At 49.5% G+C, this 142,175-nt stretch overlaps 2 protein-coding genes and 1 pseudogene across 10 annotated transcripts; 1 reads left to right on the forward strand and 2 right to left on the reverse strand.

Moving 5' to 3' along the window:
- Positions 1–21,812: 21,812 nt before the first annotated feature.
- TMEM185A (transmembrane protein 185A) lies at positions 21,813–55,231 on the forward strand (the record flags this gene model as incomplete). Of its 3 annotated transcripts, XM_079728323.1 has the most annotated exons (7): positions 21,813–21,886; positions 42,133–42,309; positions 44,475–44,682; positions 49,755–49,838; positions 52,974–53,150; positions 53,680–53,803; positions 54,987–55,231. In XM_079728323.1, 7 exons carry the CDS (start codon positions 21,849–21,851, stop codon positions 55,229–55,231), a joined length of 1,053 nt encoding a protein of 350 aa, XP_079584449.1. The 3 variants fall into 3 exon arrangements, with proteins under 3 accessions (XP_079584449.1, XP_079584450.1, XP_079584451.1); XM_079728324.1 differs by lacking the exon at positions 49,755–49,838; XM_079728325.1 differs by lacking the exon at positions 42,133–42,309 and having other exon boundaries at positions 21,849–21,886.
- Positions 55,232–67,696: 12,465 nt separating this feature from the next.
- On the reverse strand, positions 67,697–69,442 carry LOC307069833 (melanoma-associated antigen 8-like; annotated as a pseudogene). The gene is made up of 4 exons: positions 69,414–69,442; positions 69,103–69,133; positions 68,850–68,994; positions 67,697–68,738 (listed from the first exon to the last, which is right to left on the reverse strand). The product of its transcript is annotated as a melanoma-associated antigen 8-like (transcript).
- Positions 69,443–77,747: 8,305 nt separating this feature from the next.
- LOC307069968 (protein EOLA1-like) lies at positions 77,748–84,714 on the reverse strand. 6 transcript variants are annotated; one of them, XM_079728326.1, is made up of 5 exons: positions 84,446–84,714; positions 81,926–81,997; positions 80,272–80,600; positions 79,386–79,666; positions 77,748–78,588 (listed from the first exon to the last, which is right to left on the reverse strand). In XM_079728326.1, exons 3-5 carry the CDS (start codon positions 80,337–80,339, stop codon positions 78,365–78,367), a joined length of 573 nt encoding a protein of 190 aa, XP_079584452.1. In that variant the 5' UTR covers positions 80,340–80,600; positions 81,926–81,997; positions 84,446–84,714; the 3' UTR covers positions 77,748–78,364. The 6 variants fall into 6 exon arrangements, with proteins under 6 accessions (XP_079584452.1, XP_079584454.1, XP_079584455.1 ...); XM_079728328.1 differs by lacking the exon at positions 80,272–80,600; XM_079728329.1 differs by lacking the exons at positions 80,272–80,600; positions 84,446–84,714 and adding an exon at positions 82,271–82,337.
- Between the last annotated feature and the right edge of the window lie 57,461 nt (positions 84,715–142,175).

Raw genomic sequence — 142,175 nt, forward strand, 5'->3', positions numbered from 1 at the left:
TCCCACCCTCTGGCCAAGTAATACTGTTTCTGTAGTCCTTCCTAGGAAAACAATGAAAAAAAAAACAACAGGCAAAGATTTTTATGCACAAAATTCTACGCTGCAGCATGATTTATAATTGTAAAACACCGGTAAGAACTTCAGTATTCAGAAATGAGGGGACAGTCTCGTCAATGTATTTGAAGAATATTTTGCATCAATTAAACTTGAAAAGTTATGCTTATAAAAACCTTTTATTGACACGTAAAAATGCTTATAATACAACACTAGAACAACAAAGCAGGATACCAAATTATACATGCAGTATGATCTCAATTATCTTTATGAGACAATAAACCCCCAAACAAGGAAACAAAAAACACTAACCATGTTATCTCCCAGTGGATTATGGGTGATTATTATCTTATTACCTACGCTTGCCTGTCTTTTCCGACATTTCTACAATAAACACGAATAACTTTTATAATAAAAAGAAAAGTTTATTTAAGGATTTAAAAAGTTACATACAAGCCACGGCCAGTGGATGATCTTGTCCAGTCTTAAGGCAATGAATATGAACTGGAGAATGTTGACAGAACACAGGATTTCTAACTAAAAATGAAGAGAAGAATCAGTTAAACAAAATAACGGTTGCATTCAGTACCACAACTGTTTGGTTAACACACTAAAAGGCAATGCAAATTAGAATGCAGCAAAAGTTTTATTATGTCACAGTTGCAACCTCCTGATTTGCAGCACCGGAAGAGGGGCAAAGCAGTGCTGTGTCAAGGAGAAACCTGGCCCTGGCCTTGTGCCTCGTCCTCTCTGCTCAGTGGCTGCTCAGCCCTTTATGCTCATCCAGGCAATGACCTGTTTCCAGGCTCGCGATCTGCAGAGAGGCAATCTCCGGTGGTCTCCCCCAGCTTCCGTCCCGCGCCTACCCACAAACATCTCTTCTTAATCATGCCTGTACTGCTTTCTTCTTGTACCTGGCACTCAGCCTGCATCCCACCCCTTCCTTTCTGGCTCCTCGAGGACCCTGTCACATCAAGACATCAATTATGGATTCTTTATTGCATCTTTAACCCCGCCACTCCACGATCCTTCCCAGAAGCACAGAAACATGTTCAACTCATTCCCATTGAACACAAAATAACCCCAAGACCCAGTGAACCCACCCTTCCCTTGATCCAGTACCCCTCCCGGCCCTAGCTCTCTCTTTCCGTTACCATCAAGCTTTGTGAGACACCGTGGACACTCGAGTCCCTGTGGCCACCCCTGCCACTCCAAGCTCCACCCACTGTGGCCCAGCCTCCACCCTCAGGACCACCCGGAAACTGCTTTCATCAAGGTCACCTGATCAGCTCTGCGGGCGTCGGACCACTTCAGCTGGCATCCTACAGGGCGTCTCTGCAGCGTGGGAGATTGCCCTCCACTGCTCCCTCCTCCCAGGATCCCAGTGTGCAGCCTCGCCATCCTCCTGGTCTCTGACACTTCCCTTTCGTGTGCCTTTTCCTCTCCTTAAATGGTGATGCCCCCCAAAGCCTTAAACTCAGCCTCTCTGCCCACTGTAGAGACTCAGACACAAACACACGTGCTTTCGCTCCCTCACCCCGCCCTGGGGTGGGGAGCAGAGCCAGCCTCCACATCCCTGGCCTGCGCGACCTCCTGCTGCTCGCTTCTCCAACCTGTCTCCACCTTGGCCTTCCTGCTGTGGCCCAGAGCCGACTCTCCCTGAGGCACTTCAGAGGAAGCCCTTCTCCCCACTGAGTTCATTACCCCACCCCCCGCACCTTGCTGCCTTCACCCTGTCTCACCGGGAGCTACCGCCGCGGCCTGATTCCCCAAATCACGACACAGGAGGGCAGCCCGCGTTCTGTTTCCCACACCCTCGGGCTCAGGCGCTTGGCCCTGTCTTCCACCTTGCAGACTTCTCTAGCATCCCCAGCCCGGCCCCTCGTCCCGACTACTCCTGCCTCCTCGGGCCCTCGTGCTCCCGAATGCCCCACAGGCGGCCCTCCTTCTGGCTCCAGTGCTCACTGCTCTTCAAGGGCTCATCACTGCCCACAGGATGAAAGTCACAGGACGCCACGTGACCTGGCCCAGAGCTGCCCCAAAGTTCCCAGTTCCCAGGGCATTTAGCGACTCAGCAATTCTTTCTGAGGCCTCTGGGCCAAAAGAAACACCTAACGGTTCCACTGATTTAAGTCATTAGATCTAAACTAAGTACTTATCCTAAGTAGCCATTTAAAAAAAAAAACCTCACATTAATTGAAAGAAAAATATGATGTGTGTGCCATTCTTAACTAACGACACTTAATTCCTAGTGGCACATGTGTACCTGTTGGCTCGGCACCATTCCTCAAGACACCGACACCCCCATCACCTGCTGTCCGCTGGTGGGGGGAGTTCTCCAGTCGGGGTGCAGACGGTGGGGCTAATGCCTAAGCGTGGGGGGGCCGGGAGCGGAGGGCTTCCTGCTGGGCGGGTGGGGCCGGCCTTGGGGCCAGAGGAGAGGAGGACTGGCTGCGGGGGTGGGGAGGTCGGGATGGGCGGGCCCCCGCCCCAGGGGCCTACAAGGGAGGGGAGGGCTAACGGCTGCTGCGTGTGGCGGGAGGAAGGGGGAGGTACTCCTGGCTGAGGCGGGGGTCGATGGGGAGGACTCCCGGGCGCAGGTGCGGTAGGCGTTAGGGGAGCTCCCGCCGGGGCGGGGAGGGGCGTGGAGGGGGGAGGACGCTCGTGGCAGGAAGGGGGCTTGGGCTCCCGGGTGGGCGGGGGCACGAGGGGTGGGCTCTGCGTCTCGGGTGCGAGAACCGAGAGCCCCTGGCGCTGAAGGTGCTCGTGGGAGGACTCTCCCGTGTGGGGAGGTGAGAGAGGCACTCAGATGTCTGTGCATGAGGGGGCGCCAGCGGAGAGTCAAGGTGAGGAGCCGAGGGAGCGCTGAGGGACCCCCGCGGGATCATCTCAGCCCTGAGAAGCCCTGGGCTTGGTGGCCTGATGTTTTGTCCATAGATTCCCCCTGGGGGTCTCGGGACAGTGAAAGCCTTGGTGTGAGGGTCCGGCCTCGGGTGAACACAGGGGGCGTCCCCGGACCTGCCAGGGCTCGAGCTGAGGACTCTGAAGGAGGACAGAGGGGACACCATTGATCCCCGCCCCTGCCATCAGCCCTGAGCAGTCCCTGGCCGGAATGAGCACTTGGCAAGGAGTTTTGACTTCCGCCTCCAGGTCTCAGAGACACTGGGGACCTGGTGTAAGGGGCGGGGCCTAAAGAGTGCGGAGGGAAGAATCCCAGGACCTGCTGGGAGTCGAGGTGAGGAACCTGAGGGAGGAATGAGCGGACCCTGGACCCCAGAAGAGAGGGGGCCCTGGGGAGGCGATAGGGTGGGATGACCCCGTGCAGCACTTCCTGACATCCGGGTCTCAGAGACCCTAGTGAGGGGTTAAAAGGGGCGTGGTCTCAGAGAGGCTGGGGAGGGGGTATAAGGGGCGGGGTCTCAGGCGGGCACAGGAGAGAATCCCAGGTCCTACGTGGAGTCAAGGTGACGGCCCTGAGGGAGGACTGAGGGCAGCCTGGACCCCAGAACAGAGCTGGCCCTGGGAGGCCATAGGGTGGGATGAGCACAGCAGCACATCCTGACATCCGGGCCTCAGAGAAGCTGGGGACCTGGGATAAGGGGCGGGGTCTCATGAGGGCAGAGGGTAAAATGTCAGGTCCCTGGTGGACTAAGGTTAGAGCCCTTAGGGGACCCTGAGAGAGGACAAAAAGGACCCACCAGATCCCCGCCCTGGCAGGTGGCCGTGGGAAGCCCCGGGGCGGGATGAGCACAGTAGGCCTGTCCTGACGTCCTGACGTCCGGGTCTCTGAGAGACTGGCGCCCTGGTAGAAGGAGCAGGGACTCACACTGGCAGACGGGACAATCCCAGGTCCTGCCCAGAGTCCAGCCTGCACGCGAGGAAGCAAGGATTGAGGACGTTAGCCCCCAACACAGGGAGGGATCCTTTGCGCTTCCTCGGGGGCCTTGGAGGCGCCAGAGCACGGTCAGCAGATGAGATGTTTCCTGACTTCTGGCTCAGGGTCCTCGGGAGGTCAGGTGTTTGGTGTGAGGGGTGAGGCTTCAGGTCCGCAGAGGGTGGACTCCCAGGACCCCTAGGGCGGACTGAGCAGGCCCCCAGCCCTGGTACAGGGGCCTCCACAGAAACCTGCCCCTGTGGTCAGTGCTGGGAGGCCAGGCAGGATGTGAGGAGGAGGTGAGGACCCAGCATGTCCCCATCCTAGGACCCTCGGGAGGCCCTGGACAGGTGCGGCCAAATGTGGGGCCCCCTCACTGCTTTCTGTTCAGACTCGGGGTCTTGTTCTGAGTTTCCCCTCAGGCCCGCAAAGGGGAGAGTCCAGGCCGTTAAGGGGAATGGTGAGCACTACGAGCCAGCCCCGAGGAGACCACCCATCCCAGAACTCAGAACTGGGGGGATCTCACAGAGTCTGGCCCATCCCTCCTACCAGCACCTAGGGGCCCAGGGCTGTGCCACAGTCTACACAAGAGGTGCCCCCTCCATTCCTCTTATAGGGGCACCAGGAACCGGGAGGCGAAGGCCCAAGTCTGAGGACCGTGTCCTCAGGCCACAGAGCAGAGGAGGCCCAGGCAGTGCCAGGAGTCAAGGGGAGGTGCGTGCCCTGAGTGTGTACCCAGGGGCTCCCCCTCCCAGAACAGAGGGGACCCCACAACACCCGAGTCACCCCACCGTCCTGTTCAGCCCCAGAACCTGGGGCTGTGCTGACTGCACCCTGAGGAGCCCCCTCACTTCCTACTTCAGGTTGTCAGGGGACAGGCCACCCAGGAGGAGCGCCCCTGTGAGGCCCGAGGGCACCCCTGAAGACGAGACCTGTAAGTGACTTTTGTCAGAGCTGCCCAGGGTGCCTTTCTCCGCCGAGGCCGCTCACACGCCCTCTCTCCCCCAGGTCCGTGGTCCCTACCTGTCACCCCTGCCCACACTCCCGTCGGCGGCCCGACCCCAGTCATCATGCCCCTGGTCGAGATGAGTGAGCTCCACCAGCCGGAGGCAGACTTTCAGGCCGCAGTCCCGGCCCTGGGCCCAGTGGAGGCGTAGCTGTTGGGGGCTGAGGGCGAGGAGGCCGCATCCCCATCCTCCTCCTCCTCCTCCTCCTCCTCTTCTTACTCTGTCCTGTTCCTGGACGCCTTGGAGGCGGTGGCTGATGCTCGAGAACCCAGAGCCCCTCCCCCACTGCCATGGCCACCCCTCCATGGAGCCAATCTGAAGACGACGGCCTCAGCCCCCAGGATGAGGAAGGGCCGAGCACCTGGCATGACCAGGAAGATGTGCTCCAACATGCTCTACATCAGAAGGTGGATGAACTGGTGGGGTTCCTGCTGTTCAAGTATCACACCAAGGAGTCGACCACAAAGACAGAAATGCTGAGCATCCTCAAAGATTACCAGGACCACTTCTCCGTGGTCTTCAGGCGAGCCTCGAAGTGCATGCAGCTGGTCCTTGGCCTCGACGTGAAGGAAGTGGACTCCAGCAATCACTCCTATGTCCTCGTCCCCACCCTGGGCCTCACCTACGATGGGATGCTGAGTGACGGGCCGAGCATGCCCAAGACCGGCCTCCTGGTGCTGCTCCTGGGCCTGATCCTCCTGGAGGCCAACTTTGTTGCCCCTGAGGAGAAGGTCTGGGAAGTGCTGAGCATCATGGGGGTGTATGCAGGGAAGCAGCACTGCATCTATGGGGAGCCCAGGGAGCTCTCACCAAAGTGTGGGTGCAGGAGGGCTACGTGGAGTACCGGCAGGTGCCCCACAGCGACCCCGCCCGCTACGAGTTCCTCTGGGGTCCCCGGGCCCACGCGGAGACCAGCAAGTGTCCAGTCCTGGGGCATCTGCTCTGGGTCAATGGATGGGATTCCAGGTCCTTCCCATCCCTGTGTGCAGAGGGTGTGAGCAATGAGGAACAGGGACCCTGAGCCAGAGCAGCAGCCAGGCTCCTTCCAGGCCCAGGTCCAGCAGCTTCTCCTGTGGGGCAGGAAGGGAGGCTGATCCTTCACTCTGAGTTTGAAGAGGGAGCGGTCAGCCTTCTAAGCAGTGAGGGCCCGGGCCAGAGGGGGGAACCCGGTGTGCAGCATCTTTGGGTTCCTGTTGTGTCTGATGACATGGAATGTCATCTTTGTTTTCTTTAGGAATTTGTCAAATATTGTTCCACTTGAAAGAAGGCTTAATGAGCTTCAGTATCTAAGTTTGTGAATGACATTAATCACACATGTATTTGCTCTAATTCGGTTCAACGACAAGAGTTTTGCAATTGTTTAAAACAAATTGTAAGATTCCCGTATTATTTTGTGATCCTGAACAAGATAACATGGCATTGGAACAGGAATTTACTTGGAAATGTGAAAGTAATTAGCAGTACAACTGAAGGCCACCCCGTTGTTCCTCGGGACACACCATCATCAGCTCAGTGGTGTGTGCCCTGAGGTGGGGCTGTCCTGTGCCCACCATAGGGCAGGGCCAGGCCCTGGGCATGTGGGCCAGAGGGTGAGCGGCGGCCCTGGGGGTGCGGACATTGCCGCAGCCCATCTTCCTGGCGAGAGGCCACCCGCAGGGCCCTGAGGAAGGGAGACTGTGGGGGGATGGAGGGCCGCCAGGTGGGGTGTAGCGGAGGCACCTTGCTGGGGACCCTGGGGTGGGGCGGTCGGGACCCGTGGGCTCTGGTGGCCGTTAGAAGTTCCTCTCTGTGTTATCATGCCCTCTGTTCAATGGTTTCAGTCAATGTTCCTCTTAATAAATTTCCCTGAAAGTTTCAGCTGAGTGTGGCCTCTGCTGTGGGCAATGGAGGGAAAGGGCTGTGGGGCGGGGGGTAGGGCGGGGGTCCAGAGTAGTTTTCCTGCTCAGCACCCATGGGACACCTCTCCAGTGAGAGGGTAGGGTAGGCACTTTGCAGACCCAGACACGGTGAGGGTTTTTCTTCCATTTCATAGATCAATTGTACAGTTTTAGCGAAAACTGATAATTGCCTGAAAAGGCAGTAGAGAAGTGAAAATGTAAATGAAAAACTTGATTATCTCACCAGGAAAAAGGGAACATCGGAGCAAAAATAGTTGGACAGACAGTGTTATGGACTGAATATTTGTAATCCTCTCCCCCTCATTCACCTGTTAAATTCTAACCCCCAAAGGGATGGGATTTGGAGGAGGGGCCCTGGGAAGTGATTAGCCCATGAGGGGGGAGCCCTCATGAATGAGATTAGCTCCCTTATAAAAGAGACCCCAGACAGCTGCCTCATCCTCTTGTGCCATGTGAGAAGATGGCTAGTTGATACAACTAGACAAGAAATCAGTCCATATAAAGAAGAGCTTTATTACTATTGCTTTATTACTCACCTGTACAAGGGAACGAAATTAGGTCATTTGTAGAGACGTGGATGGATCTAGAGACTGGCATACAGAGTGAAGGAAGTCAGAGAGAGAAAAACAAATATCGTATATTAATGCATATGTGTGGAACCTAGAAAAATGGTACAGATGAACCGGTTTGCAGGGCAGAAACAGAGACACAGATGTAGAGCACAGACATGTGGACACCAAGGTGGGAAAATGGTGGGGGCGGGGGTGGTGGTGTGATGAATTGGAAGATTGGGATTGACAAATGTACACTAATATGTACAAAATGGGTAACTAATAAGAACCTGCTGTATAAAAGAATACATAAAATAAAATTCAAAAATTAAAAAAAACAAAAGAAATCAGAATAGGTTTATGACATTATCAATCACAGCAGAAAACCACCTGTAAAGACAAATTGACGTATTTGCCACAATGGGCTCTGCATCGCCATGTTTGCTCCCCCAACTCCACAGCCTTGCAGGGAGGCCTTCCTATTGGTGCAAGGCCAATGGGCGTGTCTTTTGCCTCCAGAGGCGCCAAACCTTGGGACCTCAGACCCTCAGTGCGCAACGCTTCTGCTCCTTCCGTAGCAAAGCGCCTCCTCACGTGCTCTTCTCATCCAACCACTTTCTCTGTAAAGAGACGTCTAGAACTTTCTCCCTAATCTTCCTGGAGCTTCCGGGAGCACCTGGAAACCCGCGTGGCGTTCGCACGGAGTGCCTGGGACCGTCGGCTGCTGAAACGAGCTCTTCAGCCCCTTCTGAGCGGGACTCCGGAGTCATCCACGGAGTCAGAGCAAGTCAGGAGACAGGCGGGGGCTTTGCCGGGGGCTGGACTCTGCAGGTACCGGGGGCCCAGGGAAGGAGTGGAGGTGGGGGGAGGGCTACGGGCTGCTCGGTTGGGAGCGGGGGAGCGGCGGCGGAGGGCAGCGGGTTGAAGGGGGGCTGAGGGAAGGGTCCCCCTGTGTTCGGGTCCGAGGGGAGGACCGCTGGCTGCTGGGGTGGCTGGTGGGGGGCGTTTTCGAGTCGGGGTGCAGAGGGTGGGGCTAATGGCTAAGCGTGGGTGGGCCGGAGCGGAGGGCTTCCTGCTGGACTGGTGGGGCCGGCTTTGGGGGCCAGAGGAAAGGAGGACTGGCTGCGGGGGTGGGGAGGTCGGGATGGGCGGGCCCCCGCCCCAGGGGCCTACAAGGGAGGGGAGGGCTAACGGCTGCTGCGTGTGGCGGGAGGAAGGGGGAGGTACTCCTGGCTGAGGCGGGGGTCGATGGGGAGGACTCCCGGGCGCAGGTGCGGTAGGCGTTAGGGGAGCTCCCGCCGGGGCGGGGAGGGGCGTGGAGGGGCGTGGAGGGGGGAGGACGCTCGTGGCAGGAAGGGGGCTCGGGCTCCCGGGTGGGCGGGGGCACGAGGGGTGGGCTCTGCGTCTCGGGTGCGAGAACCGAGAGCCCCTGGCGCTGAGGGTGCTCGTGGGAGGACTCTCCCGTGTGGGGAGGTGAGAGAGGCACTCAGATGTCTGTGCATGAGGGGGCGCCAGCGGAGAGTCAAGGTGAGGAGCCGAGGGAGCGCTGAGGGACCCCCGCGGGATCATCTCAGCCCTGAGAAGCCCTGGGCTTGGTGGCCTGATGTTTTGTCCATAGATTCCCCCTGGGGGTCTCGGGACAGTGAAAGCCTTGGTGTGAGGGTCCGGCCTCGGGTGAACACAGGGGGTGTCCCCGGACCTGCCAGGGCTCGAGCTGAGGACTCTGAAGGAGGACAGAGGGGACGCCATTGATCCCCGCCCCTGCCATCAGCCCTGAGCAGTCCCGGGCCGGAATGAGCACTTGGCAAGGAGTTTTGACTTCCGCCTCCAGGTCTCAGAGACACTGGGGACCTGGTGTAAGGGGCGGGGCCTAAAGAGTGCGGAGGGAAGAATCCCAGGACCTGCTGGGAGTCGAGGTGAGGAACCTGAGGGAGGAATGAGCGGACCCTGGACCCCAGAAGAGAGGGGGCCCTGGGGAGGCGATAGGGTGGGATGACCCCGTGCAGCACTTCCTGACATCCGGGTCTCAGAGACCCTAGTGAGGGGTTAAAAGGGGCGTGGTCTCAGAGAGGCTGGGGAGGGGGTATAAGGGGCGGGGTCTCAGGCGGGCACAGGAGAGAATCCCAGGTCCTACGTGGAGTCAAGGTGACGGCCCTGAGGGAGGACTGAGGGCAGCCTGGACCCCAGAACAGAGCTGGCCCTGGGAGGCCATAGGGTGGGATGAGCACAGCAGCACATCCTGACATCCGGGCCTCAGAGAAGCTGGGGACCTGGGATAAGGGGCGGGGTCTCATGAGGGCAGAGGGTAAAATGTCAGGTCCCTGGTGGACTAAGGTTAGAGCCCTTAGGGGACCCTGAGAGAGGACAAAAAGGACCCACCAGATCCCCGCCCTGGCAGGTGGCCGTGGGAAGCCCCGGGGCGGGATGAGCACAGTAGGCCTGTCCTGACGTCCTGACGTCCGGGTCTCTGAGAGACTGGCGCCCTGGTAGAAGGAGCAGGGACTCACACTGGCAGACGGGACAATCCCAGGTCCTGCCCAGAGTCCAGCCTGCACGCGAGGAAGCAAGGATTGAGGACATTAGACCCCAACACAGGGAGGGATCCTTTGCCCTTCCACGGGGGCCTTGGAGGTGCCAGAGCACGGTCAGCAGATGAGATGTTTCCTGACTTCTGGCTCAGGGTCCTCGGGAGGTCAGGTGTTTGGTGTGAGGGGTGAGGCTTCAGGTCCGCAGAGGGTGGACTCCCAGGACCCCGAGGGCGGACTGAGCAGGCCCCCAGCCCTGGTACAGGGGCCTCCACAGAAACCTGCCCCTGTGGTCAGTGCTGGGAGGCCAGGCAGGATGTGAGGAGGAGGTGAGGACCCAGCATGTCCCCATCCTAGGACCCTCGGGAGGCCCTGGACAGGTGCGGCCAAATGTGGGGCCCCCTCACTGCTTTCTGTTCAGACTCGGGGTCTTGTTCTGAGTTTCCCCTCAGGCCCGCAAAGGGGAGAGTCCAGGCCGTTAAGGGGAATGGTGAGCACTACGAGCCAGCCCCGAGGAGACCACCCATCCCAGAACTCAGAACTGGGGGGATCTCACAGAGTCTGGCCCATCCCTCCTACCAGCACCTAGGGGCCCAGGGCTGTGCCACAGTCTACACAAGAGGTGCCCCCTCCATTCCTCTTATAGGGGCACCAGGAACTGGGAGGCGAAGGCCCAAGTCTGAGGACCGTGTCCTCAGGCCACAGAGCAGAGGAGGCCCAGGCAGTGCCAGGAGTCAAGGGGAGGTGCGTGCCCTGAGTGTGTACCCAGGGGCTCCCCCTCCCAGAACAGAGGGGACCCCACAACACCCGAGTCACCCCACCGTCCTGTTCAGCCCCAGAACCTGGGGCTGTGCTGACTGCACCCTGAGGAGCCCCCTCACTTCCTACTTCAGGTTGTCAGGGGACAGGCCACCCAGGAGGAGCGCCCCTGTGAGGCCCGAGGGCACCCCTGAAGACGAGACCTGTAAGTGACTTTTGTCAGAGCTGCCCAGGGTGCCTTTCTCCGCCGAGGCCGCTCACACGCCCTCTCTCCCCCAGGTCCGTGGTCCCTACCTGTCACCCCTGCCCACACTCTAGTCAGCAGCCCGACCCCAGTCATCATGTGCCTGGTCAGGATGTGTGAGCTCTGCCAGCGTGAGATAGACCTTCAGGCCCCATTCCTGGCCCAGGTCCCGGTGGAGGCGCAGCTGTTGGGGGCTGAGTGGGAGGAGGCTGTATCCCCCTCGTCCTCCTCTTCTTACTCTGACCGGTTCCTGGGCAGCTTGGAGGAGGTGGCTGATTCTGGAGAACCCAGTCCCCCCCAGAGCCCCTCCCGCACTGCCATGGCCACCCCTCCATGGAGCCAGTCTGAAGACGACGGCCTCAGCCCCCAAGATGAGGAAGGGCCGAGCACCTGGCATGACCAGGAAGATGTGCTCCAACATGCACTACATCAGAAGGTGGATGAACTGGTGGGGTTCCTGCTGTTCAAGTATCACACCAAGGAGTCAATCACAAAGGCAGAAATGCTGAGCATCCTCAAAGATTACCAGGACCACTTCCCCGTGGTCTTCAGCCAAGCTTGCAAGTGCATGCAGCTGGTGTTTGGCGTGGATGTGAAGGAGGTGGACCTCTGCGAGCACACCTACGTCCTGGGCCCCATCCTGGGCCTCACCTGTGATGCAGTGCTGAGCAATGGGCCGAGCATGCCCAAGGCCGGCCTCCTGGTGCTGCTCCTGGGCCTGATCCTCCTAGAGGGTGACTGCGCCCCTGAGGAGGCTATCTGGGGAGTGCTTGCCAACAAGGATCTGAGTGCTGGCAGGCGGTACTATATCCATGGTGAGGTCAGGGAGCTCCTCACCAAAGTGTGGGTGCAGGAGGGCTACGTGGTATACCGGCAGGTGCCCCACAGCGACCCCGCCCGCTACGAGTTCCTCTGGGGTCCCCGGGCCCACGCGGAAGCCAGCAAGTGTCAGGTCCTGGAGCATCTGCTCTGGGTCAATGCATGGGATCCCAGGTCCTTCCCATCCCTGTCTGCAGAGGGTGTGAGCAATGAGGAACAGGGACCCTGAGCCAGAGCAGCAGCCAGGCTCCTTCCAGGCCCACGTCCAGCAGCTTCTCCCGTGGGGCAGGAAGGGAGGCTGATCCTTCACTCTGAGTTTGAAGAGGGAGCGGTCAGCCTTCTAAGCAGTGAGGGCCCGGGCCAGAGGGGGGAACCCGGTGTGCAGCATCTTTGGGTTCCTTTTGTGTCTGATGACATGGAATGTCATCTTTGTTTTCTTTAGGAATTTGTCAAATATTGGTTCTTTGAATAGAAGACTAAACAAGCTTCAATGTCTAACTTTGTGTATGACATTGATCCCATATGTGTTTGTACTAATCCAGTTCGAGAACAAGAGTTTTGCTGTTCTGTAAGAGAGGTTGGGACATATCCCAGTACATTTTGTGACTGTGTACAAGATAACAGGGAATAGGAATTAGAACTATTTTGGAAATGTGGAAGTAGTTAGCAGTAATATAGATAGGGGTAGAATTAGAAAAATAAAAGTAATTGTAGTTCTGATTCTTACTTGTTCCCTATCTTGTCTGTCATTCTATAAATAAAACTAACTATCTCTGTTTAGTTGGATTTGCCTGGGTATTTTAAGAAAGTAGGAGAAGATTAATCTGCATAAATAAGCCCCCTGCTCACTGGCTTGTTTATTCCGCCGACCTCCACGGAGCCTCTGCTCTCTGGAAGGGCCTGTGTTAGTAGTGGGGCCACTAGGAAAAGCAGCACACAGCCGCACCTAGAGTGATGGTCTAGGAGCCACAGTCACATGAGGAACGTGGTGAGATGTCCCCTAAGTCCCACAGAACAAGTCAACACGGGACGAGGCGGTGGGGCTCCAGGAGCGGGCCCTGGAGGGTAAGTGCCCCGAGCCAGGGCAGTTTGGGGCTTTGGGAAGTGGGGCTTCCTTCTGTGGGAGGTGATGGTGATGAAGCTGGGTGGTGGCAGCAGCCAGACCTGCAGGCGGTGTGACTTGGGTTTGAGGGGAAAGTCTGAAACGCGACATTGCTGTGAGGTGTCCTTCTGGATCACGGATAAAGCCGAGAGAAATCTCGTCCTGGGGCAGGAAGGAAGGGGTGCTGGCTCTTGTCGCATTGCAGTGGACCACAGTGAAGAGGTAGGTGTTTTATACCCATCATCTGCAAGGATTTCCAGGGAAATGAGGATCTTGCTCTTTGAAGTACTGCTCAGTATTCCCTGGGCTGGCCCTCCTCTCCTTGCCCTGGGAGAGCCAATTACCAACTATGTTGAAACGACTATTTTAGTCACCTGGAGTTTACTTTGCCCACTTGTGAGCAAAATCTAGATTTCAGTGGGATGAAATGAATGAAAAGAGGTGGTTTGAACGAAGAGAGGCTGCCAAAGTGGAAAGGACTCACTGTGTGACTGGTATTCTGGGAGCTTTGCATGAGCTGCACCCAGCTGGGGAAAACACCACCCTTCCCTCCCTGCCGGCAGACACACACACATCCAAATTGAATAATATATCCTCCAGGAGTAAAACACACAGAGCAGCAATTTTGGCTGGTTTTCTATTCCGTTTCCTACGGAGGTGCAAATTCTCTGAGATGTCATGAAAAGAAAACGATTTCCAGAGGAGAGAAGGACAGAGTCTGGGATCAGAATAATACTAGAAATAAGTCCTAGCCACACTAAGAAGCAATGTCCGCCAGTGTCCCCGGGTTCAGGCAGGTTCAGGAATGTGGCGGCATCAGAGACCCACAGGTTCGGGCTGTGACCTGGCATCAAAAGGAAGGAGCAACTTCTGGGCCTAATGGGATTGTGGGGTCACTGCAGTGGGAGGTGCAGACGGTGCCGGGGGCCAAAGAGGCAGCCCTCCATGCTGAGCGCCGTAGAGCAACATGAACAGTACATGGGATCCTGGATTTGAAGCACCTGCCACATAGCAGGTGGGCACTTGCAAAAGGTGGAGAATTTCAGGGCCAATGTGGCCTGCTCAGACACTGCTGCTGGAAAAGAAGGGGAGTTTGTCACCACAAATGGTAAGTGCTGCTTTTGTTGAGCCTCTACCAGGCAGTGTGGAATTGGAGAGACGTCAGGTGCTCGTCCGCATCATGTCTTCCTCTCCTCCCCGCACAAATGGGGACACAGCACTGCCAGTCCTCTTCACTTAGCAGGGGTCATGTGATGACCTTTTGCCACTGAATTCTGAGCAGAACCATTTTTGTCACGGCCATCTGTATCGAAGGCACACCGGGGCCGGGGGTTAATCCTCAAGCCATGACAACACAGACACAGACCACTGTGTTTCCTCCCCCAGGGTCTTAAGTCCTGCACTTTTGACCCTTAGATGTGAGATGCCAGACTCTGTGCCTTTAAGGCCCTGGGCAGGGTTGGAGGTGTTCCAGAGACTGGCTGCCCCACAGGGAGCTGGCGGAGGGCATTCCCTCAAGCCACCCTCACCCTTAGTTCCCTGAGCTGCACCCATCCGTCCCCGCGGGGCTGTGCTGAGTCTCTGTCAGGAGGGCAGCCACCAGCTGCCGAACGGCCCTGTTGGGGTCGGGGGCATCCTCGTGGGGCGCAGCCCCGAGTCCCCCTCAGGGGTGACCCTGCTGCCCACAGCACCCACTCTCTCCGGAACCTGGCCTCGGTCTGCATAGCCTGGCTTTTGCCCTGCCTGTCCCCCCACTAAGAGCCGCTTAGGCCCCGGTCCTGATGACCTCATGTATGTATGTTTATCTGAAAGTCCCAGAGAAGCATCCCCTCCCCCCAATATCATGGTTTGGGTGGAGCTGGCAGGACGTGATGTAACCACTCGGCGAGTCTCCTCGTGCTTGGTAAATGATAATTGCCGCGTGGATGTGGGGGCGAATCTCTGTGCTTCCGAGTTATTTTGAAATCATTCCCTACGTAATGCCCAAATGTTTGAGTACACTGATGGCCTTCTGAATGTGACCGTGAGGTCCTGGTTTTTGAGCCTGAGTGTGAGAGGCACACGGGTGTCTTGTCAGCCACCCGCAGAGCCGGCTAGGACTCTGGTGTCTCCGATCAGGGTGTTTGAGCAGAGGGACAGGCTGTAGCAGATGGCAGGGGTGGTCCCCAGGACGCTCCCCCAGGCCCCAGCCACCCACAGACCCAAATGAGGATTTGGAAAGGAGCCAGGCAGGAGAGGGCTTTGGGGTCCCGGTGATGCAGGCTGTGAGGAGGGTCAGCCGCCCCAGAGAGGTGGAAGGAACAGCACCCACCGGATCCCATCTGGCCTGCCCTGGGCTGGCCGGGGGAGGCAGGTGGGAGCAGATGCCTCTGCCGCTGAGCTGCAGCCCTGGACCCCAGCAGGAAATCGGTGCTCTTGGGACAATGGGTGCTCCAGGACCAGAGCCCCATGGGGCACCCCCGGGGGAAAGCAGGGATTCCTAGTGCCCGTTCATGCAGTGAACTGACTGATGGGGGACAGTGCTAGCCCAGGGACGGCCGTGGCAGGCAGCACAGCAGCGTCCGGGACACGCCAAGAGCACCCCAGGGACATTCAGGGAGGCACTTTTCAGGGGGGCAACAGCACCCTCCCCAGTAGACTCTGGACGAGCACACACCACCCCGGCACCCAGCCTGTCCTGACCAGGGCGGGGCAGGGCACACAGGAGCTGCTGCCCATCAGCGGGAAGCTCTGACGTTCTCTACGTGCCCTGACCCTGCCCCCTGGGGGGCTGGTGTGAGTTGCCTCAGCTGTGGCCCTGTTTCCCGAGAAGCCCCCACTCTCCAGCCCCAGCTAAAGTCTGCTCTGAGCTCCAGCCTCCTTGGCAAAGGGCTGACCTCCTGCCTGGCTCTCGCCTACCCTCCTCTGTGGCAAATATTGCCAGCTGCTGCTTTAGGGGCCTTCGTGAGCAAGTATGGGGTCCCAGGCCTGTGCCTGTCCTTGGTCCCTGAGCTGGGGCTGGGCACAGGGATGGGGCTGGGCACAGGGATAGGGCTGGAATGGTGGCGGGATGCAGGGTGTGAAGCCAAGGGACATTCACAAGACAGCAGCAGGGTGCAAAGCCACGTGTGCTCAAGCATCCAGAAGGAGGTGCATCCACAGGGCCCTGAAGGGCACAGACACTCAGGCCCCGTGGGGATGCTGAGAGTCCTCCAGCCCGGCCGCCCCCATGCTTTGAATGCAGGCTTGCCGCCTGCCTGACAGCCAGTGTGCCCGGGGAAGTGAGCCTGCAGGAGAACGTGGGGCCACCACGCCGCTGGGAGAGAAGGAAGCAGAGTGGGCAGTGGAAGGAGAGAGCAGGGCCCAAGCCTGAGCATAAGAGCCGCCTTCAGAGGGCCTTGCCTCGGACCCCCACGTCCAGATGGAAACCTTCTCCATCCTCATGCCCTCTGTGCTAGATCTCACCTCTCCTGCAGGGTCTCCTCTTCATTTCAGGGGAGATGGGGTCTTGACAGGGTTTAGGAGAGTCCCCGTGGGCAGGGTCCGGTGTCAGGCTCTCAGTGTCCTCATCTGTAGAATGGAGAGTGTAACAGTTCAACTTCTGAGCCTTGATATGAGATTGTGTTCAGTTCCTGGAGCCGCCCAACAAGGTACCACAAATTGAAGTTGCCAGTGGGGTTTCGACTTCTCTCCCTTTTCTGAAGGCTCAAGTGAAAAACATCACGGTGCTGGCAGGGCCATGCTTCCTCTGATGGCTCTGGAGGAGGGTTTTTCTTCTTTCTTCCATCTTGTGATGTCCCCAAGTGTTCCCTGGTTTATGGCTGGATTACTCCAGTCTCTGCCTTCATTTTCACATGGCTGTCTCCCCTCTGGTCATGCCTACGGCCAATTTGCCCTCTTCTTTTAAGGATACCGGCCATATGGGATTAGGCCCAGTCTAATGACCTCATTTTTTTGTTTTGTTTTGTTTTTAACATCATTATTGGAGTATAATTGCTTTACAGTGGTGTGTTAGTTTCTGCTGGATGACAAAGTGAATCAGCTATATGTATACATATATCCCCATATCCCCTCCCTCTTGCTTCTCCCTCCCACCCTCCCGAGCCACCCCTCTAGGTGGTCACAAAGCACCGAGCTGATCTCCCTGTGCTATACAGCTGCTTCCCACTAGCTATCTATTTTACATTTGTAGTGTATATAGGTCACTGCTACTCTCTCACTTCGTCCCAGCTTACCCTTCCTTCTCCCTGTGTCCTCAAGTCCATTCTCTACATCTGCATCTTTATTCCTGTCCTGCCCCCTAGGTTCTTCAGAACCATTTTTTTTATTCCATATATATGTGTTAGCATACAGTATTTGTTTTTCTCTTTCTGACTTAGTTCACTCTGTATGACAGACTCTAGGTCCATCCACCCCAGTACAAATAACTCAATTTTGTTTTGTTTTATGGCTGAGTAATATTCCATTGTATATATATGCCACATCTTCTTTATCCATTCATCTGTTGATGGACACTTAGGTTGCTTCCATGTCCTGGCTATTGTAAATAGAGCTGCAAAGAACATTGTGGTACATGTCTCTTTCTGAATTATGGTTTTCTCAGGGTATATGCCCAGCAGTGGGATTGTTGTAATGACCTCATCTTAACTCGACTACATCTGCAAAGGCCCTATTTCCCAATAAGTTCCCCTCGCAGGTACTGGGGATGAGGGTTTCAGCATATGTTTTGGAGGGCATAATTTAACCCCTAACAAGTATGACACAAGGTGTCACCTGCATATGAAGTGCCTGACTCAATGTAGGTGCTCAATGCCAAGGGGCTATTATTACTGTGTATCCAAGATCTACCTTCCCCCACATTTTAATATTCCAGAATCTGTGTATGTCTTATTATCTACTTGTACATTGCTTGACAGATATTTTCTTTTTCTGTTTAAAATATGTTATGAAATGTATGATCTATCTCACATCTGTGCAAACATAGTATAACTTGTTCAAGAAGCCTCAGCGTGTCCATGAGAATGTGGTGCGGCTGCCCACAGATCTTGCCTGCAGCTCCTGGAATCTTAGGAAGCAGAGATCATGATTCCGGCAGAGGTGGTGGACACAGAGTGAGGCTTGGGAGGAGGGGCAACTGCTTGGTAGCGGGGCTCTTGGGTGTGTCGGGCTCCAGAATTCATTTCCTGGGCACTTGTTGAGCACCTATGGCATACCACGCTGCAGGGGTGCAGGCGGTAGCAGGAAGCCCAAGGGCCTCCTGAGCCGAGCCCGCAGGACACAGAGGCCTGGGAAAGCCCCACTCCTGCTGACTGCAGGGAGGCCAGGGCAGGATGGGGTGCAGTCCATGGGGCTGGAGCAAACATTTTAGGAGGTGGAAGGATCCCAGTGTAGACCGGAGACTGTGACAAAGCAATCTAGCTCTCTGAGCAATGTATGGAGCTGCCTCATTGAGATGTCACTTCACAGAGGCCCAGAGCCTCCCTCTCCACCTGGGAAGCCTTCCTGGAGCCCCTGGCGGCAAGAGAGGTCCAGAGTGGAAGCACAGGGACATCCTGGTGGCTCTAGACTCCCAGACACCTCCTACCCATCGGCCTTCCAACAGGAAATGGCCCGTGTTCCCTTCCTCCTGGGAAGCTTGCTCCAGGAGAGGTGCTCATCCACCTGCTCCCAGGTCCAAGTGACAAGATGGCCAGTGGGGCCTTGAGACGCCCCTGACTCCCTCTTGTCTCAGCAGCTGCAGTTTGAAAGTCCCAAGGGAAGCCTCCCCGGTGAGGGGTGGCCCCTTCTGGGCTCTGGAGGAAGACGGGGGCAGCTGCAATCCAGGCAGAACCAAAGATCCTACTGCCTCAGGCCCTTCTACTGCACCCCAGCCCCTCCCCCAGCTCCTTGAGCGCCCAGACACAGCCCCTGTGTTCTGCCACACCCCCTGCCAGGCTCCAACCACCTGCCAGGGAGCTTTCAGGACCACTTAGCAAGTGAAGCTAAAGTAGCCAGAAACAAGGGCCCTCTAAGGAAGCGCTGGGGGGAGTCACCTTGTAAGTGGAGTCTTGGGAACTCCAGGGACTCCAGGGATTTTCTCATTGGTGGCATTAAGGGTATTGCCTTTCAGGAGCTCAGAGTGGAGAATTTCAGGTCCAGAGAGGGTCAGCCTGTAGCCACAGGCTCCCGGCTGAAGAAGCTGTCAAGCTGGTCCCTCAGGAACCCTGGGGTAGGTCCCCCGGCATGGCCAGGGATTGGCTCCCAGCTGTCCCTCCCTCCAGTGGAGCGGCGGTAAAGCTGGTCTAAGTCCTCTAATTCCATGCCCCCTCCACTCTGCTGCTGCAGTGGCCCAGGGGCAGAGCCCTGGCAGTGCGGAGACCTGGGCTCCAGCCACTTCCTTCCTTGACCCAGTTCCTCCATGACCAGACTGTCTGAAGGCACCAGAATTCTCTCCTTTCAGGGCCCTGCTCTTCAGAAGCCCGCCCTCCACCCCATCACATTGGAGTCAATATGAATGTTGAATTGGACAAGCCACCAACTGCTTTCTGGTTTATCTGGGGCTCGTGCCTTTTCAATCCAGAGCCATTTCATGCCTTTGTATGAAGATTGTTGGGAACCTCTAAGTAAGGTGGCCCTGAAATTTGGTGGCCAGTCCAGGTTAGCTAGAGATGATGATGTTGTCATCCTGTGCATGGCTCAGGGTTTTTCCTCAATGTTCAGGTCCCTCATGGGTCTGTCCACACAGGCCAGGGAAGCTTTGGGCCACTGCCCAGGGTGGTACATTGAGCAAGGGTCTGAGGTGGGCAGCAGATGGGCAGCGGGGTCTTTTGTACTTGTTGGAGAGAGGACAAGAGGGACACCTGGATGTTCTGATTCTTATTTCCATGGGAGCACCAGGAGAGGACATGGCTGGGCCGCCAGTAAAGTTGAGGCAGTCTAGGTTCATCCACTTCTCGAAGGTTGAGGATGGGAAGCCTTGGGTAGTCCAATTCTTCCCATATGTCCTCGTGCACAGGCCTCTATGCTCCCTTGGCAATTTGGCTTGTCAGAGCAAAACGATACATTGACAGGTGGCCTGGTCATCGCGGGCTGAGGGGTACTGTGGGCTTGCAGAGCAGTGGGTCAGCTCTGGGACCCCCTGGGACCTCACCAAAGTAATGCCTGCCCTTGAGGCTCTGGACCCTGAGCAGCCCGCCTGGTCTCTGTCTGTGAAGCTCTTGAAAGGGCAACAGTGCCTGTTATTCAAGTGTCTGAACTGACAAACAATCTCACTCTTAATGCCTATTTGGGGTGAGGCCACCAGTAATCAAGGTGGTGCTGGCCAATCTGGTCACTGGCAAGTACCTCTTTTTTGCAGAGTATGGGCTGCAGGTTCGGCAGGACCCCAAGTCCTACATCCTTAGTAGCTGGGCAGCTCAGGGCACATTATACAAGCTTCTCTGTGCCTCAGCTTTCTCTTCTGTATTTGTATGTTCATTGGGAACCTCCTCAGGGGTACATACCAGACTCCACTTGGAGGATGGGCAGGGGAGCTAGACCAAAACTCTGGGACAGGGTTCTGGTGCTTCAGCAGCTAACAAACTTGATTCAGGTTACTCATCCTTAGAAACAGCTCATATAATAATACCCACTCCCCAGTGGGTTTGGGAAACCTAATTACTACTTGTGAAATGTTTGCAAGTTCACAGAAGAAAGGTGATACCATCATGGCAAAGTATGACTACCATAATTGTGATCTTCTCAAGCTGCCCCCAGGGCTAAGTCCTATAAAATTGCCGTTTGTGAAATTCTGCTATTGTTACAAAGTGCAGCTATTATCCATAATGATACAGACTAATGTCTAAGGTATTGCTGTGCTCATGGAAAACTCTTAAATCAGCCGAAGTGAAGAAGGTAGACCAGGCCACCTGCCGTGAGCTTGTCCTGCTCTCTAATTCCAAAAGTAAACAGAATCCTTGAGGAGGTAGGCCCCTGAAGAAGCACCAGATAGCAACAGCGTTCTCTGAGCACCTAGCGTGCACCAGGCAGTGTGTTATGCACGCTAGCTCATTGAATCTTCCCAACAAGTTGAGAAAGTAGATTTTATCATCTCCATTTTGCAGAGGAGAAGAAATGAGGCTCAAAGATGTTGACTTGCCCACAGAAAATGAACCTGGCAGTTATAAATAGCACGGCTTAGAGTGGAGAAAGAGCTGGGCCGGGTGGGAGGTGACCAGAGAGTCTGGGCAGGAGGCAAGGAGTCTCTGAACTAGGTTAGCAAAGCGAGGATGACTTCCACATTTCCAGTTTGCGCACCCCAACCTTCACCCCCGCCAACCCAGTGAACAGGTCCGCTGCCAACGGAGAGAGGCAACCGAGGAGGGGAAGGCGGTAGGGAGGGCAGATGCCTGGTGCAGGGCAGCCTGAGCTTGGGACTGCCAGCATATCTCCACGCGCTGGCCTGGGCCTTGGGAGGGAAGTTGAGACGCAGTCACTGACAGATTTGACAGGTGAAGGCCTGGGAGGAGATGGCCAAAATGCAACGTGTCACCCGGGGCCACTACCCCCAAGGCTCAGTTCTCGCTGGAGGAAACCTCCAGAAGGCAGCGCAGGCCAAGGTGATAGGTGTCCGCGAAGACCTCCCCGCGGGACTCGCCGGCGGCGCGCTCGCTCCCCGCAGGCCTGCGCCGAGTCAGCGATCCCGCTCGGCTCTCCGCGCCCTCCCCCGGGTTCCCAGTCCCTCCAGCCTCTGTCGTCCCCGCCACCTCCTCCGCCGGGCGCGGAGACGAGGGCCAGAGCCTCCGCGCACTGTGAGCCGGGAAAGCTACATCGCGCGCTGCTCGCGGCACTGCTCGGGCCCGTCGGGCGGGGCTCGGGGCGCATGCGCGGCGGCCTACGGAAGCCCGGAAGGAGGGGTGGGAGGTGCGGCTCAGGTTTCTCAGGGCGGCGGCGGCGACGACAACGACGACTGGGACGCGGCTCGCGCTGGCACCATGAACCCGCTGTAACGCGCAGGCTGCGCGGCGCGGGGGGCGGGGGGAGGAGGAGGAGGAGGACGGCGCGGTGAAGTTCTCCGCCATGAACCTGAGGGGCCTCTTCCAGGACTTCAACCCGAGGTGAGGCGCCGCCCGCACGGCTCGGGGAGGCACGGCGTCCGTGATGCTGTGGCGGGCGGCGGGGCCTGCCCGAGCCTCCCTGGAAAACCGATCGGCCTCGGCGCCGGCCCGCTGCCTCCTCCCGCGCCCGCTGCCTTCAGCCCCCGGCCCGCCGTCCCATCTAGAACCTCCGGGCCGCGGTCCCCGCCCTGCGGGAACCCCGCGCCTCTCCGCTTGCCCTCCCTCCCTCGTCGCTGTCCCAACTTCCCTCTCTCCGCTCCGTCTTCTGGCACCCGCTGCCTGCCATGCGTTCCCCGCGCCAGGGCCGGTTCACTTGACCCGTCACCCCTACCCCCCACCCCAGCTTTTTCCTCCAGTTCCTCCCAGCCCTTGAGGTTTGCCTTGGACGTATGCCCATCCCTCGCTTGTTTGCTTCTTTGTGGAACTGATGTCTGAAACACTGTTGAATCCTTGGAGTCCGTGTCAGGGCCTTACATAACGCTTTTTGGGGGTAAACCTGACAATTTTCTGTACACGTTTTCTAATCAGTCTTGACTATAAGTTTATTTGCAGGAAGCAGATATTGCTGTCCTATTTCCCAGATGGGGCCTAGCCAGTGGACTGGAGGGAAGGAACACTGTTTAAGGAATTGAGCGTCTGTCCTTGGACTTGCTCAAGTGTTCTGTAACTCTCTTACCTCCCCAGGCTGTGAACTCCCTAAAGCAGAGACCGTCTCCTGCTCAAATCTCTATTCCCCGCAGCTCCCACTGTGTCTGACACATAGTAGGCACTTATCAAATGTTTGTGGAACTAAACTGAACCTAAAGACCTGGATTGGAGAGCAGGCCGTATGTAACTGGGGGATCCTCTGCTCATCTGAAAAATAAGGAGTTGGCCTAGCTGATCTCCGAAGTCCACTGCTCTGTGAAGGGAGTGCCTAGCTCCCTTATTTGGTGGTGGAAGGCATGCACTCAATAAACCTTTCCTATGCCAGGTCCCATGCCGTCTGCTTCAGCTGCTGAGAGGGCCCAGCGTGAGGGTGGAGAAGGGCAGGCCAATAGACAATTGACAGCACAGTGCAGTGTTGTGCTGTGGGAGCCCAGTGGAGACCACCTTCCAGGCTGCTTGTGGGGGGTGTCTTGGGAGAGAGAGAGGATGCCTGTGTGTGTGTGTGTGTGTGTGTGTGTGTGTGTGTTGGGAGTGCAGCCTCCTTAGGGACACTGACATTTTAAGGTACGAGCCATTGTGACTTACTGGGTGCTCTTATTCCTCTTTGAGTGCTACCGAGTTCATGTTCTGTTTACTCTGGAGTGCCAGTGTCCCCATCACCGTGCAGTCATTATCACTGTTGGCCTTGAAGGCGCTCTGCATAGAGAAGCTTGTTGACAGCAGGTAACTGAGAACTGACTGCAGTGCCTTCCTCTGCTGCTCCTAGGTGTTAGGATTGGTCTCCAGGGTAGCACGGCTGGTGCTGGTGTTGGATAGGCCTTGTGTATCTACATTGTTTGGCGATGGTGATAAGAAAGATAAGTAAAAGCTGAACTGTTTTGTGTCCTTGGGCCACTCACTTATCTGTCTGTTTTATAGGCAGAATGAGTATAATCTCTCAGCAGGATAGAGAGGCCAAATTAATGCTTGATTGCAAAGCGCTTTACAAATAGAAAGTTCCAGGACAACTTTGCAAGGTGACAGATCATTCCTAAGCCACAAAGAGCTGCCTGGAGTGATGGAACTGGCTAACACTTGCTGAAACAAAATAGTGCTGCCCAGATAACATCCTTAACCATTTTTTCCTGTAGTAGCTTCTTTCTGCCCCCACCCCCCACCGCCCCGCCCCCGGAAATTGGCACAGGAAAATGACAGTTAAATACCAGGTATCCAAACAGGTTTATAGTCAACATCAAAGTACTTATCAACCCTTTAATTCCATTGGGATTGAGATGCACATCTCCCTGAAAAGTTCGAAGGTATTTTATAGGATGCCATTCTCGTTTTCATTTTCCTGATGCCATGCTGAGTCGCTGGGAGAGAGCCGTGTTTCCTCACAGTGGGGACTTCTGAGACGGTGGCCAGCTAATGTTGGCAGGTGCCAGTTCTCAGCTGGTGGTGTGTCATGTCTTGTGGGCACACCTCGTTTTTGACATTGTTCTTTAGTTTTTTGTCTTGTTCCATGCTGAGGAGGACCTTCCAGACAGCTCGAAGAGCAAACCGAGGGCTGTAGACAGGAGGAAACCTTGTGCCAGGGCCTCAAACCTTGGTGCTGCTGCCTCGCTCCCCTCCTGGAATTCAGAGCCAGTTCAACACCTCCCTCCTAGCCCAGCACCTTAGCACATACTGTTCTCTTTGCTGGGAGAGTTTCCCTCTCTCTCCTTCTCTCTTCCTTACCTTGTTAGCTTCTGTTTTTCCTTGAGATCTCAGCTCACTTGTTGCTTGCTGAGGGCAGCTTTTCTGACTTCCCCGCCCAGCACACTGAGCCCTGTTTGTACAGTCTGTGTAGTGCGCTGTGTTCCTCCATCATACACTCATCCGTACCCTTGTATTTGTCTATGTGCTGGTTTGACTAATGCCTGTCTCCCCTATGAAACTCTAAGCTCCATGGGGGCAGGGCCCTGACTCTGCGTGTTATGGTAGCCTGCATACCTGGAATAGTACCTGGCTCAAAAAGTATTTGTGGGATGGATGGATGAATGAATGAATGAACGAACGACTCACTCTCCAGAGTCATGGTCTGCGGCCTGGTTCTCTTTCCTCTCACCTTCTTCTCTCCTTCAGAATGCAGCCATTCCATTGGAGAGCTGGGAACACCATGACACTAAGCAGACCATGGCTGCCTTGACGTTGTGGATTGTGTATGTCACAGGAATAGTCACTGTCATGGTTTGGTGGGCCCCAAGGCGTGGGCCATGGCTCCAGATCTCCTTTCCAACCTTTTGATCTTGGGAGTCTGAATCCGCTACTGTATTGCCAAGGCTCTGGAAAACTACACTGACAGAGAATGATTCACAACTGTCAACACTCAGATGCACAGGACTGCCAGCTGACCCTCTGCCTATTTCCATCTGGCTCAGAACTGGTTGATCATGAGCTTCTTTTTAGTTACATAGGTTAAGGCTTGCTGAAACAGACACCCCAGACCCACCAAGTCCTTCCCTGAATGCCCAAGGCTTCCTAACAGCTAGGGAGCCCTATTTATTGAATAGACAAACTCTTAGAAGTATATGGAATTGACAAACTTGGATCGTGAGGTGTTCCTGGGAGGTAGAGATCTGGGAGTAGGTGGCATTAAGCTGGCACCCTGTCCCCACCATGGAGCCTTGGGATTTTCTGCTGCCTTGTGCAGTTGCTGGCTCAGAGAAGGCCCTTCAGCCCTGGTAGCCAGGCAGTGCTCGAAGGCTGTGAGAACTGTGCTAGAACTTCTGAGTCAGCCGCAGTGAGCTCCAGATGGAGTGTGGTGCATCCCGCAGGTGTCCTGGACTGGGACAAAGGCTGAGGAACGCTGCTCTGAGCATTCCGTCGTGTGGGGATGAAGTCCTGAGGTCAGTAGCATTTCGAAGCTTCCATATGCTACAACATCTAAAGCCATTCTGGAGTCTGTGTGAGTGATCTTGTCTCTTATTCGAAGTCTGGAAAAATGAATGTGATTGCGGGTAATTAACAACAGGCAGCTACCTGACCTTTAAGAGGCATTTGTAAAGTATATGTAAAGCATTACTTCATCACACATCTCCCTGGTTCCTACTGTGTGCCAAGGATGTGCCGGGCGCCCAAAGTACAAGAGTGAATGGGACGTGGTCCTTCCCCGCTCGAGCCCGGCAGAAGAAGCAGAAATGGAAACAGATTAAAATTCAACACGGGACAAGGCGTTCCAGACACAAGAACCAAAGAACCAAATGCTGTGGGAACACAAGGGGCAGAGCCACTAATTCTGTCTAGTGTGGACAGGGATGGTTCCACAGCTCGATTCTGAAGGATATAGTTATAGGCTTTTGTCAGACAAGAGGGCAGGAAAGGCATCTTAGAAGGGACAAAGTATGCAGAGGTGCGGGGTCATGGGAGGGCCTGGTGTGTTAAGACAGTGCTGAAAGGTCAGTGTGGTAGGGGTGTTGCGGGCAACGCTTGTCATGTGACTTAAAAATACTACACGTCGTGTTAACAGTTACTGTAAATGTTTTTGACACATTACTGTTTTTTTTTTAAAGCAGGCTCCAGATCCATCAATAGTGGGTGTATGTTGGTTCTGTTAATGAACTCTTCACCACCCAAATGTCTGTTTATCTGTCATTCTGTCATCTCAAACTACCTATAGTAAGAAAAGCTTGTTGATTATACTGAGGTTATTAATAATAGCTATGACTTCTGGGACACCTACCATGTGCCAGGCACAGTATCAGTCTCTGCACCCATTATCTTGAACCTTTACAACAGCCCTCTGAGTTCGATATCAGCCTTGTTTTGCAGAGTCTTAGCTTGTGACTTCCCTGAAGTCACACAGGAGGTGAGGGGCCAAGTCAGGAGTCGAACAAGTTGGTTTCCTTCTGAAACCTGTGCTCTTTCCAGTATGCATACCCCCCTTCTGATTTAGTGACATCCGCCCACCCCAGCCATGGCACAGGAGGTCCGATATACTAAGGAGCCTTCTATTTATGAGTTGCGATTAAGCAAAGCAAACCTTATATTCGAGCTTATGCATCTACATGAGTATTATCTTTCAGAGAAGTTACTTAGGGAAAAGGTAAATATATACCTATTCCATTGCTCATACCCCTTGTTACTCATTTTAAATTTCCTTGGAAGCAAATCCTGTAAGAAAATCCATCTCATTGCTTTATAATCATATATCATTTTTTAACCAAAATAGTGCTGCCTAGTTTGATCACACATCCTATCCACTAAAGTTGGCTCTCACTGATTTTGGCCATTTCCAAAAATCCACTCTCAGTGAAGATTTGGCACCACTGGGGGTATTCAAAAGAACGGACTGCAGGCTCTCGAGGCGATTCCAGGAGGAAAGCTCCAAAGATGGTTTGAGCAAGGAAGTGGAATTAGTGCATTGCCTCCCAGGGGGACTGTTTAAAGGAGACACATCTCATTTGAATGCAGAAAATCTGGTTTCAAAAATAGCATTCCCATTACTTGCTAATTACACACATATTTTTCTTGGCTGTGAGTTCTTTGAAGGCCAGGATGGTGAGGTGTTCGATAAATGTGCTGAGTGAGTGGATGTTGAGTACAGATAGACGTGAGCCATTGGGGAACTCTGTTGTAGGGGAGAGACAGTGGATTGGAGGCATTTTAGGTAGTTTCCTGGGTCTTTGGGAGTGAAGCTTCCCAGTATTGAGCTTGGGGTTTCTTTTTCTTTCTTTAAAAAAATTATTTATTCATTTTATTTTAGCTGTGTTGGGTCTTCGTTTCTGTGCGAGGGTTTTCTCTAGTTGTGGCAAGCGGGGCCACTCTTCATCACGGTGCGCGGGCCTCTCACTATGGCGGTCTCTCTTGTTGTGGAGCACAGGCTCCAGACGCGCAGGCTCAGTCATTGTGGCACATGGGCCTAGTTGCTCCGTGGCATGTGGGATCCTCCCACACCAGGGCTCGAACCTGTGTCCCCTGCATTAGCAGGCAGATTCTCAACCACTGCACCACCAGGGAAGCCCCCGAGCTTGGGGTTTCTAATTGCCTTGCCTGATCATAGGCCATGCCTGTACAAGGAGACTAGAATTTAAGATGAAAGCCTTCAACTCTGGAGACAGGCTCTTTCTAACTGACGATTCGTAGTTTGTCACCTATGACCTAATAGTGAGAAAAATGATGGCTAAATGAGATTGTTATAACTTTTCTCTTTTGTAATACTAGTAGCAGCTAAAATGGGTAAAATCCATCATTTACACAGGGCTCTCATATCCCCTTATCTTCATGAGTGGATATAGGAGCAACCCAATGAGGAGAGAGTGACCCACGCACAACCACACAGCTGGGAAACAGTTCCCACAGGCCTGGGCTCTGTCTAGTCCTCCTCAAGAGTGATTTGTTTTTATTTGGCTTTTGTACTTTCTTGTCAGTAAATGACTTTAAATTTTGTTCGTAAGGTTCTGCTCAGTGTAAGAGGTGCAGTTCCTTTAAAACGTTGGGAGAGTGTCAATTAGCAGTTTGTCAGTTGGAGCTATTCTCTAAAGTTGTAGACAGAGAGGCACTCACAGGGATGTATCACCCAGAGCATGTGTGTGTGCATGTGTGCCTGCTCCAGTTAAAGCCAGTGGCTTTCACTGGAGAAAACTGATGGGTCTAAAAAGAGTCCAGCTGCATTCTTTTGACTTGAAGAAAACAAGATAATAGAACGTTTATACGCACAGTGTCATCTCTTTACTAGGTATATTCCCTCCCTCCCTAAATCCTTTTTCCCTTCCCCCCAAGGTGGAGAGAGGGAATTTGAGCCTCAAGCAGAAAGCTCTGTGTACATTTAAGAGAGGATACTAGCTTTGTAGTTTGACCCACGTGACACTACTTACTAATCTCGTACTGGCATTACAGACTCAGATGAAAGTGGGGTAAATTCACTTTTAAGGTGTAATTGGAAAAGTGAAATTAAGGAAGTAGTGGTTTGATGCCAGAATGTCCATTGGAACCTCCATTTGCTGATTTGTGGAGAATTGAGCAGTCTGTTTTTATACTTGGACTCTGGTCTGAATGTTTCTTGAAAAGTAACTCATAGTAGTTTAGGCTTTTTTATTTTTATTTTTAGTTAAATTTTTTTTTTAATATTTGGAACTTTTTATCAGTCTTTTTTTTCCTACAGTTATCATGGTTTATTTTATTTTATTTATTTATTTGGGTTACACTGGGTCTTTATTGCTGTGTGCGGGCTTTCTCTAGTTGCGGCGAGCGGGGGCCACTCTTCTTTGCGGTGCGAGGGCTTCTCATTGCGATGGCTTCTCTTGTTGCGGAGCATGGGCTCTAGGCGTGTGGGCTTCACTAGTTGCAGCATGCGGACTTCAGTACTTGTGGCTCGCAGGCTCTAGAGTGCAGGCTCAGTAGTTGCGGCGCACAGGCTTAGTTGCTCCGCGGCATGTGGGATCTTCCCGGACCAGGGCTCGAACCCGTGTCCTCTGCATTGGCAGGCAGGTTCTTAACCACTGCGCCACCGGGGAAGTCCCAGGTTAGGCAATTTTCAGTCTATTTTGTCAGTTTATTATGACTTGTGTAGAATTTCTGCCTCCAGTCTCTACCAACTACAACCTACACTCTTCTCTACCTTCTGTCACTCTTTTGCTCAGAAAGTCTTCAGTGGCCCCTTATTGCCTAGTAATAAATTCTAAGGACTTTACCTTGATATTCAAATCCCCCATTCTACCTTTCCCTTGTTTCCTCTGGTGCCTTTTCTCCTGTCTCCCCAGCACTCCACACCCCAAGATTTACAGAACGTACTCCACGTGTTCTAGTCTCCTGGGGTACAAAAGACTGTCTCATGCTTTAAAAAATCTTCTTCCCTTTTTCTGGAATTCCCTATCCCCAAACCCCACCTCCTTTCCCAGATCTCCCAGGGAAATGAACCTTCCATGTCCCAGTTTGCCATGGTATATAGTTGCTTGATCCCCCTCTGCTCCTGTTAGTCTTTGAGCATCTTCAGGGCAGAGACTGTTTCTTTCCCACACGCTCAAACAGTTTTTAAAGTTTTAAGATAGATTTGTGTGTATTTTGTATTGGTGCCCCATGATCCTTTTTTTCCCTCTGGAAAAAATCTGTATACATGTAAAGAAAGCATATTTTGTTTGCTTCGATAGAACCATGCTATTTTTATCTACTCTAGCGTTCATTTCCATAATTTCCTTAGGAACTTCGTCTGCTTTATCTGTCATGATTTAATAGTAGCATGTAGAAGCCCACAATGAAAATATCTCTGTATATTTGTACAAGAAATATTGTCAGATTATTTCCATATTCTATGGTCATGTTGTTAGATTTTCATTATTTAGATTTTCTTTATTAGTCATTTTAATGCTTTTTGTTTTGAAATCTAATTGATCAAATTACTGTCCTAGTAAACTGCTTCTCTTGTCCTTACTCAGTCACAATAAACCTGTGTCATCTCCTTTCTTGTAATTGGTTTGACTTTTTTTTTTTTTTTTTTTTTTGCGGTACGCGGACCTCTCACTGTTGTGGCCTCTCCCGTTGCAGAGCACAGGCTCCGGACGCGCAGGCCCAGCAGCCATGGCTCATGGGCCCAGCCGCTCCGCGGCATGTGGGATCTTCCCGAACCGGGGCATGAACCCGTGTCCCCTGCATCGGCAGGCAGACTCTCAACCACTGCGCCACCAGGGAAGCCCCTGGTTTGACTTTTGTCATTGGTTGCAACAGTGAGTCTTGACTGCAACAGATTTAGATTTTATTTTTTAATCCAGTAAGTGACCTTTCTTATTTTAGGCCTGTGATAGGCAGAATAATGACACCCCTCCCCCAAATATGCCCACATCCTAATCCTTCGAACCTGGGAATATGTTCCATTACACGGTAAAGAGAAATTAAGGTAGCAGCTGGAATTAAGGTTGTTAATCAGCTGCCCTGAAAACAGGGAGATTATTCTGGATTCTCCGGCTGGGTCCATAATCCCAGGTCTTAAATGTAGAAGAGGGAGGCAGAAGAGGAGGTCAGAGAGAGTCAATGTGGGGAGGAGTGCTGGAGCTTTGAAACTGGAGCAGGGGGCCATGAGGCAAGCTATGAGGCAGCCTCTAGAAGCTGCTGAGACAGGGAAACATTCTCCCTTAGAGCCTCCGGAAGGATCACAGCCCTGGTGACACCTTGATTTTCGCCCAGTGAGACCATTTCAGACTTTCGACATTCAGAACTGTAAAGATACTTTGTGCTTTTTAAGCCACTAAGTTGGTGCTAATTTTGTATGACAGCAGTAGAAAACTAATACCAGGATACTTTATCCTCTTTATATTTTTCCAACACCAGTATTTGAAGGAGTTATATTTTGTACTGTTATTTTTCCTCTTGTAAGTTCATCTTGCTTCCTTTATATTTTTAATTTTTATGTAATAGACCCAGAGCTCTTAATTTCCCTTTAAATTATGTCAAAAATCATAAAATACTCACTTTTCCAACATTTAAAATTTTATTATTTCCACTACTCTTTTCTTCTATTAAATAAGAGAACTCTTTTAGGGAAGATAATGAATTTAGCTTACAGGGTTTACTCTCCCCCCACTTTTTTCTTTTAAAGGTCCTTTCTGTTTTCCAGTCCATTGTTTCTGGTAATGATGTGTGTAGCCGAGGGCTTTGGTTGACAAATTGGTTCTGATTTTCTAGATTTTGTGATATCCCCCTTTGCTATCAGAGAGAAAAAGTCCTCTTGGCTGGTAACTCTCTGTTTGTGGTGATCACTCCATTTCTATTAGCTCGTGATCCCCCTCAAGCCCTTTTCTTCTCCGAAGTCTAGGAACGAAGTCATTCTTCTCTTGCCATCTTTCAGTGGTAGCTCTCTTTTTCTTTGTAGCAGCTTGTAAAAGCCTCCCCTTGTTTCTGAGCATGAGTAATCATAACTAACATGTATTTAGTGTAGTGGTTGTCAGACTATTTTTCACAGACCCCCTTGGGGCCTTGAGAACTTTTCCAGGGGTCTGCGAGGTCAGAACTATTTTCATAATAATACTAAGATGTTCTCAGCCTCTTTCTCTGGGTTGACATTTGCACTGTGGCGGGTAAACTGAGCACAAATCAAGCTGGTGCCAGGAAATCGTATTCCGTACTCATTGTCATTGGATGCTTCATAGTGTGCTTGCAGGTTAAAGAAGTCTGCTTCACTTAAGAATCTCCTTAATAAAGCAGAAAAAATACCAGTCTCATTCAGTCTTGACCCTTGCGTACACAGCTATTTTAATATTCCGGGTGATGAAATAGGAAGGACGTCTAAAGGCCATCTGCTGTACACTGAAGTGTACTCGTTGAGTCAAGGGAAAGCACTCATGCACCCAGGTTGCGAGCTGCTTTTTTCACGGAACGCCATTTTTACCTGGAAGGACAGCTAACAGACAAGATTTTGGCTAAGTGTACTAGGGTATTTGACAGACGTTTGCTCAGAAATGCCAGTGAACCTGTTACTTCGAGGAAAACAACTGATGGTGTTTTCTGCTTTGCTTGGTAAAACTTGAGCTTTCAAGGGAAAACCCAAATTTCTGAAAAGTTGTGTTCACCACCATGAGCTTGACAGCCTTCCAAAACTTAAAAGATTTCTGATGAAGTGGGTTGTGATATTAACTAATGTGATTTTTTGTTGCTATTGTATAGTGAAGTGTGTCAGCATTTAAAGATCTTCATTACTCAGTGAACCAATATTTTCTGGTCGACGTATTTGGCGTTATAATCATGCAGGGATAAAAGATTCATTCAAAGTGCAAGAGAGACCAGTGGATTTTAAGGTAGCAGACTACAAAAAGTTCATTGAAGGAATTCCCTGGTGGTCCAGTGGTTAGGACTCGGTGCTTTCACTGCCTAGGGTCTGGGTTCATTCCCTAGTCTGGGAACTAAAATCCCGTCAGCCTCGAGGTGTGGCCAAAAAATAAAAATAAAAAGGTCCTTGATAGCGTTTCAGATTCCACATCAAGGAACTACCACTTGTTGACTTTTGGTGTCCTGTCGAAGAAAAATATCCAGTTATCTGAAAGAGCAATTAAAATACTCAGTTCTTTTCTGACGACCTATCTCTGTGATGTCAGCCTTTTTCTCCATATGCTTGAACCCAGACAACATACTTCAACAGAATGAATGCAGATATAGATATAATCTAGATGTCTGCTATGAAGCCAGACATTTTTTAAAAATTGTAAAACTCTAAAAACAATTTTGGAAAATAGTTTTTTTCCTTAAAATTATGTTATTTATGTTAATATGTAATGTGTTTATTATTATTTTTAATGAACTAATAAATATTTTTTAAATAACAGTTTTAAAATCGGATACAGTAAATAGCAGTAGATATAACCCATATAAACAAAGCTCTTTAGAGTCCTCAGTCATTTTTAAGAAGGTAAAGGAGTCCTGACACAAAAATTTTGAGAACCACCAATTTAATGCTTTGCCTAAAGCACTTTTCATATTCATCTTATATTCACGGCCACCTTATGGGGTACATATTACCCTGATTTTGTAGCGGAGAATACTGTGAAAGTATTAGTATGCTAATAAAAGGCTATATAGACACTCTAGTTAGCAATCTCTCCAAATCTGATGGTCCTCCCACCATTGTTTACACTCTTGGAGGTTTGCTTCTGAGTTGAATTTTGTGAGTCCCATCTCCTTAAAACCTCCCTCTTTTTTTCCAGTTGAAGTTTCTTATGTTACTTCTCATAATACAAAAGTAGTATATGTACCTTGCAGAAAAATCAGCAATCATAAGCAAGAGTGTAAAGACTGTCCTTAATCCTCTCCACTGGAGAGCATGGTTAGACCTCAGTGTATATCTATCCAGATGCTTTTCCAGGAATGTTGAGTTATTAGTATAAAGTGAGTATCGTATAGTACTCAATTCAAAGGACTTTGGAGTCAAATAGATCTTAGTTTGAATCTCAGCTCTGTGAGCCTCTAGCTGCTTGAACAAGTTATTTAACTTCGAAGCCTTCATTTCACATCTGTAAAATGGGAATAGGGAAAGTGCCTCCTTCATAGGGTTGTTGTGAGGCTTAAGTGGCATTACCTGACATTCCATAAATAGCCAGTAAATGTTAGCCATGGAAGTTGTATATGTGTAGGTAGATCAATAGATACGCCAGGTTTATTGAAGTATGTTTTACATGCAGTAAATTTTACCATTTTTTAGTGCACAGTCCTATGAGTTTTGATAAACCCATTCACTTGTGTAAGCACCACCCAAAGACAGAGACACAGAAAAGTTCTGTCACAGCAGAATCTTCCCTCGTGTCCTTTTTCCTTTCCCCCAACACAGCCACAGGTAATCACACTGATCTGTTTTCTGTATCTATACTTTTGCCTTTTCCACAATGTCAAATAAGTGGAGTCATACAGTGTGTTGTGTTTTCAGTCTGAGTTATTTTACTTAGCATAGTGCATTTGAGGTTATCCATGTTGTTGCATGCATCCCTAGTTTGTTCCTTTTTCCTGCTGATTAGTATTCCATTTGAATAGACATACCTCAGTTGGTTTAACCATTCACCAGTTTTTGGACACTTGGGTTGTTTCCAGTGGCTATTATAAATAAAGCTGCTTTGAACATTTGAACACAAGTCTTTGTGTGGACATATGTTTTCCTTTTTCTTAAGTAAATACCTAGGTATGGGATTGCTGGGCTGTAGAGTAAGGGTATACTTAACTTTATGAGAAACTACCAAAGTGCTTTCTAAAGTGGCTACACTGCATTCCTATCAGCAATATATGAGGGTTCCATTTGCTCTACCTCCTTAGCAACGATTGTCATATGCTATGAGGTTAAGAGTCTAGGTTCATTTTTCCCATCTATCCAGTTGTTTCAGCACCATTTATAGAAGCCCAATTCTTTCTCTATTGAATTGCCTTGGCACCTTTTACCATGTATGTACAGGTATGTTTTTGGACTCTATTCTGTTCTGTGTCTCTCCTGATGCTAATCGTACATTGTCTTGATTATTGTAGCTCTATAGTAAGCCATGAAAACATGCAGTATAAGCATGTAGTATAGTTTCTCCAACTTTGTTCTTTCTCACAATTGTTCTGCCCCATTTGAGGTCTTTTGCATTTTCATATAATTTTTAGAACAAGTATGTCCATTTCTGCAGAAGAGGCTGCTTGGATTTTCATTGGCATTGCACTGAATCTTTTTTTTCTATATATTTATAGCAGCTTTATTCATAGTTGCCAAAACTTGGAAGCAACCAAGATGTCCCTCAATGGGTGGATGGATAAATAAACTGTGGTTTATTATTTATTCCAGTGGAATCTTGTTTAACACTAAAAGGAAATGAGCTATCAAGCCATGAAAAGACATGGTGGAACCTTAAATGCATACAGGCATACCTCGTTTTATTGCGCTTTACTTTATTGCGCCTTGCTTTATTGTGTGTTTTTTTCTTCCAGTTTTATTGAAATATAGGTGACATACAGCACTGTGTAAGTTTAGATACAGCATAATGAGTTGACTTACATACATCATGAAATTATTATCACAGTAAGTTTAATGAACATTAATCATCTCATATAGATACAAAATAAAAGAAAAAGAAAAAATATATTTTTCATTGCGGTGAGAACTCTTAGGATGTACTCTCTTAACAACTTTCATGTGTAACATACGGCAGTGTTAATTACATTTATCATGTTGTAAAATACTTGTCTAATACTTAATTATTTTATAACAGGAAGTTTCTACCTTTTGACTGCCTTCATCCAATTCCCCCTCCCTTAACCCCGACCTCCAGTAACCACAAATCTAATCTCTTTTTCTATTGGTCTGTTTGTTTTTGAGGTATAATTGACCTACAACATTATGTTAGTTCCTGGTGTACAACATAGTGATTCTATATTTCTATACATTCTTAAATGATCACCACAATAAGTCTAGTTACCATCTGTCACTATTCAAAGATATTATATTATTTTTGACTATATTCCCCACACTACATTTCATACCCATGACTCATTTATTTTGTAGCTGTAAGTTGTACTTCTTAATCTCCCTCACTTATTTCTCTCCTCCCTTCCTCTCCTCCCCTCTGGCAACCACCTGTTTATTCTCTGTATCTATGACTCTGTTTTGTTATGTTTGTTAATTTGCTTTTTTAGAGTCCACATATAAATGCAGTTATACAGTATTTGTCTTTCTCTGTCTGACTTATTTCACTTAGCATAATACCGTGTAGGTTCATCCATGTTGTCACAAATGACAAGATTTCATTCTTTTTTGTGGCTGAGTAATACTCCATTACACACACACACACACACTCCACATCTTTTTTAAACATTCATCTATCAATGGGCACTTAGGGTGCCTCTATATCTTAGCTACTGTAAATAAGGCTGCAGTGAACATAGGGGTACATATATCTTTTTGAATTAGTGTTTTTGTTTTCTTCAGATAAATCCCCAGGAGTGGAATTGCTGAATCACATGGTAGTTCTATTTTTCATTTTTTGAGGAACCTCTATACCATTTTCCATAGTGGTTGCACCAATTTATGTTCCTGCCAGCAGTGCACAGGGGTTCCCTTTTCTTCACATCCTCACCAACACTTGTTATCTGTTGTCTTTTTTTTTATAATAGCCATTCTGACAGTGTAAGATGTTATCAAACTAGACTACTTTCTCATACCATATACAGAAATGATTAAAGACTTAAATGGATTAAAGACTTAAATGTAAGACCTGCAACCATAAAAATCCTAGAAGAAGACATAGGCAGTATGCTCTTTGACATCAGTCTTAGCAATATTGTTTTGGATATGTCTCCTCAGACAGGAGAAACAGAAGCAAAAATGGGACTACATGCATTGAATCTTTTGAATAATCTGATGAGTATGGTAGGCTAAATAATGTCCCTCAAAGATGCCTACTTCCTAATCCATGGAACCTGTGTATATTACCTTCTGTGGCAAAAAGGTGAATATTATCTTATATGGCAAAAGATGTAATTAAGTTAAAGATCTTAAGATGGGGAGAGTATTCTGGATTATCCAGGCAGGCCCTAAATGCATTCAAGGGTTTCCATATAAGAGGGAGGCAGAAGGAAATACTATTAGGAGGAGAAGGCAATGCGATTGAGGCAGAGAAAGAGATTTGAAGATGCTGCCCTTCTGATTTTGATGATGGAGGAAGGGGCCCAAAGTAGTGCAAGGAATGCAGCTCTAGAAACTTGAAAAGGCAACGAATGGATTCTCTCCTAGTCTCTGGAGACATGGCCCTGCTGACACCTTAGTTTTAATGTAGTGAACCCCATTGTGGACCTTTAGCCTGCAGAACTATAAGAGAATAAATGTGTATTGTTTTAAACCATCAAGTTCATGGTAATTTGTTATAGCAACCATAGGAAACTAATAGAGGATGTAAATTTTAACAATATTGAATTTTTTAATCTATAAAAATGGTGTATCTCTCCATTTATTTAGATCTTTAATTTTTTGGAGTATGAAGTATGTTTTACATGCAGTAAATTTTACCATTTTTTAGTGCACAGTCCTATGAGTTTTGATAAACCCATTCACTTGTGTAAGCACCACCCAAAGATAGAGATACAGAAAAGTTCTTTAATTAATTAAATTAATGTTCTTTAATTTAATAATCTTCTTTAATGTTAGGTTTCAGAGTATGTCTTGCACATATTTTGTTAAATTTATCTCTAAGTATTACATATTTTGATACTGTTGTCAATGGTAGTTTTTCATAAACTGTTAATTTTAAATTAAATCAAGAAATTTAATTTTAAATTAAATCAAGAAAGTTGCAGTAAATGATAGATTTTTTTTTTTAAAAGTGTCCATTTTCTCATTGCTAGCATATAGAAATGCAGTACATTTTTTGGTATATTTACCTTGTATTCTGCAACTTTTGCTAAATTCACTTATTAGATTTAGTAGCGTCTTTGGTAGAGTACTTAAGATTTTCTACATAGACATCATGTTGTCTGCAAATATCAGATTTACTCCTTCCTTTTGAATCTTTATCCCTTTCACTTCTTTTTCTTGTATTATATTTGTGGCTAGGACCTCCAGTACAATGTTGAATAGATGTATTGAAGTGGACATACTTGCCTGGTTTCCAGTCTTAGGGGGAAGGTATTTAGTCTTTAACCATTAAGCATTTTAACTAGGTTTTTTTCTAGATACCCTTCTAGCCCTAATTAGTTTAGAGCTTTTATCTTGAGTGAGTAGTGAATTATGTCAAATGTTTTTTCTGGAACTATTGAATAATCATATGGCTTCTCTTTTTCATTCTATTAATACAGTGAGTTACATTAATGGATTTCCAATGTTAAGTGAAACTTGCAATCCAGGCTAAAGCACACTTAATCATAATGTAATATCAAACCACACTTAATCATAATGTAATATCCTTTTTATATATTGCTGGATTCAATATCCTGTTTCTTAGGGGTTTTGCACCTGTCTTCGTGAAGGATACTGGTATGTAGTTTTCTTTCTTGGTCAGGTTTGGGTATCAGGGTAATGCTAGCTTCATAAAACACACTGGGAAATGTTCCCCTCTCATCTTTTTCTGCAAGAGTTTGTGAAAAATTGGTACTATTTCTTCCTTATGTGTTTGGTAGATTTTGTCTGGCCCTGACATTTTCTTTGTGAGAAGGAGCCCAACTGCAATTTCAGTTTTTAAAATAGATATAGGAATATGAATATTTCTTCTTGTGTGAACCTTAATAATGTCTTTATTTCATGAAATTTATGTGCATAAAGTTGTTCATAATAACCACTTCTAATCCCTGTAATGTTTGTAGGATTTGTAGTGATATCCCTGCTTTCATTCTTTGTATTGGTAATTTGTGTCTACTGTTTTTTTTCTGATAACTCTAGGTATAGGTTTACCAATTTTCTTGATCTTTTCAGAGAAACAGCTTTTAGTTTCATTGATTTCTTTTTTCTTATGTGGACCATTTTTACAGTCTTTACTGAATTTGTTACAATATTGTTTCTGTTTTATGTTTTGGCTTTCTGGCCGCAAGGCATATGGGATCTTAGCTCCCCGACCAGGGATCGAACCTGCACCCCCTGCACTGGAAGGCGACGTTTTAATCACTGGACTGCCAGGGAAGTCCCTAGTTTCATTGATTTTTCTCTAACATGTTTCTTACGTAGTTCATTGATATATGTGTGTATATTTATTATTTACTTCCATCCATTTTAAAAAAAATTTCCTTCTCTTCCTAGTTTTTTAAGGTGAATCATAGATCGTCGACTTGAGAACTTTTCTACTTAGCATTTGATGCTGTAAATTCCTCTTAAGTATTGCTTTAGCTATATCCCACATATTTTGGTATGTTGTGTTTTCACTTTCATTTAGTCCAGAATTTTAAAATTTTTCCTTGCGTTTTTTTTCTTTTATCTATGGATTATTTAGAAGAGTATTGTTTAACTTGTAAGTATTTTGAGAATTTTTCAAATATCTTTATGTTATTGATTTTTAGTTTAATCTCATTGTGCTTAGAGATTTACTTTGTATGATTTCAGTCCTTTTACATTTGTTGAGGCTTGTTTTATGGCCCAGAATTCAGTCTGTCTTGGTGAATGTTCCATGTGCACCCGAATTTGCACTTGAATTTGTATTCTGCTGTTGTTGGGAGGAATGCTTTATCAATATCAATTAGGTCATGTTGGTTGATAGTGTTATTACAAATTTGTATATCCTTAGTAATTCTCTATGTGTTCTATCAGTTACTGAGAGAAAAGTGTTAATTTCCAGTAATAGTTGTGGATTTTTCTGTTTCTCCTTAATGTTTTAATTATTAATGTTTTCTACGTGTATTTTGAAGCTTTGCTATTAGGTACATAAATATTTATAGTTGTTAGATCCTCCTTCAACACAAATCACCTCTTTATCATTATGTATGCTCCTGTTTGTCCCTGGTAATATTCCTTGTTCAAAAATATATCTTAGGGCTTCCCTGGTGGCGCAGTGGTTGGGAGTCCACCTGCCGATGCAGGGGGCGTGGGTTCGTGCCCCGTTCCAGGAGGATCCCGCGTGTCATGGAGTGGCTGGGCCCGTGAGCCATGGCCGCTGGGCCTTCGCGTCCAGAGCCTGTGCTACGCAGTGGGAGAGGCCACAGCAGTGAGAGGCCCGTGTACCGCAAAAAAAAAAAAAAATATATATATATATATATATATATATATATATATATATATATATATATATATCTTAACCTTATATTGTGGTGGGGAGAATGGTTCCCCCAGAGACATCCAGGCCATTAAGCCCTGGAACCTATGAATATGTTATGTTACACGGTAAAGGGGATTTTGCAGATGTCTTTAAGGTTACAGTATTAGTTTTTATTGCATCCATGACAAATTACCACAGATTTAGTGTCTTAAAACTACACAAACTTATTATCTCATAGTTCTGTAGGTCAGAAGTACAGGTACAGCATGGCTCACTTGGATCTTCTGCTTAGAGTCTCACAAGGCTGGAATCAAGGTGTCAGCAGGGCCCTGTTCCTTTCTTGAGGCTCTGGAGATTAATCTGCTTCCAAACTCATTTGGGTTGTTGTCAGAATTTAGTTCCTTGTGGTTGTAGGGCTAATGACCCCATTTCCTTGCTGGCTGTCAGCTAGGAGTTATTCTCAGCTTCTAGAGTTGGCTTGCATTCCTTGGCTCATGACTCCCTTCCTCCGTCTTCAAAGCCAGCAAAGGCAGGTGGAGTCCTTCTCACTTTTGGAATCTCACTGACTTCCGCTTCTGCCTTATCTCTCCTCTTCTGCCACATCTCTGACTTACTTGTATGCCTTCCTCTTCTGCTTTTAAGGGCTCATATGATTACATTGGACACAACTGGATAATCTGGGATAATCTGCATATTTTAAAGTTGGCTGATTAGTACCCTTAATTCCATCTGCAAAGTCCTTTCATGGTAGTATGTAGATTAGTGTTTGACTGAATAACTGAGGACAGGAATCTTGGGGAACATATTTAGAATTCTGCCGACCACAGTTGTGGACTTTAAGATAGGAAGAGTATCCTGGATTATCCAGGTGGACCCAATCTAATCACATGAGCTCTTAAAAGCATAGCACTTTCTCTGGAAGCAGGAGCCATATGGCAAAAGAAGTCAGAAGCATGAGAAAGATTCGATATGCTGCTGCTGGCTTTGAATGTAAAGGCCTATGTTCTTCTCAGAGAGAGAACTCTAGGACCTCAGGGCAGCCCCCAGCTGACAGCCAGCAAAGAAACTAAGATCTTAGCCCTACAACCACCAGAAACAGGATTGCCAACAACCTGAATGAACTTGGAAGCAGATTCTTCCCAGAGTCACCTGAGAAGAGCCCAGCCAACTGACATCTTGATTTCATTTATGAGACTCTGAGCAGAGAAACCAACTAAGCCTGTCTGGACTTCTGACACACACAACTGTGAGATAATAAATTTGCATTCTTTTAAGCTGCTAAGTTTGTGGTAATTTGTTATAGCAGCAATAGAAGACTAAAACAGATATTAATAAAGTCACTCTGACTTTCTTCTGGTTGGTGTTTGCCTGGTATAACTTTTTCTGTCCTTATTATCTATCTGTCACTTTGTAGATAGATAAAGTAGGTTTCTTATAGATAGCATATAGTTATCTTGCTGTTTTAAATCCAGCCTGACAATCTTTGTCTTTTAATTGGTATTTAGACCATTTATATTTCATGTAATTGTCAATAGGGTTGGGTTTTAACTGCCTTCTTACTGCAGTCTGGAAATTGCCTCCAGGCAGTAAGCTGGGGCATTGATAGAGTTTATCTCCTTTGTTTTCTTTCTTTCTGCCATCACAGTCCTTCACTGCCTGTTGTTCACTGTCTGAAAACATGTTGTTTCATATATTTTGTCCAGTTTCTTGTTTAAGGTGGGAAGGAAAACTCCATCCCTCTTACTGTATCAAAGCTGGAAGTAGAAGTCCTCAACATTGTAATTTCTAATTAATATTTTGAAAACATCCTCTTCATGAAGTCCCTTTTATGTGAAATATGAGTGTATGTTTGTATGTATAATTCAGTCACAAAAAGGATAATACATATACTAAAATATTACTATATATAAATATGGCAGATGGCTACCTGTTTAAAAATAGAATCAGATAATTAGTCAGTGACAGAACTTGACCATATCCTGAACCTGTCAACTTTTTTCAGTCTCCATGTCTTGATGGCTAGTTCCTTCTGCTTGGAATGCTTCCTCAGCTCATATCCTTTCCTGCCTGGCAGCTTTCCATGTATCCTCCAGAACCAGCTCCAGGGTCATCACCTCTCTGCTTCCCAGTCCCCCCAGACAGAATCCATATTTCCTCTTCTGGGCTGCCATCACACTGTACCCATAGAACCATTATGGCACATGCCATGCTGTGTTGTAAGTATATGTTTTTGTGTGGACTCCCTCCTACCAGGAAGCCCTGGAAAGCAGGAAACTTATCTTAGTCTTCTTTATATTTGTCTTATCCTCTAACAACAGTATGTCTTCTACATAGAATTTTTGATATATGATTATTGAATTAGTGACTCTTTTCATGTGCTAGAAAGCAATGCTGTTATTACTCCTCATTTTAATATCACATATTTGTAAATGTGAATCCTCTTTAATCATTTTGCTTTTCTCCTAGTAAATTCCTCATCTATGCCTGTCTGCTGCTGTTCTCTGTGTTGCTGGCCCTTCGTCTGGATGGCATCATTCAGTGGAGTTACTGGGCTGTCTTTGCTCCAATATGGCTGTGGAAGTTAATGGTCATTGTTGGAGCCTCGATTGGAACTGGAGTCTGGGCACGAAACCCTCAATATCGGTAATACTGCTTTATAAAACCTTTTGGTCTCTACTCTGAGCGAGGGGGGCAGTATCTTGTTTTTCACTTTATCAAAAGTCAGGACTATTTTCTTTTCTACCTCTCTGAGGTTTTATAAGAACTATAATATAGGCAAGCTGAGTTCTGTTCTAAGTTTTTAAAAATTAAGTGTTTGATATCCACTTTTTAACAAATGCACTGTTATTTTAGGTGCTTAAGTTCCTAGCCAGCCTACAAAAGCTTAAGTAATCTAACATGCATCCAAAATATAGAGCTGTTATACCATGCTAGACAAGGACGTATAAAACCATCATGTTTGTAGGAGCAGTTCTACAAACCACAGTTCTAGCTTTGGCCATCAGGGATATATCCTTCTCCACTCAGTCCTGGAACTGGGTCTCCCCTTGTCCCAACCTCCTAGTCCTGGGGTTTTAGGACTGTTAGTGTGGAGGAGTCAGCTTGGCCAGGAAACAGTTAGGTCCTGAGACAGGAAAAGGTGAGACCCAGATGCCGTGAAAGAGAGCAGAGCCTTGGGGGCCGGGCAGAGGCATACCCTTTACCTTCACCCCCCCTCCCCTCACGCCTTTCTTCTTGGATGGTCTTCTTCTGGTCCAAGTTCCTGTCGTGAGCTCACTCCGGTGTGCAGCCTGGTGCTGCTGGGGCCCACAAGAGTCTCTCTGCTCTCCCTCACAAAGTTTGGAACTTTGGAAAGGAAAAGGGGGGACTTGAGAGTGAGGGACTGTTCTAAACCATCACCAGGAAGATGAGGAGTGAAGAAATGCCGGGTAGGCAGGTGGGGAGAGAAGAGGGGGACACGTGCAGCTGCTCGTGTGAGAAAAGTGTAGAAGTTGGGACCATCTCAACTTGTTTAAATCTTTGTTATGAACTTTAAAAATGAGATTTAGATCGAGTAAAATATGTTACCGCATACGTATCTAAGAACTTGAAAATAGCTACACAAAGAGCCCTGGCAGATGGGGGACATTCATGTGTAGCTTAGATTTTTTAAGTTCTTAGATTTTTCTTTTTTAGCATTACCTGTGTGGCCATAAATCTTTTATTTTTTATGAGGTATTTTCAGATATCTAATGTTTGCTACTCAAAGAATGAAAAGTTACATAGCTAAACATTTTAAGTTCCACTAGTTATTTAGAAGCTCTCTGAGCTTTTCTCTGTTGGTTAAATTTAAGATTCCTTTCAAGATTCCCTTAAGAAAAGGAATTGTATGTGCATAGTTGAATGTCCTGAATGTACAGACATGGTCATTCTAGTGTCAGTACTGTCCAATGGAATTGTTGGGTCCTATAGGAATAACCACTGACCTCATTTTCTCTGTGTCCTAAACTTACAAGTATTTATCACCAACATGACACATCACAAATGTTCATCTATATTTTGAATGAAGCACTGTCAGCCTTGCAAATGCATTGTTAAGCATTTTCCTGATTAGTGGCCTTATTATTTTTTAATTGTTAACCTATTAAGTCCAAGCATGATCCTTAAGCAGCTTTAACTGATTTAAAGAAGAGTTTTAATGGCACTTCTTGTATCATCTGCAGGTGTCAATTCATCCTAATGGAATAGAAAGGAAAATAAAAAGGCATTCACAATTTTATTTGCATTTTAAAATAGCACCTAACAGCAGTTACTGTATTTTCTTGAAATATAACACACACTTATTCTTAAAACTAGAGCTATTTTAATAGTATTGCATGAAATGTGATTTACATGGTTTTTAATTCATTGAGAGACAGGGATCATGAGATTTAAGGGATATTTGTCAGTTTTTAGCAGTAGAAGCAATCAGCTTAAATAATCTTGGAAGTAGTTGAATTTAAAGTTATGAACCAAAGTGTTTATGTGCACTGTCAGGAAATAATAACTGTGGCTGTTGCTCCTGAGAATATCTTTATTCAGTTCAAAGTCTAAGTCTGGTTTGGTTGTAAATGTTCATTTCTTGTCCTGTAGTAGTTCTTTGATGTTTGAAAGATTGCCTATTAAGGAGGAATGTTAATTTAGCTCCTACCTGACTTTCCTTTGCCTTTTGTCAAATTTACAAATACAGTCCTTAGTATCCACATAAGTTGGTATTTGCCCTGAGCTGCTTGCTTGTTATGGAGATTCCGAACTGAGGGTGTTTTTCTTCTCCTTCTGTCCCTTTCTAGAGCAGAAGGGGAAACGTGTGTGGAGTTCAAGGCAATGCTGATTGCGGTGGGCATCCACTTGCTCCTGCTGATGTTTGAAGTGCTGGTCTGTGACAGGATTGAGAGAGGCAGCCACTTCTGGCTCCTGGTCTTCATGCCGCTCTTCTTCGTTTCCCCAGTGTCTGTGGCAGCTTGTGTTTGGGGCTTTCGACATGACAGGTCACTGGAGGTGAGCTTTCGTATATTTAAGAAGGTTTTAAAAAGCAAAATCTTTTGGTCAGTTATTGTAATGGAGACTTCTTGTCCTTTGTTAGGAAGAGGTTGATCACTAATGCTAGATCATGGTGTATAAGGAAACGAAAGATGATGGAAATAATCACGTTTCTCTTTCTTGACTTAGAACGCTGGTTTTTCACCGAGGCCATCAGGCTTCTTCCAGCTTCACGTCTTTCCCTGCCCACCTGGATCAGCCAGCTTCTCCTGAGAAACAGAACCAGTAGGATAGATGTAGATGTAGATATAGATGTAGATGTGCAGATAGATATACACATGAGGAGGTTTATTTGAAGGAGCTGGCAAGTTTGAAATTGATGGCGCAGGCTGGCGGGCTGCAGACTCAGCAGGATTTCTCCCTCTCCAGGAAACCTCAGTTTTTGCTCTTCAGGCCTTTTAACTGATTGGATGAGACCTACCCACATCATGGAGGAAAATCTCCTTTTCTTAAAGTCAGTACCCTTACAGCAATACCTAGATTATTGTTTGGTTAAATGACCGGGTACTACAGCCCAGCCAAGTTGACGTGCAAAACTAACCTGCACAGCATCTCAGACCCCATGACCAGCACTTTGCCTCCTCCCTGGTTCGCTTATCCTGATGGGCCTATATGTTCATTTAGTGAGCATTTATCAAGTAGTTACTATGCGCCAAGCCCTCTTGGCCTAAACATAAGGGATACACACACGAATGAAAAAGCAATACTAGCAATGCTAATAATAGTAATGAAAATAATAGCAGATAATATTTATTGACCACTTGCTGTGTACCAGGCCTGGGGCTGGGCGCTTCCATGCAGTAGGATCTCATTGAAGATCTGCAACAACCCCGTGACGTGGCTGCACTTGCCACCCCTGGTTTCCAGAAAGGGTAGGGAATTTGTTCCTGGCCGCTTATTCAGGGGCAGGGCCAGGGTTCCACTGTAGGCAGCCCGACTCCAAAGCCCGTGCGCCAAACTGCCCAGAAGCTGAGGGCCCACAGCCGGGTCCAGAATGGCTCAAGGGGGGAAACTGGACACTGTGGATGCCATGTTGAGCTGCGTGGGTCGAGAGCAGAGGAAGAAGACCGCAGTTGGTCCGAAGGGAGAGTGGGAGCCGGTGGGTGGCAGCTCAGGGTATGTGAACCTGGCGAGGGAGGTACCCACAGTGGGAGAGTGATGGAGCCAGGCCCCGGGGCACCAGTGGGAACAGGGCCCCGAGCGACAGGAGCGGCTGTGCCTGGCACGGGGAGAGGGACTCCTCAGCCCTGGTCCGGGCGGCCGTGGAGGGAGGGGAGCCCTGGGGGCCCGCTCTCAGCCTCTCTGCACTTGCCCTCCCGCTTCAGACCCTCTGCCCTGCCAGGTCCTCCAAGAATTTGCTCCTGAACTGGCCCACTCTGTCTGGCGACCTCACTCTCTCATCTGAAAGGGAAGACAGAACAGCAGCAGCAATACCCCCTCAGGCCTCTGTTTGCCTCTCGTGCCTCTTCCTTCCTCACAGAAAGGCTCTGGGAAGCAGTGCGGCAGGGACCCCGCGTTCCCTGCTCCGGCATGTGCTCCCCGTGGCCTGTGGCCTCATCTGGGCGCCTCTTGAGCCCCCATCTTGTCTGGCCGCTGGCCGCTCTGTAGCTCCTGACACCCGTGGTCACTCGACCAGTCTGGCCACCTCTGCCTGCGTTCAGCTCCTTCTCTGAAGCATTCTTCCTGCGTCCTTGCATGTTGCTGTTCCTTAGGGTTCTGGTCCTGGGCATTTTCTGTCCGCACTGTGCACATTTGCTCTGGATGATCTGGTTCATACTTGCTGCCTCCGCTGCCACGTATGTGCTCCCACTTCCTGAATTCACATTTGTAAACTCCGATTTCTACACGAGCTCCAGACTCCTTATCCAGCTTCCCCTGAATCTGCATTCCCTGTATTGGTCGGAGCCACCATTTCCGCCCAGTCACACTTACCTGTCTACTTTGTGCCTCTGTTGCTTTGCGTTTTTCTCTATTATCTGAGCAAAATGAAGTGAAACCAAGCTTTAAAAATCATTTATAAAAGGTTACGTTAAACAAAATCACCGATATCAAAGATTCTCGATTTTAGCTATTTGGGGCCGTGTTTCTCAGTGGGGGCTGGGTATGGTCTTCGCATTTTGGATAGGAAATGTTTTGCTGAACAGGACTGTGCCCTGCATTTCGGGACACTTATCCCTGACCTCTGTCCACTAAACACTAGCGGAGGTGCTCCCTCAAGTCGTTGTGACAGCCATTAGGGCCCTGCACATTTCCTAGCTCTTGTGCAGGTGAGCAACATTACCCAGGTTGAAAAGCACTGAGAAAGTTCTATAAATACTGTCACATGAGGGCTGAGGAGGAGGTTTAAGAAAACTGAAAATTTGGAACTTTGTTTCTTAGAAAGTAAAAGCATATACAAGGGCTAGGACTATACTGGGCCTGAAACCATATTTTCCTAATGCAGTACGGTCACACTCTTGGCAATCTACCTACGAGAAGAAAGCACATGCCAAGAGTTGAGCTCCCTCTTGGTTCTTGTGTCCCAGGAGGAGTACCTACATTGGCTAGGGGGTGACTGGGGCTAGGTTCCCCCAGAGCCCTGAAGGAGGAGTCCGGGTGAGCCAGGGTGCCCTGTGCAGGTAGGAAGGGGATGGTATTTTTCAGGCAGAGGAAATAACACATAAGAAGCCGTAGATGCAGAAGAAAGTCTGTCATGTTGAGTGGACCAGTGACTCAGATATGACTGGAGCACAGTTTTGCAAGATGCAGAGAGTCCTAGAGGTGGAACATGGTGATGGTGTCACAGCCACAGTCATATGGTGGTAATGTGAATGAAGGTACTCAATACCATTAAACTGTACCCTGAAAGAGGGTCAAGACAAAGAGGGTAAGTTTTACATTATGTGTATTTTTCCGCAGTAAAAAGAAAAAAATGCCTGGAGCATGAAGTGTAAAGGAGGGAGCCGGGGAGGAGGGTGTCTGCAGAGAGGGATTAGGCTGAGTAAGGTCCAGTCCTCAGTCCTCAAGGCGTTGCTGAGCTTCCCAGGGCACCATAATGAGCTCACAGGGGCACCGTGGGATACCGGACATTTTTGAGGGAAAAGCAGTGAGCCCTGACATCTGCAGGGACACCCTACGAACTACTAGCTCCGTGTAGTTTACGGCTTTATTATTAGGTCGCACTACATTCATTTCAATGGTGTCATGGAAGAGTCTAAGTTGTTGGCAGTCGCTGGGATGAGAAGGCAATACTGTGCAAAAATCCATACGGAGAGCAGGTGATGGGGGTGGCGGTGTCTTGAGGAATGGTGCCGAGCCAACAGGCACACATGTGCTACTAGGAATTAAGTGTCGTTAGTTAAGAATGGCACACACATCATATTTTTCTTTCAATTAATGTGAGGTATTTTTTTTTAGATGGCTACTTAGGATAAGTACTTAGTTTAGATCTAATGACTTAAATCAGTGGAACCGTTAGGTGTTTCTTTTGGCCCAGAGGCCTCAGAAAGAATGCTGAGTCGCTAAATGCCCTGGGAACTGGGAACTTTGGGGCAGCTCTGGGCCAGGTCACGTGGCGTCCTGTGACTTTCATCCTGTGGGCAGTGATGAGCCCTTGAAGAGCAGTGAGCACTGGAGCCAGAAGGAGGGCCGCCTGTGGGGCATTCGGGAGCACGAGGGCCCGAGGAGGCAGGAGTAGTCGGGACGAGGGGCCGGGCTGGGGATGCTAGAGAAGTCTGCAAGGTGGAGGATAGGGCCAAGCGCCTGAGCCCGAGGGTGTGGGAAACAGAACGCGGGCTGCCCTCCTGTGTCGTGATTTGGGGAATCAGGCCGCGGCGGTAGCTCCCGGTGAGACAGGGTGAAGGCAGCAAGGTGCGGGGGGTGGGGTAATGAACTCAGTGGGGAGAAGGGCTTCCTCTGAAGTGCCTCAGGGAGAGTCGGCTCTGGGCCACAGCAGGAAGGCCAAGGTGGAGACAGGTTGGAGAAGCGAGCAGCAGGAGGTCGCGCAGGCCAGGGATGTGGAGGCTGGCTCTGCTCCCCACCCCAGGGCGGGGTGAGGGAGCGAAAGCACGTGTGTTTGTGTCTGAGTCTCTACAGTGGGCAGAGAGGCTGAGTTTAAGGCTTTGGGGGGCATCACCATTTAAGGAGAGGAAAAGGCACACGAAAGGGAAGTGTCAGAGACCAGGAGGATGGCGAGGCTGCACACTGGGATCCTGGGAGGAGGGAGCAGTGGAGGGCAATCTCCCACGCTGCAGAGACGCCCTGTAGGATGCCAGCTGAAGTGGTCCGACGCCCGCAGAGCTGATCAGGTGACCTTGATGAAAGCAGTTTCCGGGTGGTCCTGAGGGTGGAGGCTGGGCCACAGTGGGTGGAGCTTGGAGTGGCAGGGGTGGCCACAGGGACTCGAGTGTCCACGGTGTCTCACAAAGCTTGATGGTAACGGAAAGAGAGAGCTAGGGCCGGGAGGGGTACTGGATCAAGGGAAGGGTGGGTTCACTGGGTCTTGGGGTTATTTTGTGTTCAATGGGAATGAGTTGAACATGTTTCTGTGCTTCTGGGAAGGATCGTGGAGTGGCGGGGTTAAAGATGCAATAAAGAATCCATAATTGATGTCTTGATGTGACAGGGTCCTCGAGGAGCCAGAAAGGAAGGGGTGGGATGCAGGCTGAGTGCCAGGTACAAGAAGAAAGCAGTACAGGCATGATTAAGAAGAGATGTTTGTGGGTAGGCGCGGGACGGAAGCTGGGGGAGACCACCGGAGATTGCCTCTCTGCAGATCGCGAGCCTGGAAACAGGTCATTGCCTGGATGAGCATAAAGGGCTGAGCAGCCACTGAGCAGAGAGGACGAGGCACAAGGCCAGGGCCAGGTTTCTCCTTGACACAGCACTGCTTTGCCCCTCTTCCGGTGCTGCAAATCAGGAGGTTGCAACTGTGACATAATAAAACTTTTGCTGCATTCTAATTTGCATTGCCTTTTAGTGTGTTAACCAAACAGTTGTGGTACTGAATGCAACCGTTATTTTGTTTAACTGATTCTTCTCTTCATTTTTAGTTAGAAATCCTGTGTTCTGTCAACATTCTCCAGTTCATATTCATTGCCTTAAGACTGGACAAGATCATCCACTGGCCGTGGCTTGTATGTAACTTTTTAAATCCTTAAATAAACTTTTCTTTTTATTATAAAAGTTATTCGTGTTTATTGTAGAAATGTCGGAAAAGACAGGCAAGCGTAGGTAATAAGATAATAATCACCCATAATCCACTGGGAGATAACATGGTTAGTGTTTTTTGTTTCCTTGTTTGGGGGTTTATTGTCTCATAAAGATAATTGAGATCATACTGCATGTATAATTTGGTATCCTGCTTTGTTGTTCTAGTGTTGTATTATAAGCATTTTTACGTGTCAATAAAAGGTTTTTATAAGCATAACTTTTCAAGTTTAATTGATGCAAAATATTCTTCAAATACATTGACGAGACTGTCCCCTCATTTCTGAATACTGAAGTTCTTACCGGTGTTTTACAATTATAAATCATGCTGCAGCGTAGAATTTTGTGCATAAAAATCTTTGCCTGTTGTTTTTTTTTTCATTGTTTTCCTAGGAAGGACTACAGAAACAGTATTACTTGGCCAGAGGGTGGGAACTTTTTGAGATTTTGAAATACAAACTGCACTGCCCACTCCCTTTTCAAAAAAGCTGAGCCAGTTTACACTCCTGCCAGGGGTGAAGTGTGAGACATGCTAGTGACCTCTTGCTTCCGTTAATGGGTGTTCAGTTAAAACTGATTGTGCATAGATAGATAGAAGAATGGATGGAGAGAGAGATATATATGGCAAGCTGCAAATTAGAGAAAACAGTACGGCTTCGACTAGTAACGCACAGAAAGAAGATGAGACAAAAGGTAGAAGAATTATCTTGCCTCTGGGAGGCGGGGTCTTGCCAGGGTTTGGGGTTTTCTCCCCGGCCCCACCCTGCTTGATGTGTACTTTTGTACATAAGACATTGTCTGTGATTAACATGGTTTACCTTTAAAAAAAAAAAGAACAAAGGTAAAAAAATATAGTAAAAAAAAAAAGAAAATATTCATTTGGCGACAAGGAAGAAAATAAGGGAACATAAGTTACCTCTCTAGTGAATAAAGACAAGATCCATCCCTTCTGCCTAAAGTCTTTGATAAAACATTCATAATAAAAAATACTGTTCAGGCACCCATCTTACATCTTCAGGGTGCTGTGTCTAGACAACGATAATTGGGTTCAGAGCTTTCTGTTGTGCCATGGAGGAAACAAATCTGGGTAAGACCAAAATTTTAGTGTAAGGTGAAATCAGAAAAAAAAAAAAAAAGATTAGGAATTGTGCATGTTTTCTATAGATGAACAGAGGAATTTTTCCAGCCCCAATCCTGTGCAAGTCCCAACAGATGAGGCAGCCTGATTGCAGGTTTCCCACAGTGTTCAAGAGAAACCAGGTGAGGCTGGTCACTAACATTCCACCCACGAGGGCCAGGCCTCTAAGTGAGTCTGTTCCCAGACGTGCTTTAGGAGGAGGAACGTAAGGGGAAGCTGTGCACAGCAAACCTCCAGTCAGGAACTCCAAGTTCCTCAGGAGGATTAAAACTCACATACCAACTCAAGTCGTAGGTCTAAAAGGGAAAGGTAAAAACTAAAAAACTGTTAGAAGAAAACATAGGAGAAAAATCTTCGGGATCTGGAGTTAGGTGAAGAGTTCCCGGAAATGGCACCAACAACATGGTCTATAAAAGAAGCTCAAAATTAAAATGAAATTAATGAAAAGACAGGTCACAGGCCAGGAGAAAATATTTGCAAAGCAGATGTCTAACCAAGGACATGTATCCAAAGCATCTAAAGTACTCTCAAAACTCTAAAAGCTCAACAACCTAATTTTAAAATTGACAAAAGACTTGAACCGACTATTCACAAAGAAGATAGACATATGGCGAGTAAGCACATGAAAAAGGACATCATTACCCATTAGGGAAAAGCAAATAAAACCCAGGATGAGGTACCGCAACACACTCATCAAAATGGCAAAGATAAGAACCACAATACCGAGTGCTGGGGCGGACCCGAGGGACCCGGACCCTCGCCCGTCGCTGGTAAAAATGCCAAACTAGGTAGATAGTCTGGAAAACGGCTTGGCAGTTTCTTATAAATTAAACATGGAGTTACCATGTGACCTAGCAGGGCCGATCCTGGGTGTTTCCCCTGGAGAAATGTACAGCCACACAAAAACCTGGGCACAGATGTTTATAGCTACCTTATTTGCAATAGCCCAAAGCGGGAAAGCACCCACATCTCCTCCCCAGGGTGACTGGATAGCAGGCTGGGGTGCATCCATCCAGTGGAACAGCGCTCAGCCATGAGAAGGAGTGGCGTGTAGATACACGCAACAACCTGCAGGCATCTCAGAGATGTTCTGCTGATTGGGAGAAGGGAGTCCATCTGCATCACGTTCTTGCAGAGACAAAAGTGTCGTGACAGAGGACGGAGCAGTGGCTGTCGGGGGCTATGGGTGGGGCGACGGGGTGACACAGTGATGGGAGAGCACGAGGGAGTCTGGCAGGGAGAAGGAGCCGTCCCGTGTCCCGCCCGAGGCTCCACAGGGCTATACGTGCGTGCGAGAAAAGTCGTAGAACTGGACACCAAAGGATAACAGTCAAGTTTACTGTTTTGTAAGAGAAGACAAAGGGACAACAGATGTACCCAAGGGGGCCATGCAGAAGGGAGAAAAGGTCACACGGGAGGAGCCTGCTGAGGCCCCCAGGACTCATCGTGTGGGCTTGTGTGTGAGGGTGAAACAAGCTCTTTTTGGTATGACAGCAACTGACACAGAACCCACCTGGGCGAGGCAGCGGAGACCGAGTGGCGGAAGCCTCCCGGCCTCGACTTGCAAGTTCATGGGGGGCCTGGGCCCCCTGCGCAGCCCGAGTTGCCAAGGAGCCTTTGGCCACAGTGCCTCTGGCAGGATGGGAAATGACTGGGAAGAGGGGATGTCCGGGTGAGCCGGGGCACGGGTGGAGGGGAGGCGGGCAGAGCCCGGGGCCCGCTGAGCGAGCTCACGCCTCAGGGCAGTGGCCGCGAGTCCCGTCACCCTGAGGGCTGCCGGGGCAACGGCAACCCCAACAGTGAGCAGCGGGTCCTCTTCCCACGCTGGCCCCATCCAGGCCTGGCACCGTCTTAAGCGCAGAGATCCAGGAAGGAGTTGGCTCTGCCTACCCTAAAGACCTTTCCTCTCTCCTCCTCCCCTCAGGTCGTGTGTGTCCCCCTGTGGATTCTCATGTCTTTTCTGTGCCTGGTGGTCCTCTACTACATCGTGTGGTCCGTCCTGTTCCTGCGCTCCATGGATGTGATCGCGGAGCAGCGGAGGACACACATCACCATGGCGCTGAGCTGGATGACCATCGTCGTGCCCCTCCTTACTTTTGAGGTAACCTTTCGGCAGAACTCTTGAGGCCCAGCAGCCTGCGCTTCCCCAGAACAGCAGCTCCCCGGGCGAGCCTGCCAACAGAGGACCACAGGACAGTCAGAGCGGCCTTTCTTTGGGGGCCTGGGGGCTGGCAGTGAGAAGTGTACCTTTCTAGCCACCCCGCATCTGAATGTATTGATTTGTCGTCTTCTAGAAAGAGAAAGTTGGATGTGGTATTTTTGTATTGGAGCCCTGTGGAGAATTGTAGAGTGGGCACTGTTGACTCCTCCAAGAAAACAGCAGCAAGAGTTTCCCAGAACAATCCTGATGTTGGAAATATTGTAGGTGGATGGATTTTGCTTAGTCCTGAAGAGCCATATGCAAGCTCATCTTGTCCTTTCCCCCAGAATAGAGGGTTACTGTTGCCTCCTGTGGAGCGAACTTCCCCCTTATGAGACCTGACGAGGGAGGGGCAGTGCAGTCTGGCTTCAGAGAGGGTCTGTTTTCAGATGCTCCATCGGCGGAACCTCAACTGTTTCTCTTTCTTTAGATCCTGCTGGTTCACAAGCTAGACGGCCACAACGCGTTCTCTTGTATCCCGATCTTTGTCCCCCTGTGGCTTTCCTTGATCACTCTGATGGCAACCACTTTCGGACAGAAAGGCGGAAACCACTGTATGTACTCAGGCTTTCCGAAGTGCTTCAACTGTGTGTGTGTGCGTGTGTGTCTGTGTGCCTGTTGCGTGGCTGTGTGTGTGTGTGTGTATGTGGCCCCGCTTTATGAAAAGACGAGCCTAAGGACCCCAATCAGGGAGTTTCCCTGGGAGAGGTAGGACTGAAGAAGGCCTGGAATCTTCCAGGGGAAGGGCGTGCCGTCAGCCTTGCTTTTGTGGCCCTATGACCAGAGGGGGGCCTGAGCGCGGCAGGCAGCCTCTCTGAGCCCACCCCCTCCGCTGCAACACGGGGACCAAGATTCCTTTTTCCCAGGGGCTCCTGAGGATGAGAGGAAAATCCACATCATCGACCGAACCCTGGGCGTCCTCCCGGTGTCTGTTTTGTCCTCGCTCTCGCCAGCGTCATTCCTGAGGTGTCCAAGTCTTGTCAGTGGTGCCCGGCTTCTCTCTCTCCCTCTCCACCTGTGTGCCGTGATAGCCCGTTCTGCAGTGCCCTTTGATGAGGGCCCCCTCCTCACTAGACTTTGAGCTCCTTTGCATGCAGCCCCAGAGCACGCCCTTCTGGAAACTAATGCCACAGGGGGTTTTGCCCCAGGAGAGCCAGCCCTAAGCTGACGGTTTAGTGGTGTACCCAGACCGGGAGAGCAGGCCTTGGAGAAGGAGCTTTGAGGCCTGGACCAACACACGCCTGCCATCTTCCCGGACTCCTGAGGGTGATGCAGATCCTTTTCTTGGGTGACATTCTTTGTCGCACGTGTGTTTCTCATGGGCCGGGAAGTCTGGAGGATGTTGACATAGTCCAGACACCGCAGATATCTGAGAGTCGTGAGAACAGTAGGTTCGCATACCGGAGGGCCCATCAGAATCCCAGGACCGCCCCCCGCCACCCCGCCACAGTTTCTGGTTCAGGAGGTGTGGGCCGGGGCCCGAGATCACATCCCTGACAGGCCCCAGGGAGACACCTGGTAGCTGCCAGTCCACGACTGCCACCTGCAGAGCCGCAGAGCTGCAGGGCTTCCTTCTTACCCTTAGTTGGTATTGAGGCCTTGCTCAGGCTTCATTATTCCCAAGACATCAGGATAAAGCACTACACTGTACAAGGAAAAGTTCTCATTCATGAAAGAAAAGTAACCTGAAATTCAATGGAGACTAGTGTTTGAGAAAGTACATTTCTTCCTTTTCAGGGTGGTTTGGGATTCGCAAGGATTTCTGTCAGTTTCTGCTTGAAATCTGCCCGTTTTTGAGAGAATATGGAAACATTTCCTACGACCTCCACCATGAAGGTAATGAGGAAACTGAAGAAACGCCAGTTCCAGAACCTCCTAAGATCGCTCCTATGTTTCGAAAGAAGACCAGGGTGGTTATCACCCAGAGCCCTGGAAAGTATGTCCTCCCACCTCCCAAATTAAATATCGAAATGCCAGATTAGACAGCCCCTCCCAGGGCAGATCGTGAGTGGGCCTGGCCCGCACTCTCTTCCGCCTTCCTCTGCCTCTCCGTTCGCCTCCCCCACCCCCAGAACTGGAGCTGGAGCTGGGTCTCCGGGGACTTCCATCTCATGCCTTGTTTGCACTCAATGCCTACCAATGACTCACCGCGACAGGACACGCAGGTGACAGGTGCCTGGTTCACGCAGCATGGTGTGGGGTGCGTGTCAGTGGCTGTGGATCTGATGGAGGGAGCCTGTGGAGAGGGAAACAGTGATTTCCCCCGGGCAGGTGCCTGCAGAGCTGGCTTGGAGCCACCCTGGATGGCTGATTAGGCCTGAGCAGGAATGGCTACACAGCTGGTTTTCAAAGTGTGAAAATTCCCATCAAAAGTGTTATTGAAAAATGTATTTTTGAACGAGGCCGGCCTGGCCGCGTAGCTCAGATGCCCCTGTTGTGGCATAGTTAGGGGACTGTGAATAGGCCTCGGGCCCCGTGTGCACCCATGCCACCTCAGCTGGCCATGCTCCTGCCGTGGACGTCGTTTCTCTCTGGGTTTTTACTGGCCCCATTGGTGAGCCCTTTCTAATGGAGTGACTCCGTGCCTGTATAGTATTTATACAAATATTTTAGCGTTGTAATATACCGTGTGAAATCCTAGTTCTGTACAGTATATTCTGTTAAAGTATTTTTTTACAAGCTTGTACTGAAGACATACGTGTTCTGCTGCAGAAGTAGAGGCCCACTGGGGTGCCACGCCTTCGTGGGACATTGCCGTTTCCCCTTCAGTTTCTCCACATGCATAGTAGCTGCTACTGCCAGAATGGCCACAATAAGCAAGAAGCTGTTTGTGCTTTTTTTAACATGCTGGGAGTACTGACTTGCAGAAAGCCATAAAGCGCGACTGGAAACTGGAACACTGGAGAAGGGTGCCGAGACTAGAAATGGCCATCAGAGTGTGCGCGTTGAGGTCTGGGGGTTTTTGTCTGCCCCCAAGCTGGGCCCATGCTTTTAGCTAGGAGGACCACGGCTCCAGGAGCTGGGGGTACAGCCACAAGTCAGAGGGAAGAAAGCAGATGCGATGGGAACAAGCAGGCCTGAGTAAAAGAAGGTAAAAGGAGCCCTGGCATTGTCACCTGGGAGCAGGGTAGACGGGGAGAGGGGGCAGCTGCTACTTTGTCTAAACCGGGCTCCGCTGACATCCGCCGCGCCCACCGCTCCGCCCTGGCGCCAGCCTGTAGGAAGCCTGTGCTGTCTGAAGGGGGACACTTGGAATGGTGCCACCTTTCCTGCTTGGTGTATAGCAAATGTAGCCCAACCCGCTCTCTTTTCCCCCTTTAGCTGTTCAATAAACCGGTTCATCATTTTCCATGTGCACTGTGCGGGTGTTAATTTGGATATGGTCCAGGATGCTGGAAGTCCTGTCAACGAGCACAAAAGGGAACCTCGAGCTGCCACCAGCAGCCGAGGGGAGCAGGGGTGGGTGAGCATCTCTCAGGAGTCTCCAGGGGCAGCCGGGATATGCGGTACAGAGAGGAAAGCGGGAGGCCCAGGGATTCGGCTGTTGGCGGGGGAGCACACGGCCACAATGCTGACAGCTGAGGAGGTGCCCGAGAGTGTTTGCGAGTTCCCAGACACTCTGAAGTGGAACTCGGCTTTTCAGTGGTCGTGAGGCATTGCCCAGTCACGTGGGCACTGAGTACCACTTACACCTATGCAAAATGCACTGTGATTTCTGTGTAGCTCCCCCTAGCCGTCTCCAGAGACAGTTAACTCAGGTGGCGTTTCAGCCCACGGTTTGCAAGAATCGACAAGGAAGGCCACCTTTTGCTGGTGATGGAAGGCTTCCTGCAGGTAGCCAAGGGCCACCGATGGACCATTGCTTAAGCTCCTTAGATTCAAACTTGCTGTGAGACAGCACGCTTCTCCGTAACCACGGTAGCTGTGAGTTAAGTGGCAGGTACCTTGCCTCCTGCTGTATGTCCCCCTGAGTCCTCAGGACCCCATGAAGCATGTGCTCCTACGAGTAGCCTCGTGGGGAAGCAGAGGCTCCGAGGGTGTGAGCCAGGCAGCTGGGCATCAGCAGGTCTGTGGTGCCGGCCTTGGCATCTTCTGGCCGAGCCGTCACTCTCACCCACTGGACCGGGCGCCTGGGCCGTGGGCAGGTGACGTATTGGGTTTGGAGGCGTTTCTGGTTTGTGGAAATCTCAGGAAGATCCTCCAGAGTAGGGTGGGGGCCTGCCGTTTATGATGTCACGTCCTGGCTGGGCTGTGATGTCACCCCCGAGCAACCGGAGCACTTCTGTGAGGGGCTGAGCGGGAGTGTGAACCCAGGGTGCTGCCGGCCGCGCTGCACTGTCCCGTTCACGTGACAGAGGCACGCGCCGCCCTCCGCATGGCTGCAGACGACAAGGGCCCCGCCGCGGGCAGGGCACCCGGCTTCGGCGAGGCGCCTCTTCCTCCCGACGCAGCGGCTCCAGCCCTCGGCTCAGGGAGCTGCACCCCGCAGTCCCTCGCCCTGGCCCAGCCCGTGCCCGCGGGGCACCCCGACCTCAGGCTGCTGCCTGGAGAAGCCGCTTTCCGGGATTTGACCGAAGAGCCTGTGTTGGAAAGGCCTTGCTCCACCTGCGAGGCCATGTGGGAAGGCAGCCTCCTGTCCCTCCCCTTTCCCAGGAAGCTGTGGATACTTGTCAATAGCAGTCGCTTTACATCTGTTTGGTGGAATGAAGACGGGACTTGCATAGGCTTCAACACGCAGCTGTTTCAAAAGGAGGTTTTGGACAGGGACGGCCTGGACAAGGTGTTCAAGAGAGAGTGTATGGAGAGCTTCGTCCACCAGCTCAGTGTCTGTGGATTTAGGAAAGTGCGCCAGGACAAGCACATGTCCCTCCGCCTGAACGACCTCTCCACGAATGAGCGGCCCGCCGACGTCCTGAGCAAGGTAAGGAGGGCGGGGGACAGCGGGGAAGGAGCCCTCTCCAGGGGCTGAGCCGCTGGGCCCGGGGGTGGGGGGCGGGTGCCAACCCCGGGGCCGCCTGGGACGGCGGCAGGCGTGTCGGGAGAGCTTCCTTTAAAGGTGGTACTTGGGGACCGGCGTGATGGCCGGAGCTGGCAGCGCCGTGCGCTGTGTTGGGACGTTGTTACGGGGGGACCCGAAGCGTCTCAGCACAAGGACGTCACTTCTCTTCCTCCTCTTTTTCCCTTTGGTGTGTCTGTGTGAGATGATGCGTGTGAACTGACCCCCCTGTGGTGATCATTTCACAGTACACGGGGGCAAGGCATCATCCTGTCCTCCTGACACGTGGGCAGTGCTGCTCGTCCCTGAAGTCGCAGTCACACCGGGGGACAGGAGGACACTGCTGAAACGCTGGCCCTTCCCGTCCTCCTGCTCGGGGACAAGTGGCCCGGCGGGGGGAGTGGGGAGGTTTCTGTGCCCCCTTGACTCCCATAGCTCCAGAGCATCACTTAAGTGGGGGCTCAGGTCCTTTCCTGGGAAGCAGTCAGTGTCCCCGGTCTCGCCCCAGGCGATGCTGGCCAGGGGGGATTCTGACACTTCCTTAGAAAGCTACCGAACCTTCTTGCAGTCTCGTATCTGCAAACGCCAAGTCCCCTTTCGTGGGCCTTGTACTCATACTAAGGGGCCATTTTCAGTCATTTTCCAAGGGCGAAAGGGGATGGTGAGTGAGCGAGTCTCGGGGATGTAAAAGCTGGGGCACAGCGTCCTGCTGGGACCGGGTCCCCTTTCTCCAAAGAGGCCTTGGGTCGGCTGGGGGAGGGCGGTCAGGGGCCCAGCCAGGCGGCTGCTGCTTGCGAGCAACTCTTTTGTGACTCGGGGTTTCCTTTTCTCTCTCAACTGCGACCTCAGTTACACTTCTACCGCAGTCCCCTGTTTAAGAGAGACTGCCCGCACCTCCTCGTGAGGATGAAGAGGAGGGAGCACACTAAACCAGCATCCGGGCAGGTGGACGGCAAGCCGGCAGCCCTGGGGTACCTCCCACCGCCCAGCGCCTCGGAGCCGCAGGACGGCCTCCCACCCTATGCTGAGGACATCCAGGGGACCCCGAGCGACCCGGAACTCGACCGTGCCTCCGCCCTGGCCAGGACTGACTCTGTCCCTCCGGCCCCTCCCCGGACAGCAGCCGAGCCCCCTGCGCCGGATCCCAACGCGCCGGCTCTGGTCCCTCTAGTCCTTCTAGTTCCTGTCCGGGCAGAGGTGGCCCAGCCCGCCGAGGTCCCCAGGCTCTGCTGCGCCTGGCGTCCCACCCACATGCGTCCTCCCTGGCCCGTGCTGGGCCTGGCCGCCGCGCCCCCCCAGCTCCTCAGCCAGCCCCCCCGCGCGGCTTCCGGTGGCCGCGCCGCTGCCTCTCGCGCACGCTTGATGACCGTGGTGGCCGCCAGGCCTGCCGCCTCCCCTGACCTTGATCCCTCGGCCCCTGAGGGATCCCTCAGGCCGAGGGATCCCTCGGCCCCTGTGCTGCTACTACGTGGGCTCCTGCTGTTTTCCCGGAATACCTGGCCCCTCCGGGCGGCCCACAGAAGACCCTGACCAGGCAGACCCTGCAGACACATGGAAGTGGTAATGCGGCCAGAACCTTGCAGGGCAATAAAGAGCGTGGGGACATGAGAGCAATGTTTCGCCCAACACGAGTTTGGCGCCTCCGTCCTGGGCCTGACTGAGCAGTTGAGTCCCCTCAGCAGGAAACGATGACAGGTGACAGCCCACCCCCGGCACAGTGCGGGCACCTAGCAGACACCTGGTGAAGCCCCTCAGACGCCCTGCGTCCACTCACTAGAGAGACCCTTCAAGGGCTTGAGAAGCACAAGGAAGGGCCTGGCATCTGCGGCTTCACAGTCGCGGGGACACCGTGTCCAGCAGGGTCTTGATTTGACAGATGAGAAGAGCTCAGGCCTCCCCTGGTCAGAGGCCTGAAAAGAGCCCTTACTGTCCTGAGACGCACAGGTGTGGAGGGGACGGTCCCTGCCAGGGGCCTGCGGGTGTTCAGTTTGGGGGTGCTCTCTGGTGTCTGGACAGCAGGATTGAGGTCTGCTTTTCTCTGCGGGTCCGGCGTCTGGTGACATTTTCCTGGTTCTCTTCTCCGTGCCTGTTCGAGCTAAACATTTCCAGGGCGCCATGCTCCACCACCCTCTGGGTGCTGGGGTGTCGAGCTTATAGCGCGAGTCCTTGTGGACGAGCCCCTCTAAAGAGTGTTTGCCTAAAGGAGCAAAGGAAGTAAAGCTCCAGGGTCATACTGTCGATATAAGAGCCCCGAGCTCAGCGGGAGGAGAGAGCACACACAGCAGTCCACCAGCACCAAAAGACTGGCGGCTCCCTTGTTTGCACTGTGGCTGCAGGTAGAGCAGGCCCCCTGCGAAGGGCGCACTGGGCGGTGCGGGACAGGAGCGCCGTCACCCCGGGCGCTGACCTGCAGGTGCCGCCCGGCCCGGGCTGCTCACGCTTACAGCCCGAGTCCCGCTGATGTGCGTTCAGCCCCTTTGTAGGGTTCCTTGACTGAGGCAGGCCTTAACTTTTAAGGAGCAGGTTGCTTTCCTCTTGGTCCTGGACTTCCGTAGGCCTCCTGACCCGGGACCACAGGGAGATGCTGCTATTTACAAACCACTTTGCCGTTCACCTCAGCCCGTGGGGAACTTGCTTCCGTGTAACTCTACAGAGAAAGGGGAGATTGTGCGGACTGTAATATCAAGCTCTCTGCTTTTCACCAAAGGCGCCTTTTGATTTACGAAGTCTAGGCTGCCTGGCGTCAGTAAGAGACCAGCGGCGTACCTCTCGCCAGTGCTGAGTCCCTCTAGACTTTGCACCGCATGTCTGCGCACTGAGCTCCCGCCCTCCTGGGCTGGGTAGAGGCGGCGGCCCAAGCTCCCGCGGGAGTAAAGGGGGCGCGAGAAGGGGCTTCTCAGGCTGACCTGTGACAGCCACAGAGAGTCGCCGAACCACTCGTGCCTGGGCCACCAGAGGAGAGTCCAGGCTGGTTCCGAGCCCTGGGCTTGACTTCTGTTCCCAGGGCGTCCTAGGCAACAGTGTCTAGGACAGTGGAAAGGCTTCTCAACCAGAAAGGGTGGCTCAGAGAGAGAGAGGGCTGCGTCACAAGTGCTCCAGACTCTGCAAGGGTGACCCTGGCGGCCAAAACGGGCAGAGCCAGGTGAGGCTGGCGATCGATGGCAGACTCACTTGCTACCAGCTCTGCCGGAGCCTCCTACAGCCCAGTGGGCAGCCCGGGGCCGCCTGTCCACCGGCCGCAGCCTCGTCGCCCTCGCTGCCGGCTGTGCCAATACCAGCCGCGGCAGGGCCCCGAGGATTCAGCACGATGCGGGCACACACGTGACTGATCCGGCTCGCACTGGTCAACGATGTAAATTCTGGAAACGTGCTGGGTCCCAGCTTCGGGGGTGGGGAGCAGGCATGCTGAGCCTGCGTCCCCACGAAGACAGTGAGAAGGGTCAGTGCCCAGTGATGTGTACAGAGCACTGAAGGCCACAGCGCGCCCCCAGCTCACAGCTGCTGCCTCCACGCGTGGGGGATGGGCCGGGGGACCCGGCCAGGACTCTGCGGCTGGCTATCACAGCGATAGGGCGACATCCCCTCCCAAACACTGCTCGGTGGGGGAAGGGTGGGGGTGGAGTGGGAATTGCCTGGAGTTTCAGGGGTTAGGACTCGACGCTTTCACTGTGGTGGCCCGGGTTCAATCCCTGGTCAGGGAACTAAGATCCCCCAAGCCTTGTGGCGTGGCCAAAAAAACAAAAACGAAAAAAATGGAGGGTTGGGGGAGGAGGGGAAGTAGACCCAAGGTACCAAGCATGTTCTCTGTCCAAATAGAGTGAAATTAGACATCAATAACAGAAGGAAATGTGGGAAATCTGCAAATAGAGGGAAATTGAGCCGTGCGTCCCCAGATAACCGCATTAGTTTGGGGCGATACCTAATCCAGCAGCACAGGATGAGGGGCTGAAACAGCAGACACAAATTCTCACGGTGGTGGGGACCGGGAGGCCGAGAGGGAGGGCCCAGCAGGGGTGGCTTGTACTGCGGCCGGTGTCCTTGGTTGCAGGTGGCCGTGCTCTTACCGCCCCTCACATGGTCACCCTCTGTGCACCCACCCCCAGCCCCTGCCTTCTCTCCTTGCATGTGCTGATCTGCTCTTCCCTCAAGGGCAACCCAACAAGGGTTGCTTTAGACGTCATCCCAATGGCCTCATTTCAACCTAAGAACCACTAACTCCCGTCACAGTGACATTCTGAGGTTCTAGGGGTTAGGGCTTCAACATGCAAAATTTTGGGGGACGCAGTTCAGTCCATAACAATAGCCCAGGGATCATACAAGACATCACAAGGGAAATTTGGAAATACTTTGAAATGAAGAAAACACATACCAAAACCCCCAGGACTTATGGCACGCGGACAAAGAGACACTTGGGAGATAAAGCTGCAAACACCTGTGTTCAAATGGAAGCAACACCTCAAATCAATAGCCTCATCTTGCACAGGGGCAAGCGAGAAAAAGAGTAAGACGAATCCAAGCATTCTGATGACAAATTTTCAGCGAGAAAAGAAAAACTGCACTAATCCACGTATGCAGGGATCACAAGACATGGACTGCTTGGGAATCATCACAGCATGGGGGAGGGCGCATCTTTCTTACACACTCAGTAACAAGAGCTACATCCACCGACCACTTCATTTGGCCCAGGCTTTTTACAAACAGGTCACATCATGGGGAAACCCACACCAATGCTTTTGCCTTGTACTATTACGAGGCCCATTTTACAGATGGAGAAATCGAGGCATAGGGAGTCTCCATGATTTGATCAGCTTATCACTAGAAGGACTCTTATTGAAGCTGAGCTTCGTGTACGTGCAAAGCCCCGTCCCCACGCTGGCCTGACCTGTCTCCCCAACAGTCAAGGGGGATTCAGCTGTCCTCAACGGGGTCCTACTACCTGATGCCTCAGGCCACATAATGGAGAAAACACGGGGAAGCCAGGCATTAGTGCCCATGAGCGCCTGACACTGGATTCTGCCCACGTGACCTCCCAGCCCCATCAGCTCACCATCTCTCGTGAAATGGACATGAGGGCCAGGGAAGAGTGTGAGGGTCTGGGACTGAGGGCGTGAGGATGGAGAAGGGTCCTGGATGTGGGGGTCCGAGGCAAGGCCCTCTGAAGGCGGCTCTTATGCTCAGGCTTGGGCCCTACTCTCTCCTTCCACTGCCCACTCTGCTTCCTTCTCTCCCAGCGACGTGGTGGCCCCACGTTCTCCTGCAGGCTCACTTCCCCGGGCACACTGGCTGTCAGGCAGGCGGCAAGCCTGCATTCAAAGCACGGGGACGGCCGGGCTGGAGGACTCTCAGCATCCCCACGGGGCCTGAGTGTCTGTGCCCTTCAGGGCCCTGTGGATGACCTCAGTGTGGGTACTGGAACATACATGATGCATTCCCTATACATACATGTGGTGTGTCGATGCATGGGTATATAAACACATATATTCTACACACACGTTATATATATATAGATATATAGATATATATATAGGACACACACTACACTACACAGACATGTAAAATGTATTACTCACTATGAATCAGGATGAAAAAGTGACAGTCACGTAACCCCAACAGGTAATACGATCTAATCATCAAACCAAGCGTTCCCCTAAATCACCTGCCACTGCTCAGGCTTCTTCAGCTAAAACTAAACCTTTCTTAAAACAGGTTTCCAAAGTCTGGTGGCTGGTGAGGAGCCCCGAGGGGAGGGTGTGCGGTTCTCTGTGCTCCCCCCACGGTCATGGGCGCGGCAGCCCCCCATCCAGCATCTGTGCTGGGACTGCAGCCTTTCTCTGAGGGGTTGAGGAGGACCCTCCTGAGTGAGGAAGGAGGGGTCCAGCAGGCCCGGAACAGAGGGTCCCCCAGCATGCAACTCCACCCGTACTGGGACTCCTGGGGCACCCCGGGCCGGGCTGTGAGGCTGCCCATCCCCGCCCGCCGCCCCCAAGTCCTCAGGGATCTCGGGGGGTCAGAGGCTCCGTCTGAGGGGCACAGTCTCAGGTGGGCAGAGGAGGGGCCCAGGAGCTGCCTGGAGCCGAGGTGAGGACCAGAGGAGGACTGCGGGCCCCCAGGGGGCGCATCTGCGGCCCTCCCGACAGCCCTGGGAGCCCCCCGGCATGCTGTGCAGATGGGACGCGCACTGATCCCCCTGGGAGGGGGAGGCGAGGGCCTGGGTCAGGGAGGCCGGGGCCAGGTCGGCAGAGGGAAGGAGCCCAGCCCCACCAGGAGTCAAGGTACAACCGTGAGGGGGACTTGGAGGCCGCAAGGCATCCAGGTCGGCCCTGCCGTCAGCCCCGAGAGACCCCCGGCAGGGCTGTGGGTATAAGCGCCACCCGTGACCCCCACGTCCCTCCCAGGGGTCCTGGCAGGGGAGGGCCTGGGTCTCAGGGGACCAAAGGCAGTTGGGCAGAGGGAGGCGCCCAGACCAGCTGGGCGGGAAAGTGAGGACCGAGGGAGTGCTGAGGGACCCCCGCGGGACCATCTCAGCCCTGGGAAGCCCTGGGCTTGGGGGCCTGATGTGTTGTCCATAGATTCCCCCTGTCCCCCAAGTTTAGGGTCCGTAGTTCCACACCTGGGCTGTCCAGCCATTAGGCACATCTAGCTATTGACATTTAACTTTAAGGTGTTTTAAGGTAGAAGTCCAGGCCCTGGGACACACTAACCACATCAGTACTCAATAGCAGCCTCATGTGGCTACTGGTGCCCCATTGACAGGGCTGGCAGGACCTATGTTTCCCAAAGCGAGAATGCTTCCCCCAGGGGACACGATAAGGGTCCTACTGACCTATAAGCCACAGTTCCCACCTGGGCACTGTGGGCTCCTCCCCCTAGAGGCTCAGGTGCCAGTTCCCCATCCCCGAGTCTGCTCTCCACCCGGCCAGGCCCTACCACGTGGGCAAGAAGGCTTGTCCCCGGAATGAGGCTAGTGGTGAGAGGACTGCAGGCTCCTCACGGGGTTCTTGCTTGCAGCTCAGCTCCAGGCTCCTAGGCTGCATCCCTTCCCCCTGCTCCCGGGGATCTCGGCCCCTCCTGGGTCCCTCTGGATGTCCCACCCCTAGGACACCTTCTGCACTGCCCAGAATCCACAATGTTTCCGCACCAATGTATTATTTTTGTTTAAGTGGAAAGTTTCTTCTGTCTTTGCATTTAAAACAGTGATTTAAACACCATCTTATTTTTAAATATTTGTGGGTTTACATAAAGGATCCCAGATTCCCTGCAGGCAGCTGCCAGGAAGCAGAGGAAGACAACATATGGGCCAGGACTTGGAGTGAGTCTCTCCCCTGCAATGCTGTGTACTAGGTGCTCAACAAAAAGCAGCTGCTATAACTTTGCGTTGAAAAAAATTCCGTTCATTAGGTGGAGGAGCTTCCGACAAAGCCAAATGGGCCTTGAATCTGCAACTACTTCTAGTCACTTCTCTGTGATGGGTACTTTCTAATACAAGATCCCATTGACTTTCCAAGGCTCTTGTGAACGTCAACAGGGAGGGTTCCCCCTATTCCCTCCAGAGCACCTCCTGCCCTTCCCTCTGCAATCAAGCCCGTAGTCGCAGCAGGCTGAGGATGTGCCCCTTCCTCCTCACGCAAGGACGCACCTCAGCCGGGGAGTCTCAGCTGCCGCCACATGATGGAACGTGCCTGAGCACCTGCACAGGTGCCCTTGGGCACCCTGACAGCCACGACCTTCCTGTGGGGCAAGGACCAGACACCAGACTGTGGGAGGAGGGCTAGTGAGTTTTCTTGGTAACATTCCGCTAGGATACACACAAGGAGCCGTCCTTCACCTCCAAGGAGGCTCCTGAGATGCGTGGAATTCAGCTTCACTCGGTGTTTTTGCCACCATGGTTTCTATGACCATTCCTCACCTAAGGCTTTGGGGTCTGACCACCTAGGAAAGCTGATCCATCAGTTTAAGTGTCCAGCAGCCACTTTCAAAGAAGTTGCCCCATTAAAATCCTGCCAACAGTCTGGGGGTGGTTACCAAAGCTGCTTCAACCGTATGCCTCAGGGCTGAGTAAATTGTGAGCGAAACCAAAGTCCACTCACCCCTCGCCATTTGGAAGATGTTGAGTGTATTTAGGCGCAGGCAGAATAACCAGGACTCTGAGGGTCTCTGCCCAAAGTGCACCTTCTCTTCCTGCCCCAGAAGATCTATCCACGACAGAAGAGAAACCTCTAATTTGCACGTCCCATTTCAGATTTGCTTCTCACCCCTAAGACTCCGTCTACACGCCTGCTGCCGCCACCACCCAGCCTCATCACCCTCACTTCCCACAGAAGGAATCCCCACTTCCCAAAGGCCTAAACTGCCCTGGCTCGGGGCACTTACCCTCCAGGGCCCGCTCCTGGAGCCCCACCGCCTCGTCCCGTGTTGACTTGTTCTGTGGAAGTTAGGGGACGTCTCACCACCTTCCTCATGTGACTGTGGCTCCTAGACCATCACTCTAGGTGAGGCTGTGTGCTGCTTTTCCTAGTGGCCCCACTACTAACACAGGCCCTTCCAGAGAGCAGAGGCTCCGTGGAGGTCGGCGGAATAAACAAGCCAGTGAGCAGGGGGCTTATTGACTCAGATTAATTTTCAGCTATTTCTTTTTTTTTTTTTTTTTTTTTTTTTTTTTGCAGTACGCGGGCCTCTCACTGCTGTGGCCTCTCCCGTTGCGGAGCACAGGCTCCGGACGCGCAGGCTCAGCGGCCATGGCTCACGGGCCTAGCCGCTCCGCGGCATGTGGGATCTTCCCAGACCGGGGCACGAACCCGTGTCCCCTGCATCGGCAGGCGGACTCTCAACCACTGCGCCACCAGGGAAGCCCAATTTTCAGCTATTTCTTAAGTGAACGATGCTAATCTGATATTTACACATACATATATGTATGCATATTAGTTTTAGAAAATGACAGATGAGAAGGCACAAGAAGTAAGAATTAACTAACTTGTACTTTTATTCCTCTTTTTCTTGACCTCACCAATTGCATTCTAAAGTTCTTTCTTATTTCCAAGAGATTCATATTCCAATGCCATGTTATCTTGTTCAGGGTCACAAAATAACATGGGAATCTTACAGTTTCCTTTACACAATAGCAAAACTCTTGTCGTTGAACCGAATTAGTGCAAATACATGTGTGATTAAAGTCATTCACAAACTTAGATACTGAAGCTCATTAAGCCTTCTTTCAAGTGGAACAATATTTGACAAATTCCTAAAGAAAACAAAGATGACATTCCATGTCATCAGACACAACAGGAACCCAAAGATGCTGCACACCGGGTTCCCCCCTCTGGCCCGGGCCCTCACTGCTTAGAAGGCTGACCGCTCCCTCTTCAAACTCAGAGTGAAGGATCAGCCTCCCTTCCTGCCCCACGGGAGAAGCTGCTGGACGTGGGCCTGGAAGGAGCCTGGCTGCTGCTCTGGCTCAGGGTCCCTGTTCCTCGTCGCTCACACCCTCTGCACACAGGGATGGGAAGGACCTGGGATCCCATTCACTGACCCTGTGCAGATGCTCCAGGACCTGACACTTGCTGGTCTCCGCGTAGGCCCGGGGACCCCAGAGGAACTCGTAGCGGGCGAGGTCGCTTTGGGGCACCTGCCGGTACTCCACGTAGCCCTCCTGCACCCACACTTTGGTGAGAGCTCCCTGGGCTCCCCATAGATGCAGTGCTGCTTCCCTGCATACACCCCCATGATGCTCAGCACTTCCCAGACCTTCTCCTCAGGAGCGCGGTTGCCCTCTAGGAGCATCAGGCCCAGGAGCAGCACCAGGAAGCCGGCCTTGGGCATGCTCGGCCCATCGCCCAGCACTGCATCACAGGTGAGGCCCAAGGTGGGGACCAGTTCGTACGTGTGCTCGCTGGGGTCCACCTTCTTCACGTCCACGCCAAACACCAGCTGCATGCACTCGCAAGTTTCTCTGAAGACCACAGGGAAGTGGTCCCGATGGTCACGGAGGACGATATCAAGCATCTCCGCCTTGGAGGTCGGCTCCCTGGTGCGATACTTGAGGAGCAGGAACGCCACCAGGTCAGCCACCTTCAGTGGTCGTGGGCCTAGGTGCAAGGGATTAGCATCTTCCTGGTCATGCCAGGTGCTCGGCCCTTCCTCATCTTGGGGGCTGAGGCTGTCGTCTTCAGACTGGCTCCAAGGAGGGGTGGCCATTGCAGTGGGGGAGGGGCTCTGGGGGGGACTGGGTTCTCCAGCATCAGCCACCTCCTCCAGGGTGTCCAGGAACAGGACAGAGTAAGAAGAGGAGGAGGAGGAGGAGGAGGAGGAGGAGGGGGATGCGGCCTCCTCCCCGTCAGCCCCCAACAGCTGCGCCTCCACCGGGCCCATGGCTGGGACAGGGGTCTGAAGGTCTGCCTCAGGCTGGCGGAGCTCACTCATCTCGACCAGGGGCATGATGACTGGGGTCGGGCCGCCGACGGGAGTGTGGGCAGGGGTGACAGGTAGGGACCACGGACCTGGGGGGGGAGAGAGGGCGTGTGAGCGGCCTCGGCGGAGAAAGGCACCCTGGGCAGCTCTGACAAAAGTCACTTACAGGTCTCATCTTGAGGGGTGCCCTCGGGCCTCACAGGGGCGCTCCTCCTGGGTGGCCTGTCCCCTGACAACCTGAAGTAGGAAGTGAGGGGGCTCCTCAGGGTGCAGCCAGCACGGCCCCAGGTTCTGGGGCTGAACAGGACGGTGGGGTGACTCGGGTGTTGTGGGGTCCCCTCTGTTCTGGGAGGGGGAGCCCCTGGGTACACACTCAGGGCACGCACCTCCCCTTGACTCCTGGCACTGCCTGGGCCTCCTCTGCTCTGTGGCCTGAGGACACGGTCCTCAGACCTGGGCCTTCGCCTCCCGGTTCTTGGAGCCCCTGTAAGAGGAATGGAGGAGGCACCTCTTGTGTAGATTGTGGCACAGCCCTGGGCCCCTCGGTGCTGGCAGGAGGACTGGGCTGGACTCTGTGAGGTTCCCACTGTCCTGGCGTGGGTGGCCCCCTCTGTGCTCACTCAGGGCAGGGCCTCCCCTGGCAGGGGCTGGGCCCTGCTGTCTGCTGTCCTGAGTCAAAATTCTCAAGACAAATTCCCTGCACTGAAAAGAAGTGTGGGGCCCCGAATACTGGCCACACCTGCGCAGGGGCTAACAGGGGTCACAGGTGACAACCAAACTCCGTGGGGTCCATCTGTGCTGGGACGATGGCGGTCGGCTCAGTCTGCACCTTGACACCCTGCAGGGCCTGGGACAGCCCCCTCTGCTGACTGTGACCAATCTCCTTCAGCCAAGGCCTCACCTCCAGAAGACACCAGGAGAGGACGTGAGGGCCGTCAATGCTCCAACCTATTCTGGGACACCCACGGGTGACAAAAGAGGCAGGGCCGGCTGGACTCCAAGTCCTCTGTGTGAGGAGGGGTCTCCCCAGTGCTCACCGCGCCCTCTGCCGGAGCCTGAGGCCAGACCCACGGAGCAAGGCCCCCTGGCCGAGACCAGCCGTCTGGATGAGGAGGCTGGCGTACGGGCCCTGCGGGGGTTTCCAGGGCTGGCTGGAGGGATTCCTGTGGGCTCCCTCTTTGTGGTAAGGGTGGGGTCCCCTCACCCCTCCCTCAGGGTCTTCACCTTGACTCCTGGCGGCTCTGGGGCTCCTCCCGCTGCTGAGCAGATGTGCTCCCTAGATGCCCCGACGCCATCCTCCCACGCCGGGTCCCCCCTCCCCAGCAGGCTGCCCTGACCCCACGCAGGGTGCCCTCTGTTCTGGAAGGCTGCGTCCTCAGTCCGGCCCCAGGATCCTCGCCCCTATTCCCGTGGAGCCTGACCTGACCCCTGCTGACCGATTCCCCCTGAAGCCTGAGCCGCTCAGCACCCCCAAGCACGGCGCAGCAGGAAGGCGTGTCATCCCAGCCTCCCTGCCCGGGCTCCCGTGGGGGACAGGGGACAGCCGGGCCCCTGGGGTCACTGCTCTCAGGGAGCTGGGGACCTACAGCTCTCCACGAGGGCGGACCAGGCCTTTCCCGCCCTGGCTCATCCTGAGGCGCCTCACACACAGGCCCTCTCCACCCCCCCGGGCCTGAGCCTCCTGACCCCTCAACCCAGACCCTCACCGGGTCCAACCTGCGAGGCTGCCCTTCGGGGGTGGCACCTGGAGCCAAAAGCCCAGGCCCCAGGGGCACAGCAGGGGTGGAGAGAGGCCCCGGGGTTCTGGAGTCCAAGTGCCGACCCTCCCTCAGGGTCTCCAACTAACGTCCCTGCAGGTCCAGGACTGGACCGTCTTCATCCAGACGCTGCTGCTCACACCAGCTCCCCATTCTCTCTAGGTCCCGGATGCAGAAGTTGGGACACACCTCGTGTGCTCATGCCACCCAGGGCCTCCCTGGCCTGGCAGCAGGGGCGGGTTTCAGTGGGGTCCCCTAAGTGCTCCCTCAGGGTGCTCACTCTCACTGTGGGCTCACGTGACTCTCCCCCCTCCCCCCCTGAGACCCCGCCCCTCATACCAGGTGCCCAGTCTCTGTGGGACCCGGATGAGGAAGTCAGGACAGGCTGCCACCTGTTCATCACGCCATGGGGCTTCCACAAGCTGAGGCCAGGGACAGATTTCTCCAGGACACACCACATTCCACCCACGTTCTCGGGTCCAGGATCCCCGCAGTCCTCCCTCAGGGTCCTCACCTTGACTCATGGTAGGACCCGGGATTCTCCACTCTCCCCAGTGGAGGCCCCGCCTCTGATCCCAGGTCCCCAGCTTCTCTGAGGCTTGGATGTCAGGAAGTGCTGCACGTGCTCATCCCGCCCTATGGCCTCCCAGGGCCAACTCTGTTCTGGTGTCCAGGTTTCCCGCAGTCCTCCCTCAGTGCTCTCAACTTGACTCCACGCAGGACCTGGGATTCTCTCCTGTGCCCGCCTGAGACGCCGCCCCTTATACCCTTCCCTAGCCTCTTTGAGACCCCGCCCCTTACACCCGCTCCGCAGTCTCTGTGAGACCCTGACCCTTATACCCTTCCCTGCCTTCAGCCCTGGGAGGCCCTGAGGCGGGCTGAGCACTTGGCAGCGAGTGCTGACTTACGTATCCGGGTCTCAGAGAGGCTTAGGAACAGGTATAAGGGGCCGGTCTCAGGTGTGCTATGGCTAGAATCCCAGCTCCTGGGCCTCACCTACGATGGGATGCTGAGTGACAGGCCGAGCGTGCACAAGACCAGCCTCCTGCTGCTGCCCCTGGGCCTGATCCTCCTGGAGGACGACTTTGTTGCCCCTGAGGAGGAGGTCTGGGGAGCACTTAGCAAGATTGGGGTGTGTGCCGGGAGGGAGCACTACATCTATGGGGAGCCCAGGGAGCTCCTCACCAAAGTGTGGGTGCAGGAGGGCTACGTGGAGTACCGGCAGATGCCCCACAGCGACCCCGCCCGCTACGAGTTCCTCTGGGGTCCCCGGGCCCACGCGGAGACCAGCAAGTGGCAGGTCCTGGAGTATCTGCTCTGGGTCAGTAGCTTGGATCCGATCCCAGGTCCTTCCCATCCCTGTGTGCAGAGGGTGTGAGCGATGAGGAACAGGGAGCCTGAGCCAGAGCAGCAGCCAGGCTCCTTCCAGGCCCAAGTTCACTGGTAGGAAGTGAGGTTGGTCCTTCACTCTGAGTTTGAAGAGGGAGCGGTCGACTTTCCAAGTAGTGAGGGCCCCTGCGACTGGGGGGAACCCGGTGTGCAGCATCTTTGGGTTCCTGTTGTGTCTGATGACACGGAATATCACCCGTGTTTTCTTTAGGAGTTTTTCAAACGTTATTCTTTTTAATGGAAGACTAAACAAGCTTCAGTGTCTAACTTTGTGAATGACATTGATTAGAATGTGTTTATAATTACCCAGTTTAAAAACAAGAGTTTTGCTGTTTTGTAAAAGAGAGTGGGAAATCTCCCATTTTGTTTTGTGACCCTGAAGCAGATAACATAGAATTGGAATCAGAACTGCTCTGGAAATGTGAAAGTACTTAGCAGTAATATAGATGGGGGAAGAATTAGAAAAATAAAAGTAATCGTACTGAGTTTTTGCTTCTTATCCTTCTTGTCTGTCATTCTGTAAAACTAAGCTATCTCTGTTTAGTTGGATTTGCAGGGTGATTTACGAAAGTATGAAAAAATTGATTTGAGTAAGTAAGCCCCCTGCTTTCCGGCTTATTTATTCGGCAGACCTCGACGGAGCCTCTGCTCTCCGGAAGGCCCTGTGTTAGTAGCGGGAACGCTAGGAAAAGCAGGACACACCACACGAAGAGTGATGGTCTGGGAGCCGCAGTCACATGAGGAACGTGGTGAGATGTCCCCTAAGTCCCACAGAACAAGTCAACACGGGACGAGGCGGTGGGGCTCCAGGAGCGGGCCCTGGAGGGTAAGTGCCCCGAGCCAGGGCAGTTTGGGGCTTTGGGAAGTGGGGCTTCCTTCTGTGGGAGGTGATGGTGATGAAGCTGGGTGGTGGCAGCAGCCAGACCTGCAGGCGGTGTGACTTGGGTTTGGGGGGAAAGTCTGAAATGCGACATTGCTGTGAGGTGTTCTTCTGGATCACGGATAGAGCCGAGAGAAATCTCATACTCGGGCAGGAAGGAAGGGTTCCTGGCTCTTGTCGCATTGCTGTTGACCATAGTGAAGAAGTAGGTGTTATATATGCAACATCTGGAGAAATGCGGTCACACTCCCTTGACGTGATGCCCAGAAGTCCGTGGACAGGCCCTCTTTTCCCTGTTCTGGGCGGGACCAGAACCCAAGGTGTTAATTAGCTTTAATCATTATGGTGACTGTAATTTGGCAATTGTAATCAAGGACTCGATGTCTGGTGGGGCTGAAATGAAGCAAAGGAACGGTTTGGATGGAAGAGCATCTGGGAGGGATGCAAAGCCTTGTTCCTTGATTCTATTTCCTGGAGCTTCGTGTTGTATCCCACTGGGAACACTCCTCCGCACCCGAATTTAACACATCCTCTAACTGGGAACATTTACTTAGTTTTATTCATGAAACATCTTGTTTGGCTAATTAGCTTTTCCACATCCTATTGAGCTGCATATTCTCTGACATGACCGGGACAAGAAACCTCCCAACCAAATGCCAGAGGAGAGAGGGGAAGGGTCTGAGGCCAAACAATACGAGAAATAACTGCCCATCATCAAAGTTCCAACAGACGCCAGGCCCTGTGAGCTGCTTTACGTAGCTCACACACATCCCTGCAGCCCAAGACAGGACTCATCACACCCATTCGCTTCACAGGTGAAGAACCCGAGGCCACGGGGCTTGAGAATCTTCCCAGGATCACGTGCTGGTAAGTGACGGGGTGGGGACCAGAGCCCTGGTCTGAATTCCTCTCGAGCCCATGCCGTTCCCACCCACCCCAGCCCGTGGCTGACCTTCTGACTGGCGATTCATTGCTCTTCTCAGTGTTACACGGTGTCTTTCAGTTGACAAAAAGCAGGCCCAAGAAAGGGAGGTGCCAAGGAGAAGCAGAGACAGTGCGGGGCTTGTCTGTGGTTTGTTGAGATCTGACACTGCCAGGTGCCGGCATTTCTGTCCAGTCCTGGCACCTTCCCGTGTGACGGCGCCCTGTCCCTGCTCCTGCCCTGGGGCCCTCCTGTCCAACGGGAACCCGGCCTGCTGAGCTGCTCATGGCTGAGCCACGGGGAGGGAGGGAATGAGACTGCCTGGGACTGACTGTAAGGCCCCAGTGCCTACTGGGATAAGGCCCCTCCAGGAGCCTCCTCAGATCCTGGAGGGAAGTTAACGCTGGCAGACACCCCGAGACCCTGGCGGCAGCGAGGGAGGGGAGCGGCTGGAGGGCCTCTGGGCTGGGGGCATCAGGGCGCAGAAGCCAAGGGCAGGGGCTGGAGGGCGAGGCTGGGAAAGGCAGGCCTTGGACGTCACCAGGGCTTGTGCCTGCCCAAGTGAAAGGTCCCGAGACCCGGCTGAGAAAGACCCCACGGTGCCACACAAACCCACTGCCGGGGCCTGGCTGGCACCTGGGAGGGAGGGGGACCAGGAAGGAGGCAGCTCCTACGGGACGCAGGGGGCGAGGGAGGGCCCGAGGAGGGGGGCAGCAGGCAAGGCCACGCAGGCAGGCTCGCCCAAGGAGGCCCCAGCCTTCGGGCCCCTTCTGAGGAGCCACCGACGGCCTCCACCAAAATTCGCAGCCTCCGAGGTCATGTCCCTACAGGAGGACATGACCTGAAGAATGCTTTGTAAACCAGTTTAGAAGCATAAAGACCAGGGAGCAGGCCCGAATCTAGGCCTGGGAGCTCCATCCAGGATGCCGGTCCTTAGGCTGAAAGGCACCTCGGGAGATCCTCTTCCACGCCCTCTTAGCTCTCCCCTTTCAGAAATAGGGCAGTGGCGCCCACAGAGGACAGATGACCCTGCTTAGTGGCAGAGCTGGGACAGGGACCTAGGATCCTCGCAGACGGGCCTTTCCAAGGTGCCACTCTGTCCCCTACACAGTGACTATGAAGGACAAAGTCGCCCACAACGGCCAGAGAACGCGCATCACCAAACGCACCAACCTATCCTCCCACCTACGGTGAAGACGGACGACTCTCATTCGGGTTTCAGCGCGTCCGACACCCAGACCCTCATCTACTTCCAAATGCACGTGGACGGGGGCTTCCTCCGGTCACGTCTAGGTTGGCAAGTAGGAAATTTCCTTGGGACTGAGTCCGTGTCATGTAGGCCCATTCAAAAGTGTCTACGCTGAAAGCAAACAGAATCATTCTATGTATCCTCAAGGTAACAGTGGGACAGGGCCCCGGGGGTGGAGGTGGAGGGGGGGCAGGGGCGGGCGTGGGGAAGGAGAGCAGGCCTGGCCTGGGAGCGCACCAGTGAAATGCTTGCTTTCAATGGGACAGGCTACACGCTGAAGCCCCAAATCAAGTCCTTCAAAGGGCAAGTACCCACGGAGACCCAAGGTGGACGTGGGAGGCCAGGATCGGGGGGAGCAGAAGCCAAACCACCCCACTGCAGAAAGGAAACAGGGCTTTCGAGGCAGCCTCCAGGGAGGCTGAATCCGACGGTCTGGGAAGGCGATGGGAAAAGGACACACGCAGGTGTTCCAAACGTGAGCGCTCTTGGGCCATGAGAAGGGCTTCTACGGGAAGAAATGGACGCTGAAGACAATGCCTCTGTGATCCGCACAGGGATGAGGTCTGGGGGCAGGCAGAGCTCAAAAGGAGGCTCGATGCCCAGCGGAGGGCACGTGGCTATGCCCTCCCACGCGGCATCGTGGGCAGGGCTGTGTCTGAGGTGCTTGGGGAACACTCGAGTTGAATGTGAGGTCGCGCACAGCCCTAGTCGGGGACAGCTTGACCTGGGAGGCAGGAAATCAGGAGTCTTTGTTTGGGCCCATCTAAGCGGGACCGACCAGCTGGCAGGAACAGCTGCAAGCGACCAGAGCTGGAAGGGGGATGGGGGGGCGGGCACGGACTCAGGCTAGGCCAACCAGCCCGCTAGGGAGCCCCATCTTCTGGGAGGGACAGTCGCCAGTGGCCCACGTGATCCCTGTGGTCTCAGTGGCAGCCAAGCTACGCCTCGCCAGGGCCTGGCCCTTGAGCAAATCAGAAGCCAACATCAAGGGATGGCAGTGGAGACAGGATCACCTTTCTCAACCCATCCGGGGCCTGGCGCCTTGAAACAAGGTGCCTGGCGGCAGACGGGGGAGTCTTTCCCGGGAACTTGAACCACACTTTTTGAGACTTTTAGAAAAAAAGACAGACGCCGGGGACCCCGTTCCCATCCCCTCCCCCACACTTGGCCAGGGCTCCCTCTCCAGACCGCCTTTGTGACATCACGTGACCAATAAAGAAGACTGCGACCTAAGTGGCTGGTTGCCCCACTACCGAGATTCTAGAATCTTGCGGACAGTATTTATTTACTGGGCATCCCCGCTCTGGTCCAAGGCATTTCTGCCCTGAGAGTTCAGTGATACGGTCTCGGGTGGAGAATGCTCCCAATCTAGACTGACTCCATGGCTAGTCAGAGTAGCGATGAGCTGTGTACAGCCACGCTGGGCCCATCGGCTGACGCAGAGCCAGCAACGTGGGTCCCCTCTCGTGCGTCCCCGGATCCAAATGTGGATTCAAGGGAGAGTTCGGAGAAGCAGGGTGACCAAGCCGAGAGCCCAGATCCTGGCTCCAAAGACAACCCGCCACCACAGGGTCCAAACAACGGTGTGGCCAACGAGAGTATCCTCGAGCTCTCCTTCCCAAGAAAGCTCTGGAGGATGGTGGAGGATTCCGCCTTCACCTCTGAGCGCTGGAATGACGAGGGAGACCTGGTGATCATCAAGGAAGACCTCTTCCAGAGGGAGGCTCTTCACCGCAGAGGCGCAGACAGGATTTTCAACACAGACAGCTTGAAGACTTTCATCCGCCAACTGAACCTGTACGGATTCAGCAAAATACGCCTGACCGGCCGCTCTCCAGGGAAGAAGAGGCTGACGGGAAAGTAGAAAGCCCTTCCGTTGCCCATGTTCTCTTTTTATTCGAGCCCCTTCCAGGGAGGCCAGATGGGCCACGTGCTGAACGGGTTTCATTTCCGAGAATAACTTTCTTCAGCCACAGCCCCTGCGAGAGGACCTGCAGGTGTGCCCACAGACCGCCTCGAGAGGCCACGAGATGTCAGGTAGCGACAGTAACACCTCGACCGAGGCTCACCTCGGGGAGCTCTAGGGAGCGCACACTCCAGGGCGGGATAACCTGCCAGGAACTTAAAGAGACCTTTCCTCCATAGTCAGATAAGACCATTATGATGGACGGGGGGGTGGGCGGGGAGGAATGGGTATTTTCTCCCAGAATGGCTCAAGTGATTCGTTTCATTTCAGATCTACCGCAGCTCCAACTTGCAGAGACACAAGCCTCTGCTCATCGAGAACATTCAGAGAAAAGGCAACCCGGGAGCAACCGCTCAGTCCGGGACCAGCGCAACAGCCCCAAAGAGAAAGAAGCCAGTGGCTGCTACCAGACGCTCCCCACAAATCCATTACAACAATTCCACCACCCAGAAGAAAGCCCCAAGTGCTCAGGGGCCCAGCGGTACCCAGTCTTTCCTGTTCTCTAGCATGTGCTCTATGAGCGGTGGAGCGGGATGAGCCAGGGAAAACCATTCCCCCAGTGAGCAGGGTGGTCCGAGCGGGGAGGGCACTCCCTGGAATGTCAGTTCTGTGCCCCCGGCTACCGCCGGAAGGGACGGCGCCAGGGAACTGCCCGCCAGCCCCACGGTTTACCCGGCTTATGGCTCGGAGATGTCTCTGTACAGCTGTTTCTCCCTCCTGCTGGCGGCCCTTTTAGCCACGTCCCCAAACAAGGTCCCTGAGGTGGATGAGGAGCAGGAGGGCTCCGCAGATTGCAGGCGTGCACACTGCCGTCTGCCGCAGAAGAGACGGGCCCTTCCAGCCGACACCTGGGGGAAAGCCCAGCACCTTCAGAAGTCACAACCCCTAGAAAGCTTGCTGACAAATGGCCCCAAACCCCACAGAGAAGTAAGAGATTTCCACAAAGTGAGCGACAGCCCTTCTCACTTTGCCGTCAGAGCTGTATTTAGGAGCCTGTCTTCGGACGTGAAGTGGCCGGGCAGCACGTCTAACACACACGCTTCGCGAGCCAAGGGACACTTTACAACAGGGCCAGGGTCACCTGCAAGGACAGAGCGCGCCCTGTTTCTGGGCCCGCGGTCCTCTCCCGCGTGCACGAGGCCCGCCACCAGCCTTCCCCCATCGTTCGTTCCCCAGACGTGCTCCAAACATCTGGGAGTTCTGACCAGGACAAAGAGGGGAAAACGCTAACCGGTACCCTCAAAACACATTTCTCTCAACCACCCAGAATCAGTAGGGCCAAAACGAGTGGCACTGCCATCTTTTCCTACAGGTCAAAGTCCTCGAGACTCTGTCGCTGAGCTCAGAGCGGCATCGCACGAGGAGAGTCCCAACCCGTCCCCGCACCAGGTGGGCACGTCTGCTTCCGTGAACAGCACCAGGTGGGCAGCGCTCCCCAGGGGAGGGCCTATTCAGACCGAACCAGACGTGCACGTCCAGGACGTGAAGGTGAGCGGACGGTGGCACGATGAGCTGGTCTCTCCGTCACCTTCCTCTCGAGAGCCCAGTCTGGTCAGGCCTCCTGCCCAGAGGGGATCAGGTGCTCGGGGATGTCCACCTGGAAGACGTCCTTCCCGCCTCTCCCGGGGACAGGCTGCAGCAGCCAGCGGGGGTTGGCAAGCGCAGTCAGGTACTTCTGCCGCAGGTTGGGCAGCAGGGCTTGATTCTCCAGCTCCGCAACCTCATTGGGACCTAAGTTTTCTGGGCACAGCAAAGTGTCCCCAATGTCAACCAGCCCTGTGCACAAAGACAGAAACACACAGATGGAGAACAAGGTGATTCAAAGTCACGACCGCTAGAGACTAAGACCACGTCATCAAGGGGACCCGGTGAGAACTGGGTCCCTCTGGCTGAGCATTTCCCACCTGCCAACCTCGGTTCAGGGAATTCGGGGCGAGGCCGAGGGAGGGAGGGAGAGCAATGAAAAGGAGAGGTCTGGTCCTCCATGACCCCACCAAGGCCCGGGCAGCCCCCAGCCCGACCGCTGCAGGCAGCAGGTACAGTTCAGGAGGGCCCCCGGCCGCCGCTGCGGGGAGCCTACGGGCAATCAGGTCCCTGAGCGATTCACCGGGGGCCAGCGGTTGATGCGGGACCTCCCCCCTGGGGACTTCCTCAGGACGCCGCGGGCAGCGGGGGTGAGGCAGGCACGTGAAGCCGGGCGGGCAGCCCGAGTTCCCAGGTCCCCTCACTCGCAGCTCTGGCTGCCGTGCTGCCTCCCGCGGGCTCTGCCACGGCACGCAGACACACGCGTGTACACGTGCGCGCGCACACGTACACACACGGAGGCGAGCGCCACGGGCAGAGCCAGAGCCGCCTCTGCCTCTCAGAGCACAAAGGGGGACTGAAGCCCAGAGGGGCGGGAGGGGACCTGGGCCCGCCGACCCCCAGCCCAGGGATCTTCCCGGCCCCTCCGAAGGTGAGGTGCCTCAGGAAAACTAACCCTAACCCCACACCGACCGGTTCAAAAGAGAACGAGGCGCCGAAGCCCCGGGTGAGACCCTGGGGGGCAGCCCCGGGGGGCGGTCGCCACTTGCCGGCTATCACTCCGCGGCCAAACTTCTCCCCGTCCCGCAGCAAGGCCTGGATCTGCGCGGGGCTCATCCCCAGCCTCTCGGCCAGCAGCTCCCTCCAGGCGGCGTCCTCCCAGTCCCTGTGCGCGATGTGGACGGCCAGGGTGCGGTGCCGCTGGCCGCTCAGCACGGGCCGCCACCGCGTCTCCAGAGTCTTCACCCCATTTAAGATGAAACCCGCATAAGGCTGCCGGAAGGACAGGCAGCCGAACTTCATCTCCCAGAGCTCCCAGGGCCTCACGCAGCTGCGGAAACACAGAACCGTAATGGTCAAGGAGCCTGACGTGCCGGCCTCCGAGCTCGTGACCCGTGGGCCTGACCTCAGCCCCGTGGGCCCCCCGGGCGCCAGCCCCTTCCATATCCGTCTCCGCGCCGTCAGCCAACAGGGGGTGCCGACCGGGGTGATCCGTCCATCAGATGGAGTCCGCGGGGAGCTCACAAGGGAGGCCGGGACAGCGAGAGACAGGCGTGTGGGCAATTCCACGACAGAGGGCCCTGGGCCCCGGGCAGCAGAGAGGACGGAGGGAGGGCCCCTTGGCTTCACAGCCCAGTGGCCGGGCTCTGGCCCTCTCCCGGCACAGACAGGGACAGTCCTGGGCCTGGCTTCTCCCCTGTCCCCGGCCCCGCAGCTCCCTGGCCCTGCCGCTGCCCATGCTCTGCGGATCCCCCACCTTACCCCAGGGCTGCTGAGTGCAAATCCTTGGCAACCAACCTTGGCTCGGCCCTGGGGACGCCCTGGCTCTCACATGGCCCTGCCAGGTGTCTCTTCCCCACACCTTGGGAGCCACCCTCCTCCCACCCCTTCCTGCACCACCGCTTCCACCCCGGCCCGGAGCACGAGAAAGGATACGTGACGGCAGGAACTACTGGCACTGGTGCGCGCTCCGTCTCCACGCCAGGACCTGGGGCGGGCACCATCCAGGGATCATAGATTTCAATCCTCAAATAACCCGGGAGGTTACCGTCACCCAGCTCTGCAGCTGAGGAGGCGCCGAAGGATACAGAGACAGCGCGTGGTTCCAGGGGACCTGACTCCACGCACCCCCGTCCTCGCCTGCTTTCCTTGTACCTGGGGTGGGGGGGAGGGTCCCCGCTCGCTGAGGACAGAGGAGCAGGGGAGCCGCGGGCCTGAAAGTCAGCCGGGTCACAGCACCGCACGGAGCCTCCACTTCCACGTGGCTGTGAGGACGGGGGACAAGGCCGCAAAGGCAGCCAGCTCAGGACCTTCCAGGGCTTTCCTGCCCCGAGCAGAGCGGAGCCACATTTCTCTCCAGGGCCCATGAGGCCCCACATGATCTGGCTCCTCCCCCTGGCTGCCTGCTCTCCTCGCCCCTGGATTCATCCCCTGCAGCCATGAAGGCCTTCCTTCCATCCCTGGAACGTTCCACGTGTGCTCCTACCTCAGAACTTTTGGAGGGTGTTAGGGGTCACACCGTGCCCCTGAAATTCACGTGCTGGAATCTCAACCCCAAGTACCTCAGGGCGTGACCCTACCTACAAAGCAAAGGTCTTCACAGGGGTGATCAAGGTCAGATGAGCTCATTAGGGTCGACCCTCCTCTAACAGGACTGATGTCCCCATAAAACGGGGCCAGTTAGAGACAGACCGGCACACAGGACAGCCAGCAAAGCCCCGGGAGTGAGGGGGGTGGGACGGGACAGATTCCCTCCGCAGCCCTCACAAGAGCCACCATCAGCGGCACCTAGATCTCGGGCTTCTGGCCTCCAGAACCGCAAGGCAATACATTCTGTAGTTCAAGCCACCCAGACTGTGGGACTCTGACACGACTGCCCGGGCAAGCGATCACAGAGGGTCAGCCCTGTCCTGGATGCCTCTCCACGCGGGGGTGGGGGATGACTTCTCCGCTCACAGCACCTCGGGAACACTGCTTCACGTCTGTACGTCTCCATCTGTCCTACTTTCACCGCCCACACGGTACCGCGTCGTCGGCTGTCCCACAGGTTGCTGACTCTTCCGCCTGCCGATGGGGACTCACAGACTGCTTGGCACATTCTGCCCCTCTAGACACTCAACACGACCACACACTCGCTAACTGAAGCCCCGGGTCGGAGGAGGCCCGCGTCACACGGCACACATCCCGAGATGCTGACACACACCAGCAAACGGCCTTCTGCAAAGGCTCCCCCATGTACACTCTGCCAGCCACGGGCGAGGATGCCGTGCCCTCACGCACTGGCGGGCCCCCGAGCATCATCATCCCGCTTAACCTCTGCCAACCTGATGGGTGACAAAGGGTCGCCCTCCTCATTGCGTTTGGGTTAGTTACGAGGGAGGCTGGCCAGTCCCTGGGGCCTGGCCGTTTCTCTGGCTCCTACTGGGGTGTGTGACTGGATCCCAGGCTTGCACGCGGTTTCCGCCACTCAGCTTCTCAGCCAGCTCCTTCCTCACGGGCGCCACCAGATCACAACCATGGGACCCGAACCGTGCGGGCGGAATCCTTGGGGAGAATCCCTCGGGAAGAAGGGGGCTGAGTGCCCTCCTACCTCTCGACGCAGAGGGTGCCTGCTTGGCGGCCAGAGGAGAAAACACTCTTCCACTTGTCTGGGTGTCTTCACCTGCACGAGGACCAAAGGGACAAGGAGAAAAGTCATCAGCCACAAGACAGCAATGCTGGCCAAGGAACCACAACGGTCTTCTCCTCGGCAGGGACCGGAGACCACCAGGACCCAGGAGGGCCCAACCGATGAGAAACACACGTGCCGGTTCCCTCAGGGTCGGTTCTGCTCATCAAGGCAACGGCCCCGTCCCCGCACGGCTGGGTCGGGAACCCCACGATGCCTCAGCCCGCAGCACAGAAGCCCATCCCACAGGACTGATGGTGATCTTACAGCCCAGCAGCTCCCGCATCCAACAGGAGAAAACGACACTTCTCCTCACAGTGCCACGCGGGAAGGATCTGGAGAGCCCCACAGTCCGTGACCCTCAATGGACTCCTGGGTGGGCCCCACCGGGAGGGGAGCCACGGACAAGCAGCTGAGCCCCGCAGGGCAGGGAGGTGGGCTGGGCGGGGTGGGGGTGGGGGTGGGGCAGGACTGCGGGCGGCAGGTGCGTGTGGACCAGCGCATCGCGGGACACACACGTGGAAGGATGGCGGGCGGGGACGGTGGCGTTGGAGGGGACAGGAAGGTGCGGCCTCGGCCGCCCCGCGCGCGCTCCCCGACGCAGAGCCCGGGAAGCTCCCGCCCGGAGGTACCGTCCGCGGGCGCGATGAGTCGCGGGCACGCTGGGACAGCCCGGCTGCGGCCACCGGGCAGGACGGTCGTCCGCCTCGGGGAACCGGGACCGGTGACAGGTGCTCGCGCCCGCAAGCGCTGACGCCCCTTATTTCCGGGGTGAACGCATGCACGTACACACGTACGCACGCACGTACGCAGGCACGCAGGTACGTAGACACGCACTTACGAACAATCGCGCATTCGCCGCAGGCTCCGGCCGCTAGGAGACAGAGTAGGAGCCGCCAGGCCGTGCGGCGCGCAGAAGGCCAAGGCCGCTCGGAGGCTCGAGGCCGGCGGCGGGGAGCGGCACCCGGAGGAGGACCAGGAAGTGGGCGGGGGCGCGGGTCGGAAGGGAAGGGGCGGGGCTGTGGCGAATATCTGGGGAGGAGCTGGGGGAGGGGCAGGGCGGGGGTGGGAGGAACGGGGGGAGGAGTATTTGGGGCTGAAGTGTGGGAAAGAGCTGGGTGAGGAGGAGCTTCTGGAGGAGGAGGCAGAGCTGAGGAGTGGGGCGGAGCTGGGGAAAAGCCGGGCACGTGCGGGGCGGGGGCGGAGCTGACAGGGATGGAGCTTGGACCCCTGGGAACCCATGGAGGGTGGGCGAGGCCAGCTCAGCTGCGGAGGCCAGGCGGTGCCCTTTTGAGTCCAGTCCGCGCCGCAACAGTCGGCAAGGGTCAAAGTGGCAGCGACCCAGGGTCCTTAGCGACCGAATCCGAGCCTCAGAATGGACCCCAGGGGACAGGGAGGCGGGGTGGGGGGGGAAGATGGGGGATGGGGAGGGCCAGGGGGAGGGCGGGGAGGGGGAGGGGAGCGGGAGGGGGACAGGGCGGGGCCTCTGGGCTGAGGCTAGCACCTCTGGGCTGAATGCCCAGGCCACCTCCTGTCCAAGCCACCCTGGGACTGCTGGCCGTGTCCTGAGGGACAGTCTTTATCTGGCCTTTTCTGAGGTGAGAAGAAAATTTCTCACTCGGCTTCCTGTTGCCCCTGGGACCTGGCATGTCCCAAACAAAGCCAACTTCCCCTTCAGAGCAGTTTCCTGTCCTCTTCCTCCCAGTGGGGGGGGGGGGGGGCGGGGGGCGGGGCCTCAGCCCACTCAGTGCCGCCCACCTGGCTCTGCTCCTCCTGGCTTTGCTTACCCGAAGCCCGCCCTCCCTCCCATTTCCTTGGTGACCCAGTCCTGTGTCCCTGCCTCCCAAGTGCCTGATGAGAATAAATGCTCCTCTTTCTGTCCCCACTGCTACTGGCTGACTTCAGGCCTCATGACCTAGACCCGGTGCTGTCACCTGAGTCTCCCCACCGGCCGGGACGCCTCCTGTCTCTCCTCCCCCAGTGGGTGCCCCACAGGCCATCGGTTCCGTGTCACACCGCACATCTGTCCTCTTCAACCCCGGACTGAAAACCCTGTCAAGCACTCTCCTGGTTAAGCCCCAACACCTCCTTGGTGCCCTGGGAGGGCCTTCGAGTGGCCCCAGCTCTCCGTCCTTGTCTCCCAACACCCTGGGTGCCTGTGCTGTGCCTGCACGCTGCGCGCATGTGCTCTGCGGGTCTCTACCCTTCGGCACGCGCGGTTCCCGCTCCTGGACCCCTGGTTCCTCTTGTCCTGGCAAGCTCCTGTCCTCCTCCCAGGCACAAGTGTAACGTCCCCTTCTCCACCCGCCGCGAGCGTCAGGAGCTCCCGTCCGGGGTTCTGGCAGCGCCTTGTGCCTTCCTGCTGCCTTCCTTCACTGGGCTCTTCTTCCCGTGCTGGAGCTGCTCTCCAGGAGTCCCGGGAAGACAAGGACAGGCTCTTACTCGTTCCTGGAAGCGGGGCGCCTGACACAGCTGCTGCTGAGGGGACGTTGGCTCGACAGCGCACTGCTTTCTCTTGCAGGGAGCTGGCCTCCTGTCTCCTTGCAGAAGCCCGAGGAAACAGGAATGCCGGCCCCGAGGTGAGGAGCGGAGGGTGCCTTCGTGGATTTGAGGCCTCGGGCCTGCGGGGGACCTGAGCGATCAGCAGATCCAGCTCCCTCCATGCCCCTCCTCCCCTCCTCGGCTCCTCACCCCAAGAGTGGTTATCAGCTGCATCCAGACACCCCAGAACCTCGTCGGAGTGGTTTCAAATCATGAGGGAGCGTCCCGTGAATGGTGGGTGGGCTGCTGGTGTTCCAGAACTAGAAGAACTAGAACTTGCCCGGTGAGCTAGAGGCACGTGATAGGTGGCTGCTGGTTGGGGGACAGCTGTGATGCCCCTCCCTAAGGACTCCCTTCTCTGACCCTCCCCTGTGTGCTGAGAGGCGGGGAGCCCCAGGGCCCTCGGGGCGGGTGAGGTCTGGGGTAGTGGCTGCCAGGCCAGTTTGCTGCCGGATGGGCAGGCCCAGCAGGAATGGCCTGGCCATGTTGCAGGTGGGCGTGGGACGGTGTTTGGCTGCCCCTGTGAGACGGACCCCTTTGCAACTCAGCCTTGATCTTCAGTACAGGTAAGTCAGCGCCGAGCCTTAAAACCATCTGATTTCTGACTTCCCGGTGACGGTTTCTCCACCTGCTGCTTCCCACACCCTCCAGGAGCAAGGTCCCGGCAGGAACAGGCCTTCTCTCCCTTCTGTCTGCTCATCAGGGTGTCAGCCGTGGCCTCCAGCCTGGCCGCTCCTGCCTTCCGCTGCTCGGGCTCCTGCTTCCTCCCAGCCCCTGTGACTGGGCCTCAGCCCACATCCCAGGAGGGAGTCTCCTCTTCAAGCTCCGCTTCTTCCCCAGACACGCTTCTGTCCCCGTGAGGCACCCCGTCTTCCTTCTAGGAAGTCCTCGTCGTTTGCGCCACTGCTCTTTGGGGGACGGTGCCCCGAGGACATCGCCTCCTCTCAGAGCCCAGGGCACCTGCTCTGAGTCCACTTCCCTTTCTGACCCCCCGCCCGTGGCACCAGCAGACCTCACTGTCCCTGCGACCCATCTGGGCACTTGCCTTTGCGGCTGCGTCCCCTTCTGGTCCCCGGTGGCCTGGGTCCCTCCAGCCCCGCACCCCAACTGCGTCTTTGAGGCCCGGAGAGGGCTCCAGTTTGCTCCTGCTGCTCGTTTGGGGGGCACCACCGGTGTGGGACGGGCTCGACCCAGAGTCTCGGTTTCACTAGTGTCCTCCTTGGTAGGGCTGGTTTCCTCTCTGAAACGCCTTTGGCCCATCTTTCCACCGAACTGCGTGTCTGTCCTTTTTGTGCCGAGTCGTGGGAGCTCCTTTCGGGGTCCGGGTACTAATCCCGCCGTGGTTGTTGGTGTTTCAGATGCCTCCTCTTGCCCCGTGGGGGCTGGTTTCCTCCTCTCTTTGAAGGCCAGCTTTGGACTCCGCATGCACCTACACCTTCTCCGACTTGTAAGTGCCCCACACGTCAGAGCGTGTCCCGCCGGCCCTCCAGCTGGAGGCTGCCGTCCACTCCCAGGCCCTCCCCCTGGGGCTAGTGGTCCCCGCGGAGACGGTGCCCTGGCGTCCAGCGCTCTGCCCGTGAGAAGGGGCTCCTTCTTGACTGGGTAAGTCACTCGGTCACCGCCTGGCTTTAGTTCCGTGCCCTGGACTCACGCAGGCAGCCGTGCGGCTGCAGGAAGACGGCCGCCTTGTTTTCTCTGCCCCAGCTCCCGGTTTACCTCCTGCCGCCCCACATCTGGCCTGTTTCTAAGACGTGCTCCCCTGCCCCCGCCTTCCCCTTTGTCCCCTGGGCAGCTCCTGTTGGCCGTGTCCCTCTCCACACGGCCCAGATCGAGGGGTCCAGCCTGAGAACCGCAGGTGTTTCTGATTCTGTCTTAGTGACTGGCACTGCAGGACCTTGGGAAGAAGCTGCACACAGGGCACCCGCAGATGTGGGGAGCCACGTTGCCGCCACTGCTCGGGGTGGTGCCTGCGTAGGGAACGTGGCACAGCACAGGGGTCTCCTGTGCACTTCTGGCGATGCCCCCACGTGCATTCACATTATAGACCGTTACATCACCTTTGGCTGGGGGCGGGAGACGCTCCTCTCCACGTCTGCGGCTCCTGAGCTCTTGGGGCTACGTACCCTTGAGCGTCCTCAGTCTGTGGGCCGATCAGCAACGACCCGAGCCCCAGGCCCTCCGCAGCTGGAGGGGGCCTTCCCGACATCAGGCCGTGGCCCAGTGAATGGGTCCAGCTTACTTGTTTGAGAGATTCAGGAGTGGGGCCGGGGTGCGGGGGTGGGGGTCTGGAGCGAGTGTTGCCATCCCGTAACCGTGGTTACAGCGCTTGGATGACAGGACTGATGTGCTCTGCATGTGGGGCCCGTTCAGCCGCCTCTTGAGTATCTGTGTGCTCTCGGTGGCGACTTTACAAAGTACAGAGAGGATGTGAAGAGGCAGGAGCGACGGACGCCCATGAGGCGTCACCTGGAGGCAAGACGGTTCGCGGGTTCACGCCTGGGGCGTGTTTCCCCTGCTCCTTTTCTCCACGTTTCTCCTTCACTCACTGCAGTGCGTGCAGGGTTACCATGGGGCCTTAACATCTTCTCACTCCCGTTAAGTGTTACTCGGGTTCTGAAGGATTCCTTGGCAGACAGCTCACTAAGCCCTGCACCTGGTTCTGGAGGATATTGGATTGCAGCCTCTCCCTGCTCAAGACCAACTGACCAATCCTCGGGAACGGCCCACTGACAGTCTCTGCTCAGAAACCCCAGCCCAGGGGTCCTCCTGAAGCGGCCGCAGAGACAGTTTATTGCGTCTCCCACATCAGGGTCAAGCTGGGCCCAGTGTCCAACAGCCTCCAGCTGTCTGGTTGTCCCGCTTCCTGGTGTTGGGTCACCCAGCGTGGAGCCCGAGGTCCCTTTGGGAGGGGCTGGGGGGTCATTCCAGTGCCTGCTTGCCTTGGTGCTGCAGCGTCCTTCCCCCTGGGGACCCGCCATGTCCCTGGTCTGCGGTTCCACGTCTGAGAACTGGCTCAGGGGCAGAACCTGGGCGAGGGATCATGACCTGTTCACTGGGGCGGCTGCCCTCGGCCTCCTGCCATCTGTCCTGCCGTCTGTCCTTGCTCTTTTGAGTGTCCGTTTTAGACTGTATCTTGGTTGGTTGCCCATCCATCGAGCCCCCGGGAAGCCGTGCTGTACTGATCACCTGCCCCCCTCGGTGGGTCAGGCCTCCTGGTCGGTGGCGGTCATCGTCATAGCCCCTGGTTTCTGGCCGCTCAGTGGCGCCCCACGACCTCTGCTGCAGTCCCTGGGCGGCGGGGGAGGGCAGGGGCTCGTCCGTTTCCTCCCTCACCAGGCCTGGCGTGCCTGGCCTGTGTTGTGCGGTGGCTTCGCTCTGTTTGGGGGCCTGGCAGTGGGCTGCCCACCTCTCCCCATTTTTCCTGCTCTCTCCTGCTTGTAGCGCTTCAGGTCCCACAGCAAATCGGGTTGGGCAGGGGACGTGCTTCCAGGGCGCTGGCTAACTGGCCATCTGTTAGCATCGTCGGTGTCAGCGCAGCTTGATGGGAGAGAGCAGATCTGGATACCAGACATCATAAGGCAAAGCCCATTTAAGTCCGCAGATGTCGTCCTGTGAGAGGGTCCTGGACTGTGCAGGGACACAGGTGTCCACTCACCCTTGGGTTCCTCAGGGCTGGTGGGGGAGGGGCATCTTCCAGGCAGACATGTAAGGCACAGAGTCTGAAGCGAGGCGGAAGGAGGGGAACGTGAGGAGCGGGGAACCCCTGACTCAGAGCAAGGGCTGCGGAGGGCTTCAGAGAGGAGCGCCGTCTGGGCTGGGTCTTGAAGTGAGAAGGGTCTCCTTAGCTGGGAGATGGGGGACGGGCCCCCTGGAAGGGCCAGGCACATTCAGGGGACTGAGACCAGGTGCTTAGGAAGCCGGTTCATGGGAGAGGAGGCTGGGAAACTAGACTGGGTTCAACTCAGAGGACACCCTAAAGAGTCAGGCCTGTGCCCTGCGTACAGTCGATCAATGCCCTCACTTGCAGTTTTAAAGGCAAACCACTGTTTCTCTCCCTGAGAAGAATTCATCGATGCACTCATTTGCTTAGTCAGTGATCTGACAAACTTGTGTGTGCCTCCCAGGCCAGGCAGCAGTTAGAGAAGAGGGGCACACGGGTGAGTAAGGTGTCGCTCCGTGTGCGGGTGCCTGTCCTTGACGGATCTATACACGTGCGCCTTTCTCTGCAGGCCGCCTCCTTCTCCTGGCTTGTGATGAGGTTTCCAATTCTTGTTTCTGACTTCAGAAAGAAGATTAGAGAGATGACGGTAGGTCTTTATGTTCTGAGGGTTATTGCTTGGGTGGGGGTGCAGGCGTTGGGGCCAGATTCTCCTGGTCCACACCAGAATGTTGATTTGCCCCGTGTGGCACCCAGAGTTGCCAAGGCTGAGCGGAGTGGCTGCTGCTGCTGACCCAGAGAAAGAAGGTGTGGTGCGGGTTTGCCCAGAGCAGCTCACCGATGGCCTGAGCTGTGGCAGCCTCCAGTGCCAGGAGGAAGTAGCCGTGTGGGCCCCTCACTGCCTCTGGACCTACTGCATTTGAAGGAGGAAGGCAGGCGGTGAAGACAAGACAATGTGGGAGGGTGGCCTTGGTGTGTTGCATCACCCAAGTAGAATGTTCCCAGATGATACTCCGAGGAGGCTTTGTGAAAGGGGCCAGCTTTCTGGCTGAAATGACACTAGGGTTTGACGCTAGTAATGTGCTGCTTGCTCATTGTGCCATCTGCTGGCCAGCTCTTCCAACTTCACCTTTTTTTTGAAGTATAGTTGATTTACAATGTGTTGGTTTCTGGTGTACAGCAACTATTCTTTTTCAGAGTCTTTTCCATTGTAGTTTATTACAAGATAATGAACATAGTTCCCTGTGTTATACAGTAGGACTTTGTCTACATATTTTATATATAGGAGTGTGTATGTGTTAATCCCAAGCTCCTAATTTATCCCTCCCCTCTCTTTTCCCCTTTGGTAACTTTAAGTTTGTTCTCTACGTCTGTGAGTCTGTTTCTGTTTTGTAAATAATTTCATTTGTATCATCTCTTAAGTTATATCTTACAACATTTGTCTTTCTCTTTCTGACTTACTTCACTTAGTATGATAATCTCTAGGTCCATCCATGTTGCTGCAAATGGTATTATTTCATTATTTTCTCATGGCTGAGTAGTAGTCCATTGTGTATATATACCACATCTTCTTTATTCATTCATCTGTTGATGGACATTTAGGTTGCTTCCATATCTTCGCTATTGTAAATAGTGCTGCAGTGAACGTTGGGGTGCATGTATCTTTTCAAAATAGTTTTTGTCTTTTCCAGATATATAATCAGGAGTGGGATTGCTGGATCATATGGTAGCTCTATTTTTAGTTTTTTAAGAAACCTCCATACTGTTCCTGTTCTCCATAGTGGCTGCAGCAATTTACATTCCCACATTCCCTTTTCTCCACATCCTCTCCAGCGTTTATTGTTTGTAGATTTTTTCATGATGGCCGTTCTGACCTTTTTAAGGTGATACCTCATTGTAGTTTTGATTTGCATTTCTCTAATAATTAACGACATTGAGCATCTTTTCATGTGCCCGTTGGCCATCTGTATGTCTTCTTTGGAGAAATGTCTATTCAGGTCTTCTGCCCATTTTTTGATTGGGTTGTTTGGTTTTTTGCAACTTCAGTTTTAATTTAAGATGGTCGGTAATACGAGCTTCCATGGCAGAAAGCTCTATGCAGTGCTTGGGCGGATGAATGCAAAAACAAGACGAGGTGCTGAAACTAATATGTCAGTACATTGTAAAGTGTTTCTTCTTCTTTTCCTCCTCTGACCATTTCTACCTTCTTGATCTTTCTACCTTTCCCAAGGCATAGAGATGTTAGATACATAACAATGTATATTAAAACAGATTCTTAATGCTTGTTACCATGAAGATAGAGCAACTGAGTTTGCATTTTCCGTGGGTAGGGCTTATGCCGGGAGCACAGGCATTGGCAAGGGAGCCCATCGTTTGTATGCCATGGGTCCGTGAGGATGGATTACCCCCTTTTTTGAGTGGATGTGTGTCCATGTAGCTCACAGGCTGGGCCAGTGCATGGGGCACACAGAGGGGCTGCCAGTGTGCGCTCACAATGTGAATGACGTGATCCAGAGCCTGGGCTTTGGGGCCCAGGGACCTGGGTTTGGATGTCAGCTCTTCTTTTCTTGTGTAGCCTTGGCACTTACTATCTCTGTGTGTCTCTCTCCTCTCCTGAAAACCAGGTGGCACAAAATGCCACTAATGTCACCGGGCTTTTCCAGGGCACAGCCTTGGACGTCACGTCCTCTTCCACCGGGGCTCGGGGTCTGTCTTCGCTTCTACTTTTGCAGGTTAGACGTTATTCCGGCAAAAATGACTATGAAGATTTTCCTTGATTCCCAGGCTTGGTAAATTTCAGAGTTCTCTAACAGTGTTCAAGGGACTATGATGTGTCTTGGTAAAATTCCCTTATGCTCTTTGGAAGATCTCAGTTGTGCCATGTAGAAAATGAGATGATTGGTCTAGAATAGTGATTCTCCAACCTTTGTGCCCATGGGATACCTTAGTCTGGCTGGGGGTTCAACCTCCCAGAGAGATCAGAGGCAGGCTGCTCAGCTGAAGTACGGCCTGCTCCCCACACCCCTTCTTCTTCCCAGTCTCTTCCTGGCCCGCTCCTCTTAGAGGCCCGTGAAGCATTCCACAGAACCGAGTTTGAAACCCAGTGACCTAGATCTCAAACTCCAGTGTGCTTTCAAATCCCTCAGTGATCTTGTCAAATGTGGCTTCTGATTTAGAAGTTCTAGCGTGGACCTGAGATTCTGCACTTCTCAGCAGATCCCAGTTGATGCCTAAGTGGTTGGTCCATGGATAGCATTTTGAAAAGCAAGGCTCTGATCACAGAATGCCTTTGATCTTTCACATCCTTTGATTCTGGGTTCTTTACTTACTGATACTCTGATTATATTACAGATTGAAAACTTGTGTAGAATGAGTGGTTTCTGTTGAGGGCAAAATTCTCAATTATACAGATGTGGAAACTGACCTGGGATGGAGGAGGAGAAGGATGAAGGAGACAGAATGTATTTGTTTCCCAACTTTGAGTGCCGGAAGCCTCTGTAAAATATTTTGTAAAGAGCACAATTTGGGTTAAGAAGCTGTTGCCCTTTGTTAAGAAGAGTTGCACTTTGGTTTGGATGCAGTCTGGATCATAAGGAAGTCTCATTTTGAGAGTTAATGGACACTTGTCTGAGGGAACTTCTGGCAGCAACAAATGACCTGCTTTCAGACCCTGGCCGAGGCCTGTCTCCGCGCTCTAGGTCTAAGTGAAGGTTTAGAATTGTGGACAGCTGTCGGTGTGTCTGGCATCCATGTGCTTTCTTGATAATCTTAATGACGTGGCACCTAGAAAGAAGCCTTCATGTAAATGGCTTCCATCCTTTCTATCCAGTGCTGTGTTGAGTTGCCCCAGGTTCAGTGTTGGTAGAGTGCTCTGTCTTCTGCACTCCTTGCTGGGGCTCCTCCTGTGTGTGTCCAGTAGACCAGCTGCTTTACCAGACTATAGAGCTTTGCTTGTCAGTCTTTGTTTCAATTCAGTAATGTCATGGCTAAGGTGGGGAACCCACTTTAGCAAGGAGACAAAAGCTCAACTGCTAGTGTAGCCAGTGTGTTTAAATGTCACACGTCCTATGTGGAATATGGCAGAAGACCAGAATGTTCTTTGTGGCTTTGCCTGAGCCCTGCATTAAAAAGGATGAAAGCTTTCCCATGGGGGCAGAGGTGGCACGTGCACCATCTGAGGAAGCGAGGGGAGACTGAATGCCAGGGAGGCTGGATCCGAACACAGTTGGTGAGGTGAACAGTCTAGTAGATATGTGTTCCAAGGGCTTGTTAATGAGCTCCTTGAGCATCAGGCGGGTGGGAAACAAAGAGGGAGTGTGCCCAACTTCCCCTCCTCCAAAAGCTGACCGTCTGGTGACTGGTCCATCAATAGCTCTGTCAGTGGCCATCAGTCACCCTCATTCCTTCCTTCCTTCCTTCCTTGAATCCCTCACTCTCTGGTGTGTGAGCACCTCCTTGGTGCCAGGCATTGGGTCTACAAAGATGGAGAAGGTAGGGAACTTGCTGACAAGCCACAGACGGGTGGAAAGCACAAGAGGCCTTAAGAAAGGTGCATCTCATAGGTTCTGGAATCTCCGAGGAGGGAGGCATAACTTGTGGCCGGGCATGGTGAGGCTGGGGCTGTGGACTCTTCCCCAGAATATTCAGTTCACCACGGTTACCTCTGGAGGGTCTGTGCCTGAGCCTTCCTCGGACACCTTTTACAAAGCACAAGAATCTCTTTTCCCCGTCACCCCTCTCCCACTCAGTTTCCCACCCCTACCCCCGTTACAAAAGTAGCAGTGAGGAGTAGAGGAGCCGCAGATAGGATCCTTAAGGAGAAGAAGGTTCTGGAAGAGCATCCTGTTCTTCTGGTGTTTCCTGAGCTCTCTTAAAGCTGGGGCCTTTGCTCACATGACACAAGCAGATTTCTAATCCCTCTCCAGCCCTCTTGTCACCCCAGCCTCCCCTGTAGCATAACCAGGCTTCCTAAAACACAGCTTTGCCCGGGGCAACCCCTGGCTCCCAAAGCTTGGCTTTCAAGTGCCTGCACCTATCTGGCCTCATCTTGCCCATCTGTCAAATGAGGACGATAAAAATAGTCCTCAACTCAGGGGTGACGATGAGCCCTCAGTGGGCCCGGGCTCAGCCTTCGTTCTGTACACTTCACGAGGCTGTGACCCTAACGTGGCCTTCCTCACGGCGGCCCTCTCCTGCATCCTTGGTAGCGGCCGTACTGTCCACTCCCGCAGCCTGACTCTCCTGGTCCCCAGCCCTCCACGCTGCTCACTCACGGCAGATGCCCTCCCTCCTCACTTTCTGTGTCCTCCTGAAGCCTCTTAGGCTGGCTTCAGGACCGTTCCTTCTCTACAACCTTCCAGAACCCTGTCTATTGTACTCTTTTTTTTTTTTTTTTTTTTTTTTGCGGTACGCGGGCCTCTCACTGTTGTGGCCTCTCCCGTTGCGGAGCACAGGCTCCGGACGCGCAGGCTCAGCGGCCATGGCTCACGGGCCCAGCAGCTCCACGGCATGTGTGATCTTCCCGGACCGGGGCACGAACCCGTGTCCCCTGCATCAGCAGGCAGACTCTCAACCACTGCGCCACCAGGGAAGCCCTACTGTACTCTTTTTGTGCGAGGTCACCTTGGGTGGTTTCTGTTTTATGTGTGTGTGTGTGCCCTGTTACCCCAGCTAGACTGCAATCCCTTTGAGGATAACGATCCCACCCAGGTCACCTTGGTACTGTCCCCAGAGCCTGCCTCTGCCCGAGGAGACACTGACTAGATGCTGACAGATGGTGGCAATGAACAGTTCTGTTTATCGCCACGTGGCGCTCATAGGCTAGCTACCATGACACGCTGTTGTGTTGCTCTGGACTCAGCAGGTGATGAGATCGGTCCTGCCCCGGGGGTCAACATGTGCGAGGTGGGTCAGCAAGGCGGGTGAGTCAGTAATCTCATTGCAGGCAGGACCAGACCCTCTCCACAGAACCATCTGAAGTGCTGTGAGGCCTCAGGAGAGTCCTGGATGAATCTCCCTGGCAGATGAGGAAGGCTCCAGAGGGAAGCGGGCTCTGAGCTGTGCACCGAGGAGTGGGCAGGGTTTGGAAGGTGGTGATATAGGAGTCCACTCCCGAGAGGCGAGCTTTTGGTTGGGAGGACAGGAGATCAGAGGCGGTGAGGAAGAAGAGCCCAGGCAGAGGAGTTGGGGCCAAGGTGCCCCCCACATCTCATCTCCTTCAGTCCTGGAATCAGCCTGGCAAGACCAGTACTGTTAGACCCACCGGGCAGATGAGGAAACCGAGAGCGCAGACGCTGAGGGACTCGGCTGAGCTCTCCCAGTTGGCCCAGGGAGAGTTGGGATTCAAACACAGGTTCAGCCAACCCAGGGTCTGTGTGGCCACCAAGCAGGGTGGGGACACAGGATAGACACTCCGAGCCTGGTGCCCAGGCTATTGGCTGCTGCCCTGAGTTATGCTTCTGAAGTGCGGGGCCGTCCCTGGGCCCTGCATGTATTCTTGGCCAAGTCCCTTTGCTACACATCTCCAAGGCAAGGGGCTCAACCTCACTGCTTTGACCACTTCACCACCTCCCAGCTCCCATGCAGTGTGGCTTAGGAACTTGGAATCGTGTTGTTCGTGAGCAGGTCCACAGCTTCCTTCAGGTTGTGGGGCGGGGAGATGTAGCACGTTAATCAGGAGTATGAATTTCACAGGGTATACTTCCTGATGGCACCCAAAGGGTCAGCTCCGCTCACTCACCTGTGGCTGGTGCTCTCTTGAATGTAAGGGGAGGCCGAATCAGAAGGGAGGTTAAGGGCCTGCTGTGTGCCACAGCTGTCCAAAAGCACCATCCTTAGGTTTTAATCCCTGGTACTGCAGTTGAATACTGCAAAATCCAGCGGCTATATTTGTCCTCACACTTGAGAGTCCCACTGATGGATTCTCCAGAATAACCAGGGTACCAGAGTTTTCATCAAGTCTGTCACTTGTTCCTATGTGTAGTCCAAAGCCATGTGACTTCGAAAAAGGCATACTTTCCTTTGCTGCCAATCCCTTCCATATATGTCTTCCTGCCAGGATAGAGTAGGGCTTGGACCAAGGTTGGTGGGGACATAAGGGAGTGAAAGTGTCATCTGCCATCACAGCAAATCTGCCCTTGCTTTCCTCCCTCTCTTTCAGACATTTCGATGTTTCTCCCTCCTTCCTTCTCCCTTCTTAGCAAAACTACTTCTCAGAATACATCCTATTTGGAAGATGACTGTTACTCATATCAAATTAATCCCAAAGAAGTACTGTCAATTTCCCACTAAATAGCACCAAGATCGCAGTTTTAAATTGCTTATCCATTCAGGAGAGGGAAGGGTCAGCGAGAGTCGGCGTGTTCTGAGCCACCCAACTGTCTGCAGAGAGGTGGGCAGGCACAGCTCCTGTGCTGCTGTCTGCACTGGGGTAATGGCGAAGCTAACAGTCCTGCAAAGCTCTGCACTTCACAGCAGGCTTGCCTGCCAGTCCTTGTGTTCCAGTTCAGGAAAATGCCTCTCCAAATCCTTTTCCTCATCCTAGTATCACACTGGGTTCTCCCTGGGCTCCTGGGAAGGCGTTATCATTCTCTTCGTTTTAGAGATGAGGCAGCTGAAAATCAGAGAGGGGAAGTGACTTACCTCAGCTGGCACAGTAAGCGACCGAGGCAGGACTCAACCAGTCCTTCTGACTCCCACACCGCTGACCTGCTCCCTGTCCCCACAGAGGGCGGGGGGTGGAACATGGGACCTAGAAGGCCCTTTCAAGCTCGGCAAACATTGGATGCTGTGACTGTTCCATCTGGGAATTCAGTCTTGACCTATTCACAAGGTTGTCTTTCTCAGCCGTCTTGTTGGTTTCCGCGTTGCTCAATTCGATTGTGTGGTGGCCCAGCACAGTTCTTCTCTGATGGTGGTTCAAGAAGCCTGCCTCCCCTGAACTGCTTCCTCGTCCTGCCCACTCAGTGTCTACCAAACCTCATGCTAGATTTCTTGCCTCAGCCGTGGAGGAAAGACAGCTCTGTAGTTTGGGTCCTTGTGTTGTGTCCCAGTTCAGGCTGTCTTTCCATCCCTTAGGTCACATGCTAATCACTCGTTCCCAGGTGCTTTTGCACTCTGGTTATCTGGAATTCTTCCTGATTGCCTTATCTTTGCTTCTGGTTAGGTACCCTCCTCCCTTCTGCCTTGTTATCTGGGTCCCAAGCCTTTTCTCAGTGTTGGTTCCCCTTCTGTAACTCTCTGGACCAGAGATGCACAGCGAAGCTAATGAAGTTCAAGGTCAAGCTTCAGAGTCACTGGCATTGACAGACCTGGAAGGGGCCTTAGCATTGTGGTATATGCACTAGTCGTATGGTTTGTAAAATCTACAAAAGGTATTTTAGCCACAGTTGGTTCAGAGCACCTCTGTTTCCATTCTGCTGTCTCCATCACTCCTGCTCTTATGTTGGGTGACAATACAATGGCCATGGGCATATTGGGAATCTGGCTAAGGGGACATTAAATTGGGCTACACTTAGTTTGGATTTGGAGAGACATATTTAAGGGGCTCCCAACCAATTCTGTACATGTTCCAAGTTATTGCTAGCCATCTTGTATTGAAATTGCTTCCAGGAATACTCCTGCTTACCGTGCCAATGCGCACGGTACCAGGACAAGAGGTGTGAGGCTGGAGGGAACGTTGTGATGTCACTGTGCTTTACAGCACTAGGTACCAGAAGTATGTTGACAGTGGAGGAGCATCAAGGTTCACAATATATGGAGCTAGAAGCTAGTCTGTGGGAAAGTCTTCCAGTCATGAATCAGATACGTAAACTCAACGAACACAAGTTCTGTCCTGTCAGGAGTATACTTAGTGTGCAGTGTATGCAATTATAAACACAAGATATGTTTATATTCCTGTTTGGATGGGGGTTGTGTGAAATGGCATCCTTCAGAATTCCTGAGATTGTGAGCACAGACACGAAACAAGACTCCAAACATTGAGTGGTGTGCAGAAGTTAATGTAGCAGGCCTGAGACTGCTGTCCTTAGAAAGACCTGCTTGTAAGGGTGGCCTTCTGCGGGCATCTGGCATCATGGCTCTCAGAGTGTCCCCAGTTAATAGAAAACTGATGAGAATGGCTCACTGTGCTTAGACTGTTTATACATACAGTGTGCTTTAGGCTGGACCCCTGCTTTCCTTCTGGCAGTCTGGAATTCTCCCAGAAGGGGCACGCTAGGCAGACGCTGCCTATGTGAACAGCCGTGAAGAAAAGCCGTGGGCACTGAATCTGGGCTGCCCTGGGCAGCAACATCACACACATGTCGCTGCATTTTCTCTGCTGAGGGAAGAGTGTCCTCTGTGTGGCTCCACGTGGGAAGGAGAGAACATAAGGAAGTCTGCACGTGGATTCTTCCAGGCTCTGCCTGTGTCTTTCCCCCTTGTGATCCACCTTTGTGTCCTTGCTACATTGCTGTACTAAATCTTAGCTGTGAGGACAACTATATGCTGAGTCCTGTGAGTCTCCGACTATAACAGAAAAGGAATAATATATTACAGAGGTTTATCAGGCAACTAATAAAAATATGCTTTAGTTTATTGTCATTTTTCCTGAATTTTGTGATATGTCTAGCATTCGTCAACTTTTTCAAATGTGTACTCTATTGTATTTATTTTCTCATTTTAAATTTTTACTTTTGTTCCTGATTTTGTATTGGTAATTTTGTATTCTTATCCTTAACGAGGGCCTCAAGTGTTATGAAGCTTCAGGTCCCATAAAACCTGGATCTACCTCTGTCATGGATCCAAGACTTGCTATCTCTTGTTGATTTTGTATTGTCACCTCGTATTTCACGGGTGGGGAAATTAAAACCCAAAGGGGGAAGTCAAGCTTACCTGGCAAAACTGGGATAGGATCCAGACCTTTCAACTCCCAATTTAATGCCTTTTTCCCTCCATTCCTTAAAGGGTTTTGATGATTTGTCTGTAAACGATGGCCATGATGCATTGGACATACACTGGATGGCACTTAGGAGACTGAAGCTCTAGTCCCTTCTCTTTCAGTAGATGGATAATCTTGAATGACCCCTTTCTCTTCTGGAGCACATTTTCTCCTTTTGTAAAATAAAGAGGCTGGGCTAGATGCTCTTTGGAGGCCTTTCTCTCTCTGATGTTCCCAAAGGTCATCATTCTAGAAATGCTGAATCACAAATCATAGTTGAAACCACTCATCTTCTTGCCCTTGGGTCTTCTCCATCTCTAAAAATGGAAATAAAATTCCCACCTCTACTGGTTGTCGTGAAGCCCCTGGCACCATTCATGATAGAGCAAGTAATCAAAAGTTGCTTCCATCCTTCTATCCAACCAGGAACAAAGGTTTTCTTGTTTGATTCTTGGTCCTTGCCTTTGGAATCAAAGAATCTTTTTTTTTTTTTTTTTTTTTTTTTGCGGTACACGGGCCTCTCACTGCTGTGGCCTCGCCCATTGCGGAGCACAGGCTCCGGATGCGCAGGCTCAGCGGCCATGGCTCACGGGCCCAGCCGCTCCGCGGCATGTGGGATCTTCCCGGACCGGGGCACGAACCCGCGTCCCCTGCATCAGCAGGCGGACTCTCAAACACTGCGCCACCAGGAAAGCACATGGAATCAAAGAATCTTTGATCAGCAAACCTAAATTTTAAAAAGGAAAGAAAATGAAGTATACATACTCTGCTTTTAAAACTTTTAAAATGGAAGTATAGTATACTTTGCAAACAGGGAAAATGCACAAATATTAAGTGAACAGATTAATGAATATTCACAAAGTTAACACACCAATAAGCAGCATTTATATTAAGTAATAGAACATTGCTAGAACTCCCTTGTGATCCCTTCCAAGTCACTACTTCTGCCCAAGGGTAACCACTATTCTGACTTGTAACATCTTTGATTACATAAATGGAATCCTACATTATGTACTCTTACTATTGTCTGGATTCTCATACTTAATATTGTTTGAGATTCATTCAGGTTGTCATGTGAGCAGCATTTCCTTTATTCTCATTGCCATACAGTATTCCGTTTTATGACTGTACTATGATTGATTTATCTATTCCACTGTTTGCGGATATTGGCGTAGTGTCCAGGTTTTTGCTAATAGAGATAAAGCTGCTATGAATAGCCTGGTATTTAATTTCTTTGGTAAATATATGCTTCTGTTGCATATATGTCTAGAGGTGGAATTGATTTGCAGGATGTACATGTTTAATTTTAGCAGATGGTGCCAAGTAGCTTTCCGTAGTGGCTGTAACAATTTACACTACCACCAGCAGTGTGTGAGTTCTAGTTACTGTCCATCCTTGGTAGCACAGGCTCTCACTTAGGTGCGTGTGCAGGGGGATCTTATTTTGGTTTATTTAGTTACATAGAGCAAACTTCTATGGTATGCTTTTTCATGACTTCAGACTGAAGCACAGAGCCGTGTATCCATCACCACAATCAAGGTACAGAAAGTTCCATCACCCCCCCCAAATTGCCTGGTGCTGCCTCTTTGTATTCCACCCCTCCCTCATTCCTAAACCCTGGCAGCCACTGGTCTGATATCTATCCCTATAGTTTTACCTTTTCCAGATTGTCAAGTAAATGGAATCATATGGTATGTAGTCCTTTGGGTCTGGCTTCTGTCACTTAGCAAAATGCCTTTGAGATTCATCCATGTGGTTGTGCGTATCAGCAGGTCACTCCTTTTTATTGTTGGATAGTAGTCCACTGTATAGATGTACCACATTTTGTTTATCCATTCACCAGTTGAGGGGCATTTGGTTTGTTTCCAGTTTTTGTCTCTTATGAATTAAGTTGTTATACATATTTGTATACAGGTTTTTTGTTTTCATTTCTCTTGAGTAACTATCCAGGAGCAGGATTGCTGGGTTACATGGTAAGTGAATGTTTACCTTTATAAGAACCTGCCAAACTCTTGCAGAGTGGCTATACCATTTTGCATTCCCACCAGCAGGGTGTGAGAGTGCCAGTTGTTCCACATCCTGCTGATGCCAGTTGCTCCAGCAGTTGGTATTGCTAATTTTTTTTCTGAGCCATTCTGAGGTGTGTAGTGGTATCTCATTGTGTTTTTTTGTTTGTTTGTTTGTTTGTTTGTGGTACGCGGGCCTCTCACTGTTGTGGCCTCTCCCGTTGTGGAGCACAGGCTCCGGACGTGCAGGCTCAGTGGCCATGGCTCACGGGCCCAGCCGCTCCACGGCATGTGGGATCTTCCCGGACCGGGGCACGAACCCGTGTCCCCTGCATCGGCAGGTGGACTCTCAACCACTGCGCCACCAGGGAAGCCCTCATTGTGGTTTTTAATTTGCATTTCTCTGATGATTACTTATGTTGGACATCTTTCCATTTGCTTATTTGCCATCCATGTAACTTCTTTGGTGAATTTTCTGTTCAGATCTTTTGCCCATTTACAAAATAGTGGTCCTTTCCTTTCCTTTTTTCTTTTCAGCAGCCATGAATGGGCATGGTTGTGTTCCAATAATACTTTGCCTCAAAAGCAAGCAGTGGGTCATATTTGGTCCGCAGAAGAACATAGTTTCCTGTTTGATGTGCTGGACCCAGTACTTCTCAAACTTCAGTCTAAAGGTGCTTATTTTCTTATTGTTAAATTTATAAACTTTATTGTGAAATAATTATAGATTTAGTGGAAGTTGCAAAGAAATCTACAGGGACGTTCCTTCACTCAGCCTCCCCCAGTGTGAACATCTTGCATAACTAGAATATAATGTTAGACCAGGAAATTGACATTGGTGTAGTTCACAGAGCTTATTCAGATTTTATGAGTTACACATGCAGGTGTGTGTTTCTATACAACTGTATCACACATGTTACTTTGTGTAACTTCCACCACAATCAAGGTACAAAACTGAGACATCATTACCATCACTATATGATCATCACACCTCATATGCACCCCTTTATAGCCTCCAGCACTTCCTACCTCACATCCCTTACCTTTGGAATCCACTGTTCTGTTCTCTATCTGTATAATTCTATTTTTCCAAGAATGTTGTATACATGGAATCGTACTATAGTGTGCAACTTTTTGATATTGGATTTTTTTTTTACTCAGCATAATTCCCTGGAAGTTCATTCAAGTTGTTGCCTGTATCAATAGTTCATTCCTTTTTATTGCTAGATAGTATTTCATAGTACGGATGTACCACAATTTAACCATTCACACATTTTAATAGTTTCCAGTTTTTGGCTATTACGAATAAAGTGGCTATGAACATTCATGTACAGGTTTCTGCACTAACATAAGTTTTGATTTCTCTGTGATAAATGCCCCAAAGTGCAATTGCTGGGACATCTGGTAAGTCCATTTTTAGTTTTTAAAGAAACTGCCAAACTATTTTCCAGAGTGGCCGTACCATTTTGTATTTCAACCATCAGTGTATGTAAGTGATCCATTTTCTCGGCATCCTCACTAGCATTTGGTGCTGCCACAATTCTTTATTTTAGCCACTTTGAGACTTGTAGTAATATCTCATTGTGGTTTTCATTTGCATTTCCTGGATGGCTAACAATGTTGAATATCTTTTCATGTGCTTATTTGTCCTTTGTATATCCTCTTTGGTTAAATGTCTCTTCATGTCTTTTGCCCATGTTCTAATGGGATTGTTTTTTCGATGTTGAGTTTTGAGAGTTCTTTATATAATCTGGATACAGATCTTTTGTGGGATATATAATATGCAGAATTTTCTCCCAGTCTATAATTTGTCCTTACGTCTCCTCTACAGGGTTTACAGAGCAAAATTTTCTAGATTTGATGAGGTACAATTTATCAATTTTTACTTTTTTTGGGTAAAAAATCAATTGAGCATCTTTGTGTGGATCTATTTCTATGTTCTCTATTCTGTTTTACTGATCTGTGTGTCTACACCTCCTCTACTGCCACACTGTCTTGATTATTGTATGGTTGATTTTTGAGAGTTCTTTATCTATTTTGGATACAAGTCCTTCTTCAGGTATGTGATTTGCAGAGATTTTTACACCCCCCCCCCAGTCTGTGATTAATCTTTTCATTCTCTTAACAGTGACCTTTATTTTGTTTAATATCTTTATTGGAGTATAATTGCTTCACAATGCTGTGTTAGTTTCTGCTGTACAGCAAAGTGAATCAGCTAGACGTATACATATATCCCCATATCCCCTCCCTCTTGAGCCTCCCTCCCACCCTCCCTATCCCACCCCTCTAGGTGGTCACAAAGCACCGAGCTGATCTCCCTGATCTCCCTGTGCTATGCAGCAGCTTCCCACTAGCTATCTATTTTACATTTGGTAGTGTACATATGTCAGTGCTACTCTTTCACTTCGTCCCAGCTTCCCCTTACCCCGCTGTGTCCTCAAGTCTGTTCTCTACATCTGCGTCTTTATTCCTGCCCTGCCACTAGGTTCATCAGTACCGTTTTTTTAGATTCCATATATATGCATTAGCATACGGTATTTGTTTTTCTCTTTCTGACTTACTTCACTCTGTATGACACACTTTAGGTCCATCCACCTCACTACAAATAACTCAATTTCGTTCCTTTTTATGGCTGAGTAATATTCCATTGTATATATGTGCCACATCTTCTTTATCCATTCATCTGTTGATGGACACTTAGGTTGCTTCCATGTCCTGGCTATTGTAAATAGTGCTGCAATGAACATTGTGGTGCATGTATCTTTTTTTAAAATTTTATTTACGTTTTCTTTTTTTTTTTTTTTTTTGCAGTACGCAGGCCTCTCACCTCTGTGGCCTCTCCCACTGCGGAGCACAGGCTCCGGACGCGCAGGCCCAGCGGCCATGGCTCACGGGCCCAGCTGCTCCACGGCATGTGGGATCCCCCCAGACCGGGGCACGAACCCGCGTCCCCTGCATCGGCAGGCGGACTCCCAACCACTGCGCCACCAGGGAAGCCCTGAATTTTATTTACTTTTTATACATCAGTTTCTTATTAGTTATCTACTTTATACATATTAGTGTATATATGTCAATCCCAATCTCCCAATTCATCCCACCACCACCACCCACACCCCTGCTTTCCCTCCTTTGGTGTCCATACATTTGTTCTCTACATCTGTGTCTCTATTTCTGCCTTGCAAACCTGTTCGTCTGTACCATTCTTCTAGGTTCCACATATGTGCATTAATATACGATATTTGTTTCTCTCTTTCTGACTTACTTCACTCTGTATGACATTCTCTAGATCCACCCACGTCTCTACAAATGACCCAGTTTTGTTCCTTTCTATGGCTGAGTAATATTCCATTGTATATATGTGCCACATCTTCTTTATCCATTCATCTGTCGATGGACATTTAGGTTGCTTCCATGTCCTGGCTATTGTAAATAGTGCTGCAGTGAACATTGTGGTGCATTTATCTTTTTTTAAAAAATTAATTAATTTATTTATTTTTGGCTGTGTTTGGGTCTTTGTTGCTGTGCGCAGGCTTTCTCTAGTTGCGGTGAGCGGGGACTACTCTTCGTTGCCGTGCATGGGCTTCTTATTGCGGTGGCTTCTCTTGTTGCGGAGCACAAGCTCTAGGCATGTGGATTTCAGTAGTTGTGGCACACAGGCTCAGTAGTTGTGGCTCATGGGCTCTAGGGCGCAGGCCCAGTAGTTGTGGCGCATGGGCTTAGTTGCTCCGCGGCATGTGGGATCTTCCCAGACCGGGGCTCAAACCCATGTCCCCTGCATTGGCAGGCAGATTCTTAACCACTGTGCCACCAGGGAAGCCCACATGTATCTTTTTGAATTATGGTTTTCTCAGGGTATATGCCCAGTAGTGGGATTGCTGGGTCATATGGTAGTTCTATTTTTAGCAGTATTCTTTATAGATATCTTTCTTTTATTGATTGCCAGTATGTTCTGAAAACATACTTTTAATGATCACTATTCTTTAAAATTCATTGAGGTTTTTTTCTTTTAGTGGCCCATAATATGACTGATCTTTATGAATGTTCCATGTGCAATTGAGAATAATGTGTTGAGTGTACACTTCAGTGATTTTTAGTGAATTTACAGAATCATACGACCATCACCCAAATCCACTTTTAGAATTCTGTCATCACCCCCAAAGATCCCCATACCGTAAGTCAATCACCTTTCCACCCCCAACCCCAGGCAACCAGTAATCTTCTTTCTATACCAATAGATTTGCCGTCTTTGGAATTTCATATAAATTGAATTATACAATATTGAGTGTTTTGCATCTGGCTTCTTTCACTTAGAATAATGTTTTTGAGGTTCATCCATTTTGTAGCATGTATCGGTATTTTCTTCCAGTATTCCACTGCATGGATATAGCATATTTTATTTATCTGTTTACTAGTTGATGAACACTTGAATTGTTTTCACTTTTTGGCTTTTATGAGTAATGCTTTTATGAACATTTGCTTACAAGTCTTTGTGTGGACGTATGTTTTCATTTTACTTCATACCTATGAGTAAAATTTCTGGTTTGCATGGTAAACTTATATTTAACATTTAAAAATGTTTCTTTCAGTAAATTAAACTATTTTTTGAAGAGACTGAATAAACTATTTAAGATACAATATTTATATAATACTATTCATTCTCTATTTTGTTCAAGGTGATGATTTTTTAAAATGTGAAACTACTCCTGTGTCATCAGACTATTATACCTTTTACAGCAGAAGTAGAGTGCACTATGTTTTACATTTTAAGGAACTAACTGCCAAGCTGTCTTCCAAAGTGGCTGTACCAGTTTACATTGGCACCAGCAATGGCACCTTACATTCTTTTAAAGATATTTTCTGGGTATAGACTTCTGAGTTGCATGGTTTCTGATGAGAAATTTGATGTAATTCTTATTTTTTTCTCTCTGTGTAAAGTTTCTTTTTTCTCTGGCTGCTTTCAAGATTTTCTCTTTTGTTTTCAGTAGTTTGAATATATGCCAAGAGGTGGTTTACTGGGGGCTCTGAACCTCTTGCATTTGTGGTTTGGTGTGTGTCATTTAATTTTGGGAAATTCTCACCCATTATGTTGTCATAAAATAAAAAATAAAAATAAAATAATCTCTCATCCCTCTGGCTTCTGGGATTCCAATTAGACTCATACTAGACTGTTTTATATTGTCTTGGATATTCTTCTAAATTTTCTTTGTGTTTTAATTTGGGTAATTTTTGTTGACTGATCTTCAAGTTCACTGATTCTTTCTTTGGCTGTGTTGAGATTACTGGTGAGCCCATTGAAGGTATTCTTTATCTCTGCTACTGTGCTTTTCATTTCTAGCATTTCTATTTTGTTCTTTCTTAGTGTGTGTTTTTCTACTGCAATTACCTGCTTATCTTGCATAATGTCCACCATTTCCATTTGAGCCTTTAACATGTTAACCATAATTATTTAAAATTCCTTGTCTGATAGTTCCAGTGTCTGTGTCATATCAGATTCTGGTTCTGATAATCACTTTGTTTCTTGGGAATGTGATTTTTCTTACCTTTTTGTGTGTTTTTATTTGTTTGTTTGAAGCCAAACATATTGTGTAGGCCAGTAGAGAATGAGGTATGAAATTTTTATGCCTGGAAATGGGCACATGTTTCCTTCTGCTGGGTCTTTAGAACAGAGTTTTGAGTTAACCTGGTTAGGAGTTGGATTGGGTTTGAGGTTGTTGCTGCTATGTCCACCCTCAGTGTATGACAAACTTCAAATTCCTATAGTGATTCCTTGTGCTTAACATGAAAGTTGGTTTTCCAGAGCAATGTCTTTTCGACACTGAACTTTAGGTCTTCCCTTTACACTGTGCCTCAGGTGGCATCTTTGCATACTCTGTTTTCGCTTCTGTCCCTTTCCCAGTACTATTATGCTGTTACTAGTTACTTGAATTTATTTAGTTAGTGATGTGGGGAACTGGGAGGTGGGCATTTTCTGTTGTTCTGCCCAAGTCTCAGTCTTAGGTGCTAAGTCCACGGTATGGCCTCAGGAGTATGTGGTTCTGTGCCCAGTGTATATTTCTGCCCTTCCCCCAGGAGTAGTATTTTTTCCCCATTTCCTTCTCCCAGCTGCAATGAATTTCCACCATTGCCCTAGAGTGTGTTGTCCTTTCCCCACAGAGAAAGGCACTGTTTTCCCTGGGGGAGACAGGGGAAATGCATGGGGTTGAGATTCGTATTCCTCCTGCATGGCTAATGCTCCTCTCTTCAAGGACTGCATCACAATGGTCCGTTCTTAGGGCTCTTTCTGAGCCTTTCTGAAAGCCCCCAGCAGGATTCGTGGAGAAAGCGCTTGCAACAGTGTGCAGACCCCCCAGTCTCTGAGGCCCTCAGAGCCTTCCTACTATCCTGCCAGTCCATAATCTGCCTTCACCAGTTCATTAGTGTTTGTTTCTAGTGGAACTCTTCTTACTGGTTTTTGGTAAGCTTACCCCAGGTAAGTGAGTGCTCATGTCTCCTCTCCTCCGGTAGGGACTGTATCTCCTCAGATTTTGGGCAAGTGTGCTACTCTGCAAACTCAGCTCTCCAATGCAATAGAAAAATTCATGAATTTGAAGTTAATCTGGCTTATTTTTTGTCTTAACTATGGGAGTGATGTTTCTTCCACCTTACTTCATCCCAGAGTAGAAGATGAAGTTTTAGATTTTCTCAAGCCCACGTTGCTCAGCCTCTCAAATGCCTTGTAGTTACTCATCCATTGGCGTGTACAGAACTCTTCTTTCCTGTGACTTTTGTTCCTAAAATGTTCTGCTGTGCTTTGCAGTAAGTACATGTTGACTATTTTGGGGTATTCCTATTTTCAGGTATTTCAGATGCCATTTTTATCCCTTCCTCCTCTCAGCAGATGCTGATACTTTACTGTTTCATGGCTATTAGTGGATTATCTCTACCTGGTCATATTTTGGGTTTCATTGGGGTATGTTTTACCTAGCTTTGTTGTAGATGTTGTTTATGGGTTTTTGTTCTATTATTCTAGCACTTTATCTGTTTTATGTGAGAGATTCAAATTTAGGGAGATTCAAAACTATGATGCCACGCTGCTTAAAATCTTGCCTTCCTTTTTGGAAAGACACTTTTCCTGGGTTTAAAATTCTAGTTTGACAGTCTCTTTTTTTTCTTTAGTTTTTCAGTTAATGCAGTTTCAGAGTTTGGTAAATATCTTGAGGGGAAAACTGGCAGAATATTGGGCTCAGTTTCCCCTCTTTCTTTCTACCCAGTGCTCTGCTGGTTTCTCTCCTCTTAGTAGAGGCCCTCAGTTCATGTTCTTACTCATATCCCCACCCATTTACCTCATGCCCAGAATCAGCAAACATTCTGAGGAAAAAAATGGCTGCAGAGTGTCATTGCCTCTCTTTTCCAAAGTCCTGGCTGCCTCGTCATGCTCTAGTTCCTTCAAACAGACATTTAAAAATTTTATCTGGATTTCTTAGCTATTCTCGGTGGAAGTATTAGTCTACTACAAGTTACTCCATCACATTCATAATCAGATGTCCACCTGTTCCCTAAGTATTTGCAAACTAAATTTCTTCATGAACTGCAGTAATTGCTGAAGGAAGACATTTTAGGAGATTCCTTTTCAGATAGATTCATCACTGCTTTTCAAGAAGAAAGACTCTTAAAGATGAACAAATATGACTGAGACTGAGGGAGACTGTTACATTAGTACATCATTTCCCTGACCTCTGTTTTAGCATGAAAATGGTAAGGAGTTATTTAAGTTAGTACCAGATTAATTAGGTTAGAAACTAGTTTTTCATAGATACTGCAAAGACAGATATCAATCCTAACTTCTGTACTTTTGAGGTCTGAATGAATGAGGCAGTGCTACTTTCTGGTCATTAGAAGCCCACAGTAGTGCTGCTACTCAAAATTCTTTCCCCTTGGTGTATTAATTCTTCTAGTAAAACACAAATAATACTCGGTTTTCTTCTCAAGGACTCAGACATAGGCACTCGCAATAAATCACAGGGGCCATGTCCTTCTTTGGAGATGGAGGGCTTCATGCTGAGGAATCTACCAGGGAAGAGGAACTCCCTCAAGAATAGAATTTACTCTGCTGATTATTATGCTTTCTGCCACAGTGCCACAGATACCCTTGACTGTATGTTCCACAGCTGTGAAGAATGTTTCAAGAGAGAATTAGATTGTGTCTTCTGCAAGGTCTTCATCCTGGAGGCTCTCCAGAAAGGGTGATAGGGCTTCAGAAAAACAGAAAAATATCTTCTGTTCACAGGTGTTGTATTTCCATAAAAGGACTGTTTGGATCTTAGCTCTACTATTCACCAGCTGCGTGACCTTGGGCCACTGACTCACCTCTGCATAAATTTCCTCATCTCTAAAGTCATTCTAACTACATTGGCTTCATAAAGCTGTTGTGAAGATCAACTGTAATAGTGGGAGGGAAAGTCATCTGTAAATTTCAAAGTGCAGCATACCAGAGATTGGAGTGAGCCCTATTGTTTCACCCCCACCTTTAGTATTCCTCAAGTCCTGGGGCTGGAGGAGATCAATCCCACATTTCATCTTAATACAGTAATCTTCTTTGCAATGTCCCAGACAGATAGCCTTTTAGCTTCTGCATTCAGAGCTCTTTCAGAGGTGGGATAGCTTTCCCTTATGCTTGTCTGCTAGCCCAACACTGAGTCCCGGGATACCTGGAACTTCTGATCTCCTGTGACTAAGGAGGGAAGAGCAATAAAGACTTCAGAAGCCCAGAGCTATGCTGTGTGTTTAGTTTTGCCCTGCTTCTGATCTGGGAAACTTGCAGCTTCCTGTTGGGATGTCTAGTCAGCTCTGAAAATGGGTTTGGTTTAATCTAGACTCCCTTCTCTAAACACATGGAAATTCCTAAGGGGAGGCAAGTGTTTCTCCACCCCTCCACGGCTTCTATGGGTCTTTGGGATGGTTCTTCCCCTGAAAGGTTAAAATCACTTGTGTTTCTGGTAAGAACTGGAAGCATCTATTGACCTAAGCAGTCACTCTACAGGATAGGGAAGAGGAACTACTTAAGAAGCAGGAGGAACTGTTTAGCACCTATCAGATGAGCTAACCGACTAATTTATGTTGGCCCTTTTTTTAAATGAAAAAAATAGTCATAGAACCTTAAAAAGTTATTTAATCTTATTGAGAGTGTACACATGTATTATTTCACATTAGTTATTTTCATCTGAGGCTAAGTGATTTCTTCTTAACATTTGGCCTACATAAAAGTAGCATAAACTTCTGCTCTCTGCAAAAAGCCTACAGCAGATGATATCTAAAGGTCTTTTCTGGCTCTAAGATAGGTCTACAATTCTTGGATTCCTTCCTGTAACCCTTTTAGAATGACTTGGACTCTTCCAATGTACTTGGGATGGGCTTCTTGTACAGCCTGGAGGCAGGGCAGTAGCCTGCATGGTCTGTCACCTTCCTTTTGGTCTGAGACTCTCTGGTGACTTGTAGGGCTCTTATTTATAGTCACAGTATTAAGTCTACTATTGGAATTCTCCACAGACTGCTACTTGCAGAAGTTCAACTTCTTCGAGACAGTTGCAATAAAAGAATTCTATCAAAAAGAATTTACTGAATTGTGACTTCAAACAAAACTAGCTTTGTGGGGACAAAATGTACTCCTGACAAGGGAGCCTTAAGTTTGCTTTCCGGCCTCTTCTCCCAGCACTTCACTTCTAATCTCTCTGCAGAAAGAAACATTTCAACAGGGAACCAAGTTGAAATTGAGACATCTTCTCAGAGCCCTGAAACTCCCACCCTTACCTCAGAAGGAACTCCTCTGTTCACAAGCTAAAGCCAGCCTTAAGTCTGCTTCCTTCCCCGGGCAGTTCTTTTTGGATGTTAGATGCACCACCTTCCCAAGCATTGTGGTCTCTTAATTAAGTTCAATAACATAAATGTCTTTCTGCAGCCTGAAAGAATTTTATATTTTTGTGTTATCAAATAATGTGATAGTGTCTCATATTTTATTGGTAACATTTAGAATGTTTACTATCATAAGGGGATTTTGGGGTTATGGTCAAATTGTTTTATTTGAGTTATATATGACTCCTTCATTCTGGGAAAACAAAGTTCTTTATATACAGCATGTGTTCTCATAATATACAGGCTGAGGGACTTGGGAGAGGGTAGGAGCATCATTACTTCTCATTCTGTAGGTGGAAATAATAAAGCATGGAGAGGCAAACATATTTGCTGAGACAGTGATTCTAAACTCCATTTTGGGGGCATTCCAGGGTGTCTCATAGGATCTCACAAAATTGCTCTAAAATTCTCAAAACCAAATTCATCTTAATTGGCTTTAAAATTTTAGAAAAAAATTCCAGCATTTTAGGGTAGGGTCAGTGAGTTTTACAAAAAAATTTTTTTTAAGTAGGACCAATGAAACGTCAAAATTACAAAAACGTTTGGAAAGCAGTGGACTAGTGAGTACCAGAACAAGCATTAAAATAATCCAGGTCAGGTACTGAGATGTATAAACTCTTGACTCATCCTCCATGGATCTGTATTTCCAAAGGCAATGCGTTATGTGATGGTGCATCTAAAGACGCTTCTCTTCTGGGCAAGCTTTGCACAGCACTTGGGAAGGATCCTAATGGCCTTTTGTGGTGACCTGATTTTTTTCACTGCTAGAGAGGTGAGAAAATATATGTACACTTGAACAGTGAGAATTTTAATCTGGCTGGACCACAGGCTCATTATGGGGGAATTATGTCAAATATGCTTGGAAAGGTAGGTTGGGGCCACATTTTGAGGGACATTGAATACTAAACTGAGGTGTTTCAACATTTTTGATAGGCACTTTGGAAGCAGTGAAGATTTTTAAGCACGGGTTGGAGGAGAAAAGGCTGTATGAAGTGGCCAGAGTTAGACTCCAAGACTATTAATATGGCTAGAATGTGTAGGTTTCGCCAAATTGGGACAGTGAAGATGGAGAGATCCATCAGAAACTTGCAGTGATCTGGATGAAAGGTGTTATGGAGGTTGTCCACCTTTATTCTGAGCTTTGTCACTGTGCTGGTGTTTAAAAGCACGTGATGGGAATTCCATGGTGGTCCAGTGGTTAGGACTCCGCACTTTCACTGCTGGGCCCAGGTTCAATCCCTGGTCAGGGAACTAAGATCCTGCAAGCCGTGTGGCACGGCCTAAATAAATAAATAAATAAATAAATAAATAACGGGTGAGGTGTCACCTCTTGAATTCCACAGACTTTCTTGTTATGCTGGCTAAGATTTTGCCTAAAATCTTAAAAAAAAAAAAAAAAAAAAGCTTTGCCTTGCCTTTCAGAGGTTCAAAGGCACTTACTTGTTCAGAATGTGCTTCTCAAGCTGTGTATAGTACTCTTGGCATCATGAAGTGTATGTAGTTCCGTGGAGCTCCACATCCAGTTTGACCATCTCCAGTTTACTGCATTGGAAGAGAGGGCATCACTTCACACAGACCAACTCTGCTCAGTTTCACCCATGCATGCTCACATGTGCTGTGTGTGAGCTTGAACAGCGGGGCCTCAGTCCATTCTGATGCTGAGGGAAATGGAGCATTTCCCTGTGATGTTTGACAGCCACTATTTGGTTTATATTTGAAGAGGAAAATATAATAATTTTTTTGGAAAATATAATAATTTTGACCTCAGTTTTTCTACCTCTGAAAGCTTTTTTCTAAGAACACTAGTCAGTGGCTTGGTATACCCAGCAAATATTTACAGGATTAATTTGTTTCAATGAAAAAAAGTTATTTTTCCATACCTTTCATTATATGAACTTTTGGCAAAGGAAATTTCTCACTTTACATACTTCTTATAATAGACAAATTCCATTATCTCTCCACTAAGAGAAACAATGCTGAAAATGGTAGAATAATTCTAAAGTTATGGGAGTAACATAGTATCCACAGAAACCTTGAGTAAGTACCATGAACCTTGACCCTTATGATTAATTTGTAAGCCCTTGGCAGTAAGATGAGATGTGTTTTTTCACTGTGAAGCAAAGGAAACCTATCATGTAACAGGTAAGTTTGTATATTGATGCTATATTGACTTTGTTGCTACCATGTCCTTACACAGACAGTTCATCTGGTCCCCACTGCTCCAGTTATTGTGATGAGTTGTGTATTTTTATTTCAAAGAAGATCTGTTTGAATTATTTTATTTCTATTTTGACCTACTTTAATCACTGCCCACGTCTGCCCCATTCCACTAGGTGGCACTCTTACCCTTGAAACTATTTTAGTCATATCATCACCAGTAGTGGGCTGGGTTGTGCTTTTCTGTGAGGATGAAACACTTCTGGGTTGCTGGTATCCTTGCTCTCTACTCCCAAACTAGGCATCAAGATTCTGTTTCATACCTGCCTGCAAAGTCTCGTAAATGTTAATTGGTGCTGTGGTAGGCACAGGGGCAAGATTTGAGCTAAACCACGGTCCCAGCCCTCCAGAAGCTCGCAATGTAGTGGCAGGGGGCAGATTGCAGAAGAGCTAGAGAAGGGGGCCATGGCAGGAAAGGAAATGCTTCTGACTGGAAGCCCTGCATGACTAGAGGTTGTGAAGGCCTGGAGGTCTGAGACTCTGAATTGGGCGGCTGTTGGCATAGGGTGAGGGGCTCCCTGGCATGCAATGGAGGGGAGAGACTAGCATCATTGCATTATTTCACTGGTAGTGCCCCTGGGTTCAACCCTGGAGGCCATAGAGGAAAGCAATGGCTGTGGATGCTTCCTCCCATCCCAGAACTAACTAGGCTCTCCCACAGTCTCAGAGACAGAAGATCAGAGGTTTCCCCACTGTTCCTGAACCAGTGACTGGAAATATCTATAGCTCTCTCACTTGGTTTTATTTATCTTATTTTTTATTTTTGGAAAATTAAAAAAAATATAGAAAATCACACCCATGAAAGTAACCACCACCTATGTTCCTACCAACAAGAATTAATCATTCTTATCATCTTGATATATTGGTTTCCGAAGTTTTCTGTGTTTATACGTGATATTAATATATTGCCCCTATTCTCACTTATTTTAATCTATATTCTTCCCATTCATAACAGGACCAGTTCTTGGATTCAGTTATGGAATGCCAACATGCTTAGATATAAATGCCTCACAGCATGATGGCAGCAGAGAGTTGTTATGTTGTTCTACATTTTCTTTCCTTGCTCCACAAATGCAAACTTAAATTTTTTCTGGAGTTTAAAATTACATTGTAGAAAAAGTGCAAAATTCAGAAAGATGAAAATAAATTACCTGTAGTCCTACCACTTGGAGAGAACCAGAGTTGATGTTCATTTTGGTATATTTCCTTCCATTCTTTTTTCTATTTATACATAGTTTTTTTAAAATTAGCTTTGCATTGTATTTAATGTTTTATAATCTGCCTTTTCACTGAATGTTTTATTATTTAAATGTTCTTCTACCTCATGATTTTTAATAGTTGCCCAGTATTCCATCCTATAGCTATAGCTAGAGTTATGTCATACTTTATAATTACTATTGCTAGACATTAAATTGGTCTCCCTTTTTGGTTATTATAGTAATGTATGTTCTTGTGTGAATGTATGACTATCAGAATAAATTTCTAGAGGTAGAACTTCTCAAAGAGGATGAACATTAAAAGGCACTCTTTAATTGAATTTTTCTTTATCAAAGTAATATATGTTTATTATAGACCATGTAGAAATCACAGATATACAAAAAAGAGAATGAAAAAGGATGTAAACATCACCCATATTTCTACCACTCAGAGGTAATCACTATTAACATTTTATTATAATCCTTCAGTCTTCTTTTCTCTATATTCTACGTCCTCTTTCATGAGCTTTTTACTTAATATATTCTGAACATTCTTTCAAGTTCATTGTTCTACACTTTCAGTGGTTAACTAGCATTTCATTGTATGAAAGTACAATTTATTTGACCAACTCGCTACTGTTAGACATTTAGGTTATATTTTTTCCCTACTGTAAACAATGCAGAGATGAGTATTCTGTGGCTAAGTCTTTGCAAAAACCCCGATTGCTTCTTTTAAATAAATTCTTAGATGTGCAATTATTGGTTCCACATGTAGGCACATTTTTCAGGCTTTCGATGAGTATTGCTAAACTACCCTATAATAATTGTCATGTTAGAGGTAGAGTACGGGCATGCCCTTTTTGTCTGAATTCTTGAAATCACTGAATTTTTTGCCGAAGAAGAATTAAGAACTGTGAAGAATTAATATACTATTTTTTTTTACTTTATTTTATTTTTTAACATCTTCATTGGAGTATAATTGCTTTACCATGGTGTGTTAGTTTCTGCTGTATAACAAAGTGAATCAGCTATATGTATACATATATCCCCATATCCCCTCCCTTTTGCACCTCCCTCCCACCCTCCCTATCCCACCCCTCTAGGTGGTCACAAAGCACCGAGCTGATCTCCCTGTGCTATGCGGCTGCTTCCTACTAGCTAGCTATTTTATATTTGGTAGTGTATATATGTCCATGCCACTCTCTCACTTTGTCACAGCTTACCCTTCCCCCTCCGCATATCCTCAAGTCCATTCTCTACGTCTGCCTCTTTATTCCTGTCCTGCCCCCTAGGTTCTTCAGAACCTTTTTTTTTTTTTTTTTACATCCCATATATATGTGTTAGCATACAGTATTTGTTTTTCTCTTTCTGACTTACTTCATTCTGTATGGCAAACTCTATGTCCATCCACCTCACTACAAATAACTCAATTTCGTTTCTTTTTATGGCTGAGTAATATTCCATTGTATATATGTGCCACATCTTCTTTATCCATTCATCTGTTGATGGACACTTAGGTTGCTTCCATGTCCTGACTCTTGTAAATACAGCTGCAGTGAACATTGTGGTACATGACTCTTTTTGAATTATGGTTTTCTCAGTGTATATGCCCAGTAGTGGGATTGCTGGGTCATAGGGTAGTTGTATTTTTAGTTTTTTAAGGAACCTCCATACTGTTCTCCATAGTGGCTGTATCAATTTACATTCCCACCAACAGTGCAAGAGGCTTCCCTTTTCTCCACACCCTCTCCAGCATTTATTGTTTGTAGATTTTTTGATGATGGTCATGCTGACGGTGTGAGGTGATACCTCACTGTAGTTTTGATTCGCATTTTTCTAATTGTTAGCGATGTTGAGCATCCTTTCATGTGTTTGTTGAAAATCTGTATATTTTCATTCGAGAAATGTCTATTTAGGGCTTCTGCCCATTTTTTGATTGGGTTGTTTGTTATTTTGATATTGAGCTGCATGAGCTGCTTGTATATTTTGGAGATCAGTCCTTTGTTGCTTCATTTGCAAATATTTTCTCCCATTCTGAGGGTTGTCTTTTCATCTTCTTTATGGTTTCCTTTGCAGTGCAAAAGCTTTTAAGTTTCATTAGGTCCCATTTGTTTATTTTTGTTTTTATTTCTATTTCTCTAGGAGGTGGGTCAAAAAGGATCTTGCTGTGATTTATGTCATAGAGTGTTCTGCGTATGTTTTCCTCTGAGAGTTTGATAGTGTTTGGCCTTACATTTAGGTCTCTAATCCATTTTGAGTTTATTTTTGTATATGGTGTTAGGGAGTGTTCTAATTTCATTCTTTTACATGTAGCTGTCCAGTTTTCCCAGCATCACTTATGGAAGAGGCTGTCTTTTCTCCATTGTATATTCTTGCCTCCTTTATCAAAGATAAGGTGACCATATGTGCGTGGGTTTATCTCTGGGCTTTCTATCCTGTTCCATTGATTTATATTTCTGTTTTTATGCCAGGACCATACTGTCTTGATTACTATAGCTTTATAGTATAGTCTGAAGTCAGGGAGTCTGATTCCTCCAGCTCCATTTTTCTTTCTCAAGACTGCTTTGGCTATTCGTGGTCTTTTGTGTTTCCATACAAATTGTGAAATATTTTGTTCTAGTTCTGTGAAAAATTCCATTGGTAGTCTGATAGGGATTGCGTTGAATCTATAGATTGTTTGGGGTAGTATAGTCATTTTCACAATGTTGATTCTTCCAATCCAAAAACATGGTATATCTCTCCATCTGTTTGTATCAACTTTAATTTCTTTCATCAGTGTCTTACAGTTTTCTGCATACAGATCTTTTGTCTCCTTGGGTAGGTTTATTCCTAGGCAATTTATTCTTTTTGTTGCAGTGGTTAATGTGTTTTCTTAATTTATCTTTCAGATTTTTCATCATTAGTGTATAGGAATGCTAGAGATTTCTGTGCATTAATTTTGTATCCTGCTACTTTACCAAATTCATGGATTAGCTCTAGTAGTTTTCTGGTGGCATCTTTAGGATTCTCTATGTATCGTATCATGTCATCTGCAAACAGTGACAGTTTTACTTCTTCTTTTCCAATTTGGATTCCTTTTATTATTTTTTCTTCTCTGATTGCTGTGGCTAAAACTTCCGAAAGTATGTTGAATAATAGTGGTGAGAGTGGGCAACCTTGTCTTGTTCCTGATCTTAGTGGAAATGGTTTCAGTTTTTCACCATTGAGAACGATGTTGGCTGTGGGTTTGTCATATATGGCCTTTATTATGTTGAGGTAAGTTCCCTCTGTGCCTACTTTCTGTAGGGTTTTTATCATAAGTGGGTGTTGAATTTTGTGAAAAGCTTTTTCTGCATCTATTAAGATGATCATATGGTTTTTATCCTTCAATTTGTTAATGTGGTGTGTCACATTGATTGATTTGCATATATTGAAGAATCCTTGCATTTCTGGGATGAAACCCACTTGATCATGGTGTATGATCCTTTTAATGTGCTGTTGGATTCTGTTTACTAGTATTTTGTTGAGGATTTTTGCATCTATTTCATCAGTGATATTGGCCTGTAGTTTTCTTTCTTTGTGACATCTTTGTCTGGTTTTGGTATCAGGGTGATGGTGGCCTCGTAGAATGAATTTGGGGGTGTTCCTCCCTCTGCTATATTTTGGAAGAGTTTGAGAAGGGTAGGTGTTAGCTCTTCTCTAAATGTTTGATACAATTCACCTGTGAAGCCATCTGGTCCTGGGCTTTTGTTTGTTGGAAGATTTTTAATCAGTTTCAATTTCAGTGCTTGTGATTGTTCTGTTTATATTTTCTATTTCTTCCTGGTTCAGTCTCGGAAGGTTGTGCTTTTCTAAGAATTTGTCCACTTCTTCCAGGTTGTCAATTTTATTGGCATAGAGTTGCTTGTAGTAATCTCTCATGATCCTTTGTATATCTGCAGTGTCAGTTGTTAATGTCTTCTTTTTCATTTCTAATTCTATTGATTTGAGTCTTCTCCCTTTTTTTCTTGATGAGTCTGGCTAATGGTTTATCAATTTTGTTTATCTTCTCAAAGAACCAGTTTCTAGTTTTATTGATCTTTGCTATTGTTTCCTTCATTTCCTTTTCATTTATTTCTGATCTCATCTTTATGATTTCTCTCCTGCTAACTTTGGGGTATTTTTGTTTTGTTCTTCTTTTTCTAATTGCTTTAGGTGTAAAGTTAGGTTGTTTATTTGAGATTTTTTTTGTTTCTTGAGGTAGGATTGTATTGCTATAACCTTCCCTCTTAGAACTGCTTTTGCTGCATCCCATAGGTTTTGGGTCATTGTGTTTTCATTGTCATTTTTTTCTAGGTATTTTTTGATTTCCACTTTGATTTCTTCAGTGATCTCTTTGTTATTTAGTAGTGTATTGTTTAGCCTCCATGTGTTTGTATTTTTTACAGATTTTTTCCTGTAATTGATATCTAGTCTCATAGGGTTGTGATTGGAAAAGATACATGATATGATTTCAATTTTCTTAAATTTACTAAGGCTTGATTTGTGACCCAAGATATGATCTATCCTGGAGAATGTTTCATGAGCACCTGAGAAGAAAGTGTATTCTGTAGATTTTGTCCTTTCTTCTGCCTCAGTTATTCTGCTATTGATTCCTTCTAGAGGATTTTTAATTTCATTTATTGTGTTGTTCATCATTGTTTGTTTGCTCTTTAGCTCTTCTAGGTCCTTGTTAAACCTTTCTTGTGTTTTCTCCATTGTATTTCCAAGATTTTGGATCATCTTTACTATCATTACTCTGAATTCTTTTTCAGGTAGACTGCCTGTTTCTTCCTCATTTGTTTGGTCTGGTGGGTTTTTACCTTGCTCCTTTATCTGCTGTGTCTTTCTCTGCCGTCTCCTTTTGCTTAACTTATTGTGTTTGGTGTCTCCTTTTCACAGACTGCAGGTTCGTCGTTCCTGTTGTTATTGGTGTCTGCCCCCCGTGGGTAAGCTTGTTTCAGTGGGTTGTGTCGGCTTCCTGGTGGAGGGGACTGGTACCTGTGTTCTGGTAGATGAGGCTGGATCTTGTCTTTCTGGTGAGTAGGACCATGTCTGGTGGTGTGTTTTGGGCTGTCTGTGAACTTATTAGGATTGTATGCAGCCTCTCTGCAAATGAGTGGGGTTGTGTTCCTGTCTTGATAGTTGTTTGGCATGGGGTGTCCAGCAGTGTAGCTTGCTGGTCATTGTGTGGAGCTGGGTCTTCACGTTGAGATGGAGATCTCTGGAAGAGCTTTCGCTGATTGATATTACATGGTGCCGGGAGGTCTCTGGTGGACCAATGTCCTGAACTCAGCTCTCCCACCTCATAAGTTCAGGCCTGACACCCGGCCGGAGCTCCAAGACCCTGTAAGCCACACTGCTCAGAAGAAAAGGGAGAAAAAGAAGAAATGAAATAAAGTAAAATAGAAGTTATTAAAATAAAAAATTTAAATAATTAGTAAAATAAAAAATAATTTAAAAAAGAAAGAAGACAGCAGCCAAACCAATAAACAAATCCACCAATGATAACATGCACTAAAAAGTATACTAAAAAAAACAAAAAAACGAACAGACAGAACCCTAGGACAAATGGTAAAAGCAAACCTATACAGACAAAATCACACAAAGAAGCATACACATACAAACTCACAAAAAGAGAAAAAGGAAAAAAAATATATATATATATAAAGGAAGAGCAACCAAATCAATAAACAAATCTACCAATGATAATAAGCTCTAAATACTAAACTAAGCTAAACATAAAACCAGAAACAAATTTGATCCAGAAAGTAAACCCCAAGTCTACAGTTGCTCCCAAAGTCCACCGCCTCAAGTTTGGGATGATTTATTGTCTATTCAGGTATTCCACAGATGCAGGGTACATCCAGTTGATTGTGGAGATTTAATCCGCTGCTCCTGAGGCCGCACGGAGGAATTTCCCTTTCTCTTCTTTATTCGCACAGCTCCTGGGGTTCAGCTTTGGATTTGGCCTGGCCTCTGCCTGTAGGTCGCCCTCTGGTGTCTGTTCTTCGCCCAGACAGGAGGGGGTTAATGGAGCAGCTGATTAGGGGGCTCTGGCTCGCCCAGGCCGGGGGGAGGGAGGGAGGGAGGGGTGCCGAAAGTGGAGCGAGCCTGCGGTGGCAGACACTGGCATGACGTTGCACTAGCCTGAGGGGCGCCACGTGTTCTCCTGGGGAAGTTGTCCCTGGATCATGGGACCCTGGCAGTGGCGGGCTGCACAGGCTCCCTGGAGGGGAGGTGTAGATAGTGACCTATGCTTGCACACAGGCTTCTTGGTGGCTACAGAAGCATTTCATGCCCGTCTCTGGTGTATGCACTGATAGCCGCGGCTTGCGCCCGTCTCTGGAGCTTGTTTAGGCGGCGCTCTTAATCCCCTCTCCTCGCGCACCCCGAAACAATGGTCTCTTGCCTCTTAGGCAGGTCCAGACTTTTTCCCGGACTCCCTCCCGGCTAGCCGTGGTGCACTAGCCCCCTTCAGGCTGTGTTCACGCTGCCAGCCCCAGTCCTCTCCCTGGGATCTCACCTCGGAAGCCCGAGCCTCAGCTCCCAGCCCCGCCCACCCCGGAGGGTGAGCAGACAAGCCTCTCGGGCTGGTGAGTGCCAGTCGGCACCGATCCTCTGTGCGGGAATCTCTCTGCTTTGTCCTCCGCACCCCTGTGGCTGTGCTCTCCTCCGCGGCTCCGAAGCTGCCCCCCTCCGCCACCTGCAGTCCCCGCCAGTGAAGGGCCTTCCTAGTGTGTGGAAACCTTTCCTCCTTCACGGCTCCCTCCCACTGGCGCAGGTCCTGTTCCTATTCTTTTGTCTGTGTTTATTCTGTTTTCTTTTGCCCTACCCAGCTACGTGGGGAGTTTCTTGCCTTTTGGGAGGTCTGAGGTCTTCTGCCAGCGTTCAGTAGATGTTCTGTAAGAGGTGTTCCCCGTGTAGATGTATTTTTGAGTATCTGTGGGGTGAAGGTGATCTCCGTGTCTTACTCCTCCGCCATCTTGAAGGTCCCCTAATATCCTATTTTAAAATTTACATTTATTTGGTTACCAGTGAAGCTGCTTTTTTAATTTTTTCTATTCCTTACTCTTTTGTCCAATTTTCTGTTCTGCTGTAGTTATTTTTTCTTATTTTCTTAAGAAATTTAAAAAGTAAATTTAAGAACTTCTTTGTCATTCATGCAGGTTTTCTCCTTTGGCTAGTTATTGTGATATACTGTGTGTCTAGATTTACTGATATTAAATTGTACTCCTGAAATAATTCCTCTTTCCTTATGGTGTAGTATTCTTTTTTTTAAATTAATTAATTAATTAATTTTATTTATTTATTTTCGGCTGCATTGGGTCTTCATTGCTGCACGCGGGCTTTCTCTAGCTGTGGCGAGCAGGGGCTGCTCTTCGTTGTGGTGCGCGGGCTTCTCATTATGGTGGCTTCTCTTGTTGCAGAGCACGGGCTCTAGGCACGCAGGCTTCAGTAGTTGTGGCACAGGGACTCAGTAGTTGTGGCTTGCTGGCTCTAGAGTGCAGGCTCAGTAGTTGTGGCGAACGGGCTCAGTTGCTCCACGGCATGTGGGATCTTCCCAGACCAGAGTTCGAACCTGTGTCTCCTGCATTTGCAGGCGGACTCCTAACCACTGTGCCACCAGGGAAGTCCTGGTGTAGTATTCTTTTTGTCTTGCTGAGTTTGGTTTGCTGGTATTTTATTTAGGATTTTTACATCTATGTTCGTAAGTGACATTAATCTTCAGTATTCTTTCTCTCTGTGTTTTGCACATGTGTTCACTAGGTTTTGTGGGTAGGATAACTTCAGTTTTATAAAATAATGGGGCTTAGTTCCTTCTTTTCCTCTATACTGGAAGCTATATTTAGAGGATGGAAATTATCTGTTCCTTGTAAATTATAAAGAACTTACTCATAGAACGATCTGGACACTATTATATTCATTGGAAGAAATGTTTTTAAACAGCATAGGTTTTTCCCCCATATTTTGTACATCTTTGTGATTCTAATTGGATAAGTTTCCTAGAAAATCATCCATTTTTGAGATTTTCAAATTCATTAGCAATATCAAGATTTATTGAGATATAATACACATACCATACAATTCATCCATTTAAAGTGGTTTTTAGGGGCTTCCCTGGTGGCGCAGTGGTTGAGAATCTGCCTGCTAATGCAGGGGACACGGGTTCGAGCCCTGGTCTGGGAAGATCCCACATGCCACGGAGCAACTGGGCCCGTGAGCCACAACTACTGAGCCTGCGCGTCTGGAGCCTGTGCTCCGCAACAAGAGAGGCCGCGATGGTGAGAGGCCCACGCACCGCGATGAAGAGTGGCCCCCACTTGCCACAACTGGAGAAAGCCCTTTGCACAGAGGCGAAGACCCAATACAGCAAAAATAAATTAATTAATAAAGTAGTTTTTAGTATATTCACAGAGCTGTATATTCACAACCATCACCACGATCATCACAAGAAATTTTACAAGTTTCAAAACCCCCGAAAGAAACCCTATAGCCATTAGCAAACACTCTCTGTTTCCCCTTAATTCTCCCTAGCCCTAGGCAACTACTAATCTGCTTTCTGTCTCCATAGATTTGCCTCCTCTAGACCTTTCATATAAATGGAATCATATATTATAATATGTAGTCTTTTGTGTGACTGGATTCTCTCACTTAAGGTAATGTTTCCAAGGCTCACCCATGTATTAACATGGACTAGTACTTCGTTCTTTCTTTAATTTTTTTAAAGTAATAGACTTTTATTTTTAGAAGTTTTAGTTTTACAGACAGTGAGCAGATATTACAGAGTTCCCACATACTCCCCTCTTCCCACTCCTCTGACCATAGTTTTTCCCACCAACATCTTGCATTGGTGTGGTTCATTTGTTACAAGTGATGAACCAATATTGAAACATTATTATTAACTAAAGTTCATAATTTACATTAGAGTTCGCTCTTTGTGTTGTACAGTTCTGTGGGTTTTGACAAGTGTGTAATGTCACGTATCCACCATTGCAGTATCATATAGAATAGTTTTGATGAATAGTTGGAGCACAGGGGATTTTTGGTGCAGTGCAGTCCTTCCCTACCCCAGAACCTCTAGCAAACCACTGCTTCCATGGCTTTATCTTTTCCAGAATGTCATGTAGTTGGAATCATAGAGTATGTAGCCTTTTCAGATTGTCTTCTCTTAGTAATATGCATTTGAGGTTCCTCCATGTCTTTTCAAGGTTTGATAGTTCATTTCTTTTTAGTACTGAATAATATTCCTTTGTCTGGATGGACAACAGTTTATTTATCCATACACCAACCAAAGGACATTTTGCTTGCTTCCAAGTGTTGGCAATTATGAATAAAGCTGCTATACATGTCTGTGTAGAGGTTTTTGTGTGGACATAAGTTTTCAACATGTTTGGGTAAATACCAAATACCAAGGAGCATGATTGCTGGATCATATAGTAAGAGTATGATTGGTTTTGTAAGAAAGTGCCAAACTGTCCTCCAAATTGGCTGTACCATTTTGTATTCCCATCAGTGATGAACAAGAGCTCTAGTTGCTCTCCAGCCTTCCTAACATTTGGTGTTGTCAGTTGTTTAGATTTTAGCCATCCTAGTAGTACATGGTAATATTTCATTATTGTTTTAATTTGTAATTCCTTAATTCCTTAATTATATTTGATGTGGAGCATCTTTTCATATGCTTATTTGCCATCCATATGTCTGTTTTTGTGAAGTGTCCAGATCCTTTGCCCATTTTTAAATTGGATTGTTTGTTTTCTTACTGTTGAGTTTTAAGGATTCTTTGTATATTTTAGGTACAAGTCTTTTATCCTACATATTTTGCAAATATTTCCCCCAATCTGTGATTTCTCTTTTCATTCTTTTAACAATGTCCTTCACAAAGCTTTTTGTGTGTGTGTGTGTGGTACACGGGCCTCTCACCGTTGTGGCCTCTCCCGTTGTGGAGCACAGGCTCCGGACGCGCAGGCTCAGCGGCCATGGCTCACTGGCCCAGCCGCTCCACGGCACGTGGGATCTTCCTGGACCGGGGCACGAACCCGTGTCCCCTGCATCGGCAGGCGGACTCTCAACCACTGCGCCACCAGGGAAGCTCCCAAAGCATATTTTTTTAAAATAAAGTATAATTCTTTTTTTACAGCTAAATAATATTCCATTGTATGGATATACTAGATTTTCTTTATGCATTTACTAGTTGATGGACACTTGGGTTGTTCCCTTTTGGCTATTATAAATAGTGCTACTATGAATATTTGTGTACAAAATTTTGTTTGGACATAACATTTTTCATTTCTCTTGGATAGATATCTAGGAGTGGAATTGCTGGATCATATGGCTACTCTATGTTTAGCTTTTTGAGGAACTGCCAAACTGTTTTCCATAGAAACTGCCTGACTTCTCCAAAGCAACTGCACCACTTTACATTCCCACTAGCAACGTAGGAGGGGTTCCATTTTCTCCGTATCCTCGCCAACACTTGTTATTGTCAGTCTTTTTTATTACAGCCATAGTAGTGGGTATGAAGTAGTATCTCTTTGTGTTTTGATTTGCATTTCCCTAATGACTCGATGCTGAGCATATTTTCATGTACTTCTTGGCTATTTGCATACCTTCTTTTCCTCTTCACTTTGATATTCTCTTCCATGAGAATTTCACTGATTCCACTGATACCTTCACACAGGTGATTTTCAAATATTAACTTTCACATCTGAGCTTTCTCCTGAGATTGTCTCGGATTCCCATCTGCTTACTAGAGATTAATGTCCCGATTGAATCTCAGAATTAGTATATCCCAACTGAAACTCATCAGCTTTCCTCCCAAGCTATTTATTCTTTCTGTGTTTCTAATTCTGTTATTTATACCATTATTCTTCTAATCACCCAAACTTGAAACTTGTCATCATATCTGGATGTAAGAGAAATGGGATAGGGAAGGGTCAATTCATTACCAAGTTCTATGTTACTTTCATAATGTTTTGCATCTGTTTTCTCTTTATTCTCTCCTTCTTGATGTCTAACCTCTTTTGACTTTCTCAGTCTCTTATTCTCCTGGTTCTCTTACGTCTGATTATTTTATCTCAGGTTATTTTTACCTTAAATGACCTTAATTTTTACCTTAAATGTTATTTTTACCTTAAGTGATCTGCCCGTTTCTTGACCATCTTCTGTGATCATTATAAATCTTCTGCCTTGGTTATTTTTATGTAATCCCAAGATGTGAACTATCATTTACACACTTATAACTAACTCCCAAATATATATTTCTAGCTCTGAAATATCTTGAGAACTTCAGACACATGTATCCAACCATCTGCAGGACATCTCTATTTCACGGACTTCTCAAACTCAGAATAGTAATCCTTTGGTATCCACGAGGGATTGGTTCCTGCACTCCCGTGGATACCAAAATCTGAGGATGCTGAAGTACCTTATATAAAATGACACAGTATTTGCGTATAACCTACGCACATCCTCCTGTGTACTTTAAGTAATCTCTAGATTACTTATAATACCTAATACATTGTAAACGCTATGTAAATACTTGTAAATACCATGTAAATGCTATGTAAATGTTTACCGAAGCATGGAAAATTCAAGGTTTGCTTTGGGGAACTTTCTGAAATTTATTTTTCAAATATTGTTGACACGTACTTTGTTGAATCCATGGATGTGGAACCTGTGGCTCTGCCAGCTGTATGGTTAAACTGAACGAGTCCCATCCCAGCTGCCCCCAAACTTGCTCTGCCTCTCAGTCGATGGCAATGCCATTGATCTGGGTTCCTTAGGATAGAAATCTGGCCATCATTCCTTTTCTCCCCCTCTCCCCAAAAGCCACACATGTACCAAATCTATTCTATTGGAAAATTGCCCTGAATCCGCTGTTTGTACCCCAATGCTGCTTCTTCGTTCTAGCTTTTATCGGCTCTCATGTAGACGGTTTCAGTGACCTGTAATCTGATCTCTCACCGCGCTCCACAGCTCCTTCCACCAACGCGAAGTTATTTTCCAAACTGAAAATTTAGTCATGGCCATTTCACTGCAAAGAACAAACAGAAACAAGAACACCAATAGTAACAACAAAATAAAAACAGGAAAATATTTAGAGTCGCCCTGGTGGCTCCTCACTCTCCTAAAGCAGATAGTTCAGGCTCCTCAGCCTGGCGTATTGATGTGCTTCCTGCCTACTTCTTCAGCTTCATTTCTCATGATGCCCCACCCCCATCTTATCTCAGGCTCCAGCAATATTCTTCTGGGATGTTTAACAAGTTCCCTCTGCTCAGACTCTTCTTCCTGCCTTGTCTGCCTTCTTCATCCTTCAAAAGCCCTGTCTGGGTGTCCCCTCTTCTGGAGAGCCTTTTCTGAGGCTTCCAGCTCTGGGATTCTTCTGGATTTCATACAATGTCATATTGCAACTCTTTTGTTTATATGTCTGTCTTCCCTACTAGGCTGTGAGCTCTGCAGGGACAGATTTTGGCTGATTTTCCAGCTATGGAGTAGGTGCTCAGTAAATATTTATTGAATGAGTGATTGAGAAGGTCCATGGGCCGAATGTGATCCTGGAAGTCTAACTCCATATGTCGAGTGTGCAATAACATGATAGCACAGGTCTCATCTTTTATTTTCTCTTAGTCAAAGAGCTCAAAGCTTGCAATTTCTTGGAGGTAGGCATGATCACCTGGCTGGTATCCAGAGGGAATGCTTGATAAGAACCTGCTTCAGTGAAAGTGGACTTATGCTTTCCGGGGGTGTGTACATATAGGAAATGCTTCTGTCTCCTCTTTGCCTGGCTCTTGGCATAACTTCTGATAGCTCCCCCATGCTAGGAGTTACTTCTGAGCCAATGAGAGATCAGATTGCATTAAGGGATTGGGCATTATATCACATGCTGTCATTGCTAGATGCCTGCAGAGTTTTGGGTTCTAAGAAGCAATTGTTGACTAGAATTTCCCCATAGAGGATGAACAACTATATGGGAGAGAGTGGGAGATTAGAACAGGTCCAAGAATCTTTAGTCCAAGGATTTTAGTGAGTTTGTGATCCCCTCTGTGCCTGCAGGATACAAGCCCTCAAGAACAGCAGTGTAATTTGCTAGAGAATAGCCCAGAGCTGCTCTAGGATCAAATTCTTCAGGTCCAGCAAATCAATTTGGTTTCCCTGGGCTTTGTGGGACTGAACTTTAAGACTGTTGCCTCTGGCAGTGACATCGCCAGAAATATCTCAGGGGACCCAGTACTCATCTGAGTAGACAAGCTTCAGGAAGTCCTGGATAAGCCTCAGGAAGTCAGGTTGTTGAGCTCAGTGTAAACTGCTGCATCAGGCTCCACACCCTTTCCCATGGAAACCTGTGCACAGGTCAGGCAGAGGTCAGTAGGGAGAAGGATTGGGGCTCAGTGACCTTTCTTCAGTGGTGCTCAGCTGTGACTCCTGTGTCCCTGGAGGATTAGCACTGCCCCTGCCAGAGCAGGTTCTCTGTATGTTATGCTTTCCCGGGCTGCACCTTCAATCCCAGTTAGGCCAGTGCCCTTCCCTCTGGGCTGAGTGACTTTACCCTGACACCTTGGTGAGCCTAATGGAAACTACAGCTTAGTAGACTTTGGTTTTATGGAATGAAATTGTTATTTCTGGTCCAGAGAGACTAAGCAAAAGCTAAAATTGCAGAAATATTTTTGCAATATTGTGTAACAGTTTACAAAAATATAACTGATTGGTTCAACCTTCACATAACCCAGTACCTGGCACTTAGTGGACATTCACATGTTTGGCGTATGAATGAAACTGGGGGTTTATTATCCTATTTTATGGATGTGGGAACTGAGGCCCAAGCAGGTGAACTGAGTTTCCTAAAATCCAAATCTCCAGTTAGTGTAGAGCCTCGCTTGAAATCAAGTTCATTTCAGGTTGACATTTACTGAGCACGTGTCACATTACAGGCATTTGCCAGTGATGGATAAACATGGTCCTTGGTTTTGAGGAGCTTTTAGGCTTGCCAGGGAGTCAGACACATAGGAAATAATTTCAACACAATGTGCTAAGTGCTATGATAGAGAACTCTGTGCAGTGTGATGGGGGTTACAGAGGAGGCACGGCTAATCCACTCTGGTGAGGTCACGAAAGACTTCTTGAAGAATTGACACCTCAGTTCAGTTTTGAAGGTTCAGTAGAGGTTGGCCAAAGGTAGAAAGAACATTGTAGGCTGAGAGATCAGTTTAATGGGGGACAGAGGTGTGAGCCAGCATGGTATATTTCTGAGATCACTGGAATGTTCATTGCTGAGGGTAAAGTGGTAGGAATGTTGACTAGAGAGGTAGGCAGGAATCAGATCATTGAGGGTGTCAACTTTGCCTCTCACGCCATTACTTCCCAACTTTGCTGACTCATTCAAATCACCTGGGGAACTTAAAAAATATAAAGATGTGCCATCTACATTCCCAGTGATCTTCTTGATCAGCTGGGTTTGACAGTCCCTTCTGGAGGCAACAGGAAGCCATTGGCAGGTTGGTAGCAGGGGAGGGACGTAGATTGTCATATTGGATCCCTCTGGTGGTGATCTACCTGGAGGCGGGAGGTTTTGAGAGGGCTGCTACTGGAAGCACAGAGACCATTAGGAGTCTGTTGAATTTGTCGAAGTGAAATTTCATGGTGAATGGAATAGGGCAGTAGCAGTGGGGATAGAGAGGAAGAGGCAGATCAAATGAGATTACAAAGTCTTGGAATCCTTATGATGTTGGGGCAAGGGTGCTGGCGAGGGAGAAAGAAGTGTCTAGTATAATTCTCCAGGTTTCTGGCATGGCTGCCTGGGTAGAGTGTGCTATTTCTGACCAAGATCAGGAGTGGAGGGTGGAGAGACAATAAGAAGCAATTGATCAGTTCAGCCTGGAACCTACTGAATTTGAGGTACTGTGAGATATCCAGATGGGAGGGCCGCTACTGTGTCCTGGAACTCAGGGCTAGAAACAGATCCGGGCCCCTCTGTATGGGGGGTTTTAAAACCACGTGAGTAGCAGAGATCTCTCAGGGAGACTGCATGGAGAGCACACCTTCAATTATTCTACCCCTTTCTGCCTTCAACGGTTGTTCTCATGGGAAAGCAGAAGCTTTTTTTTTAAACTGTTTCAGCAAGACAAGGCAGAGTAATGAAAATGGCATAAAAGGTAGATTTAGGGAAGCTGAGTTGAAGCCCCGCCCCTGCCACTTCACCACTCTGTGCAGAATTGAATCTCTCTCAGCCTCTAGGTCTTCACCTATAAGACAAGAGTCATAGGGACTTCCCTGATGGTCCAGTGGTTAAGACTCCATGCTCCCAACGCAGGGGGCCCAGGTTCGATCCCTGGTTGGGGAACTAGACCCCGCATGCCACAACGAAGATCCCACATGCCACAATGAAGACCCAGCGCAGCCAAAAAAATAAATGAATAAATATTTTTTTAAAAAACACAAAAACCAAACAAAAAACCCCAAAACACTGCTATGCATCACATAGTTTAAAAAAAAGATAAAAGTCATAGGAATGTCTGCCTTACAGGATTATTGAGAAGGTCCACTGAGAACATGTATGTGAAAAATGCCATGTAAAGAACCGTAGAGAACATTAGTCATCCCCCCCCAAGATATTTGGACCAATGTGTAGGAATTACAGGGAGGCAGATTTTGGCCCAATGTAAAGAAAGGAGGTCTAATGCCTTGAGCCTTTGGATGATGGGAAGAGCTTTGGGAGGTGGGAAGCTCTGAGGCTCTGGAGGTCGTTAAAGAGAAGCTGGGTTCCTAGGGCTTCCACTGAGAGTTTTGTCGCCAGGGGTGCTGTTGCTCAGATAATGTTTGAGTTACGAATATACTTCTTTACCCTTCCTCTGAAAACTTTTACACGACTTAGATTGTTTTCTAATTGTAGGAGTAACACAGGTACATGGTCGTTTATATATGTTTTTAAATCTCTTAAAGCCCTGGGTGTTTTGGCTCCTAAGTGGAGTCTTGGTTTATATACCCCTAATAACCAGGTAAACTGCTTTAGGTCTTATCGCATGGGGGCGTTTATAGGCATTTTTATTCTAATGCTCTTTAATGAGGGTTTGGTGGACGTGGAAGTGTGTCTGTGTAGTGTAGTTGGGCCTCCCTAACATAGACAGGGCGGGGCGAGGGGCGGAGGGAGGAGGGGGGAGGGGTGGGCATTCTGATGTCGAGACAATTCTGAATTATACGTTCCTTTAAAATGATTGATCTTTATTACTTGCAAGCAGAAATGATATTATAAGTAGCAAGCAAAATATTGCCAAGTAGAGGTCTTGATGGAGTATGCTCCAATGAATAGGTAAAGATCATTTGAAATCAGAACACTAATTATTTATATGCAAATGAATGTTGTCAGAGAGCTTGGAAACAAGTTGTTCTCTGAACTGGGTTAAACATCCCCTAAGAGCTCATGTTTATACTCTTAATTTACTCAGAAACCCATTGTTGCTGTTTTTTTTAATAGATAGAGGAAAGGTAAAATATGCCAACCCATGATTAAATTATCACAAATTTAGCAGTAGTTTGACTTGAATTATAGTTTTATGTATTTATTTTATTGCCAGTCACTAGTGTAACACATATTTGCTAATGAGGCCGAATTTTCTTGCTAACTTTCTCTACACAGAGATTATTTCTCTAAATGAAAGGTCTCCACCCAAGCTGTTTGATGAGAAGTTATCTTTCTGATAGTTTAGGTGACTTCCTGGCTCTTTTAAAAACATCACCAAAACAATTGTCCCAAATAATAGTAATTTCATACCTAGCAAATATTCTAGCTAGGAAAGTGCTACTATAAACCATATAGAGGTGAACAATTTTAAAAAGCCAAGAATGTAAGAAAATGCATTCAGTCCTAATTGTGGGTGGATCCTAATTTCATCTTTTCATTCGGCGGGGCCTTCATGATCTTTGCAAGGCCCTGGGTCAGCTTTCGATTATCCTTTTTCGTTGCACTGTAGCTATGCCAAGGGGTGGTGGAGAGAAGCTTCTAGTTGATCTTTTGAAAAAGCAAGTGTTCAAATAACCCTTGCCTCCGCCACCTCACTCCCTGCCCCCAGTGCTCATCCATGGGGACTGGTGGGCCGAGAGAGAGGGAGGAATCTGTCTATGATGGCCTGGACTTCAAATCCTGAGATGACAGGGCCAGGTGGGGCAGCAGTAGGGGTGGAAGATTGAAGAACGGAATATGGTGGGATGGAAGCTGGGAGGAAGGGAGAAAGAGAGAAAATCTATGAACAAGCCAAAGTGGGGAGCCAAGGAGTATTAGGTCACAAGCCAAACCACAAGAAGATGGGTCAGAGTTAGGGGTAACAGATATGAGGAACAGTGGAGCATAGTTCAAGTCTAAGCCAGTCAAACCCTGCTTTGGCCATGGTGACCCAGCAAGGTGTTAAGCTTTGGTTGGACCACAGATGGAAGCTGAGCAGCTCAATAACCAGGCTGTTCTGTAGGAGCCTTAGAGTTTACATTCACTTACCCCTCATAGATACCCCTCTATACCAGTAAATTACTCCACATGACACACTGCCTGGACATTTTCTAGCAGGCTGGCTTTAGGGGGTGATGAAGTATGTTGGAAAGAGGCCCGCCGGGAGAGGACAAAACTCAGGTTTTAGCCAGTCCTCTGCCACTAATTGGCCAGGAGACCTTAGGCGAGTCATCTAATCTTTCAGAGCCTCAGTTTCCCTGTATATAAAGTGAGGCGCGAGGAGGTAGAGATGTACAGTTCATCCATCACTTGTGAGTTCTAAAGCACGGAAAACAACTCTGTGGCCTTTGGCATTCAGCTTGTTTGACTTGAGGGAAAGAAACACACCCTCAGCACTACATTTGAGCTGAACCTCTGGAAACCCCAAGAGTCAAAATTGAACTCTATATAGTCAAATCCTTTCCCCAGCTTGTTTGCCAGAGCCAGGAGTGTTGAAGAAAGTCTGTGTTCTGTTGGGCTATCTAGCATTTGTGGAAATAGCACAAAGCAAGCTGCACAGAGTTCTGTAGATGCAATAGCTTATGTACTGTGTTACAGCAGAGGGCCGCTGTTTTCCAGAGACTCCGATGGGGCTGATAGTGATGCAAACACCACCAGCAAGCTGGAGCCCTTTAGTCCTTTGCCAGAATCACACATGGCTCCTTTGCTGAGGGCTGGGGTTAGATTGAGGGCCCTTTCTGAATGGCCCACCCTGTCAGTTCCACCCTTGTGAGACAAAAGACATAAGGGCTGCCAGTGGACTTTAAAATGTAAATTTAAAAATAGCCCTTAATTACAAAGAATAGCTTTAGTTATAGCTTACTGCAGGCAGACCACACATTTCTGAATGGTTTTACAAACGAGGGAATGGTGAGTAGTTGATAAGCACCTGTGAGTTCTTCACTGGCATGCTGTCCCATATCTAAATTGTAATACTGAAGCACCACAGTTTTCAGCCAAATCACAAGCAAAACACATTAACACAATTTGTTTCCCTTTTAATTGCACTACAAAGAGGAGTCTGTCTTTTGCCTTTTTTGACATCTCACCTTAAAAGCAAAAAGACTTGAGCTAAATCTATGTCTATACCCAATAAAGCTTGTTTTCATTTTGTTACCCAGCCAGCTAAGATTTATACATTAATTATTCAACTGATGCATCTTAAACATCCTAGTTAAAACACACACTGCTGGCCAGGCACTGTTCACCCCCCAGCACACTTTTGCGTGCCTGCAAGGAATGAATACTTGAACTGTAAATGGGTAAACTCAGACTTTCCATATGGCGAGGTCAACAGAACTCATGGTGAACATACAAAGGATAGAAAACTAATTATTACTGAGGTTCAGGTAAGCGATTTCTTAGGCATTTTAGCTGTCATGCTGTGGAATAATTGTAAACCCACCAGGAAGGAATTGCAAACACAACCTACTTATCCCTTCCCCAGTGGCTATATCGAATCTTTTTTTTTTCTGTTCTGTAGTTTGTGCCAACCCTCTATTTAATCATTAAAAGGAGCGTTATTTTAAGTATTGCTTCCTCAATAACAGTGTTTGACTGAAATCGTACAGAATGGTGACTTTGCCCAGAGTGCGACTTCCACATTCTGGCATGATTTGAGGCAATCAGAGCTATTAGTAATGGAATACAGAGTTCTGTGGCAATTTTATTTAAAGTTTTGTTTAAGTTAATATTACATCTGACTAATGTAACCATCTGTATCCAGCCAATCCCATCAGTGACAACATAAAATCGTTAAACACCATGTCACAGGCATCAAGTGCTTTGGCTTTGGTATAATTTTATGAGCATCCCTTCTTGTACTACTTTATTACTATCACTGAGACATCAGTAACAGCAGCAAATTTTCCAGGCATACCACAGAACCCACGCTAGGTGGGTGTCCTAGCTTTGCAACTAAATTCTTGCTGCTTCTAGGTCTTGGCATGTGCTATTACCTTGTCTAGGAATGTCCTTCAAGTGTTGGTTTAAAGGCCTTCTCGAGAGGTCCCCCCTCTTCCCTCTGGTATTCTTGATCACTGTACCCATTTGTTTCCTTCATAATATTTATCACAACTTAAAATGATAACTATATATTTTTTCTTGTTAATTGTCTCTACTGCGAGACTACAAGCTAGATGAGAGCAGAGACCATGTCTATTTTTATTCACCCATATATCCCCTTGCATAGCAAAGTAAGTAGGGACTGGATATTTGGGGGAGTGGACTCAACATTTTAATGAATAAACGAGACAATGTGGCAAAATTACAAGGAGGCAGGGACCCCGTACGCTGAGGACTTCCAGAACAATCTCGTGGTTGCATTCGATCCTGCGGAGACCTGTAGGACTTTACAACAGTATACTCACGGGCATACTGGACATTTCCACCTGATGATCCACAGTCATTTCACAGTCAACGTTCCAACCTTTAACTCATCAGCTTGCGTCTCAAATCTCTTTTTCCTTCTCAGCGTCATAGCTTGGATAATGGCACTGTCATGCATGTCATCACCCAAGTAAAATGCTTGGCATTCATTCTCCCTCTCTCCCCTCAACCCCAGCATCCAGTCCTGTGAGTGTATCCTCCTGAATGCCACTTGGACCTGTCCTGTCCTTTCCACCTCCACTGACATGACTTTGGTTCAGGTCCTCTCTATCACTTATTTAGATGACTGCAAATGCTTCCTGGTGGGCTCGCTGCCTCCCTGGTCTTATACCCTAAAGACCACCTCCCTCCCTGCAAAGAGTCAAACACTATCTTCTGTCCCTCTTTCCAGAATTCAGTAAGGACTGGCAATGTGCAGAAGTAGCTGGAGGCTTACTAAGAGATAGTAAAAGATTGCAGATATATGATTTCTTCAAGATTAATTTCCTTTTTGTTTTTCTGCTATGGTTCCAACAGAATAAGCTATTAAAATGCTTTGAGCTTCTGAACGAAAGCACAGAACTGTGCCAGCAGAACACCATAAAGGTTTCCTTTATTTTCTGCTAGCATCTATCTGTGATGGATGATATGACCGTGAATCTTCACTTAAATGTGGAATGCTGAAATAATCATAAAATCCCAGAGTGTCAGAGCTGGACAAAGGCCATCTGGGTCCTATGTCTTGAGGCTCAGAGAAGGGAAGGGCCTTATTTAAGGTCACAAAGTGAGTTAACTGCAGAATTAGGACTCAAACCCAGCTCTCTGTATTCCTCAAGTGAGCATGAGGCTTCATTTGGATGTATTATCAAAACATTTCTCAGCTCTGTGATCCACTCTCCAGACCACTGTACTGTGCTGTAACTTCTTTCATCTGAACTTTTTTTTTTTTTGCTTCTCTTGTGCCTGAGTGCTAATTGGTGAGATTAGAAAGTCTGATCTGATCTTAATAAAGTGACTTATGCTTCAGTGATCATTTCCAAAGGGAATACTTGGGAGCACTAGAGGATTCTAGGAGCTTCCCTGGGTGCCTCCATGTGTATCAGTCAATGGGTCCCAAGTAAACAGGGCTCTGGGCTGCCCATCCCCATTTCATACTCCATATGAAGTTTTGTTTTCATCTGTTTTGTATGGGCTACCACTACCATTGGATTGAAGTGAGTTCGCGTTGAAAAAGTTTTGAAAACTGTGCCTCAGGAATGCATTGGTGGTTTGCTCCCCCATTTGCATATTCCAATTAAGCAATATTTCTGTGGTTTTGTGTTTATTTTTGTTTTTACCTATCTCTTTACAATGATAAAGGACAGGAAAAACTCGAGGCTTGCTCATGTGGGTGTGGTAATGCGAGTATAGATTGTCTGTAACTTGTTGGTGGACCAGTGCCTGAGGCTGGGGTTTTATGATTTCTTGGCTACGTGTTAGTGTGGATGGGTCAGGTCTACCTAAAGGGTCCTCTCAGGCCAGGGAGTACGTGGGACTCCTTGGTAGAAGATGTGTTGTCTTTAAGAATCTAGTATTTTTTTTCCAGCTTACTTGAATTCCACATCTTCAGTCTTTGACACTGACCACTGGTAAGGCAAAGTGGAAGGTCGGACTTCTGAGAGCCAGACATTATGTTGGCATAGTAAAACACGACATGACCATCCATGGAAGGGGGCGGTTGGTATTGAAAACTGATGACATGTGTCACTGTGACAGGTCCCAGGAGATGGCCTCCCAGTTTCTGGCATGGGAGGGGATGGTGGGAAGGATGTAGGGGCTTTGGAGGAGGGACAAATGGTATGTCTCACTTAACTGCTTTCCTTTGGTGCTCAGAGATGTTGACATACTCTTGATACTTCTTGACATGATGAAAGGCAAGGCCACCCCTAACTTTGGTGGGCCTGGGGCAAGGGTGCAAAATACAGGCTCACTGCAAACTCCCCTTACTCTCCAACCTCTTGGCTCTGTCTCTTACCCTGAGGGGCCCTCCACACAGGCCTATAAACACCAACCTTGCTCCTCAAAGTGTGGACCCCAGCCCAGAGCATCAGCATTACCCAAGCACTCATTGGAACTGTCAACTCTCAGGGCCTACTCTAGGCCTACTGAACCAAGGTGTGGACTTTAATAAGATCCCAGATGAGTCACAAGCACATTAAAGTTTGAGAAGTACTGAGTACTGTTGTAGCCCACATGGTCAAGCTTCATCATCACCGGGTAGAAGAGTAACAGCTGCTCAGTGGACACCCGTCGTTCACCACTCAGGCCTAGGGTTGTGTCCATCTGTGGTTTGGTCCATCCTCAGGAAAGCAAAACTAGGGCAGAGGATTGCCAGGCCATGAACACAGGCTTGGGGCACATGGGCAGGGAATTTCAAGGTCTTGGGTAGTTTGAGAGTGGCATAGAAGAGGAAAGCATAGACGTTGGGTGGGCAAGTCCCCTTGGCCCCATAGATTCCTTGCTCTATGGGCAGTGGTGAGGCTGGAGTGGGGCCAGAGCAAGGCCCTGTAAAGTGTGAGGCCTCTGGCAGGGACCTTGTTGCCCCAGTGTAAGAGCGATGCTGTTGAAGGTTTTCCTAAATGTCCATGTGGATGGGGGTAGGGTGGGAGTGGTTCATGAGTCCTCAGGGTACTAAGCCGCTGCCGTGCATTGCTGGCTCTTTGTGGTGTGGGGGAGTAGTAGTGTTGGGGCCATTATTGCTTTAAAAGGGAATCAAAGCGAACTGTTCCAAGCACACTCCTGAGTAGCTAGGGAGACACATCTGTTGACTTCTCTGTCGAAGGTGTACGGTGGAGGTGCTGCCTCTAGTGCCTAATGACAATTCAATTAGACCAGCTGTCGGCCTCCAGTGGGAGCCAGTTGGATGTGGGTGTAAAGGGCTTTGAACAGCTGCCTCCACACCTAGGATACAAGCAGTTTCCTCAGTGAATTAAGAGCAGTAGCTGGTGTGGTTGGGGTGAGGTGGCCAGTGGAGGGATGAGGATGCCATTTTGTATCCATTGCCACCTAGGTGATGCCACGGTTGTGGGACAGAAGCAGGTCTGAAGTGAAGTCCATTAAATTGCTATCACACCTCAGCTTCTTCATCTGTAAAATGGGTCTAACAGTCCTTTCCCTGCCTGCCTTGCAGAGATGTTGGGTGCCTCTAGTGAGATAATGAACACAAAAGTGATCTGTTGTCTGTCAAGTGGAGTCCACATGAAAAAATGATGGTCATCCTGGGGGCTTCCCTGGTGGCGCAGTGGTTGAGAGTCCGCCTGCCGATGCAGGGGACACGGGTTCGTGCCCCGGTTTGGGAGGGTCCCACATGCCGCGGAGTGGCTGGGCCCGTGAGCCATGGCCGCTGAGCCTGCGCGTCTGGAGCCTGTGCTCCGCAATGAGAGAGGCCACAACAGTGAGAGGCCCGCGTACTGCAAAGAAAAAAAAAAAAGAATGATGGTCATCCTACCATTTGCTATCTTTCCTTTGTGAGTGTGCTCTCCATTGCATATGAGTTTTAGATTTAAGTTGTGTTCCCCTTAGCAATGCACAAGGCCATCTCTGCCCCTCTGCCCAATGCCTTCCAGCCCCTTCCAGTGGTGAAGATGCCCTGCTGTGGTTCTTGTCTTTGGAGTTCCACAGGCGGGGGAGGAGGGTTTTGTATTGGCAAACATTTCTGAAAAGACAAATAATTGCCTCTGGAAAGAGAATTCTTTTCCCTTCCAAAAATTCATATTTACTGGTTTAAATTGATGTGACTTTATTTTTTGGCTAGCGCTGTACAGTATTCCACTGAGCAGTAATTATTCCTTTGCTGTTGCAGGAGTTTGCCGAGAGAAGGGAACTAAATCTAAGAGAGTGAATCCATCTGGTACGTATGTTGAAGCTCTCTCTGAGGCCACTGACACTGAAATGTTAATGCTAGATTTTTATCTACTGGTATCACTTAGACATTGATATAATGGGAGCTAGTGCCCTGGATTGCTGAATCAAAGGCTGAATTCCATTCCCTTACATGGCACTGGATGCCCTGTACAGTGGATTGATGACCTTGGCAGAGCACAGTGGTGAAATAGACCTTGCATTCCAGACCTGCCATCTGATTGTCAGACTCTAGTTGCCCCGGCCCCGATGGGTAGGTGCTAAAGATCTCAGCCAGAAGACTCAGTGACGTTCAGTGCCTGAAGCATTAAGGACTGACCTTGGCAGGCGAGTAGTAATCCACCACCACTGCTGCCCAATAGATAACATCTGGAAGTAGTCTGATGACTCAGTACTAAGTGTCCCTGGGAAGAGCCCCTGAGGCCCGTGGGCGCTAATTAGTCTGCAGTCACCCTTTTTACAGTAGGGTGTGGGTGAAGCGGGGACAAGCTCCAGGAACCCACTGAAGGCTGTCCTGCTTCGTTGGGGCTCTGACATCCAGCCTAGGCTTTGCTAGGCCTTTTTCTGGGGTGCTGGGCTCTGTCTCGCTACCTGGCTGCCAGCTAGGATCCAGTTCAAGTAAACTCTTGTGGGAACACAGTGCTTCTACCTGCCTGATGACTAGCACTGCCACTGCTGCCCAGTCTTTCCTAACCAGATTGCCATCTGAAATAGCCAGCTTGCATTTGTCGTCGTTTTTTGATCTTTGTAAGTTGGAGCGCCGGTCAGCCCCCTTGGGGACAACTCTGTGGCTCTCCCAAGTTCTGCCTCCATTTGAACTGTGCTCATTCTCCTTTTCCTGCTCTCCTGGCATTGAAATCTTTGGAGTCCCCACTATTGCTATAAAAGTTTTGCTGCAAAATATGGGCAATAGTCTATCTTATCCCATAGTACGGTTATACATCCATGGGACACTCTGGGCATCTCACAGTTCACTTGGGGTGAACCCACTCACAGTTCTTGCCTCTTCTCTCCAGGAAGCATTAACCAAAGAAGCCACAAGGGGATCTGCCAGCCTCCTATGAAATAAAACGCTATGCGATACCAAACAGCTAACTGTCCAGATTTATTAGCAAAATCTGGCTGCCCTAGCTTTTTGACAATTTTCTCTTTCCTCTGTGCTCCAGCGTGAAATAGACTCTCCAGGGTGAATTGTCATTGGGAGGAATTTGAAACTGCCGTATGTCACCGGTGCATGGCTGAAGAGAAGGCAACAAAAGGTTTACCACCATTTCCCCCCGAAAAAACTATTAGGGAAGGTTACTGATTATTTTCCAAATACCTTCCACCTTCATCAGAGGACATTATGATCATTAAAGGGGTACTGTCATGTATCTTTTTAAAAATCGTTTTCTCTTTTTTGTTTTCTTAATAGTGACTGTGCCCGAGTCCCTTTTTACAGCCCAAAGGTGATGTTTTCTCTTTGCCCATGGAATTTCTGGCAAATGGACTCGAATTGCTATTGCTTCTGTCAGCTGGTGCCTGGGTTTATGTCAAGGTCTTTAGGAAGGCCAGACAAGTTCAGTTACACAAATCGTTGTTGACTGCTACCAACACGCTGCCCCTGTCTCCTGTACTTCTTTTTCTACCCCTGCCTCCCGCCGCTTTCCATATAGGCTTGGAGGTGTCATTTTTCTTTCACAACTCCAGGTTTTTGGTTCAAAATTATGCTACATGTACATGTTAGCAAACTTTTTGGTGACATCTGAAATCGAGTGGCATTTGATCTATACAGTAACCAGATCTCCATCATATGTAGATTATCCACAGCATATCTACTTTAAAAGTCCTTAATGGGGCCTCCCTGGTGGCGCAGTGGTTGAGAGTCCGCCTGCCGATGCAGGGGATACGGGTTCGTGCCCCGGTCCGGGAGGATCCCATATGCCGCGGAGCGGCTGGGCCCGTGAGCCATGGCCACTGAGCCTGTGCATCCGGAGCCTGTGCTCCGCAATGGGAGAGGCCACAACAGTGAGAGGCCCGCGTACCGCAAAAAAAAAAAAAAAAAAAAAAGTCCTTAATGACATGTATTGTGCTTAAGCCCTCAAACCAATTCATGGGGTTAAGACGGAACCGTTGTAGCATTTCTGCCTTGTGCATGTAGTGAATGTTGGTGTTTGGTCTTTTAGTTGACTCCTGGACTATCCTTTGCTGTTGTCATGGACCACCTGGACTTCTGGGCCACTCTTTTGTGTTGAAGGGAGAGAGGATGTTTTGTTTCCTCTTGTTCTGCATTTGTTTCAACACCATGAGCATCAGAGATCTATTAATTAAGAAAACTATGGCTCTGTTCTCCTGCCAGACTTCTGATTTCTCAGTGCCCAGGTGAGAAACAGAATCCTATCTGGAGTAGTCATTTGCTGCAAGCTCAGAACACATGGAGGGCCCAGGAACATACACTGCACCTTTTTTTTTTTTTTTGGAGTTGTTAGGCTTCCGTGAGGCTCCTCCTGCCTTCTGGCCACACTGAAGTAGTATTTTGAGAAGTGAGGTTTTCCTTTTTTTTTTTCCTCTGGAGATCTGAGATCACTGTTTGTTAGTTTGTTTAGGCTCTTTAGCTCATATATGGGGTACGTAAGCCTTGATATCGGCTGTTCTGAATAATCATGTGGAGTAGTATGCTTCAGTTGGTACATTTGTTACTTTAAGAAATCAGCGAATGGTTTGTGGTGCCTTTTAAGATTTGTTTAACACCTATTTATTGAGTACCTCTTATGGGCTACGTGCTATGCTGGGTGCCAGGAATGCACAGATGAGAAGGGCGCAGTCCCTACTCTCAGGTTGTCTCATAGTCTAGTGGGAGAGAAAGACATACATCAACAAATGGCTGTAGCACCCTGAGTGGGGTAGAAAATTCCTGGTCAAGGCACTGGCATGAGCAGAGGTCGACAGCAGGGAAATACATGGGTTGTTCGCCGAGCCACAAGTAATCTAGCGTAGTGGAATGAGGTGTGGATGTTGGCAGGAAGCTACTGGAGAAAAGACTGGAAGGTAAGGTAGATTTGGGTCAGATTTTGAACAGTTGAGATTTTTAGCGTTCAGAACATGTTAGAATCCCTTGAACTCAAGATGTTGGATCAAAGTGACAATTTGGTCGACATTCTTAGAACTTTTGTTTAGTTTAGCAGGAGGTGGAAGAGAAAGCTATTAATGCTGAAAAACTGGTCCTAGGCCCTAGGGACCATGTGAGTCAGAGGTTAGAGCATCCAGTATGGCTTAGAGCTACAGCTCTGCATCAGTCAGAGATGTATGTGATGTATCTTTAGTTTAGGGAGAGGAGAGAAGATTTGGTCTTGGAAGAAGGATTGGGAAGGAAGGATAGTAGAGCTGGATACTTTTGCACCTACTCCCCAGTCAGAAATTTATAGTTTGATTTCATTATCATCTTGAAATATTGTCATGTCCCAGAACATATGGAAGTCCATACTTAAAAGTCAGTGTGAACACCTCACATCCAATTCAGATATAAAGGACCAGTTTGGTTGATTTATGTGATTCCAGTTCACAAGCAGCCATGACATGATCAAATGACTAGGCTTGCAAGAGCAGCCAAAGATGGAGCCATTTAGGAATGCATTGGGCATGATAGGAGCTGTTGTTGACAGTACACCCTGATCCAGGCATATATAACTTACTCTCTGGTCCAAAGCTACAAGTACTATCCCTGTTCCCAACACACCATCTTCCAAATGGGTGCCATGTTATAACAGGCAGTATGGTTGGATTGATGTGACAGTACACATAGAAACACAGCTTTCACTAGAGTTTTCTCTCTCCTGATGTTTTGGATGAGTTGGATATTTTGGGTGAGTCTCCTGACTCTTCTGGATGATGAAATGGGCTTCACCATGAGCCATCATTCATCTTGCTTCATCTCTGTGTTACTTTGCTGTGAGATGCACAGGTCTTTCCTAGGCTGCTCTGCCTTATTCGCTATTGGAGTGTAAGAGGTATTGCTCCTTTACAGAAGCACGGTACAAATTCCTCTAAACATGAGCAGAGAAACTCTCTGAGGAAGAAATATCTCTAGAACGAGGTATCAGGGTCCACTTGGGCAGGTGTCCTATTGTGACAGAGATGCTCCTAGGGAGCCCTTTTCTCCTCAGCCCTTGGAGAAACATGTACTTTCGTGATGATTTTATAATACAATCTCCAAGTCCTTCTGACGACTTATTCTAAGTATCCCTGATTACTTAGAATCAAAACTCTTCATTCATCCATATCTACTGTTTTTATCATTGCTTCTTTTGGAATTATGATCCTGGAGATAAAAGTCCTACAAAATATCTGGAGTCAGTGTTCAATCTAGAGGGACCTGTCTTAAGGGTCTCACGGTAATTGAGTTTCTCTATTAAAAACAATGTAGGCTAGACCCTCTTTTCTTCGTTAGGAATTCTAAGCACTGGAGAGGAAATTCACATACAACCCTGCTGCTACCAGTATCTTCTTCCTTATACTGGATCCCCACTAGAATATGCATATATAGAATGGTTTTAAATTATTTTTATCAAGGTAATAGTACAAATATTTTTTTCAAACATCAGGCTTGTAACAACACAGACAACAAAAACAATCAGGCCAGCACTGCTCCCTCTTAAGCCTGCTCCTTTGGAGCAACCACCTTTTAACCGTTTTAATTATTGCCTGTGGTATTTACCTTCATATTTTATATGTTTTTACTGTGGTTCCTTGATTCATTATTTTAGATGTTGTTTGTTGACTTCCTGTAATGGTAGATGAGAATCTAGCTGTCTCGTAGTCATGCTTGGCTAGTTTATGCTGCAGACAAACCACTCCTAATTACTGGTGGCTTTATACAACAAAAGTTTATTTCTTGCTCCTGCTACATGTTCACCCTAGGTGGTTAGGGAACCTCTGGCTTACGCTGGTCCTCTAGGCTGATGGAGTCTCCATCACAACACCTGATTCCATGATCTCTGCAAATAACAGAGTGACTACATACCGGCTCTC

Source organism: Hyperoodon ampullatus (assembly GCF_949752795.1).
Source record: "Hyperoodon ampullatus genome assembly, chromosome: X".
Lineage (NCBI taxonomy): Eukaryota > Metazoa > Chordata > Mammalia > Artiodactyla > Ziphiidae > Hyperoodon > Hyperoodon ampullatus.

Bases quoted from the DNA above. Each gene is read 5' to 3' on its own strand.
- LOC307069968 (XM_079728326.1), bottom strand. From the start codon at position 80,339: ATGGTGCCCGCCCCAGGTCCTGGCGTGGAGACGGAGCGCGCACCAGTG. The intron at 79,667-80,271 runs GTATCCTTTCTC...GTGTTTCCGCAG, and splicing joins CCAGTAGTTCCTGCCGTCAC to CTGCGTGAGGCCCTGGGAGC. The intron at 78,589-79,385 runs GCAAGTGGCGAC...CTTTGTGCACAG, and splicing joins TGGCCGCGGAGTGATAGCCG to GGCTGGTTGACATTGGGGAC.